Consider the following 144,179-nt stretch of genomic DNA (forward strand, 5'->3'; position numbering starts at 1 on the left):
GAATTTTTGGAAATAAAAAAATTCATACTGTGCCACATCATCTGGGTAAGGTGAATGTTCAAACGACACGATATTTTTACTCGATAAAAATTGCCTCATTGATAAAACACTGTGGGTCGTCGGACTGTCCTAACACAAGAGACAGCAATCTGTTCATAAATTAGGGTGCATGTTTGTAACGCTTTCACTCAGTTTTTTGAAATATTGTTTTAGTATTTTAGTGTCTCTTTGCGTCGTATTCTGCCGTGATTGTGCAATGACATCGAAGACGAGATAAGCGTTTCCTTTAACCCCAAATCACTGTTGGGGCTTTCTTCGCTCGTGTGGAGTGTGATTTCCATTGTACCTATTGCCGTTTTGGTTATGAATCGCACGTAGGAAGAAAAAAGTATTGTGTCTAGGAGACTTTTGAAAAATTACCAGAGATCAAATTTCAAAATCAGACAAGAAACATATTACCAGAATGAGATTTTCACTCTGCAGCGGAGTGTGCGCTGATATGAAACTCCTGGCAGATTAAAACTGTGTGCCGGACCGAGACTCGAACTCGGGACCTTTGCCTTTCGCGGGCAAGTGCTCTACCAACTGAGCTACCCAAGCACGACTCACGGCTTGTCCGCACAGCTTTACTTCTGCCAGTACCTAGTTCTGCAAGGTTCGCAGGAGAGCTTCTGTTAAGTTTGGAAGGTAGGAGACGAGGTACTGGCAGAAGTAAAGCTGTGAGGACGGGCCGTGAGTCGTGCTTGGGTAGCTCAGTTGATAGAGCACCTGCCCGCGAAAGGCAAAGGTCCCGATTTCAAGTCTCGGTCCGGCACACAATCTGCCAGGAAGTTTCAAGAAACATATTTGTTTATACAGCATAGATATTCCCTACTGACGGTACGGTAGAGAAGTTCAGACTTAAACAGAAGGGTGGGGATAATGTTTATTGTATGAAGGGACTGCAAAGGAGTATAAATGAGTCTAGTACAAAATATTCCCTGCACCACAAACCGTACAGTTGGTCAGTGGAGCACAGATGTTGCTGTCATGTTGAGTTGAAACTGCGCGTGTTGAGTTTCTGAGGTCAAGAAGGATTTCTACCCCAAGTTACACTCTAGCTGGGCACTGTACCAAACCAGTCATCATTAATTCGACGCCTGAATTACATCCAAGCTGCGTTATATCCCTGTTTCGAACTGGTCACATGGCACCGCTCACGAATGGTTAATTCAAAACGATAGTGACCTAACACTTTGTGCCAGATTAAAACTATGTGTCGCTCCAGGACTCTAACAGGGAACCTTGCTGAGGTCCCGGGTTAGATTTCCCAGGAAATTTCACACCAGTACATAGTTCACTGAAGAGTGCAGCATTCATTCTGGAATGAAGACCTACATTGAGTCAATCGTTCAGGTCACTACCCGAGTAAATTCAGTGCGAATTGTTCCTGTATGTGAAATGAAACTAATGAAATTGGACTACCTTAGAAAAAAGTGTATATGCAGTACAGAAAAAATTAAATTCTTAATAATATTTTAAACTGACGTTCAGCTTAGCATGAGATAGATATGTCGCTATTAATAAGACGACAAGTGCAGCATTTACTGACAAAGGGAGAGACTAGGAAACCAGAAGAACTGCATTATACGTTTCTTTTTCTGAGTTCTTCTTCCAGTCCAAAGTAAGGAACAAATCTCGTAACATAATCGACTTGGACCGACGGCAGTACAGCGCGGATTGATAATAATATACCACGTTTAATAATTAATAAATAATAATGATTAAAACTGTTACGTAAGAAAATGTTTTGGAGAATAAATCTCGGAATACAACTGAGAGTGCAACTTAATGCAAACTGTATCGCGTAATAAGCGAACTGTAATTAGATCTTTCTATTCGATAGTGAACTTGAAGGGAGAGCAACAGCTATCTGCTTATTGTAGCAGCGATTGTGTTGAGATCTCAACCAAATGCAAAATATTTTACTTAAGTGTGTTTTTGCTCACACGAACGTGAACTATATCACAGAAAGAGGTTACAGTGTATGTATAGGATATCAGGCTACACGTTGGCCTCCGAAGCGGTTGCCGAAAAGGACAGCAACAATCGGGACAGGAGACAAGCCAATCGACAGACGCCCCAGAGGGCTAGAGCCAATCGACAGACGCCCCAGAGGGCTAGAGCCAATCAAAAAAGCGATAAATCAATGTTGGCGGGAAATATTTAGGGGCACGCATATTAACGGAGCGCGGCGGTGCAAGGGCGTAGATTGAATATGAAGGCGCGTCGACGTTCAGCTGTTTCGCTCTTCCACCGTCACTACCACCACCCGTCACCCCCTCACCAGAAACCAACAGACCACCCCCATCACTCCAACGCTAGAAAGCAACCATCACCACAACCAGGTCCGTACGCACGCGACAAGTTAACTGTGGGAACGCTGCTTGTTTCTTATGTACACTCCAGAAGTAGTGAGTGAGAAGTATCGGAGCACTGAAATCTTTCGTAAATTTACAAAATAATGGCTGCAACAAGCTGCCGAGTTAATAGCGGTAATCAAAAGTAAAAACGAAAGGAGACTCCAAGCCGCACAAATGAAAATTTTGCTGGTCTGTTAAAGATATTACGAAATAAGGTAAAATCAGGAACGTGGACATACGGCGTCAGCTTAATCTGTTGACCATAGAAAAGTAGTAGGATTTCACAAACTAATGGTGGAACCATTAACAATTAATGATCACTCAAAGATTTCTTAAAAGAATACCTCCTCGCCCCCTCCCCCTCCTCCTCCTCCTCCTCCTTCTCCTTCTTCTTCTTCTTCTTCTTAGGCCAAGAGCTAGCTAACCATCACGCGTGAAGTACTAAGTTTTACGCTTTCTCCACTAGTCCATCTTCTGTTCACTTTTTCTATCTTCTTCTGTATAATTTCTTCCTATTCTTTTTCGAACGGTTAAATCTTGGAAAACTTCTGAACTTTTAATTTTGTGTCTGTATTTTGTTCTGTCTCTCATTTCTTGCTTATTTATGCCAATTTCTTTTACGCAATTCCTCTAAACTACCTGGGTTTGGAGTTAATTAAAAAAAATGGTTCAAATGGCTCTGAGCACTATGGGACTCAACATCTGAGGTCATCAATCCCCTAGACCTTAGAACTACTTAAACGTAACCAACCTAAGGACAACACACACATCCATGCCCGAGGCAGGATTCGAACCTGCGACCGTAGCGGTCGCGCGGTTCCAGACTGAAGCGCCTAGAACCGCTCGGCCACACCCGCCGGCTTTGGCGTTAATTTTTCCAAATGATATACGATTTCTTTTGTCACCTAGAAGCCACTCTCAGGATGAGATTGTAGTACAGTTTCTAACACACATTATTTTAAACCGTTCTTCGAATTATGTTGACTTTGTGGATGATATGATTCTTTCGTATGAAGAACGTAGTCAAATAAAATGCTATTCTATTCACATTTAACAGACCTACGAAGGGGAGATAAGAAAAGGATTCTTTAAGAAATTAAGTTAGTGAGATAAATATTCTTCCTGTGTAACGTTACAGAACTTGTCACAGCCAATGTGACGAAAATATTTCGTGTTACAACCCCTAAAAGTGAAATACTGTAACACAATGCTTGTTACTGATAAAACCTCTCTGTGCTACCTTCAGCACTGATTAGAACATCCATTCATTACCGTAAGTAACGCAAAATAAATGTACCTTCTATAAAACAGAAAGAAGGACAAAATCTATTAACCTCACACGTGGATTACATAGACTATATGAAGAACTGAAGAACTGCTTAATGGGACATAATTCACGCACGACTCCGTCAAATGAAATTAAAAGTGGTCTGAGAAAAAGACAGAAAATTGCTTAAAATTCTCGCAGCCCAAAAGTTTCCGTACAAGTCAGAGACACGTAGTCTGGAAATCCAGTTATGAATTTTCCAACTTCAGCCATTGGCCGGTTTGTCGGTCCACTTCCAGACTGTCAAGTGTTCCGACAAACTGGAACTTTTCTCCAAAAAGCGAAGAAATGTGACCTAACTAATTAAGAAGCCGCTTTCATAAACGAGGATTATTCGAGGCAATTACCCTTTGTGGACCCAAAAGAGAATTTCTGCGTTTTCAGCGTTCCGAAAAGCAAAGCTGGCGACAGGCTGAGGGACAGAAAGCGTTGGTGGGGGGGGGGGGGGGGTGGGAGGGGGGGGCGGCTGCAGAAGGTTTTTCACCGCCCTTTGTGAATCTTCGCCTAAGCTCACAGAAGCGCCGAGGTGTGAAAAATTAACAGTATTTTGTACTGCACCTTAATGAATGTCTGGACAGACAAAAGATCTAGATCTCTGGGGCGGCAGCCGAGAGAAATGAGACCATTTCAGGAGTTGGCAGAGAAGCAGAAAAAGTTTCTGCTGAAATTGTCACGGAGGAGATAGCCTCGGGTGGGACGTATAGCGCCACCTGCTGGCGTTGGGGCAATTCATTAGGGCGCATGCGCGCGGCTCACATCCATTATGTCCACAGGGAGCGCGCAGGACGCGTACGCAGGTGGTTCGAGCCCAGAAATACATGACAACACAGCGCGATACAATGTAAACTGTGTACTTCGAAAGCAAAGATAATGAGCTATCATCATTCCATAACTTCAATACTGGATCGGATACCTTCAGCGTGTTGGCTGTACCTTACCGCTGTACTAAATCTTTCTCCCTCTCGTCCTACATTTGTCATACGACTCTGCAACAAACTATCATGTGATATTAATCTTATCCAAAACCACACTGCAATCAACAGGAGATGAAAGCTTTATTTCTGGTATTATATCGAGGACACTGGTACAGCAGCCGGATATAAAGAGACCATGAATGTAAAACCTATAATAACAATACAAAACATAAAACAAATATAAGTAAAATAAATAATTAGAATATTCATGAATGTTTAGATATTTTAATTTTGTATGTTGAAAATACTCTGACAGCGCATTGTGTACAGTTTGCTCTCCAAATATGGTATTTCAGGATCCAGTTTTGTACACAGGCATGTATGTGGCTTGAAAGCTTCTTTAACCTATATTGTATCAAAAGTTTTCATTTTCCAAAATTTCAAATTATTACAAAAGGTGATGACGTTAATTACATGTCAACTTTTGTATGAAAAACAATTTTTATATATGAAGGGGTCGGAGAGATATAGTCACAAGCCACATCGAACTAGTTTTGAGATACAGGGAGTTTAAAGTTCCACGGAGGTCTGAAAATGTTTAATACAAAATAGAAACTTTATTTCTACTGTAAACACTTGCTTAATACTTGCGAGGCATGTTGTTAAATAGTCAACTCTCTGCATGCTATAAAATATTAATTTTAGAATGATTCTAATTAAGATGTAGTCAATGGTGGCTTATGACTATATCTCCCAAAAAATTGTTTAAAACATAAAGTATGAATTTGTAAGGATTTATTTTAACTACTCTTACACAGCAAGCAGAATATATAATTTTTACACATTAATATATACAGATCAGGTATCTGAGATGTATAAATTACTTTTTCATTGATACAGTTACATCAAGGAAGTTCCTCTACCTCATCATTGTACACGTTATTTCCAGTACATGACCGAAAGAAATCTTTATTTGCTTCAGGTATGTATGGCATAAGAGACAGTACATCATCAATTTTTTTCTGGTTAATTGGTAGTGGCTTTCTGTACTTTATTGGCAGCTGATATGGATTTGGTTCGACTAGCCTTCCTTTCTTTTTGACATGAATATCCACTGACATGAAAGCTCCTATGTCTGAATAAGAGTGCTTTACACTTAGCTTGAAGGGATCTTCAGACTCAAATTGAGTAGCTTCATTGAAATGGTGGGGATCTCCAGACGTGGATTCTGTACGCTTTGAGATCAATGTCTTCAGGCTTTCCAAACTTCTGAAGTCTTCTCTTTCCATTTTAGTTACAATGAAATGTTTTGGACTCGCACATTTTATTACTTCTGCCCATTCATCTGGAGTGTTCACTATTGGACGTCTGTTTCTTGCATACCGTTCAATGCGACCAAAATCACGATTGCAAGGTAGCATGGTGCGACCTACCACAGGGAAGTAATGCTGGACAGAATCAAATCTTTTGGTAGCAACAAGGGACCTTTCCAAAGCAATAATAGTCCAATTCTTTGTCTGACCCTTGCAGTTGTCTGTGATTATGTGGAGATGTTTTGTCTGAGGATTAGTTATCTCCAAGTACTTCAATAAGCAGCTCCCAACCTCATCTGAACCCCGTCCTCCATCTTCCTCGCTCCACAGAAACATATAACCCTTATTTGATCCACAGTCATGGATACCATATGTCCATATTTTCCTCTTGTAAAATGCTGGACCAACTGTTAGTTTAGGTGTGGGGAACGTTTGCTGCATATCCATTGCTATCACATGATGCTCTTTAGAATTTTCTTTAGCCAGAGCAGTTAAAGACGCAATCATATTTTGTCCTCTGTCAGCTTTTTTGAGATGCCGTTCATATTGTTGTTTCTTTTCTGTGACTTCTTCTGCACATAATTCTGGGTTATTTATTGCAATTAGAAATCCATCACATTTTGAACAGGTGTCTCTTTTTGGTAATTTGAAGCCTATGTTAAATTCAGATACGAAAATTTCTCTGAATTTACTTTCAGATACTGCAGGAACCTGCTTTTCCTTGCAGTATTCTGAGTATTTATCTCGAAATAAGGAAGCAGTTGTGAGATCACAATCCAAATACACTTTATTGCGGTTCTGTTGCCTACTGTAATGACATATTTCGGTATGGCGTTGAGAAATTCTCTAACACTTTGTACCGCTTCGTCTTGAAATTTATGTGGGTAGTTTCCATATTTTCCTGAAAGAAAAAAAAGATGAGCTTACATCCTCTTCCTAATAGAAATATTTGTATAGTACTCAGTTTGAGTACATCCCTAACTTATAGCACAGAGTAACACACATACCTCTTCCACCTTCTTTTGGCACTGCAAATCCCTGCTTCATTTGATGTTGCAAATTCCTCACTCTTCATGCATGTATCTGTAAGCCATGAACCCTTAGGGAAGCTCCCTTGCAGATCATGACTTCTATTCCGCATACCCTCACATTATAAGAAAATGTAACATCCCTGGATGATATTTTCTTGGAAGCCATTTTTGGATAGCTCAGAAAGAAATTATGACAAATATAACAAAATGAAATAAATAGGCAAAATATCAAACCATTTTTATTTAAATAAAGAAACCTCCGCTTTTTCGGTTTCATTTTCATACAGCTCATCAGGTAAGTATTCTGGGCGTTAAAGTTTCCTATGTCCCAAAATGAATGAAAAATGTTTTCTTCCTCTCCAAGCAGTTTTGTGAAGCATTTATTTAAACAAGTACAGGGACTTCCTTTAGTAGCAGCCTGAACAGTCTTGTGGGTTTTTAAAGACTTATACTGCTAACCAGCATTTCGTCGACGTTTTGCTTTATTTATCTTCCACTGATCAATATTTCGCTTTCTTTTCCGTGAAGGCTTTGGTTTTTCGGGTGATTCTTCATTTATTCTACTTATTTCAAGCTATAATATGAAGAGCAAAATAGTCTAAGAATTTGTGTGAGATATAGTCATAAGCCACACAAAACATAAAATTTCGCTAAAATCACATTAATGAGAAAATATTTTTTACACATCTTTTGCCTTTGAAACTACATTATTGCACCATTAAGCAGTAATATAAATGTGCCCATCAAGTTTCATCATTAACACACAGGATGGCTGTCAAATGCGTTGGCAATGTTGAGAGAAACAAAGTCACAAGCCACAGAAAATTAATCGCCAGAAATAAACCGTTTTATATACTTACCGAAACATCATCTGAGCTGGAACTGCTGGTCGATGGATGCCAAGATTCATCACTGACAGGATCCAAAGGGTAAAGCTCTTCACTTCCACTACTGTCTGTGTCAAATATGCGTTGAAGACCCTAAGACGCTTCAGACGTTCCTGACCCACCTGCCATCTTGCCGTGGCTTGTGACTATGTATCTTCTGAAACTACTACCAGATGGCACAGCATAGAACTGCACTCCATCATAGCCTTCCATCTGTTGCAGTAAAATAGAACTTTTTCAACACATTGTGAAGAAGACATTGTTAAGAATGCCGCAACATGAAAAACTCAATTTCGTGAAAGTTGTGGCTTATGACTATATCTCTCCGAGCCCTTCATATCATCGTTTCGAAGTTATTCCTCCTAAATCTAAAATGCCAAATTACCTTTCAGGATGTGTTACCCATTAAGTGAAATTGGGCACAAACAAAAACTTACGTACTGCATTATTTTGCGCCTCCGACAGAACCGCCAAGTAGCATGAAGATCGTTTATTAACACTTGGGAATGTTCCCTTGAGAGTCCATGCGATCATTCCATTTCGCATCTATACAAAAAATTACGGCTAAAAATTTACATAACTCGACAGAACCCAATTGCGGCACTTACATTTTAGTCATAGAATACAAATTTCCTATGTTTTGTGTAGGGCACAATTTTCGATTTCTGATTTTAAACACGTTGCCAAACTTCGCACTTTGAAATCTTATCAACATCTGCATGGATATTTATGCAGTTATTTTCAGATCGTGCTCCATCACAGATAACCCGTACAACATGAATGGGAAGTGTTCCCCTACGATTGCCTGTAGCTTGCCTCATGCAACAAACTACCATGTAATATTCATCTTATCCAAAACCACACTGCAATCAACAGGAGATTAATGGGAGATATACGGGTCGATAATTGTCAGTCCAAGATAACATGCTGCGTCCCCATGTCCTACACCTATTGACCATTTTAATATGAGTGTTTCTTCTGTTTAATACTTCTTTCTGTTCAGTTTCAATTATTTTGTAAGGTAACGAGTTGGAAACAAGAAAACTGCAATCTCTGGCTTTTCATTGAGCGGACAAAGCCGGCCTGGGTGCGATCTTCTACAGGACAGACGTGCCCTGGACGTTCCGCAGAACGCCTAAATACAGCAGAAGATGAGTAAATCTTTCGTGGAAGTGTGGCAGCACACGTAGGAAATACCTCGGCTCAGATGTACAGAGGGTCCGCTCCGGTTTATTTACCTGTTTCAATTACTCTAAGATGTATTTGTCAGCACAGTGTAATAAATATATTTAAATTAAACGAAAATGAATAGTGTGTCTCATAGTACGAATGACTCATCGTAACTTGTCAATAAGTGTACTCAACGTCGTACAACTGAGAAGATATATTCTCTGGAAGGTAGCTTTGCTGTTATGACAAGAAGACCAGCAGCACTTTCTTCTTCTCATCTAGATCGTAACATCTAGTGGTGTATCCTCTATTCTAGGCTCTAAAATAGTGGACTGAAGGAGTCCATATCGCAGGTCAGTGCTAGAATCTGGAGTTACCAGCTGACCTACAACATGGGTTCCTACAATACATGATTTAGCGCTCTGTGGGACAGTGTTGAGAAGTTCAAAATGGTTCAAATGGCTCTGAGCACTATGGGACTCAACTGCTGTGGTCATTAGTCCCCTAGAACTTAGAACTACTTAAACCTAACTAACCTAAGGGCATCACACACATCCATGCCCGAGGCAGGAGTCGAACCTGCGACCGTAGCGGTCGCACGGTTCCGGACTGTAGCGCCTAGAACCGCGAGACCACCGCGGCCAGCTGAGAAGAAGTGGACGTACCAACCTAATGAAGGACCTGGAACTGAGAAAGCCAGTTGTAACGGAACTGAAATGATGGTGGGCTGACAGTAATTTGGAGCCCGCGCGTCGGAAACGGGCGCGCTGGTGTGAGACTGCCAGGGAGTGCACCCTGATGCCATCTATTGGCGAAACTGGGAATAAGCGCTACCTGTCAGACAATGCACTAAGCTCTCGGAGTCAAATGTATTCTTTTTCTTGGTAATTATAAGTTATTACTGTATAATTTAATGTTGTAAAGCGCTAGTAGTAAATCATTATGACTGGTATGAACTCCAGGGTAATAAATATAAATATTCTTAAATACTAAATGATTTCGGTGAAAAGGTGGTAGGGGAACGCCCCCACTCTTGGTGATACGAGCGTAGCTAGGGGTAGCTGGAGACACAGGGACTGAACAATGGATTGGCCTGGGGAGTGTTGACGTGATCGGACGTGCGTAACTGTGCTCACGCAAAAGTGATTGTGCAACAGCGAAGAGGCGAATATCGTCGCCGTTTGTGGAGTAGAACGCGACGAATGGTTGTCGAAGCCGTCTCTATGCCACTGGGGCTGATTGTAAGAGTTCCTGCGCCCAGATTTTATGGCGGACGTGCAGTAGCTTATACGAGTGCTACAGCTCGTAGTTCCAGCCGCCATTAAGGGCATGAGGCGTGAAGAGCTGCGTTAGCCACATGCGTCTCACCACCAGCACCGACACGTCTACCTAAGGCAAGACTGCTTGCAATTGTTAAGCCGAACTTTGTATACATGTAAAAGGAGAATACCAGTTTTCTTTTATGAAAGTGCAGAGTACAGAATATAGTAATGAGTAAAATTACGACGCATGTTGTTCATTGTAAAGTGTAGTAACCTCAAACATACAATAGTGAAATCAGACTGAGGCCACCATCGCCTCTTTCATTTACAATTCTTTTGGTTGTAGAATACTTTAGCGTATAAGAATGTTGAAAAGAGCAATGGTCACACCAGAATGAGTCGCCTATTTATAGTTACATAAATTTTTCTGAGTAACCTTTCAAGTAAAGTCACTTAACAAATTCTATATCAATTGTCCAAAGAGTAATATCCAAAATCATTAAATAAGTGAAGGATAGAATTTTGTTAACCTAAGTTGCATAAATTGTCTTGGTAGTAATTACCAAGCCAACTCACAGAAATTGAGAGAGTATTTGCTTTGTAGAATCACCTAGAATGATCAGAAATAGTAATATTCAGAATTAAGTTTAAATTCAACTCAAGCCGTTTCACTTTGAAACGAGCCAAAAATTGATTTATTCTTTTGCTCCTTCAGAGCTGGCGACCGTAGTCATAAGTATTTTCAGGAGGATTCGACGGTAAGTCTGCTGCTCTCGTCGTGCTGATAGGATTATCCACTGCTGTTAGCAGTGGTGATTGGATACATAAGCTCACTACCAAGTTAAGTGGGCCAGGTAGGCAGTGTTACCGTGTGAACTGTAGGGCACTGTAGGCCGTGGATCGAACCCATTCAATCATCACAGCTCTTTGGGAAATAGTTCGGTTAGGAGTGTACTAATCATTAGGTAAATACTGGCGAGTAACGGTCAAAAATGTATACGCAAGTGAATTTAGCAAGGTCCATGTAGCACCTAGTTAATGTGGTGCGATGGCGAGGGTAGGAGTGGAGTAAAAGTGAGCTGAGCTTGTGGCAGCTGTGCTGTATTCAAAGATTAACAACGTGAATTCACTACTACCTCTTACCATTAGGACTGAGCTATTCACGGTTAAAATACGTAGCAGTAAGCGCAAAGGCGTGACAGCTACAAGTCCGTAATGGCTTTATACATACGGAATTAGGAAACGGGTCATTCCGTCAGTGGAGGGGGTTAAAACAACCGAGTCAGTTGAGAACATACCCCATTTACTGATGGAAAGATTCGGCGGTTCGGTCGCACAGTACATAACCAAACCTCACTTTTGTGACACTACACTAAGAGTGTACCGACGTCAGTTCTAATGAGCACTATGTCGTAAACCCGTTACTATTAAAACTAAAACTGAAAGTTCCTGGCAGATTTAAACTGTGTGCGGCACCGAGACTCGAACTCGGGACCGATGCATAAATAAGCGCGAGTGTGACACACAGTGCCGACTGCTCTACCCAAGCACGACTCGCTGATTCACTTCCACCAGTACCTCGTCTCCTACCTTCCAAACTTCACAAAGGTCTCGAGTACGAGTCTCGGTTCGGAGCACAGTTTTAATCTGCCAGGAAGTTTCATATCAGCGCACACTTCGCTGCAGAGTGAAAATTTCGTTCTGGTACAGTATGTTCATACCTGTTGCCTTCCACAAGCATTGGGCGCTCTGCGTCAAATCTAAAGGCAGCATTGAAGACAAATATGCAAATTTGATAAGTCTTGCTCAATTTGCACTTCAGAAACGACGAGTTGTCCCAATAGCGTTCGATATGGGGGATCACTGCGTCGCTGGGTGTGGAGCTGGCTCGGTTTATATGCTCTCACTTCATTATACAGCGAAGACAGTTAACGCGTTGGAAACCAGCCATTCGCCTATTCCGGCGTTTGGTCATAAAGATAACCCGCTGTGAAATTGCTTTCGCGTGAATGAAATGACCGTCAGTTGCTTCCCCCGTCACTGTTTTTACGCCCATGGTCAAAACCACGAGCCTGTTTTCCAGTTACAAAAAACCATTCCCCACTAAGCGTCGTATGGCACCCTGCTGAGAGGCTATAAAAACGGTCCCATCACGAGGGTGCCAAGGATGGTACTCTAGCTAACTCTTAGAGTAAGACGCGGTTTATCACATCACAACAGATGTACCAGAGAGTTATTTTGTTGTCCTGATAGACATTGTATAAATGTTCAGCATGGAAAATCAGCTCAAGAGTGATATTTTACTTCGCTTATGGTAAATAGACTTGAACTGATGAAGTGTTGGTCCTAGGGTGAATGAATTATATTTCGTGATCACAAGGATATCTGAACCACAACTTCATTTTAGCTTAGTTTAAGCTGTTTTCATATCTCCCTTTTCAAATGAAGAACTAGGTAACAAGGATACTTTTGCGAAAGAAAAGATGTTGGAAGTGGAATATTTGGATGATATACAATGTGTCGCGTACGACGTAAGTCCTGCGCGAGAACTAGTAACAAGCAGGCAGCTATGCGGCCTCCCACGGCTGGTGACGCTCCTCTCGTTCCTCGGATCCTGACAGGTGGCGTATCGGTTTTTGAAGAAATTCGATAAAAACGTTGCACAATTTAGCCCTTCGCGCAGGTGTGTACGCAACGTATGGTTACATACCTGTGCATACAAATGGTTCAAATGGCTCTGAGCACTATGAGACTTAACATCTGAGGTCATTAGTCCCCTAGAACTTAGAACTACTTAAACCTAACTAACCTAAGGACATCACACACGTTCATGCCCGAGACAGGATTCGAACCTGCGACCGTAGCGGTCGCGCGGTTCCAGACTGTAGCGCCTAGAACCGCTCGGCCATATACATTCAAACAGAAACCTTGTAAGGCCTCTCTATGATGAGAACAGTAACCTTCCTAATCTTTGCCACAGGGAGTTTTACACCTGAACAAATGGATGGAATAAATTACTTTGTCAACCAGATTAAGCTTGTTGCCTGTACGTGCGGTCTCTTGCGTCTTGCTTGCCTTGCTACTCACTTGTAGTGTTGGCAATGACGGTATGTGAAGACTGATTCTTGAGGAGCTGTTTTTCCGTGTCGGAATGTATGAAGTGAGGTAATGTGTATCATAACTTTTGCAACTGTTAAGATCGCTAACATTTGCCCAAGATGCTTAGGGCAAACTATTCATTTAGAAAGTTATTACGTTGAGATCAAGTCACGGTTAATAAAACATTTTGTGGATAGTTTTTTCTCGATTATCATGCATGTGTTAGGAAATCGTCACATCATACTTCACTTTCTTAAATGCACCTACTTTACAGATAATATCTTATCACAGCTGTTAACTGCGTAAATATAATTTTCCGTTTCGATGCTTGTGTTCAAGTCATGGTTAGTGTCAACATTGTTTCAAAGAGACATGTAGTCATTTTGAAATATCAGCTTTCAACCAACCATGTTTACTTCGTTAAAATATAGGAAGTAAATAGGATTTGATTTCCTTCACCCCGAATTTATATATTTCCCTTTAACGACTGAAAGCATAAGTAGGATGACCATTCTGACAGGAGTTGCACAGCCGCGTGATTAATTTCTTAAATCTTTATACACGCTTTGCACACAGCATGATTATTTAATAAGCCTTGCATAGCAGCGCATTGCAAAAAGCAGCGTGATTTATTTTAGTTCAACGTGCATCAAAGTGATTGATTAGAAGGACTATTGCAGGCAGACCAGATGTTTATTGCGTAGGTACCAGTAACACCACGATCACGATGAATCGTGCTTTGGCGTGTTTAGCGAACAGGAAACATTTATCTATTGGTATGCAGTTTCAACGTACTACCAGTATCAGTAACAGCACGTGATTGTTCTATAGGATAGTGAAGATTATAAAGTCTTAATTATTGTAGGACAAGTTGCTGAGTAATATTTGTCACGAACAGTTACTTTTCATGTTCAGTGCATTAATTATTAAAGTCAGAGAACAGGCTGAAAATTACAGTTTCCAGTCCAACGCAATGAAGTTTCACAGAATAGGCAAACAATAACTTGTGCAGTACGGTAGATAGTTCCAATGTCACATTGGAGCGTAGAATATATCAGATCATTTCAGAAAAGCTATAGTATAAAGATAGCATTGCAAACACGTTTTCAATGTTACAATCGTAATTAGAAACACGAACATGAACTTTACAGATTTAGAAGCTCAAAGGTAGAAGGTTTCACAAAGTTACAAAGCAGCGGTTGAGCACCGACTGTCCAATTGGAGCCGTCGTCGGAAGAAAGTGCTAACCCTCAAGAGCGTGTTTTGAGTAATTGCGTTTTATAGGTTTCGTTACATAAAAAGACAAAAACGCAAATGGCACAACATGGAAAACTACACCTTACCAGCATGCGAAGCATTCGAGCAGCAAGTACGTTCAGATTAATCGTTACTTTTTCTGCCGACCACTTCAATTTAAATACTGCAACTGGCTGTTGTAGACTGCATCATCCTGAAGTACTCATTTTCCCGGTGCAAGCGACGATTTTCTTTGGAAAAACACATTTTCATTTTTCATCTTGGCTCCATTATGATCACAGTCACCTATTTCAAACAATCAGCTGATTTCGGCGATTGCCACTTCCAAGTAATATTGCACAGTCGCTCTATGTTTTGGCGAGGGTGTGCACAGAGCAGGTCTGTCGTTTGAATATACAGGGTGAGTCACCTAACGTTACCGCTGGATATATTTCGTAAACCACATCAAATACTGACGAACCGATTCCACAGACCGAACGTGAGGAGAGGGGCTAGTGTAATTGTTTAATACAAACCATACAAAAATGCACGGAAGTATGTTTTTTAACACAAACCTACGTTTTTTAAATGGAACCCCGTTAGTTTTGCTAGCACATCTGAACATACAAACAAATACGTAATCAGTGCCGTTTGTTGCATTGTAAAATGTTAATTACATCCGGAGATATTGTAACCTAAAGTTGACGCTTGAAACCTCCGACGTTCAGTTGCGTGTTGTAACAAACACGGGCCACGGTCGGCGAGCAGCATCTGCAGGGACATGTTTACGATGACGATCGTGTTTACGAGTGTGGCTGTAGTGCACTGTTGTGATTTGGTCTAGCTGTCGCAGTGTCCGCATGTAGCGCTTGCTGCTATTGTTATTCTGCATTCGTCTCGGCACGCAGACCAACTGTAGTACACCGTGTTACCAGACGTCTGTTATAGTGTAGTGTTGTAGGAACTGTGACCATGGTGTATTCGAACTCTGAAAAGGCGGAGATGATACTCATCTATGGCGAGTGTCGACGAAATGCAGCTGAAGCCTGCAGGGTGTATGCAGAACGGTACCCGGACAGAGAGCATCCAACGTGCCGCACATTGCAAAACATCTACCACCAACTGTATGCAACAGGTATGGTCGTAGCACGCAAACGGGTCCGTAACAGGCCCGTCACAGGAGAAGCGGGTGCAGTTGGTGTGTTAGCTGCTGTTACCATGAACCCACACATGAGTACACGGGGCATTGCGAGAGCCGGTGGACTGAGTCAAAGTAGTGTCATGCGCATACTGCATCGTCACCGCTTTCACCCGTTTCATGTGTCGCTACATCAGCAATTACATGGTGATGACTTTAATCATCGAGTGCAATTCTGTCAATGGGCATTAACAGAGAATGCGTTGCAGTTATACCTGTTCACCGATGAAGCGGGTTTCACAAACCACGGGGCAGTGAATCTACGGAACATGCATTACTGGTCCGTGGACAATCCTCGCTGGCTCAGACAGGTAGAGCGACAGCGACCGTGGACTGTAAATGTATGGTGCGGAATCATTGGCGACTACCTCATTGGTCCTCACTTCATTGCAGGGGCCCAAACAGCTGCAACATACATCGCGTTCCTACAGAATGATCTGCCAACGTTGCTCGAAAATGTCCCACTGGAAACGCGTCGACGTATGTGGTATCAGCATGATGGTGCACCTGCACATTCCGCAATTAACACTAGGCTGACCCTTGACAAGATGTTCTACGGGCATTTCATAGGACGTGGATGACGCATAAATTGGCCAGCCCGTTCTCCTGATCTTACACCTCTGGACTTCTTTCTGTGGGGTACGTTAAAGGAGAATGTGTACCGTGATGTGCCTACAACCCCAGAGGAGATGAAACAACGTATTGTGGCAGCCTGCGGCGACATTACACCAGACGTACTGCGGCGTGTACGACATTCATTACGCCAGAGATTGCAATTGTGTGCAGCAAATGATGGCCACCACATTGAACATCTATTGGCCTGACATGTCGGGACACACTCTATTCCACTCCGTAATTGAAAACGGAAACCACGTGTGTACGTGTACCTCACCCCTCATGGTAATGTACATGTGCGTCAGTGAAAAAGACCAATAAAAAGGTGTTAGCATGTGGACGTAATGTGCTGTTCCAGTCTCTTCTGTGCCTAAGGTCCATCACCGTTCCTTTTGGATCCCTACGTAATTCGGTGCTCTCCGATACACACGATCGAACAGCGGAGGAGTGGTACTCAAGCGTCAACTTTAGGTTACAATATCTCCGGATGTAATTAACATTTTACAATGCAACAAACGGCACTGATTACGTATTTGTTTATATGTTCAGATGTGCTAACAAAACTAACGGGGTTCCATTAAAAAAACGTAGGTTTGTGTTTAAAAACATACTTCCGTGCATTTTTGTATGGTTTGTATTAACCAATTACACTAGCCCCTCTCCTCACGTTCGGTCTGTGGAATCGATTCGTCAGTATTTGATGTGGTTTACGAAATATATCCAGCGGTAATGTTAGGTGACTCACCCTGTATAAGTGCTGCCGTATACACGTACGTTGTATACACCCACAACGGGCGAGTGCGCAAAATAACGAGGATAAGAGTAAGCACATACAAAATGGCAATTCGCCGAAGTTAGGTGATCGTGTGAAATGTACGACTGATCATTATACAGCTACTTGCCTTCGTACCCGAAGTCGCTAACGCACGCCTAGGAGTTGGCGGCTGTCGAATCGGGAGCAAGCATGTTCGAACCTTGGAGGCGGATGAAATTCTGACTGCCAACATTTGACGGCCAAGGGGAGGAGAACGGCGGCGTTAAGTTCCTGCGCCAAAGTCCTGGATTACATTCCAAACCAAACGTTCAGTTCGACGGTCCCTTTGTGCTAGGAGGAGGCTGTTCGCCGGCACTGTGTGTCACACTCGCGCTTATTTCGCTATCGTTATTAAATACATAAACACTCATCTATGCTGTACAAATACACGTAATGGCACAACAGTAACGTACCCTCAAGGTAAAGGACCAGTGTGCGCACTGAACTCACCACAGGAGATATCCGAGGCAACAATGCCATACGACATTCACATAACATGAAGGTGGAAAATCTTTTACTAAATTTGTGGTTGTAGCACCTGAAATAAAAAGAGAGTTTATGGAATTCCTTTACCTTAATGCCACGATGCATATTCATTGCCGCGCGGGATTAGCCGAGCGGTCTGGCGCTGCAGTCATGGACTGTGCGTCTGGTGCCGGCGGAGGTTCGAGTCCTCCCTCGGGCATGGGTGTGAGTGTTTGTCCTCAGGATAATTTAGGTGCCAGGAAAATTAAAGAGACCTTTGGAGAAAGGAGAACCACTTGTATGAATATCAAGAGCTCAGATGGCAACCCAGTTCTAAGCAAAGAAGGGAAGGCAGAAAGGTTGAAGGAGTATATATAGGGTTTATACAAGGGCGATGTGCTTGAGGACAATATTATGGAAATGGAAGAGGATGTAGATGAAGACGAAATGGAAGATAAGATACTGCGTGAAGAGTTTGACAGAGCACTGAAAGACCTGAGTCGAAACAAGGCCCCCGGAGTAAACAACATTCCATTAGAACTATTGACAGCCTTGGGAGAGCCAGTCCTAACAAAACTCTACCATCTGGTGAGCAAGATGTGTGAGACAGGCGAAATACCCTCAGACTTCAAGAAGAATATAATAATTCCAATCCAAAGGAAATCAGGTCTTGACAGATGTGAAAATTACCGAACTATCAGTTTAATAAGTCACAGCTGCAAAATACTAACGCGAATTCTTTACAGACGAATGGAAAAACTGATAGAAGCCGACCTCGGGGAAGATCAGTTTGGATTCCGTAGAAATGTTGGAACACGTGAGGCAATACTGACCCTACGACTTATCTTAGAAGAAAGATTAAGGAAAGGCAAACCTACGTTTCTAGCATTTGTAGACTTAGAGAAAGCTTTTGACAATGTTGATTGGAATACTCTCTTTCAAATTCTGAAGGTGTCAGGGGTAAAATACAGGGAGCGAAAGGCTATTTACAATTTGTACAGAAAGCAGATGGCAGTTATAAGAGTCGAGGGACATGAAAGGGAAGCAGTGGTTGGGAAGGGAGTAAGACAGGGTTGTAGCCTCTCCCCGATGTTATTCAATCTGTATATTGAGCAAGCAGTAAAGGAAACAAAAGAAAAATTCGGAGTAGGTATTAAAATCCATGGAGAAGAAATAAAAACTGTGAGGTTCGCCGATGACATTGTAATTCTGTCAGAGACAGCAAAGGACTTGGAAGAGCAGTTGAAAGGAATGGACAGTGTCTTGAAAGGAACTGTCAGGAATTTTAATATCAGTGTACACTCCGCCGCAGAGAGAAAATTCATTCTGGGCTAATAATAATAATTATAGTGACAGTAGAAGGGGAGTACCAAAACGAGAGTTTATGACATTGTGAATCCTGAGGGAGAGACATTCAGATAGATTTCGGTAGCAAGGGACTTCGGGGAATGAGGAATATATGTTGGGAAGAGAGTGTACTTTGTAGAAACAGGGATGGTATGCTTACACAACAAAAACAAACATTATCACTGCCATTCTAGATATGACATGGGCAGTCTTTTGTAGCCTAAGATGCCATATAACTCTGATATAGCGAGGGAGATATTCCAAACTGGAGTTCCTGCTACTGAAGAGATTTATGGAAGGTGGTTGTATGATAGAAAAGATTTCCTTGTAAAGGGTACAAGTGTTTCTGCTACGCTACTCAGAGAAGAGAGTTAAGCTCGTGGTGCGATATGAGGGAGTGTAAAGGAAACAGGGAGTATGAAAATCTGTCTGCTTGTGTGCATATAGCCAATACAGTTATGCACAAGATAATGATGAACGATGAAAAAGACGAATGTTGCAAATAGGTTGTACGCTTGGCGTTCATCAGCAGCTACAGGCTCTTTAATGTTTCCTGGGATATGTGTTGGAGAATAGCATCGTTGTAATCAGCATATGCGTCTGTACAGGTGGTGCCCCGATAGCTATCATTAAACCAGTGTAGTTTCTGGGCGGATCTTCTCCTGGTGGTATAAGTACTTGAAGTCGAATTTCACCACGAATGGATGAAGACTTACAGATAGCAGAGATAAAACATAGGGAGCGTAAGGTTATTTACAACTTGTACAAAAACCAAACTGCAGTTATGGAAGTCGGAGGACGTGAAAGGGAAGCCTTAGTTGAGAAGGGAGTGAGACAGGGTTTTTAGCATGTTCAGTCTGTACACTGAACAAGCGGAAAAGGAAACCAAGGTGGAATTTATAAAATGAAATATAGTACAAGGAGAAGAAATTGAAATTCTATTTTTTGCGACGACACTGTAATTCTGTGAGAAACGGCAAAGGATATGAAAGATCAGATGAACGGAATGGAGAGTGGTCTTGACAAAGGATTGTAAAATGAAGATGAATAAAAGTAATGAAAGAATAATGGAATGTAGTCGAATCAAATTATGTGATGCTGTGGGAAGTAGTTTATGAAACGACACATTAAAGGTAGTAGGTGCGTTTTGCTATTTATGCTGCAAAATAAGTGACGATGGTCGAAATAGAGAGGATGTAAAGTACCCGCTGACAACATCAAAAAGCATTTCTGGAAAAAGAGATATTTATTAACATCACTTACAAATTTAAATTTTAGAAAGGTTCTTCTTAATATATCTATCTGGATTGTAGCCTGAAATGTCTACGATAAACACCTCAGACAAAAAGAAAAATGAAGTTTTTGAAATGTGGCGTTCCTGACGAATACTGAAGATTAGATGTGTTGATCGCGTAATTCATGAAGAAGTACTGAACCAAATATGGAGCAAAGAAACTTAACGGCGTAAGTTGACTACAAGGAGGGAGCGGTTCAGAGGACACATTCTGAGGCAACAAGGAATCGTCGATTTGATAATAGTGGGAAGTTTGGGGATAAAAACTGTAGACAAATCCAAGGCTTGACCTCAGCAAGCAAGTACAAATGCATGTAGCTTACAGTAGCTATGCACAGATGAAAAGATCTACGCAGATTGAATAGCATGGAGAACTGCACCCAGCCACTCTTCTGATTCAAGATTACATCATTAACAACAACAACAGTAACAAGACACAGAGATTCTAGCTGTTAAGTATTCGATAAAAGCATGCTGTTTAGAAAACTGCTCTCATTTATCTATACAGTTTGATGCTGAGATATATTTGTCAATAGTGAGAGGAGGCTCATACATGTACTATAATTATGCAATTGAGTGGTTTGTCATAGCGTAACACCGACTTCGAGTGAATTAAATTTGTACTTATCAAAACGGCCTAAAGAAGGGTCACAGCTGCCGCACGAAAGAGAGAAAGATTCGTATGGCATTGGCGGTTGAAATATCCGTGGGCTAGGTTCAGCTACCTAATCGGTAAAGGTTTCCTTCCTTCGAATATAATCGCTCTGTTCGTCACGATGTATAACATTTACGACCTAAGTTAAAAAAAAAAAAAAGGTTCAGATGGCTCTGAGCACTATGGGACTTAACATCTGAGGTCATCAGTCACCTAGAACTTAGAACTACTTAAACCTAACTAACCTAAGGACATCACACACATCCATACCCGAGGCAGGATTCAAAACTGCGACCGTAGCGGTCGCGCGGCTCCAGACTGTAGCGCCTAGAACCGCTCTGTCACGACCTAAGTGTAGGCGTCTGTAACGGAGTGAAACTTGGTGATGACACATAGCCTACTCCTGCCGAATAGCTTCAAAAGGGCCGAAATCTGAACGTCTTCTTCCGACGGATTATCACTGTCAGCAGTATCAATTATTTTTATCGATTTATTTTCTGGCACTGAATTTTGACTAGCTGTCTAGTTGTTTAACAGGTCGTGTTACATCCGTAGCTACAAATATTTAACTGATTGTAAAAGTATTCTGCCTAAAAAAAGGTACTATCCATATACGTTACTGATTAAATTGCGAATTTCCGTCAGCAGAGCGAAAAAAAAGACTACTTAGGAACTACACAACGGATACTTTCATAGCCAGACGGAGAGTGGAAATTGGAAAAACTGATCAGCGTGAGTTCTAAAAAAGAAAAAAGAAGTTGTTATTGCTTGAAATGTAATTAAGAAAAAATATCTTGAAGAATAATTTTAACAGGAATTTTTGTATTTTCGCAGCCAAATGAATAGTAGAAAATGCAGAAATGGGAGTCAAATTTAACAGGGTAACAGGGTGAGGTCTAATTTTGCAAAAAAAAAAAAAAAAAAAAAAAACAGAGTAATCGGGATAACTAAGAAAAGAAATAGGAATCCGATATTTTATGTTTCTTGAATAAAACCCGAAAAAAAGGTTTTGTGAAATAAATTATAAAAACATTTGACGCGTGTTTGAATGATGATGGAAAACATGAACGGAAAATATCCTCTAGCACTCTTTAAATTCGAAGGCTTTTAAGTTCATCTTATGAATCGCCACCTCATTTGCTGTACGTAATTTCAATTGTCATTGAAAGATGCGTCAAATATTTATCTATTTTATTACTTACTTTTAGAGAAAAATTTTTACAAAACATTACATTTTTTAATTTTTTTAATGCGTTAACAAACTGCAGCTATGTTTTTGTGGTAATATGTTTGTCTGTCAATACTCTTTATTAAGAAATATACTACGTTAATTTAATGAAACTGTCTATGTTCAGTTGGATGGTTCTGACAGTAGACAAATGATTTACCGTTTGGTTTCTATTACTATTATAGCACATTGATATGTTTACGCAACCATGCCTCCCCTACACGAGGGTCATGGAAAAGTATGAAGACTTTCCTATGCTTCTCACTCGGTTTTAGCTTCCAAGAGCGTGAAGTGGTCGGCGTCTGTAACCACTGAAGCCAAGCCATGTTTTGATGTTACACGGAACTCTACGCATTCCAATAATGATGTGCACACCTGGCACAAAACCAGGAATCTCCATCCACATCTTCTGCACAACGCACCGCTTCGCTGTCAATTCGCCCCAAGCTGCCTCCCTGCAGTCCGGAACCGCGCTGCTGCTCTACGGTCGCAGGTTCGAATCCTACCTCGGGCATGGGTGTGTGTAATGTCCTTAGGTTAGTTCTAATTCTACGTGACTGATGACCTCAGGTGTTAAGTCCCATAGTGCTTAGAGCCATTTTTAACTACCTCCCTGTATGGCAACGCGGTCTCCACAAAACACTGCGAAGATATTTGGAATTTAGTCCACTACTGGTAGTTGACTACCTCTCATCCCATTGTCGGTGATAAAACTGACGACGAATTTTCTTCCACCAACAAGATTCGAACAAGCTACCTCTGGGTCGAAAGTCACGACAAATGCGTTTCTTAGGAACCTTGGCTGCCAAAACAAACGCCGACAGAATCGGACGCGCGTTGGAAATGTGGTATCGGTCACTGATCTGCTTGGTAATTGACTCTGAAAGTCGCATTCCCTCCGTGAATCACACAAACAAATTTGGGAAGCGCAGACGACAGCAAGGCTTCATACACTCGTGGAGATACATCAGCATCCGTATGAGTCAATTCTAGATCGTGTAGTCGCTTTGCCAACCGCAGCCGGCGGTTACTGTGTGTAGCAGCAGGTGGCTATAATGATGTGGTCAGCGTTTGAAAGGTACCTTGGACAAACCACATCCCCCACTCAATGAGAGAACCAAACAAGTCCTCGCCCTACGGCGGAGAGAAACATGAAGCAACGCCCCCTCCGTCTGCCTGCTGTGCAGTTGCGTCGGCGATGGAGAGACAGGCGTAGACGCGCCGCGGTGCGGGACCCGTGTCCGTAATTAGCGCAATAGCATTGGCGGCGCGGCAGCCGGCCGTGAGCGGGGCGCGCGCGAGATCAAAGCGCCGCTATAGATTGCAGTGATGAGGATTAGTTCTAGCTGACCATTCTGGCGTTCATGCGCTATAACTATAATAATAGAGTCCCTGCGCGGAGCGCGCACCCCAGCCGCCACCGCCGCCGCTATAACTACCTACCGGGCGTGCTTAATTATGACCGAACAATTAGGGAATAATTTGTTTGCGCCAGCCATACGGGAAAAATTAATTCCCGTGTCAGGAGGGATAACTAGTACTAATTAGGGAAAATGCACTGCGTGCGGCGCATCCTTCGGACCAGTGATTGCGCCTGGAAACTGCACGCTGTGCGGGAATTTGCGTGCAGCGGTACGTCGGCTGGGCGATTAGCGCGTGACGCATTGGACGCACTAACCAATAGACTGGTCGCTGAACTGAACGCTAAACACTGTGTCCCGTCTGGTGCTGTACTGGACACAACAACAATAATAGCTACGGAGTTTCTAAAACGTTTGGGCAAAGTGGCAACCAAACAACTTTTGAAGATGGCAGTATCTATGAAACTGGAGATACACCATCAACCCAAAAGTTAGCGACAACTATCGTACAGTCAGCTTAACACCTCAAGCATCAAAACTTTTGACAATAATAATGTGGATAAGAACGGAGAAGAAAACTGAGAATCTATTACATGACGGTCAACTTGCCTTTCGAAAACGCAAATGCAGCAGAGAGGACTCATAACGCAGGCAAGACTTAAGAAAAAATCAGGACCGTTCACAGGATTTGTCGATCAAGAAAAGCGTTCGACAAAGTAAAATGGTACAAAATTAAGTTATCCGAAAAATAGGTGTGAGCAATAGCGAACGACGAGTAAAACTGAAGTGATATCAGGTGTTCCACAGGGAAGCGTCCTGGGACCTCTGCTGTTCCTGATCTATTTAAATGACCTGGGTGACAATCTGAGCAGTTCTCTTAGGTTGTTCGCAGATGATGCTGTAATTTACCGTCTAGTAAGGTCATCCGAAGACACGTATCAGTTTCAAAGAGATTTAGAAAAAATTGCTGTATGGCGTGGCAGGTGGCAGTTGACGCTAAATAACGAAAAGTGTGAGGTGATCCACATGAGTTCCAAAACAAATCCGTTGGAATTCGATTACTCGATAAATAGTACAATTCTCAAGGCTGTCAATTCAACTAAGTACCTGGGTGTAAAAATTACGAACAACTTCGGTTGGAAAGACCACATAGATACTATTGTGGGGAAGGCGAGCCAAAGGTTGAGTTTAATTGGCAGGACACTTAGAAGATGCAACAAGTCCACTAAAGAGACAACTTACACTACACTCGGTCGTCCTCTGTTAGAATATTGCTGCGCGGTGTGGGATCCTTACCAGGGGTGATTGGCGGAGGACATCGAAAGGGTGCAAAAAAGGGCAGCTCGTTTTGTATTATCACGTAATAGGGGAGAGAGTGTGGCAGATATGATACGCGAGTTGGGATGGAAGTCATTAAAGCAAAGACGTTTTTCGTCACGGCGAGATATATTTACGAAATTTCAGTCACCAACTTTCTCTTCCGAATGCGAAAATATTTTGTTGAGCCCAACCTACATAGGTAGGAATGATCATCAAATTAAAATAAGAGAAATCAGAGCTCGAAGAGAAAGGTTTAGGTGTTCGTTTTTCCCGCGCGCTGTTCGGGAGTGGAATGGTAGGGAGATAGTATGATTGTGGTTCGATGAACCCTCTGCCCATTTAAATGTGAATTGCAGAATAATCATGTAGATGTAGATGCAGATGTAATATGCAATTTGTTCAAAAGTAAAGACAGGACAATAATAATGTAAGACCAAGAACAAACTCGAATTAAAAGGGGTGTAAGACAGGAACCAATCTACTGCTCAATCTACGCTGAACAGCCAGAATTTTATGGCGACCTATCTAATAGCCGGTATGTCCTCATTTGGCACAGATTTGACACAGATTACAGCGCGGCGTGTTATGGCATGGAAACAATGAGGCCTTGCTACGACGCTTGCACCACATCCGCACACACACACACACACACACACACACACACACAAACACACAAGACACCCGGTTCCCGCAAATTTCGGGGAGGGAGGCGATGAGCTCTGACGTTACGTTAAATTACATCCCAAATGTGTTCGATCGGGTTCAGATAAGGCGAGCTGGAGGCCAGCACATCTATTGGAATTAGCACTGTTTCCCTCGAACCACTCCATCACACTCCTGGCTTTGTGACATGGCGCATTATCTTATTGAAAAACGCCACTGCCGTCGGGAAACATGATCGTCATGCCTTGCCTTGCAAGAGCTCCACTAAACCCACGGATGCCCACGTGAAGGTTTTCCAGAGCATAATGGAGCCGCCGCCAGCTAGTCTCCGTCCCGTAGTATAGGTGTCACGGAGCTGTTCTCCTGGAAGACGACGGATTCGCGCCCTCCATAGGCATGATGAAGAAGGTGGCGGTATTTATCGGATTATGTACCGCTTTGTCACTGCACCAACGCCCAGTGCCGATGGTTACGTGCCCATTTCAGGTGGAATTGGCTATGTCGCGGTATTAACATTCGCAAAGGAATGGGTCGTCGGCTGCAGAGGCTTGTCTTTAGGAGTGTTCGGTGCGGTTTGTGTTCAGAAACGTACTCCTCCCAGCATTAAAGCCTGATGTTAGCTCTGTCACAGTTCTCCACCTGTCCTGCTTTACCAGTCTGCTAGCCTACGACGTTCGACATCTCTAATTAGGGGTGGTCGCCCCAACCCCACGAAGTCTCGACGTGGTTTCACGTGGGTTTCGCAGATTGTTGAAGATGCTCACCACAGCAATCTTCGAACGCGCGGCAGATCTGCAGTTTCCGAAATTGTTAGTGCCGAAACTCCGGGCCATCCAAATATACCCTCGGTCAAAGTCAGATAGATCGTGCGCCATCCGCATTCTATCGCGCGCCGTCCCCATTCTACACACGGACTGCAAGCTCACTGACACTACATGCACTTTGCGTGTGTCTGACTAGCAGTCATTCCTCTAGAAGTGATGCTGCAATGGCCTGGACGAGTTTATAATAGTAGGTCGGTGGTCATAATGTTATGGCTGATCAATCTAAAGCGAAGAAGCAATGGCGAAAATGAAAGGAAGGTTCAAGAGAAGGATTGACACTCCGTGTGAAAGGTTATCAATGATAAGATTCGATGATGACATTGTTATCCTCCGTGAAAATGAAGAAGAATTATAGGATTTGTTGAAATGAATGAGGGGTCTGATGAACCCAGAGTATGGAATGAGAGTAAGTTGAAGAAAAGCGAAAGTAATGAGAAGTGAAAAACTTAGCATCAAAACTGGTGACCAATAAATAGGTGAAGTGAAGAAATTCTGCTACCTTCGAAGATAAAAGAATCAAGTAAGGCGCAAAACACTGACTACAACAGGTGAAGAGAGCATTCGTCGCCAAAAGAAGTTTACTAGGATCAAACATAGAACTTATTTTGTGGACGAAATTTCTGTGAATACACGTTTGGAGCCAAGCATTGTATAATAGTGAATCATGTACAGTAGGAAAACCAAAAAAGAAGAAAATATAAGTGTTTGAGATTTGGTGTTATAGAAGGAAACTGAAAATTACGTGTACTAACAATATTAAATTAGGAGGTTATACGCAGAATTTGAGAGGATAGCAACATATGGGGGAAACTGACAAGAAGTGACTGGCTGACAGAACAAGAGTGAAGGCGACAGGGAATAGCGTCTGTAGTACCAGAGGGAGCTATGGGGCGTCAAAACTGTAAGAGAACATAGAGTTTGGAATACATCCAACAAATAATTAAGGACCTTGGATGCAACTGCTGTTCTGAGATGGAGAATTGGCCACAGGAGAAGATATCATGGCGGGCCGTATCAAAATCAGAGGACTTCTTGTTATATCTACGAACCATAATTTGTGAGTAGTGATCATCAGATAGTGTTATGGACCACGGGCACAGATACGAGGCAGATCTTTAATGTTTTGTGCCTCTCGGCAGCGGATTAATGTTCTAGTAACATCGCTGTGGTGTTTGCCAATCAGACTATAAAAATTCCTACCCTGTTTACCGTCTACTATCAATGGGCATAAGTTCTAGGCTTAAACGACCATTAGAGGCGTGTTGATAGACCAAAGCACACAGGCCGCGTTGTCTCATTCGCTACTGACGAGACAGACGCACTACAGAAACGCACTGAGACTGCATGTTTACTATTACATCAGCTAGGCAAGTAGCTGCGAGTAGATATTTCATGTGGTCAAGAGACTATTGGAAAGCGCTTTTTGGAAGAAAACAAGTATGGAGGTCATGAGATAAAGCAGATTTTACTTAGTATACAATGTTCAAGGGGCTTTTTCCCCAAGGTACGATCGATCGCGAAATTAAAACCACAGTGAAAATCCAATGAAGCTTTCCGCAGACGTGTCTCTAGTATGCCCGTCTATCGTGTCAAGTTGGACTTTAATGCTCAGAGCACACAGTGAACGTGTAAAGATGCCTAAAACATCAGGATCTACCACGAAGTATGAAGTGCGTGCTATCATTTGTTTTATTCACTCAGAAGGGTCCCACTTGATTTCATGCATCCCACATAATGTAACCGTCACGGCTGACAGCGAAGTAGTGCGGCAATGTTTTAGGAACTTTGAAGCAGGATCTGCAGACGTCATGACGCAGATGGTCAGGAAAGGAAACGTGTGTCATCCGATGATCTAGTTCAGCTAGTGGATGAGGCGATTTGAGAAAATCATCTACGAAGGGCAACTCAGAACAAGCAAAGAGAAATTATGTCATCAGGCAGTTTCCTTCTTCATGACAACGCTCGGCCACACAGTAAAAAAAAAAAAAAAAAAAAGGGCTCTAAGCACTATGGAACGTAATATCGTAGGTCATCAGTCCCCTAGATTTAGAACTACTTAAACCTAACTAACCAGGACAGCACACACATCCATTCCCGAGGCAGGATTCGAACCTGCGACCGTAGCAGCCGCATGGTTCCGGACTGTAGCGCCTAGAACCTCTCGGCCACATCAGCCGGCCGCACACTGCAGCTGCAAGAAAGATGCTCCTGCATTGTTTTCGATGGGAAGTGTTTGGTCACCCACCATACTGCTCGGATTTGGCTCCCTTTGATCTTCATCTCTTTGCTTACATGAGCCGCTGGGTATGAGGACTGCATTTTGGCAGAGACAACGAACTGCAGACCAGAGTAAAGAGAATTGATGGAAAGGACAGGTGGTTGCCTTCTGAATGGGGCCTTCAGACAAGTATTACGCACTAATATTGACCGTCTGATAGCGGTATTGACAGTTTGTACAATACATTGAAGGAGACTAAAGGCGTTTAAACAACTGATATAGGGACGTCATGTAAATACATCAAGAAAGACAAATAAAAGGAAAAAAACAGTTGAAGTTCATTGAGGCGAGTAAGATGATACATATTTAACGCCTAACTCAGTTTTTTGTAGAAACATTCGACAAAATTTCTTAAGAGCAGGAAAATAACATTGCAACTGTTTATTTGTTCATTTCAAAGGCCAGAATTAAATATTGCAGAAGTACATAACAGAACTACGTACCGGCACTCTGGTTCGTAGATGCCTTGCAATATTGTGGGAAGTGAAATCCGACGAGTTTGTCAACAATATATTTCTGTCGAAATTCGCTAATTCGGTAAAAGATCCCTCTTTCATCCTTAAATTATTCTGATAGTCATTTGACTCTGCTGCAAAGTCTCTTAGGATGTCAGTGTGGCCCTATGTAGAACGCCTTGCAAACCACTTTTTCACCCATCGCCCATCGCCGCTTCATCTTACTTTTCTTTTTGCTGCACGTAGCGACTGCAATCGCTATACTGTACTTGCGACTTCTACATCCTCGAGCGTCGACTATGTAGAGAAGTAACCGGAAGCTAAATGTTGCAAATAAAACGATTTTGGTTTTCACAGTCGCTTTCGTTTTCCGACCGATAAAAAATAGCCCTCCTACATTAACAAATTAGTAATGACAGAAACAGTAAATCCAATAACTGGTGGAAAGAAATAACTCGATTAACACCGATTTATCGCTACGGTCGCAGGTTGGAATCATGCCTCGGGCATGGATGTGTGTGATGTCCTTAGGATAGTTAGGTTTAAGTAGTTCTAGAGGACTGATGACCTCAGCAGTTAAGTCCCATAGTGCTCAGAGCCATTTGAACCATTTGAACACCGATTTGTGAAAAGAACGAGATGCAATGTATGTAGGGATGTGAATACTAAGGAATAAGGAAAGGATGCAGAAGTGGTTGCAATGATCGTAATTGTGCGAATCGGGCACTGGAGCGGAAGGACAGGGAAGGAAGTCGGCCGTGCCCTTTCAAAGGGCATTTGCCTGGAGCGATTTGGGGAAATCACAGAAAACCTAAATCGGTCGGCCGAGGTGGCCGTGCGGTTATAGGCGCTGCAGTCTGGAACCGCGAGACCACTACGGTCGCAGGTTCGAATCCTGCCTCAGGCATGCATGTGTGTGATGTCCTTAGGTTAGTTAGGTTTAACTAGTTCTAAGTTCTAGGGGACTAATGACCTCAGAAGTTGAGTCCCATTGTGCTCAGAGCCATTTGAACCAAAACCTAAATCAGGATGGCCGGATTGAACCGTCGTCCTCCCGAATGGTTCAAATGGATCTGAGCACCATGGGACTTAACTTCTGAGGCCATCAGGCCCCTACAACTTAGAACTACTTAAACCTAACTAAGCTAAGGACATCACACACATCCGTGCCCGAGGCAGGATCCGAACCTGAGAACCGTAGCGGTCGTGCGGTTCCAGACTGTAGCGCCTAGAACCGCTCGGCCACTCCAGCCGGCCGTCCACCCGAACGCGAGTCCAGTGTGCTAACCATTGCGCCACCTCTCTCGGTGGATTTAATGCTTCAGGTGTTCTACATAGTCTCCCCACCTCCGTATGTGTAAAACGCACAGAACGTTCACACTACCACGTGAAAGTGTCAAAAAAATTCATCTTTGGGATGTTATTCTGTTAGCGTGTCACATTGGTATAAACGACGATTAAGTCATTAAAGAGTTGGCCTTCCTTGTTAATTTCTGGACTTTGTCGTTTGGAGTTAGGTTCATGTTAATAACAGGAATCCCCATCGCCCGTGATGATTTTCCACAGTAAAGTTTGTGAGAGTTTTGTATTTCAATCAGGGGTCCTTGCATCGTTGTTTCTGTTGGAGTCAAAGTGCACGGCACAAACTTTGCACACACTTTTCTCTTCTTCAAAACATTCGGCACTATATCTTGAACATCTGATTCAGAGACGTTGCTCGACTGCAGTTCGTTACGTAACACAATTGATCCGCTATGGCCGTATCTCCACTTATTAACACTGGCTGTTCACAGCTTGCTGGGCGAACGACCAGTTTTTTTTACGGTTGTTAGTTGGTTGCCACCGTAGTTACTGCACTGATGTTACTTGTATGCCAGGCATAAAATCAATCGCGGAACTTTTTATACGGACGGTGTACGTAGTGTTAAGCGTCTAAAGTCTGCACCACTCATAGAGTGTGGAGGTTCGGCAGAACGAGTGATGGCACGATCTTGTGCTTTACATCTCGGGAAATTTATTCTGAATTTGTCACATAACAGCAGCTAATTTTATTCAGATGGAGATCTGAATGTTTATTTTATCTTTATCCCACATATTTGAGTGAAGAAGGTTTCTTGCTAATCTTTTGTAGCGTATTTCGTTCATTTTATTCTAAATTTTATCTGCAAGTTAATTAAATCCACCCGCATCTTAGGGCTATGTTAGATGGAGAAGATATCGATATACAGGGTGTTCCAAAATAAAGATCTACGAGTGATAGATCAAGTCATGGACACCAATTTTTGTTAGGGAGAAAATATTCCCTGACGCCTTCTGACGACTCAAGGCGTCGTTTTATTGAATTTACCGACCCTGGGATGACGAAATTTCAGTACCAGGGTCTGCCAGCCAGGTGTGCTGCATCTGCGTACTACCACGTCTAGTAAACTGATGGAAGAAAACCTTAAGAGTGGGTGTCTCTAAACTTAGAAAGGTATTTTAGATGCTCGGTCTATCCCCTTTTACGCGGAGCGGATAACTGGCTAACAGGCAACGTACACTGCATGCAAACGCAGCAGATTGCCTACGCTCTACCGCCTCTTAGAGGCATAATCAACTTTAAAAGACACAAAGCATCGTCGGGAAGCGTCAGGAAACATATTGTTTGTAACAAAATTTGTGACCTCAAGTAGCATTCGTAGACGTTCGTCGCAAACTTAGGAACAACTTGTATATCAGCATGCAGTTTTATACAATTTCGATAAGTTCGAAAGTACTTTTGATATGTCATGGTACAAAGCAATGACTGTAGATCAAGAAATGAAGGTAAATACGCTGGTACAGTCTAGCATTGCAGAGCAGATGAGTTACAGTTTTGAAACAAGTAGTAGCACTTTGTATTAAAGTGATATCAACATTTGTATTCAAAGTAAATCCAGCTTGGCAGCACTGGAACTACTGAATCAGAGTTTTTGATTGTGCACATCGTGGAATCAATACAGAAGCTACTTTCAGGCGCCGCTGTGAGCAGTCCTCACAGTTTAATCCTCCTCTGCATTCACTAACAGGGACCGCAAAAGAGCTTTCTTCCTCCCCTGCGAAATCCCCGAGAATCCCGCCCCCGTTCCAATCGGAATCAGTGGAGCTCGTCTAATACCCGGCGCTCTTTGGAGAGAGCGATGGTTTTCCGCGGAGGCCCAGTAAAACCCCCACAACTCCGGCGCCAACTTCCGCCCGGAGCAGAGAGAGAGGGCGACGCGCGGCACCGGCAGACAGGGGAACCCCCGGCCGCCGGCGTTTGTCACCGCCACCAGCCGGCTGGCCACGCGAGCGGCCCTTGCTCGGCTTGCGGGACGCGCGCAGCGTGGCGCTGGCTGCGGCTTAGCGGTCAGCGGGGTCCATCTGTGGCCGGGCGAATTATTAGTTCGCTCGCAGGCAGGCGGCAGCTTCTCAGCGCCAGCGGGCGCCAGTCGTGAATCTCGATATAAGCCGAGCCGGAGCCCTGTCCACCGCCCGGCTGCGCACTATAAATGACCGTTTGATCCCGCCTGGGCGAGCTAGTCAGATACACAGCCTGTAGTTTCTCGAATGCATATAGTCTGCTGCGAAATCGGTTAGCTCCCAGTTCTGGCTTTCCATGTCACATCGTATTGAAACTAATATTCATTACCAATAGTAGTAGTTACACTGAATTTCAAAAATTCGCATACCTATCGTCATGTTTCCCTAAAATCCTCTCCAAAGTAATATGAAAAGGTCTGCGTATATGCACGAAAAATACAAGAAAAAGTACGAGAATTTAGATTTGTACTCGAAGTGACAATGCCGAAGCCAGCAACTTTTATTTTTATCACCAAAGAAGTTATGTTCGTCACGTAAGTATTCAATGATTAAAGTCCCAGTCCATTCGGAACAGTTATCTATATCATCACCGTCATCATCATCATCGGTATGAGGTGTGACGCAGACGAGCACGAATTCATTCTTGTATTCATTGCTTGCATGCAAGCCAGCAACGTCCAGATCTCATTGTAAGGAATTTTTTGTCATGCCTGAAACACAAAGGAAGCATTCTTCTCACAAAGAGTATATTTCCGCTGATGGTCTTTACTGAACTCGTATCTTTGACAACTTCGGATACGGCAATTACGCGTCAACGATATAAGCCCTCAAGAGATGCTATGACAAATGACCCAAAAGACGAAAACACGTATCTTCGGTGTAGCACAATGGGAAAAGAGAGTTTGATTACAGATTCGAGGAAACGAGATTCGTGTTCCGCTACACGCTAATTTTTGCCTTCTTAGCGTTTTTAACACATTCTAGTACTGTCTTATGAATGTAGCCGACCTAAGTGGCCGTGCGGTTCTAGGCGCTACAGTCTGGAACCGCGGTGACCGCTACGCTCGCAGGTTCGAATCCTGCCTTGGGCATGGATGTGTATGATGTCCTTAGGTTAGTTAGGTTTAAGTAGTTCTAAGTTCTAGGGGACTGATGACATTAGAAGTTTAGTCCCATAGTGCTCAGAGCCATTTGCACCATTTTTAAGTCCCGTAGTGCTCAGAGCCATATTAACCAAATAAATGTTTAGCTGTTTACTTTAGAATATGCACTTATTCAAGGGTAGTGGTTACGTAGGAACGTCAGAGGACAACTTATATTGCGAATGAAACCAGCAGGAGTAAAATTTGTATTCTTCCTTTTCACAAGTATCTGGCTATTTATTTGCGATTTTCATGTATTAGGTTATGCAGGAACCTAAAAGAACAGCTTAAATTGGTGCGAGTGAAACAAGTGGCAATAAAATTAACTTTCCTCCTTGTCATGATGTCTCGAAAGTTGTCGAAGAGCGTGTACAGCAAAGACCGTCAGAGGAAATATAGTCTATGTGAGAGGAATGCATCTTATTCCAATGTCTCGTTTCGTGAAGTTTGCTGGCTGGAAGCAGTTATGAAAGTATATGTCTTCCCATCGCGTCCCAGACGTGTTCTATGGGTGACAAATCGGGGAACTGGGTAGGAAAGGCAAGGATCCGCACATTCAAATGGCTCCGAGCACTATGGGATTTAACTGCTGTGGTCATCAGTCCCCTAGAACTTAGAACTACTTAAACCTAACTAACCTAAGGACATTCGACCTGGATTCGAACCTACGACCGTAGTGGTCGCGCGGTTCCAGACTGTAGCGCCTAGAACCGCTCGGCCACTCCGGCCGGCTATCCGCACATTACTCAAAGTTTTTTACTATGTGAACTGTGATGAGGGGTCTTGCATAATCCCGTTAGAATATGCGTTTTGATTCCCTGGTCATGAAGAGTATGGCAACAGGGTTATCATTCTTTCCAAATATCAGCGAATATTCAGTCACCCTTTAGCAATTACTAAACCAAGCCTGTCTGATAAAACAATTTGAAATATCCACCTAGGCTGCTAAATTCTTTGTACAAGGTGGCCTTTAGTTAATCGTGCATTGCGTTGTAAAGCGGATAGTTCCGGCCTGTGGCCATTTTGCAGCGCAGTTGTGTCGGTGATTCGCGCGTCGTATTTAGAAACTGTTCAGGAAGAAACACAGCTGAACCAACGCCAGGCAGACGTCATGAACCCACGGACACGAAACGTCCTGCATTGCGGAGGGTGGTGTAAATAATGGTGTGAAGTCGGAGAAGGGAATCAGCTGTGAGTTCCATAGTACTCCTAGCAGTCTAAGTAGCACACTGACGTTGTCTAGGGAGTTAAAAACAATGGCGTACCATGCTGGTGAAAGATGTGAAGAAGGAAGCGCCGTGGAATATGAGGTTTGCGGATGATGTGGTTCTTTATGAGCTGAGCATCGACAGACTTGAGGAAAAGCTGGAGGATTGGAGGAAGGCACTAGAAGAAAGAGGGATGAAAATTAGCAGGACAAAGTCAGAATATTTAGCGCTGAAGTATGTGCAGATGAGGTCTTGCAAGATCCAGGATGATGAGCTGAAATCGGTCTGCAAATTTAAATACCTGGGGTCGTACATACAGAGCGACGGAGGACTGGAAAGCGAGATACAACACCGAATAAATTGCGGTTGGGACAACTGGAGGAAAATGAGTGTTGTGCGAATAGAAGGTGAGCACTGGGTTGAAAGGGAAAGTGTCCAAGTCGGTGGTAAGGCCTGCTATGATCTACGGGGCAGAGACATGGCCAATCACAGTAGCCCAGGAAAGGAAGATGGAAGTGGCGGAAATGAGGATGCTGAGGTGGATGTGTGGGGTAACAGGGAAGGACAGGATTAGAAATGAATTTGTTAGAGGAGCTGTGAAAGTGGGACCCATGGGGAAAAAGATACAAGAGAGCAGACTGTGGTGGTACGGACACTTACAGAGAAAAGGGGAAGAGTATATCGGAAACAGAGTTGAAGATATAAAGATTGAAGGAGCGAGAAGGACAGGAAGTCCGAAGATTACGTGGAAGGATAAGATATCCGGGGGCCTAAGGGAGAAAGGGTGGAAGAAGGAAGAGGCAATGGATAGAGTACTATGGAGGAGAAGGATCCAGAAGAGCAATGATGACCTTACGTGACGTGGGACAAGGCGACGATAAAGAAAGAAAGAAAGAAAGAAGAAAGAAAGTGGAACAGCTGCTCATGATCCACACATTTCTGTTGTCAGTGCTAAGCGACGCATGACGTGGTGCAAAGAGCGGAAGACTGGAAATGAATGATTAAGGTTAGCTGCAACACTCGGATGGAGGTGTGTAGGTTTAACGAATGCACCTACCATCATGTGCTGTGCCAACAGTGAAATATGGAGGAGCTGTTACGGTACGATGGGGGGCGGGGGGGAGGGGAGGTGCATCGTGATTAGGGTGTAATCACTTTATTGCTAAAGAACACGCTAAATACGGAAAGATATGAACAAATTTTACGTTATTGTGTGCTGTGTCCAGTAGAAGAACAGTTCGAAGAAGATGATTTTTTTGTATATGCCTACCAACGCATCGTGTCATAAGCAGCATCTATGAGGCGGTGGTTAGTGTACAATAACAATTCTGGAATGGACTGGCCTGTTTAGAGTTCCGAAGTTCCAACCAGAATCCAGTGGAACACCTGTAGGAAGAAGTAGAGCGTCGGCATTGCTCTAGAGCTAGCGTCCTACATCACTACCTCCTTTGGTGTTGGCGCTTGAGGAAGAATTGACTGCCTTTCATCGAGAGACATTCAGACACCTCAAAGATATTGTTACTAGAAATTTCAAGACTTCATAAAGGGGAAGGATGCATACACACCACAGTAAAAGGTGTATGAATACTTTCGATCAAATAGTGTATTTTGTGACGGGGAGAAAGGGTATGGAAAGGCGAACCAGCGAGAAATTGTGCCACCTCCCCTAGCCAGAAATCTGCCTGCAGAATGCCTTTGGTACCTGAGCATCGCCCCATCACGAAACTTCTTACGTGTGCACCCCCACAGGAACTGTGAATCTTACGTTGGGAAAAAGTTAACGGTCGCGCAATTTTCGTGTAGCTTTACATGAGTATTATTCAGAAGGAGGAACAAGTGGGGGAGCTGGGGAGCGCATAGTGAATCAGGTGGCGCGGCGTTTTTGTAGGCCGGCCAGTGGCGCCGCGGTCTTTGGCGCCGCCTTTCAGCGCGGACAGGCCGCAGTGGGCTTTATTCGGGCGGCCGCTGCAGAGGACGTGGAGTGTGCCGCGGACACAGACAGACAGACACACAGTGTGTAATGTATTCTGCGGCCCGGCTGCCGGACAAAGCGCGCGACGCTCCGGCGCCGCCTGCGGCTGACAGCCGCCGGCCGTGCCCTGCGCTGCCCCGCTGCCCTGGCTGGCAGGCAGCCCGCCACACACGCCGGCACTCGTCAGCGCAGAGCCGCGCCGTGCCGTGCCACGCCGCGGGCGCCACCGGGGCAGCGGGCCGGCACCGCTCCCATTGTCCCCCACCCCCCCTCTCTCTCTCTCTCACCTCGACCGTGGACCTACCCCCTCTGCACTCTACACTGTGTGGCCTAAATCCTCCTCACAGCACGACTGTACCTTTCAAAACGACCTACGTCTAATTACTTCCCACGGCTGGATATGGAGGCGAAATGGGGCAACTACTGCTGCTGCAACTCTGCGGTAGGCTCTCAGCAAGTGAGAAGGACAAAACGACTAATCAGGTAAACACTAGGCAAGTGAATTCACACAGCCTATTGTAATTTTTTCATTTGCATTACTAACTTTGGAGTTATTCTGACGAAGGTCTCCAGAGAAGAAAGCGGTACAGCTGACCATAGTGCGTTGTTGTTACTCAAACGTGGAATTGTTCTCTGGAACGTTTCAATGGATATTATATGGGATATCGGAAGCTTATCCCAAACAATGGAAGTGCAATACTGTGTCGATTACCTGCATTACTTTGTTTTAAAACATTACGGACGCTGTGGGGACTGCGGCGGCCTTTCGCTTATCTCCGCTAGATGGCAAAGACATAATTCTCACACCCGCATTTCATCATATGTAAGCCAATTGAAACAAAGTATTTCTAGGTAATACACACGAAACTTACTCGTGAATGATTCTACCTATTACTGAAAACCAGATCAAAATCCGTGTAGTAGTTTCTGATGTTTTTGACTGATCATGAATGCACTGTAAGTTTATAATGGCCAAAAATTTTTCTTGTAATTACGGACTAAAATTTTTGGAATTTTTTTTTATTTTCTTGTACTATGTTTGCTTTTTGTAAATTTTCAGGGGAAGTACCCTACAGGTTTTGATGAGAGCTTGGGAGCAAGAAAAAAATTGCCGAATTTCATTGACTTAGGAGCTTAAATGTTTTACAGCGCCAAGGTACCGCAGACTTCAGTCCGTGACATAAATTTGAACATGATAGCTCTATCCGGTCCTGAGAAAAAGGAGTCTTAACAGTCGGACAGACAAACATACGGACGGACGGACAACGAAGTGATCCTATAACGATTCATTTCTTACTGACTGAGTTACGGATCCCTAAAAATAATACTGTCTAGCGTAAAATATGTAAATTTCAGAGACCATCCAGAATGAATTTTCTCTCTGGAATGGAGAGTGCGCTGATTTGAAACTTACTGGCAGATTATAACTCTGTTCCAGACTGGAACTGGAAGATGGCACTTTTGCCTTTCGCGGGCAAGTGTTCAACTGAAAAGCTATCGAAGCATGACTCTCGATCCCTCCTCACAGCTCTATTTCCACCAGCGCCATTCTCCGTTCCGAAAACAATCTCTCTGGCTGTGGATGAGCATTTTCACCACAGTACCCTTTTTCCAGGAGTACTAATCCCGCAAGTTATACTAGAGAACTTCTGTAAAATTTGGAAGGTAAGAGGGGGGGGGGCGGAGGAGGGAGGAGGAGAAGAGAGTAGACGTACTGGCAGAAATAGACCTGCGAGGGTATGTAGTGAGTGGTGCTGCTTGAATAGCTGTCATTAGTCCGAGTCCCTGTCCCCCATACTGTTTAAATTCATAGGAAACTGGAGAGTGAAAATTCATTACGAAAACATTCTCTAGTGGTTCAAATGGCTCTGCGCACTATGGGACTTAACATCTATGGTCATCAGTCCCCTAGAACTTAGAACTACTTAAACCTAACTAACCTAAGGACATCACACAACACCCAGTCATCACGAGGCAGAGAAAATCCCTGACCCCGCCGGCATTCTCTAGTCTGGGGCCACTATTTGTCCTATACGCGCTTTCTTCCAGGAGCGCTAGTTCTCAAGGTATGCACGGGAACTGACGTAAAGTTTGGTAAGTAGAAGAGGTACTGTCGGAAGTAAAGCTGCGAAAGAGGGCCATGAAATGTGCTTGGATAAACGTCTCCAGAGTACTTGTCTGCGACTAAGAAAAGATACCAGGTGTATCACCCAACATGCTTTCCCAATCTGTGCTTCACCGAGGAGTCAAGCAGTATATTGCTCCCTCCTGCGTATATCTCGCGAAGATACCATGAGGATAAAATCAGAGAGATTAGAGCCCACACATAGGCATACCGACAATCTTTCTTTCCACGAACAACAAGAGACTGGCATAGAAGGGAGAACCGATAGAGGTACTCAAAGTACCCTCCGCCACACATCGTCAGGTGGCTTGCGGAGTATGGATGTAGATGTAGATTGTGTATTTAGCTTGTGTAACTGGAAAACTCTGCATAGCTATGCGTCAGACTACATCTATCTACATCTACATTCATACTCCGCAAGCCACCCAACGGTGTGTGGCGGAGGTTCACTTTACGTGCCACTGTCATTACCTCCCTTTCCTGTTCCAGTCGCGTATGGTTCGCGGGAAGAACGACTGTCTGAAAGCCTCCGTGCGCGCTCTAATCTCTCTAATTTTACATTCGTGATCTCCTCGGGAGGTATAAGTAGGGGGAAGCAATATATTCGATACCTCATCCAGAAACGCACCCTCTCGAAACCTGGCGAGCAAGCTACACCGCGATGCAGAGCGCCTCTCTTCCAGAGTCTGCCACTTGAGTTTGCTAAACATCTCCGTAACGCTATCACGGTTACCAAATAACCCTGTGACGAAACGCGCCGCTCTTCTTTGGATCTTCTCTATCTCCTCCGTCAACCCGATCTGGTACGGATCCCACACTGATGAGCAATACTCAAGTATAGGTCGAACGAGTGTTTTGTAAGCCACCTCCTTTGTTGATGGACTACATTTTCTAAGCACTCTCCCAATGAATCTCAACCTGGCACCTGCCTTACCAACAATTAATTTTATATGATCATTCCACTTCAAATCGTTCCGCACGCATACTCCCAGATATTTTACAGAAGTAACCGCTACCAGTGTTTGTTCCGCTATCATATAATCATACAATAAAGGATCCTTCTTTCTATGTATTCGCAATACATTACATTTGTCTATGTTAAGGGACAGTTGCCACTCCCTGCACCAAGTGCCTATCCGCTGCAGATCTTCCTGCATTTCGCTACAATTTTCTAATGCTGCAACTTCTCTGTATACTACAGCATCATCCGCTAAAAGCCGCATGGAACTTCCGACACTATCTACTAGGTCATTTATATATATTGTGAAAAGCAATGGTCCCATAACACTCCCCTGTGGCACGCCAGAGGTTACTTTAACGTCTGTAGATGTCTCTCCATTGATAACAACATGCTGTGTTCTGTTTGGTAAAAACTCTTCAATCCAGCCACACAGCTGGTCTGATATTCCGTAGGCTCCTACTTTGTTTATCAGGCGACAGTGCGGAACTGTATCGAACGCCTTCCGGAAGTCAAGAAAAATAACATCTACCTGGGAGCCTGTATCTAATATTTTCTGGGTCTCATGAACAAATAACGCGAGTTGGGTCTCACACGATCGCTGTTTCCGGAATCCATGTTGATTCCTACATAGTAGATTCTGGGTTTCCAAAAACGACATGATACTCGAGCAAAAAACATGTTATAAAATTCTACAACAGATCGACGTCAGAGATATAGGTCTATAGTTTTGCGCATCTGCTCGACGACCCTTCTTGAAGACTGGGACTACCTGTGCTCTTTTCCAATCATTTGGAACCCTCCGTTCCTCTAGAGACTTGCGGTACACGGCTGTTAGAAGGGGGGCAAAACTGTGTGGCGAAGTGATTCGAACCTGGTTGGTTCAAATGGCTCTGAGCACTATGGGACTTAATATCTATGGTCATCAGTCCCCTAGAACTTAGAACTACTTAAACCTAACTAACCTAAGGGCATCACACAACACCCAGTCGTCACGAGGCAGAGAAGATTCGAACCTGGGCCTATTGGATAGACACAGGCAACTGCTTTGGAGATAGCTCTCCTAGCAAGACTCATGACCCGCTTTCACAGATCTACATCCGTTAGTATGTCCTCTCCGAACTTCAAAACTTCACTTCATTGCATACCTTGTGGGTCTAGCACCTGTATAAGAACAAGTTGCGGAGAAATGGCAGACACAGCCTAGAGGGTTGTTTCCAGAATGAAGTCTCACTCTGCAGTGGAGTGTGTGCTGCTTTGAAGCTCCCTGCAGATTAACACGTGTGGAGGACAGGGACAAGGAGCCTAGCTTTTTCGCTTATTCGCAGGCACGTCAACCGTCCACTGAGCTGTTCAAGCACGATGCACGACCCACCCTCGTAGCACCACATCCACCAATATCTCCCCCCCCTCCCCCCTCCGAATCTTCCAAATTTTACGGAAATTCTTGGTGGACTAGCACTCTTGGTGGAAAAAGTACAGCTGTGAAATAGCTTCACCTTATTCTAAGAATTTTTTCCATTCTGTCTCCGGTCTGGCACACATCTTTTCATTTCCCAGGACTCTATAAATCAACGCACGTACGACACTTATAGGAAGAGGCGAAACGTTCAAGCGAAAACTTGCTCACTGATAGTACACATCCGATATTCGTCGTACAGTGTAGATCAACATTAATATGTTTGAAATGATACTATCAGTCAGTTTCGTAATGTTTGTGGAATTTTCGAGCTTGTTATTGACTCGCGAGTAACGTCGAATTTTCCACTTTTACTGCCTCTGGAAGAAGAAGGAGTGGAAAAATGTATTTATTGCGTAATACATTTGACCCGCATGCCCTTCTGTATACCTTCTCTGAGTTAATGCATGAACGAATCAGTCTGCTGTGAAAATTCCACGAGGGAGCAGAGAGTAACATGCTACATTAGTCTAACAGCGTTCTGGTAATTGAGGTTAGCAGTCAAAGCAGAAGGAGCATAACATTTACCATTTCCATTGAGCACCGCTGAATTGTGATTGCCAGAGACTAGCAGGCGACCCGCCATAATTTGCTAACAGTCATACACTTTGGCTCGGAGACGCATGCGTATATGACGGTAACTCTTCTGAGATTACTGTTGCAACTTAGAATTAGATAACGGTTGGATTCATTTCAGCATGTAGCAAGTGTCAATTTCTTTGGCTCAAAAGTCAAATGAAGTACTTTGCTTTGCGATTATATTTCTTGGTTTTATCTATTTGAAATGTACGTGTAAAGCAGGGTTTAGAGTCGAAGCCTTTGTCCTTGATGAGATGTAACCACGTGTGTCTGTAGATAAATGAATTTAGTCTCTCAGTAGTTGCTCCAGTTCTTCGTGCGTCCTTGATCTTGTATTTAGCGAGTAACTATGCGTTTCAGATTGTAATAATCATTACGAGCACAACGAATACCAACATGCGCAAAGAATCACTTCTCATTTACAGGCTTTAATGTTTATTACTATTATTGTTAATCTTTAGCCCACTATGTATCCGATCAGTTACATGCCAGTATTCGTCCTGCTCTTATTCCAGTGGATTTTACAGTAGTTCAGAACCTCTAGAATGGTATATCCCCTATTTATCTGAGTTTACGTTAATTACACTGCTGGCCACCGTAAATGCAACACCCTGAAGGAAGCATCCGAATCAAGTGAAATTTACACCATGGGTTTGCAGCGATGAGATATGCAACTGATTAGAATTTCAGCGCAGACGCACATCACGCGCGCCTGTGGCGCCATCTCATAGCGCCATTTAAGGCTTGGCGATTTCGACGAGTGTACGTTCGGCACGTGTGTTTACCTTGTGGTTGTTTCACAAGACGATCAGTTATGCCTCGTAGACAACAGCGAACATCGTTTGATCAAGTATCTGAGTTCGACAGAGGAAGGATAGTGGCTTACCGAGATTGTGGATTATCATACAGAGAAATCACTAGTCGTGTTGGACGAAACCAAACAACTGTAATGCGGATATGTGACCGTTGGATGCAGGAGGGTACGACGGACCGACGTGGTCGATCGCATTCACCTCGGTGCACCACTGCACGTGCTGATAGGCAAATTTTGCGCATGGCAGTGACGGATCGCTCAGTGACATCCAGAACCATAGCACAGCACATTGCGTCTGTAACGCATCATCCAGTGTCTGCGCGCACCATTCGACGCCGTTTACAGCAGAGTAGTCTGTCCGCAAGACGTCCATTGCTTCGTCTACCATTGACGCAGAACCACAGACGTCTCCGTCGCCAATGGTGTGATGACAGACGGATGTGGACGGCAGAATGGAATGACGTTGACTTTACTGACGAGGCACGCTTCTGTCTGCAGCACCACGATGGTCGGATTCGAGTGTGGAGACACCGTGGAGAGAGGATGCTGGACAGCTGCATTATACACCGCCACACTGCTCTTGCACCGGGTATTATGGTATGGGGCGGTATTGGATATTACTCTCGCATGCCTCTAGTACGCATTTCCTGTACTTTAAATAGCCGGCGCTACATATCCGAGGTGCTGGAGCCAGTTGTCCTTCCTTACCTTCAGGGCTCGGCCACAGCCATATTTCAACAGGATAATGCGCGACCACAAGTGGCACGCATTGTCCAAAGGTTCTTCGTCAATAACCAGATTGAATTGCTTCCCTGGCCGGCTCGCTCTCCGGATCTTTCGCCGATAGAAAACATGTGGTCCATGATTGCTCAACGAGTGACCCAGATTACATCCCCAGCTGCCACACCAGATGATCTTTGGCAACGTGTAGAAGCTGCTTGGGCTGCTGTACCCCAGGAACACATCCAACGTCTCTTTGACTCAATGCCGAGACGTGTGGCAGCAGTGATCTCCAACAATGGCGGCTACTCTGGCTACTGATTCTGGCAGGAACCACATGTCACAGACGTCTGTAAACGTAATCATTTGATACTTGGTCAACATGTTATCTACAAAATAAATTTTGTTGTGCTACCTCTTGTCTTTCTTGGTGTTGCATTTACGGTGGCCAGCAGTGTATTTCCGCTGTCCATGTCCCATACTATCCTCCATGTCTGCAGCGAACATGAGGCAAATCATGCTTATAATAGCACTCCTCTGTCTACGATCTTGTTTTATTAACTACAGTAAGGGACTATTTAATTAAGGTTGTATTGTTATTTTTGTTAACGGTGTGCTTATTTGTTGAAGACGTCTTTGTTCGCTCTGTAAGGATCCATGTGGGAATCCAAACTTAATCTCAACTCATACGTTAAACGTGCGCCAACGGTGTGGAGAACACTTTAAAAAAAAACATACAGTTGACACTTCCTGGCAGCTATCATTCTGAAACTGAAGTTAATTTACCGGCATACATATTAAGTCATCCCACGTGTTACCATGCACCACTCAGCTTGCATACTAATATTTTACAGTTATCCTTTGTGCCAGAATCAGTATTAAAGCTAACTGGGTCGTCATGAATAACGAGATACGAATATAATTTTCTAAGTTTTTTTCTTTTTTCTTTTTTAACAACATCCAGCCTTCCCCTTCACCATATAACAAGTGTTAGAGACCAAGAAAATTTGATGAGATTAGGACGTCTAGGGTATCTACAGGCAGTGGTTGTGAATCAGTGAATATGATTGTCGTATATTTGTTGTTGTTGTTGTTGTGGTCTTCAGTCCTGAGACTGGTTTGATGCAGCTCTCCATGTTAATCTATCCTGTGCAAGCTTCTTCATCTCCCAGTACCTACTGCAACCTACATCCTTCTGAATCTGCTTAGTGTATTCATCTCTTGGTCTCCCCCTACGATTTTTACCCTCCACGCTGCCCTCCAATACTAAATTGGTGATCCCTTGATGCCTCAGAACATGTCCTACCAACCGATCCCTTTTTCTGGTCAAGTTGTGCCACAAACTCCTCTTCTCCCCAATCCTATTCAGTACCTCCTCATTAGTTATGTGATCTACCCATCTAATCTGCAGCATTCTTCTGTAGCACCACATTTCGAAAGCTTCTATTCTCTTCTTGTCTAAACTATTTACCGTCCATGTTTCACTTCCATACATGGTTACACTCCATACAAATACTTTCAGAAATGACATCCTGACACTTAAATCTATACTCGATGTTAACAAATTTCTCTTCTTCAGAAACGCTTTCCTTGCCATTGCCAGTCTACATTTTATATCCTCTCTACTTCGACCATCATCAGTTATTTTGCTCCCCAAATAGCAAAACTCCTTTACTACTTTAAGTGTCTCATTTCCCAATCTAATACCCTCAACATCACCCGACTTCATTCGACTACATTCCATTATCCTCTTTTTGCTTTTGTTGATGTTCATCTTATATCCTCCCTTCAAGACACCATCCATTCCGTTAAATTGCTCTTCCAAGTCCTCTGCTGTCTCTGACAGAATTACAATGTCATCGGCAAACCTCAAAGTTTTTATTTCTTCTCCATGGATTTTAATACCTACTCCGAATTTTTCTTTTGTTTCCTTTATTGCTTGCTCAATATACAGATTGAATAACATCGGGGAAAGGCTACAACCCTGTCTTACTCCCTTCACAACCACTGCTTCCCTTTCATGTCCCTCAACTCTTATAACTGCCATCTGGTTTCTGTACAAATTGTAAATAGCCTTTCGCTCCCTGTATTTTATCCCTGCCACCTTTAGAATTTGAAAGAGAGTATTCCAGTCAACATTATCAAAAGCTTTCTCTAAGTCTACAAATGCTAGAAACGTAGGTTTGCCTTTCCTTAATCTTTCTTCTAAGATAAGTCGTAAGGTCAGTATTGCCTCACGTGTTCCAGTATTTCTACGGAATCCAAACTGATCTTCCCCGAGGTCGGCTTCTACTAGTTTTTCCATTCGTCTGTAAAGAATTCGTGTTAGTATTTTGCAGCTGTGGCTTATTAAACTGATTGTTCGGTAATTCTCACATCTGTCAACACCTGCTGTCTTTGGGATTGGAATTATTATATTCTTTTTGAAGTCTGAGGGTATTTCACCTGTTTCATACATCTTGCTCACCAGATGGTAGAGTTTTGTCAGGACTGGCTCTCCCAAGGCCGTCAGTAGTTCCAATGGAATGTTGTCTACTCCGGGGGCCTTGTTTCGACTCAGGTCTTTCAGTGCTCTGTCAAACTCTTCACGCAGTATCATATCTCTCATTTCATCTTCATCTACATCCTCTTCCATTTCCATAATATTGTCCTCAAGTACATCGCCCTTGTACGGACCCTCTATATACTCCTTCCACCTTTCTGCTTTCCCTTCTTTGCTTAGAACTGGGTTTCCATCTGAGCTCTTGATGTTCATACAAGTGGTTCTCTTATCTCCAAAGGTCTCTTTAATTTTCCTGTAGGCAGTATCTATCTTACCCCTAGTGAGATAAGCCTCTACATCCTTACATTTGTCCTGTAGCCATCCCTGCTTAGCCATTTTGCACTTCCTGTCGATCTCATTTTTGAGACGTTTGTATTCCTTTTTGCCTGCTTCATTTACTGCATTTTTATATTTTCTCCTCTCATCAATTAAATTCAATATTTCTTCTGTTACCCAAGGATTTCTACTAGTCCTCGTCTTTTTACCTACTTGATCCTCTGCTGCCTTCACTACTTCATCCCTCAAAGCTACCCATTCTTCTTCTACTGTATTTCTTTCCCCCATTCCTGTCAATTGTTCCCTTATGCTCTCCCTGAAACTCTGTACAACCTCTGGTTCTTTCAGTTTAACCTGGTCCCATCTCCTTAAATTCCCACCTTTTTGCAGTTTCTTCAGTTTTAATCTACAGGTCATAACCAATAGATTGTGGTCAGAGTTCACATCTGCCCCCGGAAATGTCTTACAATTTAAAACCTGGTTCCTAAATCTCTGTCTTACTATTATATAATCTATCTGATACCTTTTAGTATCTCCAGGTTTCTTCCATGTATACAACCTTCTATCATGGTTCTTAAACCAAGTGTTAGCTATGATTAAGTTGTGCTCTGTGCAAAATTCTACCAGACGGCTTCCTCTTTCATTTCTTAGCCCCAATCCATATTCACCTACTACGTTTCCTTCTCTCCCTTTTCCTACACTCGAATTCCAGTCACCAATGACTATTAAATTTTCGTCTCCCTTCACTATCTGAATAATTTCTTTTATTTCATCATACATTTCTTCAATTTCTTCGTCATCTGCAGAGCTAGTTGGCATATAAACTTGTACTACTGTAGTAGTTGTGGGCTTCGTATCTATCTTGGCCACAATAATGCGTTCACTAAGCTGTTTGTAGTAGCTTACCCGCGTTCCTATTTTCCTATTCATTATTAAACCTACTCCTGCATTACCCCTATTTGACTTTGTGTTTATAACCCTGTAGTCACCTGACCAGAAGTCTTGTTCCTCCTGCCACCGAACTTCACTCATTCCCACTATATCTAACTTTAACCTATCCATTTCCCTTTTCAAATTTTCTAACCTACCTGCCCGATTAAGAGACCTGACATTCCACGCTCCGATCCGTAGAACGCCAGTTTTCTTTCTCCTGATAACGACATCCTCTTGAGTAGTCCCCGCCCGGAGATCCGAATGGGGGACTATTTTACCTCCGGAATATTTTACCCAAGAGGACGCCATCATCATTTAATCATACAGTAAAGCTGCATGCCCTCAGGAAAAATTACGGCCGTAGTTTCCCCTTGCTTTCAGCCGTTCGCAGTACCAGCACAGCAAGGCCGTTTTTGGTTATTGTTACAAGGCCAGATCAGTCAATCATCCAGACTGTTGCCCTTGCAACTACTGAAAAGGCTGCTGCCCCTCTTCAGGAACCACACGTTTGTCTGGCCTCTCAACAGATACCCCTCCGTTGTGGTTGTACCTACGGTACGGCTATCTGTATCGTTGAGGCACGGAAGCCTCCCCACCAACGGCAAGGTCCATGGTTCATGGGGGGGTCGTATATTTGGTTCACACTAAATATATTTGTTACCAAATTAGCACACGCGGACGTTACATCGCTCTCCCAATCTCGCAGCAAGGTAAGAAAGCGGTTTTTTGGATTTTTTAAGGTAAAAAGAGCAGAAGCAGGGAGTTACATATTAAGGCTAGCATGTTTGTCTCAAATGGTAGGGTACTACACGCGAAAGACATTTTTCCTGGTTAGAGTGCCGATGCATTAGACAGTTTTTGATTACAGAGAATGTCCGTCTAGAAAGAAGCCAATTATATTTCCTTAATTCATTTCGAATGACTTGGCTAATATCCCTAAGTTTTTTATGACCATCGCCATGTAACAATCCGTTTTATTTATCTGAAACTGAATATATATATATATATATATATATATATATATATATATATATATATATATATATATATATATATATATATATATATATATATATATATATATGCGTGGAGGTGATGTGAGCCTCCAGTGTTTCCAAATATGAGACTATGAGGGCTGTTAAATGAAGAATGATCATAATTTTTTTGGCAGTATATCGTTACGTGATGGTCTTTCTCGAAACAGGCTTCCTTAGATGCGATGCACTTATCCCGGAGTTTCTGTCAGTATGAAATGGTATACAGCAAACCATTTTTGGAAGGTCTTAAGTGCCTTTGTACCTTTCAATACTGCTTCAGATGATAGAAAATATCTCTCATGAAAACGAATCTTCAAGTTAAGGAACGGAAAAGTCACAAGGGCGAAATCCGGACTGTAAGGAGGGTGAGGGATTTCACTTCACGCTGTTTTTTGCAACGTACTTGCATTGTTATGGTGCAGCATCCAGCCTGTCTCACTGACATGTGGTATTTTGTGACTGACATGAGCTTGCAAAGTTTTCAGGATATCTCTGCCTTATTGTCCGGTTACTGACGTTTGCGTAGGTAAAAATGCTGATAAAGCATTCCACGAATGTCAAAAACTCAGATGAACACAAATTTCCTAGACGAAGCAACCGATTTTGCATTTTTGGGGTGTAGTGAGCAAAGAAATTTCCACGCTGAGCTTTGCTGTTTGACCTCAGGATCTAAATTATTTAGCCAGGTTTCATCATCAGTAATTTCGTTTGGAAGAAACTCCATAGCTCCCTCTATCATCAACTTCGACTGTATGTAGATCTGCACGCGAATGTCCTTTTGTTCGAGAGCCCACCACGCGCGAACATATCTCATACACAAATTTTCTATCATCAACTGTGTGTGGAACTCAATGAAAATTTCAGTATTTCAGAAAGCTTTCGTAAGGGTATTGGTCGATCCTCTCACATGATGACAGTGTAGTTGATGTTTTTTACGTAAAAGGAGTAATTGGAGCGCCGCATCAATCTTCATTAGAAGCTGACTGTCTCTCTTCTGTAAACAATTTGAAACGTAATAAGAGCTGTGCTGTATGGAAGAACGTACTCTTCATAGGCCTCCAGTAACGTTGTATAAGCCCCAGGTTAAGATCTGTTGAGTCGAAAGCAGTATTTCAGAGCTGCGTACTGTTTATGGCTCGTCATCTCCATTGTTGCGGTAGGCGATACCAACGTGTCTCAGCTTATTCGCCTCTCACAAGAGCGAACCAGGACTGGCGACAACGAAATTAATATGGCAAGTTGGTTGCACATTAAGTTAACAGAGTATCACAAGATTAAATTCTAACGCGAGAAATTATGACTGTAAAAAATTTGATTTTTATTGAACTGCCACCGTAATAATACTTTAAGCAAGGCGCCACCTCTTGCACTGACGTATTGCCAAAAGCAGCGTGGCGTGAATGGTAGCAAAGGCATCCTCTGATAATTCTCAACTTTTATTTCGGAACGGATGGCCAATCCTCCAAGAGAAAAATCGGCTCATGTCAGCGCTGTCCCAGACAAATTACGAGCTGTTAAGCGAGTCATCTTAAGGAATCCGTTCAGAGACAGTAGAAGTGCCGCCGCGCTAAACCGAATTTACGAGGGATGAAACTGCGGGGAGATCGTAATGAAAAGTACGTGTCCCCCGGCAGAGTCACGCGCCGGAGCCGGTGTCGGCTGTAGCCGAGAAGACGCGTCGCCAGCCGCCTGTGGTGGAGGGGGGCCGCAAACACTGCCGTCTCAGCCACTCGGCTATCCTTTTGTTGCTGGCCTTGCAGCGTCGCGTCGTGAAAGAGCAGAAAAATCGGGCCGGCGGAAACGCGCAGACAGAAAATGGAGCATTTGTGGCCACCGTGAATCACCGATTTTTGTGACCGAAGTCTGCGACGACGGTTGCTGGAAATAACGGAGAGCTAGTGGACGAAGGCAATCATTGTGTGTTTACATTCGGTTCGTGAGCAACAAGATTTTTCCTGCGAAGTGGTGGGCTCTTGTGCGCGAATAGTATTCAGCAAGAGGCGTTCCATTTCCATAAAGATGTGGTGAACGCCACAAAATTTTGAAAGTAGTTGAGGGACGTGAGATCAGAAACGAAGCGAGTTCATACTCTTGTGTGTGGTTTGAGGTTTTAGCGCCCGAAAACCTCAAACCACACACACGAGAATGATGTTGCGGGTAGCATACATTATAAATCAAGGAGCCTCTTTTATGTAAAGGCTGTAGCGGTCTGTTTTGTTCCCACTACAGTTCCCCGAATATGCCAAGTCTGAGAATGATGTGGCTGCAGGTACTTTACTCGTCAACTCATTCTCATCTAGCAAAGCGTAAAAGTAAGGCTGATCGTGACATAGTAAGTTGAGCGCACGATCTTGCGTTGTAAAGTAGCACTGATAGGGCGTTTGGTGAAATTTTAGAAGGCTTAAGACGAAAAGTAAGTGATGCACTATAAACAAAATTGTGCTCAGTGAGAGGAAGAGTGATGTTTCGAGAAACTTCGATGCTACAGTTCACGCATAAGATGAAAAACATACGAAATGGTTGCAGTGTTGTTTATTCCACACACACCATGAGAACACATAAGTGTTATATAAAATAAACAGTTCCTGTGGTTTTGGGGTAGCGATTTATAAACAAAAGCGTCTTCTGTCCCGGGTTCGAATCCTGCCGCTGCTTAAATTTTGTTTTATAATCAGCATTGGCGGCCGAAGACTTCCGGCATAAGAAGTCACCCTTATTCTGCCAACAGCCTTGTCAAAGAGGTCTGTGGAGTGGACAGGCGTTCAGGGTACTCTCTTGTCCTAGGGGTGGGAAACTGCTCCTAAAGGTGGAATAATCACCAGGGATCAACGGCATGAGGATGCAGAAGACAATGGAAACCACTGCATTAAAGACGCGTAACGTGTATCCACAGGAGAAGTGGCCTGTAATTGAAGAAGTGTCATGATGATCTCTCCATTGGCAAAAGATTCCAGAATAGTCCCCCATTCGAACCTCCGTGAGCGGACTGCCAAGGGGGACGTTACTATGAGAGGAAGATTGAATAGTCAGCGGAAGGATAACTTTCTACGAGTCGGGGCGTGGAATCTCAGAAGCTTGAAGGTGCTAGGGAAACTAGAAAATCTGAAAAGGGAAATGTAAAGGCTCAATCTAGATATAGGAGGGGTCAGTGGAGTGGAGTGGAAAGAAGACAAGGATTTCTGGTCAGATGAGTGTAGCGTAGTATCAGCAGCAGCCGAAAATGTTATAACGGGAGTAGGATTCGTTATCAATGGGAAGGTAGGGCAGAGAGTGTGTTACTGTGAACATTTCAGTGACAGAGTTGTTCGTATCAGAATCGACAGCAAACCAATACCGACAACGATAGTTCAGATATACACGCCGACGTCGCAAGCTGAAGATGAAGAGATAGAGAAGTGTATGAGGATATTGAAAGAGTAATACAGTATGAGAAGAGAGATTAAAATCTAATAATCACGCGGGATTGGAATGCAGTTGTAGGGGAAGGAGCAGAAGGAAAGGTTACAGGAGAATATGGGTTTTGGACATGGAATGAGACAGGAGAAAGAATATTTGCGTTCTGTAACAAGTTTCAGCTAATAATAGCGAATACTCGGTTCAAGATCACAAGAGGAGGAGATATACTTGCAAAAGGCCGGGAAATCCGGGAAGAGTTTATTTAGATTACATCATTCTCAGACAGAGATTTCGAAATCAGATACTGGAATGTAAGGCGTACCCAGGAGGAGATATAGGCTCAGATCAGAACATCGTAGTGATGAAGAACAGGCTGAAGTTTAAGGAATTAGTCAGGAAGATTCAATACGCAAAGATGTGGGATACGGAGGTACTAAGAAATGACGAGATACGCTTGAAGTTCTCTAAGGCTGTAGATACAGCAATAAGGAATAGCTCAGTAGGCAGTACAGTTGAAGAGGAATGGACATCTATAAAAAGGGCCATCACAGAAGTTGTGAAGGAAGACATAGGTACAAAGAACGTAAGTGCGAAGAAACCGTGGGGGAACACAAGAAATACTTCAATTGATCGATGAAAGGAGGAAGTACAAAAATGTTCCTAGAAACTCAGGAATACAGAAAAACAAGTCGCTGTGGAATGAAATAAACAGGAAATGCAGGGAAGCTAAGACGAAATGGCTGCAGGAAAATGTGAAGACATCGAAAAAGCAATAATTGTCGGAAGGATAGACTCAGTATACAAAAAAGTCAAAACAAACTTCGGTGACATTAAAAGCAAGAGTGATTACATTAAGAGTGCAACTGGAATTCCACTTTTAAATACATAAGAGAGAGCGGCTAGATGGAAAGAATACACTGAAAGCCTCTATGAAGGGGAAGATTTGTCTGATGTGATAGAAGAAGAAACAGGAGTCGATTTAGAAGAGATGGGGGATCCAGTATTAGAATCAGAATTTAAGAGAGCTTTGGATGACTTAAGATCAAATGAGGCAGAAGGGATAGATAACATCCCATCAGAATTTCTAAAATCGTTGGGGGAAGTGGCAACAAAACGACTATTCACTTTGGAGTGTAGAATGTATGAGTCTGGCTACATACCATCTGACTTTCGGGAAAGCATCATTCACACAATTCCGAAAACGGCAAGAGGTGACAAGTGCGAGAATTATCGCACAATCAGCTTAACAGCTCATGCATCGAAGCTGCTTACAAGAATAATATACAGAAGAATGGAAAAAATTGAAAAAGCGCTAGATGACGATCAGTTTGGCTCTAGGAAAGGTAAAGGCACAAGAGAGGGTATTTTAACATTGCTGTTAATAATGGAAGCAAGACTAAAAAAGGTCAAGGCACGTTCATAGGATCTGTCGACCTGGAAAAAGCGTACGACAATGTACACTGGTTCAAGATGTTCGAAATTCTGAAAAAAGTAGGGATAATTTATAGGGAGAGACGGATCATATACAAAATGTACAACAGCCGAAAGGGAATAATACGAGTGGACGACCAAGAACGAAGTACTCGTATTGAAAAGGAGGTAGGACAAGGATGTAGCGTTTGCCCCTACTGTTCAGTCTGTACATCGAGGAAGCAATTATGGAAGTAAAAGAAAGATTTAGCAGTGGTATTATAATTGAAGCTGAAAAGATATCAGAGGTTGAAAATACCGCTTCAGTTGTAAATTTCTTTTATTATCATTACAGGTTTCGGTCTCTCATAAGCCTATCCTCAGGTTTCGCAACTGTACTGTGGCCCCGAGCGCCGCGGTGCAAATGATTAGCTTTTCAGAGCATTCACTCAAGGCTGATATGAGAAAAATGTCCAACCGATTTCTCATACACAAACAGCAGTTGACCGGCGTTGCCTGGTGAAACGTTGTTGTGATGCCTGTGTAAGGTGGAGAAATGATTACCATCACGTTTCCGACTTTGATAAAGGTCGGATTGTAGCCTATCGCGATTGCGGTTTATCGTATCGCGACGTTGCTGCTCTCGTTGGTCGAGATCCAATGACTGTTAGCAGAATATGGAATCGGTGGGTTCAAGAGGGTAATACGGATCGCCGTGCTGGATTCCAACGGCCCCGTATCACTAGCAGTCGAGATGACCGGCATCTTATCCGCATGGCTGTAAGGGATCGTGCAGCCACGTCTCGATCCTTGAGTCATCTGCACGAACAGTTCGATGACGTTTGCAGCAGCATGGACTATCAGCTCGGAGACCATGGCTGCGGTTACCCTTGATGCTGCACCACAGGCAGGACCGTCTGCGATGGTGTACTCAACGACGAACCTGGGTGCACGAATGGAAATACATCATTTTTTCAGATGAATCCAGGTTCTGTTTACAGCATCATGATGGTCGCATCCGTGTTTGGCGACACTGCGGTGAACGCACATTGGAAGAGTGTATTCGTCATCGCCATACTGGCGTATCACCCGGCGTGATGGTATGAGGTGTCATTGGTCACACGTCTCGGTCACTTCTTGTTCGCATTGACGGCACTTTGAACAGTGTGTTGCGACCCGTGGCTCTACCCTTCATTCGATCCCTGCGAAACCCTACATTTCAGCGGGATAATGCACGACCGCATGTTGCAAGTCCTGTTCGGGCCTTTCTGGATACAGAAAATGTTCGACTGCTGTCCTGGCCAGCACATTCTCCAGATCTCTCACCAATTGAAAACGTCTGGTCAATGGTGGCCGAGCAACTGGCTCGTCACACTACGCCAGTCACTACTCTTGATAAACTGTGGTATCGTGTTGAAGCTGCAAGGGCAGCTGTACCTGTACACGCCATCCAAGCTCTGTTTGACTCAGTGCCCAGGCGTATCAAGGCCGTTATTACGGCTAGAGGTGGTTGTTCTGGGTACTGATTTCTCAGGATCTATGCACCCAAATTGCGTGAAAATGTAATCACATGTCAATTCTAATATATTTGTCCAATGAATACCCGTTTATCATCTGCATTTCTCCTTGGTGTAGCAATTTTAATGGGCAGTACTGTAGCTGTACGAAGCTTTGTAGTGGATTTTATCGCATCTGAAGGTAGTTACCCATTTGCTGAAAAATCGGTAATGTGAATATTTTGTATATATTTCATCGATCGTTGGCGTATAAAATTATTGTACAACCATTTATAAATTTCGCATACTCCCAGTTGCCAATATGTCAGTTTTTAGGAACCATCCGAGTTGAGTGTGTACTGCCTTTTGTGGTAATGTCACCAAGGTCGATGTGGCAGTGAGTCACTTTTTATGAAACACAAGTCGTCAACATAAATGCGCCTCAGACCCACTACTGATTACCGAATTTGTAGCGCGTCAAATATTGATTCGAAACCATTTGTTTCTTCCCGAAAATAGTCAGTCTTGGATCCAGTACGTTTTCGGAAATTTTGAATCGAAATGTATGGTGCGTGCATTACATCAGAATCGATATCTTACGTTACAAACCATCATTCAGTCTGAAATGTTTAGCAAGAACCACTAAACTCAAACCCCGATTTAATTAAGGAATTTAACTCCCATGCATAAAACGTCATATATTCCTAACTACGTGTCGGATGATAATATAATTTAGCAGGTACATTCAGTGGTATATGAGGGTTGTGCCTGGAAAATGTTTTGCGAATACAGTTAGTAGTAAAGAGTAACAAATAAGAAGGGCATGCCTGATGCTGCAGTTTTACTCCATGAACAGCAAAGATGTAATAAGTGATAAACTTTTTTTCCTTTCATCATTTTGTGGAGAGTGTCAGCGAGAAACAATTTAGCAAAGTTGTAAAATTATGTGTAAGGTTTGTTAGAAGGCGCTAAGTGCTCTCACTCTCAAATACAAGATGAATATAATTTGGGTAGTTTTCGCGCTTCGAGTTACACTTCCTCGAGACGTATACACAGAGTATAAATGTAATACTTGACTTATTGTGTTGAACGTTCTACATTATAGCTTAGCCATTAGATTATGACAGCTTTCTAAATTTTTAAATTCGGCCAATAACCGTACGAAATATTGAATATAAATTTAATGGTGCTTCTAGAATTCATTAGGTAGCCAACCTCCAACTGGATTGTTCCCTCATTAGCAGTTTAGTAATATAGATTACGAAGACATTTTTAAACACTCATACTCTTTTGAAACGATGAAGTTTGGATTATTTGTTAGTAAGAGGTAAAGGTGTCTCAACATGTTCTTCGGAACCCGGAATATAAGTCCATGGTTTTTTTTTTCCCATGCCGGACGAAAGACCTCGTCAAGAAAAATTCCCTAAAAGTTGCGTCGACCTCTTCTTCGCCAATATGCTCGTAGAAAATCGTCTGCAGGCAGCCGCAGTATTCTTTCAGACGTCTTTTATTTGTCGTATAGCAGCAGTATCCTAGAGTTTAGTCTCGACGTAGCTCCCACTTGGGAAATACTTTATGCATGGTGCATGAAGAGACTCTTACAACGACCGACATGAAAGAAAGAAGCGCTCCGCTGTTATTTCCCAACCAAACGGAAACAATATAAGACTTCCAGCAGTCAAATGGGACTTTGTGAGCTGTTTACGCTGGGAGAATTCCAAACCGCCTCTCAAAAATTTACCATCTTTTAACGCCTCACTAAGCCCGTACCGATTAACTGCGAAAAGCTCAATATATTTTACGGGCGAGCGAATTGAATTCGGTTTTACTCTCTTCATCCGACCGTAAATAAGTTATTTGTTTGCCTTGTGTTTACGCTGCAGTAAAGCAGAAACGTTTGGGTTATTACAAAGCATAACGTCTTTCGGATATGTGAACATAAAGCGTTAGCTCGTCATTCAAATTCCAGGGTAAATCGCTACCAACGGCGATTTAAAAACGTGTGAATGTTTGAAAGGAAGCTGTGCTCGTTTTAAGAGAGCTACTACAAGGAAAAATATAAGTGAAGGTTAGGGTAGTAACACTTTATTTCCACGGAGCACACTTCACTGTGTCGAAACTGTAGCTCCAAACTGTAAAATTATTTTCAGCCGAGTCTGTTGAATGAAATCAGATAACTGATTAGTTAGCCTATATCTTCTTGTCTAAGCGATATGTCTTTTTAAGGTTTGTGGGGTTGTTTAAGGAATTATTATACAGTTAAAATGCGTGGATAAAATCCTAGGTAAAGATCGCTGAAATTCCTTTACTGATTGCTAGTTTCAGCTAACTGACGAACCATCATTAGATCCAAATTACAGGAAGTTGCATAAAATAGGTGAACAGTAGTATAATGCATTTCATACTTAACCTTCCATTCTATGATACATACCAATAAAAAGTACTATTTAATTCAGTTTGTATCAGACCCAGGTATTACAAATCGTCATAATCTGTTGAGATGAATCTCTCTTGTTGTTAAGAAGACAGTTAAAAGTTTTATAGATCGTGACAAAAACAGACATACGAAGTACATTTGGTAAATGGTACAGAGCTATAGTCTTACCTAAAGTAGGTCGTCCTGCTTGCACAATGTATAACTTTAGCCATATCTGTCTCCAGTGCTCATACTGCCAGTCTTGCGTTTAAATGCAAGGCGACTGACAGTAATAACTATGATAAAGTTCATGTGTGGATTTAAATATGGTGTATCATTCGCAATGTTACAGGAACAATTACGGCTGTCAGAGAATCATCATCCAGAGGACGTATACATACCGTTGTATTCAAAAGAAGCTTAAGGTTTAGGTGTTAAATACACAGTACATACATATCGAGTAAGATCACCCAGTTTTAGTGCTTCATATGAAAGTTGCATAATGTTGTAAATTGAGGTGTAGGAGCCAAGTATAACCAGCGTTATATGTGGTCGTTATTAAGAAACCTAATAAACAATATAGGGAACACGAAAATGGCACACTTGATTCGTTAAATGTTAACTGAAATCATCTGGAATCATAAGTTGCCTTAAGTTTATACAGGGTCATTCACGAAGATACGCAAATATTTTAATATGTTATTCTACAAGTAAAACTAAAAAAAAGTCACACAAACATAGGCCTGCAAATGTTTTATTGGGGAGCTACGGCAAATAAAAGATTTTGCCTGAAATTTAGCAACTTCGCTAATTTGAAGCCATCGCAAACTTGTACGAGGTTAAAGTAAAGCACGACATGCATTTATTTTGTTGTTATTGATCTGGTGAATTTAATACAACGTGTCCCAGACGTGTATCTACAGTAGTTTTCCAGAACATCCAGAGAAGCAAAGACGCAATTTCGTAAAATTTTTAATTTCTTAACGTCTTGGCCCAATTTGTTTTTTACGTTCCATAAAACTGCACCAAGTTTTCAACATAAGTTGTAGAGAATTTAATTATGGAAAAATGAGGTAATAACGTTAACTGAAACTGTATAAATGTGTCAGATAACCCGCTTTTATTAAGACCATAGCATATGTGAATTCATGTTAAACCGGAAAAAAGTTCAGTTCAAAAAATGGCTCTGAGCAGTATGGGACTTAACATCTGAGGTCATCAGTCCCCTAGACTTAGAACTACTTAAACCTAACTAACCTAAGGACAGCACACACAGCCATGCCCGAGGTAGGATTCGAACCTGCGATCGCAGCAGCAGCGCGGTTCCGGACTGAAGCGCCTAGAACCGCTCGGCCACAATGGCCGGCAAAAGTTCAGTGTTAAGGAAGTTGTACCGTGTTGTTATTATGTTCTTTCACTTAACTATACAGAAAACTAACTCGTTTTATGGTTAGGAAAAGACTGAAACAACTCACTAACGGTTGCCAACAATGACATAAATGTTTCTACATATTTAATGGAAAGTAAACAAATTTACTTGTATAATAATCTTTGCTTCTCTGGATGTTCTGGAAAACTACTGCAGATACACGTCTGGGACTTGTTTTATTAGATTCAACAGACCGGTAACATCAAAATAAATGGAAATCGTGCTTTACTTTAACCTCGTACAGTTGTGCGATGACCTCATATTAGCGAAGTTGCTAAATTTCAGGCAAAATCTTTTATTAGCCGTAACTCCGTTACTTAACATTTGCGGACCTATGTTTATATTATCTTTTTTCTTTAATTTTACTTGTAGACTAACATATTAAAATATTTGCATTTCTTCGTGAATCACTCTGTGTATGATACGGAATAAGGTATCACTTGATCGTATGTGTAAAGGCACAAACTGACTGAAATATAATGGAAGGCCCAGGTCCGAGGATATAAACCACAGAGAACAGATACAGACCCAATGTAACTGGTGATCTAGGTGACGGACACACGACAATACATGGAGTGAAATAGTTCACAGTTAAGTGCTTCATATACGAGAAACATTTATTGAAATGAAACATAAATTGTGTTATACGCAAAGAAGAATAACGTACAGAACCATGCAAAACAGGAATAACAGAAATATCAAACCTTATCACAGTGACCGTGTGTATAAAATAATTAGTAGGTAGCCTTATGCCTCAGAGCAAAGTGCAAGCGGCATTAGACATGGCTACATCTGAAATCAGAGAGAAAAGAAATTCAAATGTAGCTGAAAGTCTAGGTGTTGCAAAATCACATACCAACTAAGGTAGCACAAATTTTACTGCTTCATATAAAATAAGTGAACAGTTGAAAGTCCCATAATGTTGTAACCTGAGGTACAAACAGATTTATAGTAGCCACTATTAAAACCAATAAATTAAAAGAAAATACGTAAGTTGCATACAGAAACCAGTAGATGTTACTAACAGTCATGAATAGTCTTATACTCTGCATTTGATACAAAATAAAATAGCCATGCTAAATGTTACATCTAATGGCTCAATTCAACCACGTAAGTCTTATCCATTCATTTACTGGTTTGTAATAAAGTCCACTTATAACGCTGACTGTTGTTAGCACCTAGACTTCGGGATTCAGTATTAGACACTTTATTATTCAATAATATGAATTAAAATTTTTTTATCATTGGCAGTGTATATATTTTTCAGTATCTTAAACTATTGTAGTGCTTTCAATTGTTAGCATACTAATTTCCTTCGTTTTTAGTATGTCGTTTTGTGGAATTTCTTAATGCAAGGATTATATTCGTTGTGTGGTTACTATAGATCGTAGAAATTGAACACAGTTCCTTGCATTTTATATAAAGCAAAGTAGTAGAAATTTCGTTACATTCTTGTTCTTTACGTTATTATATCGGCACGAGTTCGTAAAACTTCGTAGGTAAGTAGTGCCATCTGGCAGTTAACTTTTCCGTGTAGCTGTAACGCTGCACATATGGCCAGTTCTCTGACAGCTGTAATTATGCTACCTCCATGTTCGTGTAGCGTTGCGAGTGATACGACATATTTATATCCACACATGGACTATTGGTAATTACCACTGTTAGTTACCTTGCACTTAGCACAAGTGGGCAATATGAGCACTGCAGCCATATATGGCTAACGTTGTACATTACGCAAACATGACTGTCGACTTTAGATAAAATTATAGCTTTGTATCACTTACCAAATGCACTTTGTATGTCTTTGAATTTGTCATGCTCTGTAAAATTTTTCAGAGTGTACATGATAACAAGAGCGATTGAGTTCAACAGATTATGACGTTTTTTATTGGTATATATCACAGAATGGAAGTTTAAGTATAGGATGTATTGTGCTATTGTTCACCTATTTATGTAATTTGCTATATTTTAAATCTGAAGATGGCTTATCAGTGAGCTTGAAGTAGTAACCCATACAGGAATTTTAGCGATCTTGGTATAGGATTTTTATCCACACATTGTATCATAACAGAGAACTAACTGTCTTCCGACTTGACAACGTGTAATAACAACGATTATACAGTTAGTTAAATAACTGCAATTACTGATAAACACTCAGTCATGAGGCATGACGGGATCGATTTTGTTTAGTAAAATGGCTCTTCATTATTATTTCTAAAGACTATGTGACACAATATGTGTTGACTTATGCTATTTGTTAAGTGTGTATTCAGAGATCTGCAAATAACTTTCTATTCCGACAGATACTTTATTCGTCTATGTGTTTTTCCCATTTCAATGCAACTGTGTAGTGTCCTTATCTTACGTCGTTTGGCGTAGGTGAAGTACGAATGCCATACGAGGCATTGTATCCTGTGATAACTTATTAACGCCTATTACACCACAAGGTGGAAACGTGCCGAAGTTTCGAGTTTTGGCAAATGCGTGCACTTCTTTCACGAGGCATATGCAAGAAAGAAATTTGTCATTATTAATTTATATCGTAGAAGAACCACACTTTTTATTTCTCTAGACGTGTATGGTGAATGTCACAATGGGACTTTGAATACTTTCACTGCTTTCCCCGATATTTGCTTAGTAAGCTGTTGCGTCTATGTAAACATCGTGCGTTGGGGCGACATCGAATACCGTGTGTCTTACAGTGAAAAGTTATCCACCTTCGTAACTGTGTGGTTAGCGCATCTGCCATGCGGAGGAACTGGATTCAATTCCCGGTACTGCTAGGATCTGATAGGGGTTTTTTCCTTAGTGTGAAGACTGGAACGGGCTCCAGCCTCTTGATATCGACTGAGAAGCTACTTGTTGAATGTGAAGTAACTGCGGAGAGGTCTAAAAAGCAGATCCGGGCAGAGAGAACGGTATGGACGCTATGCCCCTCCATGCCGAACCCGAATGACGCCATATGGCATAGGAGGACACGACGGTCGGTCGGTACCATGAGGTCTCTGGGCCTTATTGTGAAGTTAGCTTTAGACTTATATTTCTAAGCTACCGTAGTAAGATGTTCTTGAGCGTACACCGGAGTTCCTTGTGATGAAATTATTCTGGGTGTGTTATCGGATCATGAAACAATAATATCTGCAAATGTTTCGGATAGGCAAACTTAGAATTACGCTGATGTAGCCTGCCTGAAATGTTGGTAGATTTTACTAGGTCATGACGCGGTCACGTACCCAGGAATTGAAATGTTCCTCGTTAAGGCGTACTTTTCAGAGGCTGTCTAAAAAATGAATCATAGAAACAACTCTAAGACAGCACAGCGCTTGCTACCATACGGAACACTTCTCTTTTAATAAACAGTCACTTGTGATCCCCTCGTTTATAAACTTCGGTTGCAGGCTCCAGCCTATCACGACTGATTGTGAAACTGGAAGCGTCAGAAAAGGTCCCAAGCAGTGCTACAGAACTCCTGCACGATTCGTACAACTGAAATGGTTAAAGTCATGAAATTAGGGGAAGGTGTCTCTTTGAGATCATCGCCAATAGAGAAAGAACAGGGTTTTCGCGTACCGTCGACGAAATGGTCGTTAGAGAGGGAACATAGCATTGGATTGGGGAAGACTGTGGAAGGAAATTGGCGGTATCCTATTTCGAAGGAATCATCCCGACATTTCCCTTAACAAAAACCGCAGAACAACTAAATACGGATGACTCTACGGGGATTTGAACAACTGTCCTTCCGAACGTGAAATTCGTGTTTGCGCCACCTCACTCAGTCATCATCATCGTCAACTGAAGTCTGACTGGGTAAGTCAGGCTGGGTAAGTTGCATGAGTAATGCATTGAATGTAAGACTTGCTTTAATCGTTTTTGCAATAGCTCATGCAAGTTGATGAGAGGAGCTGTTCAATTTGTCGAATACAGACGTAAGGCACCTGACATCTCGGTATCTGGGGACGTAGATGTTGTACAGCCGTCGCGCGATACAATCGGTAGCGATAACGTCTGCGAGTAGACTTTGGTTTCTCTTGCTAGTTCCCCGTATAATTTTATGGCCACTGTCTGACGAGGTCCGCCTGCGAGGCCGCTGTTTATGCTCACAGTATTTGCAGCTCTGCTGTTCGCGCTCGTGAATCCAAACCTTCAATTGGCCGTTCTCGAGTGCTACAAAAATCAGAGACAATAACTACTTGACCGTGGAGAATTGTATTGCCTGCTCAGGGAAACGGTGTATCTGCATGTGAATGACGAGTTTCTTCCCATTTTTACTACTGGCGACCGTAAAAAGCGAGTCGGGTTCGATTCTCGGTACATCCTCGGGTTTTTCTGACGCGGGCCGGTCTGAAGCCGGTCCCAGTCAGCCTCGTGAGACCACACGAAAAGATGTTTGAATAAAGAAGCAACGGCATCAACACATGGCAATACGGTTGGAGGGATTGGCGGCTTGCTAATCACATGTCCGACGATCATACATCGCTCCTCGTACTGCCTTGTAGGTAGATGTCAGCCAGTGGGAAAAGACCTTAAAGCCTAATCCGTGAGAGATGTCTGAGTTTACTTTTTACCATTCAAAAAGCATTCAGGTGACAAAAACCACGGGATAGCGATATGCACATATACAGATGACGGCAATATCTCGTACACAACGTGCAAAAGGGCAGTGGGTAGACGGAGCTGTCATTTGCACTCAGGTGATACGTGTGGAAATGTTTCCGACATGATTATGGCCACACGACGAGTATTAACAGACTTAGCACGCGGAATTGTAGTTGGAACTAAATGCAAGGGACATTTCGTTTCGGAAATAGTTAGGGAATTCAATAGCTGATGATAGGATTAGACTGTGGTGTAGACCCCTCAAAGCCATGGACTCAGGTTGTCAACAAGTCGCTGTGCAAGCTGGTGGTGGCTCCATAATGGTGCAGGCTGTTCTTACATGGAATGGCTTGTGTCCTTTGGTCTGATGAACCGGTGATCGACTGGAAATGGTTATGTTCGATACTCGGAGACCATTTTCAGCCATTCATGGCCTTCATGTTCACAAACGACGGTGGAATTTCTATGGATGACAATTGTTTGCTACTGGTTTGCAAAACATTCTGGACAATTCGAGCGAACAGTTTGGCCACGCAGATCGCCCGACATGTAACAACGAGAAATCAGTTCGTGCACAAAATATTGCACCGGAAACATTTACTCATTAATGGACGAATTTCTGCAGGGGACTTTCAACGAATTGCTGAGTAATGCCACGCCGAATTGCTGCACGACGCCGGGCAAAAAGAGGTTCCACACGAAATGGGGTATCTCACACGGAGATATCGCATGACCTCAGTGTATAGGGCGCCGCACACTATAGTATCACGTGTTGCGAGTATCGTCATCACGTATGTGGTGGTTTTCAGTGACAATAAAAAATTACAGGGGATAACGCTGAAGGCGAGTAAAGGTAATCTGTTGAGATATTTTGTTTTATTTGTTTAAAGAGCTGATTATAGGAAGTTATTTAGAAATTTGGTCCTATACGGTACTATTCTGACACGTCGCTCCCTTTCCACCATTTGCCACAATTTCAGGGACGTAGTGTCATCGCGACTGTCAACATTCAGCCCAGCATCACCAAAATACGCAGACACTATTTTCGATCATTTGCGAGTAGCTTTACATGCCTCACACCTACCTCCTATGAGTTATTGCGAGTGTAAATTTTCCACATGGCAAACCTTGTGATCACACATGTCACTTCCTACCGTCCCCTATTCGCATCATCAATCCGAGCAGTAAAAGGAGTTTTCTATGATCAGAATTTTTTATTTCCAAACAGTAAGTCATAGGGCTTGTCAACGTGGAAAAACGTTCGACAGTGTCAAATGGTGCAAAATCTTCGAAATTCTGAGGAAAATGGGGATAAGTTATAGAGAGAGACAGGTAATGCACAACGTGTACAAGAGCCAAGAGAGAATAATAAGAGAGGAAGACCAAGAATGAAGTGCTCGGGTTAGAAAGGATGTAAGATAGGGATGTAGTCTTTCGCCCCTACTGTTCAATCTATACATCGGACAAGCAATGACGGAAACAAGGTTCAGGAGTGGTACGAAAATTCAAGGTGATGGGCTGTCAGTGATACGATTCGCTAACGACGTTGATAATCTCAGTGAAAGTGAAGAAGAATTACATGATTTTCTGAATGGAACGAACATGCTAATGAATAGAGAATACGGACTGAAAGTAAATAAGAAGAAAATAAAAGTAAGGGGAAGCAGCAGAAATGAGAACAGCGAGAAACTTAACATCACAATTGATGGTCACAAATTAGATGAAATTAACGAGTTCTTCTACCAAGTTAGCAATATAAGCAGTGACGGACGGAGCAAGGAGAGCAACAAAAGCACTGGAAAACAGCGTATCCCTGGCCAAGGGAAGTCTGTAGTGACAAATATAGGCCCTAATTTGAGGAAGCAATTTCTCAGAATTTACGTCTGCAGCTCAGCATTGTATGGTAAACATGGACAGTGGGAAAACCGAAACAGAAGAGGATTGAAGCATTTGCGATGTGGTGCTACAGACGGATGTTGAAAATGAGGTGGATGTATAAGGTTCTTCGGAGACAAGGAGACGAAAGAGGACGTGGAAAACACTGACAAGAAGAAGGGACAGAATGATAGGATAAGACTTCAGGGAATAACATCCTTGATACAATAGGGAGCTATCAAAAACTGTAGAGGAAGACAGAGATTGCAATATAGCCAGAAAATAATTGAGGACGTGGGTTGCAAGTGCTACTCTGAGATGAAGAGGTTCCCACAGCAGAGAAATCCGTGGCGTGACGCATCAAAACAATCAGAAGAATGATGACTAAAGAAAGAAAAAAATGTCAGATGAATACCCAGTATGTTGTAATGACTCGTTCTAGGGCTCTACACGTCCACTTAGCGCCACAAATATTCCTAGGGATCAAATGTCAGCACTACTGTCACCAATAAGCAGAGTTACTCCGAAATTCTGTACTGAATAAGAATGTAGTTAATTTTCGAATATTTTGTCATGTAACCCCCCACCCCCCCCCCCCCTTTTATGTACGTCTTTCGTCCGCATCTGTAGTTGAGAGGCCAGTGCGGCTGATTGCCACGCGTAAGATCCGGGTTCGATTACTGGTAATGCCGTGGCGTTGTGCTCACAGTTCACCACTGTCCTACCGTCGACCTCACAAAGAAATTGCAGAAGTAAGGTAAATTGGTTCTTGGTGGTAAGTCATCTGCCTACAAATTTTGGTTGAAACTGCACCAGGACTTGCAGAGTCATGCCGGAAGAAAATCACACACACACACACACACACACACACACACACACACACACACATTTACATTTACATATATTTTTAAATATATATTTTAGGCGAAGCTTGGGAGAGTATACTGTATAGAGGTGATACCCATCTGCAACGGATAAAACTGAAGAGTATTAAATAGCACCTGTGGTCAATCAATATCTGCTGCATATGACCCTGAATGAGGAGGCCGATGAACTCGTATATAACAAAGCTGGGGATCAGGCTAGGGCCGTAAACCGTTTACTGCCGCAGACGTCCGCATGTGTCGCTAATTGAAGAACTGCGTCACGGCCGCTTTCTAGGTGGGCCCGTGGAGGACAGGACGGAAACGTTTTCGCAAATTTCTGCAAATGAATTAAAAAAAGTACGAAACAGAATTAAGGGGCAACGCGTGGGCGTAAAAGGAGGTAGGACGAATGGAAAATGGGGATGCGCGCCCACCGAAAGAGGAAGACGGAATAATGAAGCGCCTCTACGAGCAGCACTTTCATTTCCGTTGGCAGCGCGGCTGCCGCACAGAGAGGAAACAGCGAGGCCAGCAGAGATAAAGCACTGTGCATTTTTTTTATCTGCCTCCGACCATTCTCATCCTCCGGTGCTGCGGATTCTTTTGCAGCCGCATGCGTAGGTGGAGGCCTGCGAAGAGGGCGTAGGGAGAGCCGAATGCTGTTCCGTGGCGTTCGTTACATTCGGGAGGACACGGCAGGCTTTGGAAGAGAGCGAACCAGTTGGTGGTTGCGGATGGTGGTGGAGAGGGGGTGAGCTGAGAGGGTAGGGGGGGGGGGGGCTTGCAGGACGTTGCTTGTGGCGAGGGCCCGGCGGGAGCTGGCAAGCGGTCATTCCGGCCAAATAGGACGGGCTGGCCAGCTTACCGCACACTTTATCAGCCGCTCCTCTGAACTACGGGGCGGTAAAGGCAGAGGGAGGGGCTATCTCCAGTTCCGGACTTAGCAAGGCGCCAAGCGGTTAATTGACGTCACCTACTGTGCGAATGACCGACGGGTCTCGGCTTCACGCACATTCCAACACTGCCCGAAGCGAAAGGTGGTCTCGATCTCGCAAACGTGCGCCAGCAATACAAAAGCAGCACCATTACCACACAGAATTCGAAGCTGAACGTAAACCTAACACCTAGGTGTAGATTAGACAGTACGAAGCCCTCTGTAAATTCAGCATCGATGTCTTCAGTTTACTTCCACATCAGGGTGTATGACGTCGAGTACGGCTACGTACACAAGGTCAGTAATTCCTTGAAGCCATTAACCAACTCCAAGCTTTACGAATATTCGAATGAATCTAATAGACTAATAGAAAACGTGTCTGGCACAGTCATAGACTGAAACTTCCGTATCAAAACGTTCACGTCCACGCTGTTATACGCACCAGAAACATCCAAACACAAAGCTGTCAAGTAACCATTACAGCATAAGCATGTTCTGTGTCCGCAGTTAATAGTCGTAGGCTGTCTATAGTGTCTTTTCCTTTTCGAAATCCATATTGAGGGTTCATAAAAATTGAGTTCCTCGCAAACCACTTTTCCAATCGGCGTTTCAAGATCCTTTGTAACGATTTAAGCACGCAAGACGAAAGACTGATGGGACGTTATGAATTGGCCAAATCAGGGTTTTTAATGGGCTTGAGTCTGGGAAAAATTATGTCAGTGTGTAAGATGGCAAGAACTATGCCCCTTACATGAAGTCATTAAAGATCACCTAACTCACGTTGAGCGAACAGTAGGGCTGAACAAAAATGACTGACAAGGCACAATGCATCTTATGGACGTATTGGAATAATTAATGTCGGGTGATGGTTTGAAAGTAATTCACACAACATGAAAATCTTTGTGGAAACACGTCGATTTACTGGAGGCTAGTTTAACCCAGGTAAGAATACAGAGTGACCATGACAGGCCGGCGGGGGAGCGGCGAAGGGAAGCGACAATAGGCAGCTTAGAGCGGCTCAAGCTCTGAGAAAGCGGTAATGGGCCGCAGCCTCCGGCTGCCTTAAGATGAGTGACAGTGAGTCAGTGGTTGACCCGATGCTGGTGCATCGGGAAGCAGATGGAGAACTTGTATGCCTGTTGATAAATGTCTGTCGTCCCGTTTTTAGTGAAACATGCGAGAAAGCTGTGCAAAGCTACGGTGCAGCCGTCATCAGAGGTCCACTATAGCAACTTCACGCTGAATTCATGGTCTGCAGAGCCTGAAGTAAATCAGGTGAAGAGCGACAGAATGAAATACGCCGGCCTCCGATGGGAACATAGGACCAAGTAATTTGAAGTACTCTCCTGGGAGTCAGAATTCCGGAAAACTTGGTGTTTGTGCAGACGCTAACCTTGATGGGTGGCCTGGGAGGAGCCAAATAGCAGAAGTTGAGAGGAAGGGAAATTTTGTGGGAATTTGTTTAAAAAAATGGTTCAAATGGCTCTGAGCACTATGGGACTTAACCTCGATGGTCATCAGTCCCCTAGAACTTAGAACTACTTAAACCTAACTAACCTAAGGACACCACACACATGCATGCCCGAGGCAGGATGCGAACCTGCGACCGTAGCAGTCGCGTGGTTCCGGACTGAGCGCCTAGAACCGCGAGACCACCGCGGGCGGCAGGAATTTGTTCACTTCTCAAAATAGGCGTTGGTCGGCACTGGGAAGCGACGCATAATTAATGCGACTTGCGCTGCAATTGGCGTAAGTGATTTTGCTGGAGGGGAAACCTAGGCGAAAAGTGGACTGGGAGAAGTCTCCATAGAGGTCTTCCGTTCCCGGCTTGCCAAGAGTGCGGACGTGGTGTTCTTTACTCAGCTTGCCTGAGAAGGAGTGAGCATCTCTGCAGTTTAGGAATTAGGAAATGGAACGATTGAGCTTGGAGATAGAAAGTTTTGGTTCTGCTATGTACTGAGCAATATAGCTAAGAGTGAATAGACCAGCGCAGCCTTGCAGCACCACGAGGTCGGCCGACGTCCGTACAACGACGCCGATCCGCCACGCTGTATTTGGTGATATTGCGCCCGCTCCGGCCACTGATCAATTTGTTGGATCACGTCGGCAAAGATTCCATGAGGATTTCATGAGCCGTGTATTGTAGAATTCTTTTCGCACTTCGCATTACGCCTGGGTCAGTCGATAGGAATTACTTTTGATTTATCGCGCTTTACTCCACGAAAACGCAATTTATTACCACTGCCTGTTAGGAGAGTCATGTAATGTGATGATTGAAGGTCGTGAGTTAAAATAAATCTGTGCTAATCGACTGCATCTGTTTTCAATCAAGTAGTTGAAATCCGAAGTCACTTTCTTAATTAATTTTATGTTCAACATTTGCATCTGGTGTTCAATAGCTGAATATAACATCAATGTGCACCCCTTTTTAATTAAAAGGGATCAATTCTGACTCAATTAATGTCAACACTGCCACCGCAGTTCAATCAGGAGTCACAGGGCCTTATTACTTTCTTTGGGTTATCCGACATTGCGGCAGTTTTGCACGCTCTGTTGATCTGTTAGTCAGTTCCCTGGGGTGAACAGACACCAAAACCAGATAAGTGACAGGTGGGGTGTTACAGGTGCACCAGTTGTCCAGGAAGTTGCCACTTTGATGATCCTAGATGTCGATCAAGATGTCGAAGGCTTTGTCCGGCAAACTGGCCAGCATTCTGTAATGGATATCTTCATATCGAGCAGGAGCACCGCTGGTACCTTTTAAGACGTTCCGCAGTTCTGAGAGCTGAAATGTTGTCAGCGTCCGAAATTTGCAGTGGTTCAGGGAGGTCCTACGGGGGCCTGTTTTGGAATTTGCGTGCGGTGGACTAAACGATGACAACGGAGTTTCTCTAGTGAGCGTTTCACAAAACTATTTCCAAGGCTGTTTTTTCAGCTTCTTCAAAGACAGTTCATAATGGAAGATTGACCCTAGTGTGTCATATTTTATAAATGTTATAAATTAGCTTTCGTTTAGAAACTTGTCTTGAACAGTCATGATTGCAACATGGATCATTGGCCTTTTGGAAAGTCAGCCGCCTCATTTTTTAGGGAAATTAACCGATAGTACCGTTCGCCTGCGGGTCCTTGCAATAAACCTGCGTGGAAGTGTTCCTTGATATAAGTTTCATGCGCCTCCCAGTCTACCTTGCGATTGTTCCATCTTGATGGCGGCGTTTGTGATCCTGGATCACTTTCATTTAGCATAGGTATTCTAATGGTAAAATGGTCAGACCACAGTGGGTAGGAGCACACTCCTCGCTTAAATTCTTCGGAAATACTGGGAGAACACTTTATTTTTATCGCAGACGAGCGTCTTCCAGGTGCCGGGATGAGAGTTGCGCAACAGTTGTTCAGAATAAATAAAATAAATCCATCTATAATGTCCAGAATAGCTGATTGATACCTGTCGTTCACCTCGTATCCTCAGGTGGTACGGTGAGCACTGAAGTCTCCACGGGACAGAAAATGTGGGTCGTGCTTGTTCACCAATGTACTCCATTCATCAGTTTCGATTCTGATTGTTGGTGCGACTACGGAGATGTCTATAAAGTCTTTGAGTGCTCACCGCTACAGCCTGAAAGTCTCTTACGTGCATATGGTCGACGTACCTAGCAGAAGCAGGAAGGAGGACTTAATAGCCAAAGCGGTGAAGGCTACCGACTGCGTAAAGCGGGAATCCCGGGTACGAGTCCACTTCCGGGACAAATTTTCATTTTGTTCATTTCCGTATACAGCTGAAGCATGTCCATTTTCATTTCCTTTAGTTCATGTGTCTGTGTGACACAGCCGCCTCGGCTTCCAAGAAAGTGATGCCTGGTGGCAAGTTCCTTAATATACCTCTGGAGCGGGTACTCTGCGCATAGCCTGTTTGCCATCTCGTGATGTCGTGTTTACATCTATCTACATCTACATTTATACTCCGCAAGCCACCCAACGGTGTGTGGCGGAGGGCACTTTACGTGCCACTGTCATTACCTCCCTTTCCTGTTCCAGTCGTGTATGGTTCGCGGGAAGAACGACTGTCTGAAAGCCTCCGTGCGCGCTCTAATCTCTCTAATTTTACATTCGTGATCTCCTCGGGAGGTATAAGTAGGGAGAAGCAATATATTCGATACCTCATCCAGAAACGCACCCTCTCGAAACCTGGCGAGCAAGCTACACCGCGATGCAGAGCGCCTCTCTCACAGAGTCTGCCACTTGAGTGTATTAAACATCTCCGTAACGCTATCACGGATACCAAATAACCCTGTGACGAAACGCGCCGCTCTTCTTTGGATCTTCTCTATCTCCTCCGTCAACCAGATCTGGTACGGATCCCACACTGATGAGCAATACTCAAGTATAGGTCGAACGAGTGTTTTGTAAGCCACCTCCTTTGTTGATGGACTACATTTTCTAAGCACTCTCCCAATGAATCTCAACCTGGTACCCGCCTTACCAACAATTAATTTTATATGATCATTCCACTTCAAATCGTTCCGCACGTATACTCCCAGATATTTTACAGAAGTAACTGCTACCAGTGTTATGAGTACAGGTAAGAAGTTCAGCCACATGTGGCCTCCATTGTAACATGTTCCTAGCTCCTCCAATATCATGTGGTTGTCTGAGTCGTTCAGGTACGCACCCTCACGTCCATGTTTCCAAGCAAAGAGCCTGCCCCACGAGACAGTCTCGTCGCTCTTATGACGCAGGTCTTAGAGTTGACTGATAGAAACGAGCGATCGCTAAAGGGATCCACTCAGCATGGCGCGCAGGGCTATCTGTGACGTCGGTCGGACCGGGAAAATGAGATATCAGTTCGCGTGAGAGAATAGAGGTCTCGCCATTGCGCAAACGGCATTCGGGTCACCGCCAAGACAAACATAGGTGCAGCTTCGGGACAGCCGATATGCCGGCCGCGCTCACTATTGCAAGTTATTCCTTCTCGCTAGCGCTGTAAAAGTAATGAGTGAATTGGGTACTGTTGAGACACATACCGTTAGTTGACGATTACTTTTGTTCCTGAACATTACTGCTGGCGTAATGTGTACAACCGTGCTCCGTGAAAGCACCATGCAGTGGGTTATTTCTTCTGAACAGATTTTTCTGTTCTATATGTTGGTGAACAGCTACCACGGCTATACTTCTTTTGATGGCAACAGCTATAGTTGCAAAACTCAATTAGTTGTCATACCAAAATAACAAAAAATCACGCCACTGCTTCAAATGAGCCTACTTAAGCACAAACAGACACGGCAGTTAAATAGTGGAAAGACTCGGCAATCTGCCGTACAATGTAAACCGTAGGGTATGAAATGAAGAAAGTGGAGGATTACAAATACTGCCCACCTTGCCAGAGTCCAACATGAATTGTATGCGTGAAACAAAATCTGACGATGGAAAAAGCTCATTCGGTACTCTGTGTCACTAACTCATCGGAAACGCATTATCTAAAGCACTGCATTTCCCTCAGTTAAACGATACCAAGCTTAGAGAAAAGAAAAGTATGAAACAATACTATAACTTGTGAAGGTAGGCCCAAACAGCTCGCTGGTATTTATAAAATATCATAGTTCATCCCGTAAGGCTGATTTAAATCAGCTTACGTGGCGATATAAAACCAGTGCCATCATAACAAGGAAGACTGGCAGTGTTTGGAACATTTTATTGTTGACAATGTAATATATATTTTCCTACATAACTACAATGACTTATCATGGATTTTATCGAAACTGATGGTATCGATTTTATACCAACATGTATTAGTAGGCAAAAGAAATCTGCCAGGATCAAACATAGGTCTTAATTTGAGGAAGAAATTTCTGAGTACGTGCATTTGGAGTACAGCATTGAATGGTAGTGAAGCACGGACTGTGGGAAAACCGGAAAGAAAAGCATCATGGTTTTTGAGGTGTAGTGTTATGAAAATTAGGTGGATTGACAAGATAAGCAATGGGAAGGACTCTGCAGAATCGTCGAAGAGAGGAACATAGATGGAAAACACTAAGACGGTACAGGGTGATAGGAATAACTTTCGTGGTACTAGAGAGAGCTGTAGAGAACGAAAATCGTAGTGGAAGACAGAGATTGGAGTACAACGTGCTTCCAAAAAATTACGAGACTCATTTTATTCCTGACGTAGTGCAGTAACTGCTTTGGCAGCTTGAACTAATAATAATTTGAAAAAAAGTGCATTTGACCAGGAAGTGCTAAGAAGTGAAAGTGCGGCAGTAGTGTGTCAAAGCTGTTGTGTCACAAATCACAATGAAATAACATCTCTAAATCAAGTGACATACTCTGGAATGTTTTGAACAAGAGAAAAATGCATGCCAAGTTTCTTCCTCACATCTTGAGTCGTGAAGAAAAACAACGATGCCTGGACGCCTGCCGTGACTTACTTGCAATTCAAAACGCGGACACCCAAGCCAGTACGACGCGCAACTTGAAAACATCCCAAAGAAGGACTTTTCTGACAGTTCCACAAGCCTGCATGAACGTAAACGTGCGTGGTACTCTCGGTGAGGGAGACTATAGAACACCTGAACCATTAAAATGACCTTCGTAAATTTGCTTTGGTTTTTATTAATACAGTCTCGAAACTTTTGGACTGACGGGGTACACCGAACAGATAATTGAGGACGTAAGGTACAAGCACTACTTTAGATGAAAAGGTTGGCACAAGATAAGAATTCGTGGCGGGTCGGGAGACTGATGGCTCGACAGCTAAGCACACGTTATAAACGTTATAATCGTTATCACCGCTTAGAACGAAATTCGTAACGGGCAACATTGACACATACTGAATTCAATTTTCCATTCTTCTAAAGTGCTCAGTCTTTTTGATTATGTGGTACTGAAATTGAATAATTCTCGTGTTGCACCATCTGAAGACCATATACAAGGCTGAGGGTAAAAGAACTAGCACTTTCAAAAATTAATACAAACAAAACGGTACAACATACTCGTTTCAAGCTTTAATCTGTTAATAGAGTTTATTAGAAAGTTTTTTTTTTACATATGGTGACAATTGCTTTACAGGTTGTCACTGCTTGAGAGTGCTAGTGTCCAAAATGGCAACTTCACCACAACATAAAAGCTAGTGTGTCCATCATTTAGCAAAATAGGAGTCGGTAACGGTTGTTCAACGAGAATTTCGCACACAATTGGTCACTAGGAGCCTGATACAAACAGTGTGAGGAGAAGAGCTTCATTTCCATTCCAGGTCGGCTTTCTGTTTCGGAGCAAAATATCGATCGCTTTGAAGAGGCATTTCAGCAAAGCTCACAGAAATCGACAAGTAGAGAAAGTCGTGAGCCTCGGATCCCACGAACCACCTTTCCCAAAATCCTGCGTGGACGCTTGCACATCAAAACACACAGACCGTTGTTGGTTCAGGAACTCACTACAGGACACCATGCTGCCCGACCTAACTTTTCAAGTATGTTAACAAAAATGGACAATGACAACGATCTATCAAAAGATGTCAATTTTTGATGGCGAAGCAATCTTTCATATCATTGGTAAAAGTAATTGGCACAATGTTCATTTTTAGATAACAGAAATCTCTCGTTTTATCATCAAATATGAACGATAGTCACCCAAGTTCAATGAAATTCTGCACAATGTCGAGTGAGAAGATTTACGGCCGCTACTTTTTCATGAAGAAGATCATCACAGATGTTTACTACCTCAGCATGCTTTCTTTATGGCTTCTACTTCAATTGTAAAAATTCTGCAACAACTTCATCTTGCAACAATAAAGTACATCTCCTCACTTTCACTTGGCTTCACGGAGACACCTAAACACACCCCTGCCTGGACGACGGCTCAACCGTGCAGGTACAGATTGTGACGTGTGGCGCAGATGGCCACTATGCTCACCACCCCTTGTAATATTTTATGGGATTATGTGACACATAGCGTTTGTCTCATTCCTTCCACAATCCTTGCCACAGCTTCAGCAGAGAACCAGAGCTTCGGCAGACTTCAGTACCCCCGGCATCTTGCGCAGGATTTGGGAAGAGTACGAATATTGTCTCGACATTTCTCGCGTGACTCGAGGAGTCCTTATGAACTGAGAAGAAAACTTGCAGAAACACTTTATTAATAGGGAAAAGTTGGAAAATAATACGGAATTTGTAGATCTAGAGAAGGCCTTCAATAAGATAAACAGGCATGAATTATGGAATATAATGGCTAAACGGAGCTACCCTCAACATATAATAGGTCGTATGAAAAGTTTATATAGTGGCACCTCCTTCAGACTCAATTTACCCACTTGCAGGAGGGGAAATACAGTTATTAATCAGAGAGAAAGACACCCATGCTTTTTTAACATTTATATGGACGAAATCCTGCGCAGATTGAAGGATCGGGCACCACCTGGAGTTATATTAGAAGGACCACTTTAAAAGTGCTAACATATGCTGATGACTTAGTGATTATGCAAAATACTGAATATAATCTTCGAAAGATATCAATTCACTGAATAACATTTGTGAAGAATATAATTTTAAAATTTCTGCCTTAAAAACAGTAACTATGGCATTCCACAGCAAACGCCCAATAAGAGCAAAAAATATTTTGGATGACAAAATTTTAGAACAGGGTCAACATTTTAATGATATAGGCTGTGATTTCTTGTATGATTATGATAAGATTATGATAGAATTTGATTAATAAATTAGGAAGATACATGGGAATGTGCGGAACTCTCCAGATAAGACTGAAAACAGCACGGATCGAAACAGATAAATCAGTACGTGGTGATGGCAGTGCCGGTTATTTAATATGGCAGTGAGACGTGGAAATTAAGACGGAAAGTCCACAGCTTTAAACCAGCCACAGAAATAAAATCCCTGGGACACACACGACTTGATAAAATAGGAAACCACAATACACGGAATCAGTTACAAATGTTTGACATACGTAATAATTTGAACGAATATAGAATAAGTGGGAAGAGGATTTGGAAAGAATGGACAGCATAAGAATTCAGGAAGTGGCACTTTTATACAGAACTATTGGCCGAAGAGACCGAGGAAGACCGAGGCAAAGATGGACTGAGCCAGCTGCAGGCCGGAGAGCCTTATCCCTGAAATGATGATGATGATGACAACGCTCAAGCAGTAGTTTGGCTTCTCCGTAATCCTGATTCATCACAAACTTCATTTGTTCTCCAGCCGTTTTACAGACTGAAACCCTTTTTTCCTCATTCCTCGTATCACAGTGGATTATCTATTAACTTCGTGTCGTGTTATGTAATCTGCAGATTTCTATGGGCGAATGTTTGAAGAACACTTGATGCAAATCTATAACACACCCACACACCCACACCCACACACACACACACACACACACACACACACACACACACACACGCACACATTAGTTTCTCTAGATTCCTCGGCCACTATTCTAAGTTGAATTTATTGTTCAAATTGTTAATGGCTCAAATGATATTTTGCGCTACATACGAATTGCTTTTGGAATAGGAATTGGAATAGGAATGAAAGGCAATGATTCTGCGTTAGCCAGACGTATCGCGAGAAAAAGGACAGAAAAAAATGTCGACCAGGGAACAAGTTGAAACAATGTCATCTGAAACGTTAGGTCAGCTCGGAACGCAGACACTGGGCAGTGCGCTGGAACTATTCCAAGTAGGTCAGAGTGCACTCACTCGGCACTGCGTTTCACGCGTGTCCACTAATTGAATCCTGCCCACGCACTCACTGCAGAATTTGTCGATATTCGACCTTTGCTTCTCACATTGTACCTTAAATTAACCTAGCTCATTCGTTTCGCCTTTTGCCTTATTTTATTTGTTACAAACTACAGTTTAGTCGAACCACTGATTTAATTAAAATGGACGTCTTGAAAGTTACCTTCACCATCTTTCAGTAAAAGGAAATACTTATCGCTAAAGTATTATTAAACATAAAAGGAATTGTCCTGACTGATTGACTCATCATCACACAGCCCATATCGCTAAGGACAGACATCTGAAACTTAAGATGTAATGTAATGGAACACCTGCAGCCGTCCTTTCAATGTTATTTGTTATATAGCTACCAGTTTAGGTGGTTCAGTGCACCATCTTCTGGCCTTAACTGACGCTGAGGGGGTGACCTCCCATCGTATACACAACGCCATCAGTGGCCAACATCTACGAACTGGTTTCTGTAGACTGTAATCATCAACTAACGAAACTTGTAGCTGCATAATAAATAACATCGAAAGGACGGCTGCAGGTGCTCCATTTGATTACATAAGTGAACGGCCGCAGTCCCTCAAACGATCAGTCAGAAGGACGGACATTCAAAAATTTCATTTAAGATAAGATTTTTCGAAATTCCACTTCTAAGGTGGTGAAATTGTGGACGAAAGTTTATTTGGAAATATTTCACTGTGAAATCATTTTTGAAGGTAAATCTGTGAAATTTTGTATTTAGTTTCTCTGTCGCAAATAAAAAAATACGAGTTTCAGTGTTTTTAGAAATTCAGCCGATTAGATGATGAAATCGAGGACGAGAATTTTTAAGAAAATATTTCGTTACATCAAAACATTTTAAGCTAAACCTACAAAAATTAATATCTCACTTCTTAGTTATAAATAAAAAAAATATGTGTTAGGGGATGAAAGTTTCTATGGAAATAACACTGGAAGAACTCAAAGCGCAGAGATACCAGAAACAATCGACTCCAGCAAACAGAATCGCTTTTTGATCAGAAGTACATTCGGAAAAGATCATGCTTCTATTACCTTACTTATCGTGGAAAGCTTAAAAGGTGTTAAAATTGTTTGTGAACAGCATAAAAATTTGATTAAATAAAAATGAAAATCTATGCAGTCTACGTATGAGAAGCAGCTAGTATTTTGTTTAAAGGCTGTTTAAGGTAAGGTGTTTTTCTGAATAGATTGCAAGATAATAAGTGAAAGAAATATGTATTTAGATAGCTAACCATAAGCAAATGTTTTTGCGTAGTGCTAAAAATATTTTTCCCGAAGTTACAGCAATTCGTTATAATTTTTAAATAGAGAAATTAGTTTTACTATCGTGTAGCAGATGTATTTAAACCAGCTGTCAGCAGGTAAGTTAAAATCACATTTTTAAAAATTTGAGTATGAGAGCCAGAAATAATACAGTTTTAGAGGTGGACGAAACTTACAGTAAGTAATTAATTGGCTATATTCGGGTGGATTTTCTCGTGGTGGAATTTTCATTTGAGTGAGGTGTTCAAACAAGTGCCCATTTACCTGAATGGACAACTGAATACGCCTTCTAAACAACCTGCAGACGAGGCGTCAGGTTGCTGGTGTAATGGAACGTCGAGCTACCTGAGTGCGCAGTTTGAAATTATCTTGGTTAGGGATTCTGAGGAAATCACGATGTTTTAACTGTTGTTGTTGTGATATTCAGTTCTGAGACTGGTTTGATGCAGCTCTCCATGCTACTTTATCCTGTGCAAGCTTATTCATCTCCCAGTACCTATTGCAGCCTACATTCTTCTGAATCTGCTTAGTGTATTCATCTCTTGGTCTCCCTCTACGATTTTTATCCTTCACGCTGCCCTCCAATACTAAATTGGTGATCCCTTGATGCCTCAGAACATGTCCTACCAACCGATCCCTTCTTCTAATCAAGTTGTGTCCTCTTCTCCCAATTCTATTCAATACATCCTCATTAGTTATGTGATCTACCCATCTAATCTTCAGCATACTTCTGTAGCACCACATTTCGAAAGCTTCTATTCTCTTCTTGTCTAAACTATTTATCGTCCATGTTTCACTTCCATACATGGCTACACTCCATACAAATACTTTCAGAAACGACTTCCTGACACTTAAATCAATACTTGGTTCAAATCGCTCTGATCACTATGGGACTTAACAGCTATGGTCATCAGTCCCCTAGAACTTAGAACTACTTACACCTAACTAATCTAAGGACATCACACAACACCCAGTCATCACGAGGCAGAGAAAATCCCTGACCCCGCCGGGAATCGAACCCGGGAACCCGGGCGCGGGAAGCGAGAACGCTATCGCACGACCACGAGCTGCGGACTAAATCAATACTCGATGTTAACAAATTTCTCTTCTTCAGAAACGCTTTCCTTGCCATTTACAGTCAACATTTTATATTTTTTAACTACGCTCCCAGAAAGAAATCTACTGGTGTGAAATCGAGCGAGTGTGCGGGCCTTTCCTGAGGACTACGGCGTCATAACCATTTGCCAGGAAACAAGTTATCCATTTCTTGTTCTACATCGCGTAAAGAAAGGGCTGATTATTGTATCCACATTCGGCGTCTGCTGTCTACCATGACACATTTTAGAAGAGGACCTGAACTGTCGACCATAAAGCTCTCGGTTAAAGAGCCACGAATGAAGCTTGTATACATGGAAGAGACGTGGAAACATCGGAAGGTTTCAGATTGATTATATAATGGTAAGACAGAGACTTCGGAACCAGGTTTTAAATTGTAAGACATTTCCAGGGGCAGACGTGAACTCTGACAGCAATTTATTGATTATGAACTGCAAACTAAAACCGAAGAAACTTCAAAAAGGCAGGAAGTTAAAGAGATGGGACCTGAGTAAACTGAAAGAACCATAGGTTATTTGAGTTTCAAAGGGGGTATTAGGGAACGCCTGTCAATTAAAAAGGAATGGAATACAATAGAAAAAGAATGGATAGCTCTGAGAGATAAAATAGTGAAGGTAGCAGAGGATCAAGTAAGTAAAAAGACGCGATCTAGTAGAATTCCTGATGAAGGAAAAGATATAAAAAATGCAGTAAATGAAGCAGGCGAAAGGCAATATAAACGTGTAAAAAATGAGATTAACGGGCAGTGCAAAGTGGTTAAGCAGGAATGGCTAGAGGACGAATGTAAGAATTTAGATGCACATGTCACTAGAGGAAAGATAGATGCCGCCTACAGGGATATTAAAGAGACCTTTGGAGAAAAGAGAACCACCTGTATGAATAGCAAGAGCTCAGATGAAAACCAGTCCTAAGCATAGAAGGGGAAGCAGAAAAAAATGGCTCTGAGCACTATGGGATTTAACATCTGTGGTCATCAGTCCCCTAGAACTTAGAACTACTTAAACCTAACTAACCTAAGGACATCACACACATCCATACCCTAGGCAGGATTCGAACCTGCGACCGTAGCGGTCTCGCGGTTCCAGATTGTAGTGCCTAGAACCACACGGCCACACCGGCCGGCTTCTTCCATCTGGTACGAAGATGTATGAGACAAGCGAAATACCCTCAGACTTCAAGAAGAATATAATAATTCCAATTCCAAAGAAAGCAGGTGCTGACACGTGTGAAAATTACCTAACTGTCAATTTAAGAAGCCACGAATTCCTTACAGAAGAATGAAAAACCTGGTAGAAGCTGATCTCGGGGAAAATCAGTTTGGGTTCCGGAGAAACATGGGAACACGCGAAGGAATACTAACTCTGCGACTTTTTCAGAGATGATAGGTAACAAATGGCAAACCTACGTCTATAGCATTTGTAGACTTATAGAAAGCTTTCCATAGTGTTGTCTCGAATACTTTCTTTGAAATGCTAAAGGTGGAAGGGGTAAAATACAGAGAGTGGAAGACTATTTACAACTTGTACAGAAACCACATGGCAGTTGTAAGAGTCGAGGGTATTCCGTCTGTATATTGAGCACGCAGTAGAGGAAAAAAAAGAAAAAATTGGAGTAGGAATTAAAATCCAGGGAGAAGAAATAAAAAATTTTAGGTTTGCCGATGGCACTGTAATTCTGTCAAAGACAGCGAAAGACTTGGAAGAGGAGCTGAACGGAATGGACATTATCTTTAAACGATGGACAGTGTCTTGAAAGGACGATATAAGAGGGACATCACGAAAAGCAAACGAGGGTAATGGAATGTGGTCGAATTGAATCACCTCATGCAGAGGGAATTTGATTAGGAAATGAGACACTTAAAGCAGTAGATGATTTTTGCTGTTTGGGCAACAAAATAACTGATGATGGTCGAAGTAGAGAGGATATAAAATGTAGACTGGCTATGGTAAGGAAAGATTTTCTGAAGACATCGAGTAGAGATATGTCAGGAAGTCTTTTATAAAAGTATTTGTATGGAGTACAGCCACGTATGAGACGAAAACACGGACGATGATCAGTTTAGACGAGAAGAGAATAGAAGATTTTGAAATGTGGTGGCACAGATGAATGCTGAAGATTAGGTGGGTAGATCCCATAACTAATGAGGAGGTACTGAACAGAACTGGGGAAGAAAGAAATTTGTGACACAACCTGACTACACGAAGGGATCGGTTGGTACGAAGCGTGGGGGATAAAAATCGTAGAAATCAAGAGATGAATACGGTAGGTAGATTGAGAAGGATATAGGCTGTAGTAGTTACTTGGAGATGAAGAGGCTTGCAAAGGATTGAGCAGCACGGAGAGCTGCATCAATCCAGTCTTCGGAGTGGCGCTTACAGTGCTTTCGCTGTTTCACTGTTTCATTATACATGAGTAATTAGTAATTAATTTTTAATCACTGGTAATTGCACTTATTTTCTGTGCCTATGTTACCTGTGAAGCGAGAGACCGATGACCTCGCAGTTTGGTCTCATCCCCCAACACAACCCAACCCCTGTGAAGCGAATTACTAAAGTCGTATCTGGTTAGATACGAAAGGCTGCTAAGGTCCGAACTGTGAGTGGTATAATGTATGTATTAATATGAAAAAAGGATAAAATATATAAAACAACTTTGTGTAAGGTATGTACGTTGAGCAAAAGATTCATGTTTCCTGCCAAATGCGAATGATCATTGTTGCGTTCTCGGAACGACGATGTAATTCATGAGATTTTTCGTCATTATCAAAATCTTTTCGTCGCGGAGTCAGAAGGGGGAGCAGGGTGGCTAAACAGAAATTCCCACTGAATCTCAACGACGTCGACTACTACACTGACTTAATTTGGTATATTTGTGTCTGACTGTGGGAGTGTGTGATGTGGGTGCAACTGTAACCAAGTATCTAAATTATATTAGTGACTTCTTTTGGTATGAATCATGCTACTCGTCGCGTGGTTTTACATTAAAATCTTTTCATATGCAAAATTTGCTGTATCCATGAGCTACTTTCGGTGACACGAAGTTGTTTTCATGACTAAACTGTTTAATAAAAAGAAATAAACGGAAATATGCACGTCTTAATTACTCTTTCTGCACGGAAATGACTCCTTTCTGTATCTATTTGTCACAAGAGAGTCGTTTCCAGGATAAAAAGAGTAACAAACATCCAGTGCTTTCGGTGTTTCATGGTTTCATCATAAACGAGTAAGAAACTTACAGTGCATTCACTGTTTCGTTGTTTCATCATACAATCACCAGTTGTGCTAACTTGTATTTGTGATTTGTGAAGCGCCCCTCGCGTTATAACGGCAGGTTATTCTGCCATTCAGAGTCGCCCCTTCTACATCTAAATCTGCATCTATATTCAGTCAGCTATCTTCTGGTGTGAGAACCCCCCTCCCCCCCCCCCCCCCCTCTTTTCCGTTTCAGTGGGATGGCCAAGGCGAAGCAATTCGAAGTTCTTCAATGGCGCTTTGTTATTCCTCTGTCTGTCCTGTTTGTTATAACTCAAGTCACGCGTTCAACGACACATGCAGACTTATAACAGGCTCTTTAAAATCTACTCCAGTTGTGTGGCTTTACCATATGGCAGGTATAGCTCCACTTTACGTTTGAAGAGAAACAGCTGGGAACATGGAAAGGAAGAGATAACTCATACTTCACTCTAATATGAAATGCATGTCCAAAGACTAAAAGTCCACAAAGAGATTTCTCAGAACGTTAGACGCACTCAAAACCACAGATGAAACAGCCATGCTAGAATTGTGGGAAGCTAAGAATCCCCTTGCCCTCGCTGGAGAAAGTATCTGAAACTCTACCATCAGGTTGTGACTGCAAATGGCTGACTACAAAATCCCTGTTAGACTGAGGTGAGGAGTGGACAGATACAGCGTTAATGTGAGAAGAGGGGGCAACGAAAAAGAAGACCGATTCAAGTGTAACACAGCAGAAAATCAGTTAGCATATGCTTCACTGTCGAAAGTGTGCAAGATGACTCATACTAAGCCTCGGAGAATGTGCTAGTTATTATTATTATTATTATTATTATTATTATTATTATCCTTACTAAAATGTATATGTTCGTTTCTTCATAATCATTGATATTGGAAAGTTCTTGACAGATTGCTTTGAAACTGTGATACAACGTTGAATTCTAATATGGCCGTGTCTTTAGGTACCTAGTTCTTTAACAAATGATGTATAATATATGTATATGTAACTTTTTGAATTGTTTTGTAACAATGTCCCAAATTTCTATAAATTTATGTGCCATATTTATTTAAAAATTGGGTAAATGAAAGTATGCGCGCATTCCTTTGCAACGTTGTGTCAAAATTCGCAGCAATCGGTCAAAAGCTTTCAACAGATCTGCTATAAGAATATCTACTTTTGTGTATAAGTGCAAATGTAGATGCTCCTTTCTTCAAAATTTGAAATCTCAGAAATTTCTTCATGAATTGCTTTGTAAATTTAACACATGGCTGCATTCAATTAGTCAAGTATTTTTGTGTAGCTAAAGAAACGCCATCTAATACATATTTAATATACATGTAATAAAAATGGCAAACGCTAGAAAAATGTAAATGTTGGTTTGTTCAAAATCATTAAACTCCGAAAGTTCCTGATCGATTGCTTTGAAATTCTGACACAGCGTAGAATTCTAATACGAGCGTTTTTCTAAGTAAGATATACATACATTCTTTAATACATGTATATTTTTAATACATATAATATATAAACATCTACGCTGAAGAACCAAAGAAACGGGTACACCTGCATCATATCTGTAGGGCCCCCGCGAGCACGCAGAAGGGCCGCAGCACGACCTGGCATGGACTCAACTAATGTCTGAAGTAGTGATGAAGGGAACTGACACCATAAATTCCGTCAGAGGGGGTGGAGATCTCTTCTGAATAGCACATTGCAAGGCATCCCAGATATGATCAATAATGTTCATGTGTGGGGAGTTTCGTGGTCAGTGGAAGTGTTTGAACTCAGAAGAGTTTGAACTCAGAGGAGTGTTCCTGCAGAGTTTCTGTAGTAATTCTCGACGTGTGGGGTGTCGCATTGTCCTGCTGGAATTGCCCGTCGGAATGCACAATGCACATGAATGGATACAGGTGACCAGACAGCATGCTTACATCCGTGTCGCCAGTCAGAACCTTATCTAAACGTATCAGGGGTCCCACATCACTCCAAATCCACACGCCCCACATCATTACAGAGCCTTCACCAGCTTGAAAGTATATATTTGACAGTTATACACTGCCGGAAAAAATTGTACATCCTTTTAGACGTTTCCAATTCATCCAAGATTTATTGTTGCAAGAGTGGATGAGGAGTACATGATATGATTTCATTTACAGCTCAATAGTATAAGCAATTCTGAGGCTCCAGGTATCGATCCATGCTGAAACAGTCATATTATTTCGCGGTGTAGCCTCCATGGGCGGGGTCTAGTGGCTAGCGTTGCTGGCTCTGGATCACGAGGTCACGGGTTCGATTCCCGGCCGGAATGGGAATTTTCTCTGATCGGGGACTGGGTGTCTGTGTTGTCCTCATCATATCATCGTCATCATCATCATAATCATTATCATCACTTGTGACAGTGGCTAGATCGGACTGTGTAAAAAAATGGAACTGTGTAAAAATTGGAACTTCGTACGGGCGCTGATGACCGCACAGTTTAGCGCCCCACAAACCAAACATCATCATCCAGGGGCGGCAATTCATTCACTGACTCTGGCACCCAGTCGAGCGTACAGATGGCGAATACTGTCCTGGAATGTCGAGCGTACGGATGGCGATTATTCTCCTGGGATTCATTATAGAACGCCTGCTTGACCTGTTCACGCACTTCTGTAAGAGTTGTTGGTTGACAAATGGAACGAGTCACTTCTCGGCCCATCATATCCAACAAGTCCGGAGATCGTGTGCGCCAGGAAAATTGCTGTGAATCTTGCAGAGCGCGTTGAGTGTCACGAGGAAGGTGTGAGTGAGCATTATCCTGTTGGAGCAACACATCACATTCCTGCTGCAAGAGCGGCAAAAGAATGCGTCTAGCAACATTCTGCACGTACTGTGGTAGTGTCCTCTCCAGAAACAACAAAGGTAAATGAAAGTTCTAGGTTATCGCACCCCAGACCATAAGGCCTTGTGTGGGGCCAGCGTGTCTTGGACGAATTCACTCTACGACACAACACTCATCAGGTCTGCGTCAACCATTACTTGCGTGCAGGCGGAATATGCTTTCATCGCTGAAGAGCACGGCGCGCCATCTTCCAATTGATTCTCTGACGGTACCAGACCAGCAGTGCAATTCGATGCTGTGGCCTGAGTGGAGGACGGGCTATAGGTGTGCGTGCCAGCGAGTCCACTGCTAATAACCGGTTCACAACAATTTGTGTTACCACCTCTGAGTTCACAAGCTCTCTTATCTGTGCTATGGTATCTGTACGATCTGCCACTGCTGCCCATAGAATTCGATGGTCCTGACGGGCGTCTGTGCTTCATGGACGTCCAGAACTTCGTCTACGAGGGTGAGAATGTTCATGTGACCACTGGTACCAGCATCGTTGTATAACTGACTCAGAACCTCCAAGTTTTGTGCCACTTCTCTCGCCGTTCGGAAGGTGAGAATTAGAACCCTTTCAGTTGGCTGTAGGAAGCACGAGTGCGTCTCCGTGGCATGGTTGCACCACGCTGAGCCTACTAGGAGTGAACATTCCCTGTTAAAGGGAAGACACAGATGGCGCTCTGGTAGTTTTACTACTGTGTTATCTGTTGGCGGAAGACGCTGAAAGCATTATCACTATATTCAGTAACCCCTACATGGCAGATGGCGTCACTGAATTAAAATCGACGTCATCTTTCCGGGAAGACTAATTTTTCCGGCAGCGTGTAAATGACATTGTCAACAAATGGCAAAGGCAATGGAAAATTCCGACCCACCCAGATGCCCATTTTTTAAAAACGACTCTTTGCAGATGATAAGGCTGTACTGAGAAAGTAGCCGACAACGAGCTGTGTGGTCCTTATACATAACGGCAAAACAATATAATTTAATCATATGCCCAAAGAAAACTATAGTTGTGGATTTTTGTGGAAAATAATGTTTAGACTTGAAACCATAATCAATAATGATATATTGGAACAACTCCATACATTCCACTACCTGGGTTGTGGTATCACTTGTTGTTTTTGTTCAAATGGCTCGGAGCACAATGGGACTTAACATCTGAGATCATCAGTCCCCCAGAACTTAGAACTACGTAAACCTAACTTACCCTGAGGACATCACACACATCCATGCCCGAGGCAGGATTCGAACCTGCGATCATAGCGGGCGCGGTTCCAGACTGTACCGCCTACAACCGCTCGGCCACTTCGGCCGGCTGTTGTGGTCTTCAGTCCTGAGACTGGTTTGATGCAGCTCTCCATGCTACTCTAACCTGTGCAAGCTTCTTCATCTCCCAGTACCTACTGCAACCTACATCCTTCTGAATCTGCTTAGTGTATTCATCTCTTGGTCTCCCTCTACGACTTTTACCTTCCACGCTGCTCTCCAATACTAAAATGGTGATCCCTTGATGACTCAGAACTTGTCCTGCCAACCTATCCCTTCTTCTAGTCAAGTTGTGCCACAAAATCCTCTTCTCCCCAATTCTATTCAATACCTCCTCATTACTTATGTGATCTACCCATCTAATCTTCAGCATTCTTCTGTAGTACCATATTTCGAAAGCTTCTATTCTCTTCTTGTCCAAACTATTTATCGTCCATGTTTCACTTCCATACATGGCTACACTCCATACAACTACTTTCAGGAACGACTTCATGACACTTAAATCTATACTTGATCTTAACAAATTTCTCTTCTTCAGAAGCGCTTTCCTTGCCAGTGCCAGTCTGCATTTTATATCCTCTCTACTTCGACCATCATCAGTTATTTTGCTCCCCAAATAGCAAAGCTTCTTTACTATTGCAAGTGTCTCAATCTAATTCCCTCAGCATCACCCGACTTAATTCTACTGCACACCATGAAATTTTCTAACCTACCTGCCCGATTAAGGGATCTGACATTCCACGCTCCGATCCGTAGAACGCGTTTTATTTCTCCTGATATCAGTTATACTTTCAATAATGATCCTCAAAAGAAAATGCGAAGTTATTTACAGATGTTATGTACGAGTAATAGAAGGCTTCTGAACCAAACCAGAAAGGACATAGTACTTAAATCCTATGATAGTACGACTCTACCTTTACTGCTCTAGGAATACGGATAAGGTCTTTTACACACAAAAAAAAAAAACAATTGCACAGAACTGAAACAGCAGAAATAAGACTTCTAAGACTTGGATACGAATTAGATCGTCATAAGAGGAGCAATGAAATTAGAGAGGAGCTACATGTTCTAGGAAAAGTAGGAAAGATCTAACAGTGTAGAAAGGACTGGCGTCACCATGTACTAGGTATGGATCAAAGCCGGACACCAACGAAAACCTATGGCTACATGCCCGAGGCTAGGAGGAGGATAGGACGACCACGAGGAAGATTGTGTAATCAGCTTTAAATTGCTTGGTTTCGGAATAGGCAAAGCTGTCTAACCCAAAAATGTGTATGATGATGATGTAGCACAACAGGGCGGCATATTTTGTGACAGGGAGGTAGATGGAGGTGCTCTGTCGCGAAATCAGGAGAGTAGGTGGCGAACGGAATAATGACCACGTGCAGAGCGTCCCCCGCCCCCCCCCCCAACCTTTCCACCCCCGCTGACAGTGGAGCAGGTGAGGGGCGGCCGCTGTGTGGACCATCTATATGGTGATAAATGCGGTTCTATATTCTGGCCGAGGGTGCCGGGTCGGCTGCATAAATCAGGATCTCCCACCGCTAGCGGCAGGGGAGGCCGGAGGCGGGAGGCGCGCCCAAAATCGAGCCAAAAGTGTGATTGAGTGGGAGCCTGAGCGCACGGGGGGCGGGGGGCGGGGCCGAGGTGCCAGCACCGCTGCGCTCCTCTCGCTCCGTCCCTCCTCGCCGCTTTCTTCACTCGCTTCCACCACCCCCCTCTTTACGTGGCGACTACTCCTGGCTCAGATTTATAAGTACATGCGCGATGGGGAAGTCTGTGGTAGTTTGAGGAGGGGATTGGTGGGTGGCGGAGGGTGGCTATCACGGCGGCGCGTCAGCTGGCGGTGACGGCGTGTAATTTGGCGCACACCTTGTCGGCGGGGAGCGTCTTAACAGCAGCGGCGGGCGGTGGGTGGCCGCAATGAGAGCTCCTGGGGAGGAGCTCTGGCTGTCTCTGGAAGCTGGGCGGTACCTGGGCGGTCGCTGTGAAGCGGGAACCCTACCCGCCAGAGCTAGATTTCCAAGCAAAGGTCTTGCAGCATCGATTACATCAGTTTCAAGGCCAGGGGCCGCAGTTTGCTGCTCTATGGAGGTTCGCTGGACAAGTAACTATTAAATTTCGAACGGGTTTCGTTACTGACGGTAATATCTATTAGGCTGGTATGCCACATCATGTTCCTCTTCAGTGTCTTCTTACACAATCGACGCTCCGGCCTCTGCATTGTTCTTCTTCAGGACCTTCTGCTATCCCCATTTAGCTGAACACTCTTGACCGGAAGCGGTATCGTGGGTGCATTTCACGGCGGCATGTTTCGGTAGCCGAGGACAGCACAAGATCCTGAAGAAGATCCCAACAGAATCGTCGACTATCTAAGAAGTAAGGTTTTTAACATAGCTGTCAATCAGCGACTGTTGTATAATACAAAATTTTGAAAAACACAACCCTCAGTCGCGAATACAATTAATTTGTAACCTAGGTTTCGGTGTCACAAGGGACACCTTCTTCGGACAAAATTAAAACTAAATGTTACAGCATAACATACCAAAAATACGAAAGCTGCGGTCATACCTGACAGCGTCAGATAGTCAGAATTAAAATAAACATCATATGATGTTTTAGTTTTGTGTTGACTGTATCAGAGGACACATGGCAGCCCCTAGTGGCTTGCACCTCTGTTGCATTTTATTTTAATTCTGACCATCTGACGCTGTCAGTTATGACCGCAGCTTTCGTATTTTCTGTTACCTTATGCTGTAACAATTAGTTTTAATTTTTTCCGAAGAAGGTGTCCCTCGTGACATCGAAACCTAGGTTACAAATTAATTGTGTTCGCGACTGAGGGTTATGTTTTTCAAAATTTTGTATGTAAGAAGTAAATAAAGAGGAACATGACGCGGCCTTTTTCTAACAGCCTACAAGATTTTATCTTCAATTACAACAGCAACGAAACGCTGAGAGTTACATATATTCGTTGTTGTAGAGTCACCTGGTAGCTAGACGTCGCGGTGAAGGGTCTAAAGGTCTGCAACATCATTTGATTAGCATCCCATTAACCAGATGAAAATTAGCAGTTCGAAATCAAAATTTGCAATACGATATACAGATTAAAGTGACTTGAAATCAAGCACATTATAATAAAATTCGGAACAGCGTGATTTCAATAGAAATCTATTAGATTTAATTCTGGCACTAGTCGTTGGCAGTGCCACAATGAAAAGAGATACCCTAAAAATTCTTGACCAATGGTAACATTTAAAACAACTGATCCTTCCCGAAATCAACCCCAAACAGTACTCACCACATGTTTAAAAAATGCACACTATAGTCTAAATTGTGCAACCTGAAAATATGGCGTAGCCAGAACATGGGCAATAACAAAGGCTATGAATTATTACGAACGGTCTTGGTGAATGCAACAAGTACTGGTACTTAATCGGTAACCTTAACTAGCATGGAGCCTTTGACTGCTAGACAATAATGAATAGAAAATCTGTGTACAGATTACACTTAACCCAGTGACTAACATGTGCGCGGACACGCATCACCGTCCAGACGAAGTTGTGATACAACTCACTTCAACCACCTTTTTACCCAGTTTACAGACCGTTTGTAATTGATTTCCGCTAGAGATAACAAATTACAGAGCCAAAACAAGTTAGTTTGATACAGTGGCTCTCCCCTTCACACAAGCCGAACTGAACCGATACCGACCCTGTGGTCGCATCGCTGTAAGTTGATCACCGAGTGTTGCTGTGGGCTGGGCGTAGGAGCTTCGTGCTTCTGCTGCAACCAGTCACGGTAACCGATTTTGTAAACGTCTCTAATGGCAACGCCTCAGTGCTGCCGGGGCTCTATAGACGGCTATTGTTTCCGCCTGCGCTGAAACTGCCAAATGGGCTGCCAGCTGCCAGGGATCAGCTTCCACCAGTGCTGTACCGGCATCGAATTTGTTGATACGATCATTTCTCGCCGCGAGAGGCACGTGTCACACTAAACCCAAGAGTCGCCTTCGGACCACTGCGTCCCCCCATTCGGCAGGTGTTCAGAATGGCTCATGGACGTGATGGAATTGAACTGTCACGGTACCATTCACATTATGTAATCGTAACGGGTCGGACACTTTCTCCGTTCAGGGACTGGATGTTGTGCTGTCATCATCATCATGTCATCATCATCGACGCGCAAGTCGCCCAACGTGGCATCACCTGGAAAGACTTGCAATTCGGCTACCGAACTTCCGCAGGTGGGAACCATCTACCATCAGTGCCATATGGTCATTTAATATATTATATTATTATTATTATTATAGTGGTAATAGTAGTATGAAAAGTAAATCGTCCTTTCGAATATCAGAACGTTTATTTTAGTTACTACTGACGCGGTGTAGTTTCTTAGGATATATACTTTCCAGATATAGCTGAAATTGAGCTGCCTATGGTTAAGTTTTTACTTAAATTACATTATCTGTGTACCCATGACAATGTCTACATTGTAACTAGCAAGATAAGCGTGAGTACACGGCTGAAGAAACAGAAGCCTTCGTCGACTAGGAAAGTAGCAAAATCAGTTGTAGAGCATGGTCAGGAAACGACAAGTAGAAGTTGCTTGAATCCAAAATTTGCAGAGCATGGCCAGGAAACAACGAAAGGAAGTTATTCGAAACCAAAACTTTATCTACAACGACGAACTTTGATTCACGGCTATATAGTGAAGCCATCGAAATACATAAACATGGGGAAATTTTTAACAGAAAAGAAAAAGCCATGAAAGCTAATGATATGTGCACTCCGTGTGCATACCGGGGGGAGTCATTCCAGATGTGGAAAGGGTCCTTCCGGATGCCATGAAGGGTACAGGGTGCACCCATCTGCAGGTGGTCGCTCATGTCGGCACCAATGATGTGTGTCGCTATGGATCGGAGGAAATCCTCTCTGGCTTCCGACGGCTATCTGATTTGGTGAAGACTGCCAGTCTCGCTAGCGGGCATCGTCGACAGGACTGACTGCGGACCTTTGGTACAGAGCCGAGTGGAGGGTCTGAATCAGAGGCTGAGACGGTTCTGCGACCATGTGGGCTGCAGATTCCTCGACTTGCGCCATAGGGTGGTGGGGTTTCGGGTTCCGCTGGATAGGTCAGGAGTCCACTACACGCAGCAAGCGGCTACACGGGTAGCAGGGGTTGTGTGGCGTGGACTGGGCGGTTTTTTAGGTTAGATGGCCTCGGGCAAGTACAGAAAGGGCAACAGCCTCAAAGGGTGCGGAGCAAAGTCAGGACATGCGGGGACCAAGCAGCAATCGGTATTGTAATTGTAAACTGTCGAAGCTGCGTTGGTAAAGTACCGGAACTTCAAGCGCTGATAGAAAGCACCGAAGCTGAAATCGTTATAGGTACAGAGAGCTGGCTTAAGCCAGAGATAAATTCTGCCGAAATTTTTACAGAGGTACAGACGGTGTTTAGGAAGGATAGATTGCATGCAACCGGTGGTGGAGTGTTTGTCGCTGTTAGTAGTAGTTTATCCTGTAGTGAAGTAGAAGTGGATAGTTCCTGTGAATTATTATGGGTGGAGGTTACACTCAACAACCGAGCTGGGTTAATAATTGGCTCCTTTTACCGACCTCCCGACTCAGCAGCGTTAGTGGCAGAACAACTGAGAGAAAATGATGGCATTAAAACAGAGGATGACACGCGTAAAGCTGAAATACTAAACACCTTTTTCCAAAGCTGTTTCACAGAGGAAGACCGCACTGCAGTTCCTTCTCTAAATCCTCGCACAAACGAAAAAATGGCTGACATCGAAATAAGTGTCCAAGGAATAGAAAAGCAACTTGAATCACTCAACAGAGGAAAGTCCACTGGACCTGACGGGATACCAATTCGATTCTACACAGAGTACGCGAAGGAACTTGCCCCCCATCTAACAGCCGTGTACCGCAAGTCTCTAGAGGAACGGAGGGTTCCAAATGATTAGAAAAGAGCACAGGTAGTCCCAGTCTTCAAGAAGGGTCGTCGAGCAGATGCGCAAAACTATAGACCTATATCTCTGACGTCGATCTGTTGTAGAATTTTAGAACATGTTTTTTGCTCGAGTATCATGTCGTTTTTGGAAACCCAGAATCTACTATGTAGGAATCAACATGGATTCCGGAAACAGCGATCGTGTGAGACCCAACTCGCGTTATTTGTTCATGAGACCCAGAAAATATTAGATACAGGCTCCCAGGTGGATGCTATTTTTCTTGACTTCCGGAAGGCGTTCGATACAGTTCCGCACTGTCGCCTGATAAACAAAGTAAGAGCCTACGGAATATCAGACCAGCTGTGTGGCTGGATTGAAGATTTTTTAGCAAACAGAACACAGCATGTTGTTATCAATGGAGAGACGTCTACAGACGTTAAGGTAACCTCTGGCATGCCACAGGGGAGTGTTATGGGACCATTGCTTTTCACAATATATATAAATGACCTAGTAGATAGTGTCGGAAGTTCCATGCGGCTTTTCGCGGATGATGCTGTAGTATACAGAGAAGTTGCAGCATTAGAAAATTGTAGCGAAATGCAGGAAGATCTGCAGCGGATAGGCACTTGGTGCAGGGAGTGGCAACTGTCCCTTAACATAGACAAATGTAATGTATTGCGAATACATAGAAAGAAGGATCCTTTATTGTATGATTATATGATAGCGGAACAAACACTGGTAGCAGTTACTTCTGTAAAATATCTGGGAGTATGCGTGCGGAACGATTTGAAGTGGAATGATCATATAAAATTAATTGTTGGTAAGGCGGGTACCAGGTTGAGATTCATTGGGAGAGTGCTTAGAAAATGTAGTCCAGCAACAAAGGAGGTGGCTTACAAAACACTCGTTCGACCTATACTTGAGTATTGCTCATCAGTGTGGGATCCGTACCAGATCGGGTTGACGGAGGAGATAGAGAAGATCCAAAGAAGAGCGGCGCGTTTCGTCACAGGGTTATTTGGTAACCGTGATAGCGTTACGGAGATGTTTAATAAACTCAAGTGGCAGACTCTGCAAGAGAGGCGCTCTGCATCGCGGTGTAGCTTGCTCGCCAGGTTTCGAGAGGGTGCGTTTCTGGATGAGGTATCGAGTATATTGCTTCCCCCTACTTATACCTCCAGAGGAGATCACGAATGTAAAATTAGAGAGATTAGAGCGCGCACGGAGGCTTTCAGACAGTCGTTCTTCCCGCGAACCATACGCGACTGGAACAGGAAAGGGAGGTAATGACAGTGGCACGTAAAGTGCCCTCCGCCACACACCGTTGGGTGGCTTGCGGAGTATGAATGTAGATGTAGATGTAGATATATCATAGTAGCTCCACAGAATCTAGAGATATGCTTTATCAATGACGGACGACAATTAGACAGTTTTATTTGTAAGAAGGATTCTCTCTTCCAATCACGCTCCCTTTTCACGGTATTTATGTCGGTCTTTGACGTCAGAGCCGTCAGTCGCCAAAACTCAATGGAACCAGGAGCACCTCTGAATGTGTTCATTGTGACTGTGGACGAAACGTTAGGGCCGAAAAAGTTTCATGGAGTACGGCTAAACCACCCGTAAGATTCATCAACTTACCCGGAAATGTTTTACTTAAGAGCCACAGTGGCGCGTACATTTTCATTTGCCCATACATGAGAGTTGTGCGTGTTGTTCATTCCGTTACGGGTAAATGTTGGCTCATCAGTGATCAGAATACGTGGAATTAATCGCTTATTGGCAATGATCAATTGACAGAATTGTTGCCGGGTGGCAACATCTCCTTCATGCAGATGTTGTACACACTGCCGATGAAAGGGATGCAGACCGTGCTCGTGTACTGTGTGTGTCATTCGTGTTTGTGGAATACCAAATTTGGCAGCAATTCTTCTAGAGCTAGTTGCAGGGTTGCGTTCAACTACTAGAAGAATGTTCTCACCTTCATTAAGAGTTTGTCGTACGGGACGTTCAGAGACATTTACGCTGGGAAGCCTACCTCGCTCATGCAATCCTTGGTACACCTTGCTAAACACCCTGCTATCTGGCACCCTGCGATTTGGAAATCGTTGTTGGTATTCTCGCATAGCAGCTCTGGAATTCCCACTGGATAAACCATAGACAAAGGTCATGTCAGCATACTCTGCATGTGTTAAGATCTGTGACATTTTCACTACACAAAACTGTATTCGTTGTTCACGTAACAACACCGTAGTACCTTGCACCACGACAAGCAACTGAGGCTTGGGGTAAACAACTGTACCATCCGCAAGTGAACTGCGTACGGACACGGTTAGTAAGGACGACGTTACAAGTTTACCGTTCCTAGTTATTTTCATTGGTTTACCCGGAAACGGTTAAGAAAAGGGCATATTTTTATTAGGAGTTTTTTGTTCTAAATCACCACTAGTACCACCCCTCAAAGCATGTACCTTTCCCCCTGTCTCACCCTGTACATCTGCTGTGGTTACGTTTGCTTGAGAATGTACTATGTAACAATCGATTTTTGAGGTTTCTCAGCACGATTGGTTCAACATTTTCCTGTTTCGCACCCAGGTGCGGCTTCAAAGATTACGAAGTTCTTTAAAAGCTTCGACGATGAGCAGCATCGTTCCACGCTGGCGGAGCTGAGTACATCAGAAGCGGCATCTTACTGTAATTTACGTTGCATCCTTACAGCCTGTGTGATTTGTATTTATAACTGATGTCACAGATCTGATTTTTGTGAACTTGCTGCCTTCCACTGCCGCCAATTGATAAAGACCCAGAGCAAGGTCTCTCTACGTCATACAGGTTCAAAAATGGTTCAAATGGCTCTGAGCACTATGGGACTCAACTGCTGAGGTCATTAGTCCCCTAGAACTTAGAACTAGTTAAACCTAACTAACCTAAGGACATCACACACATCCATGCCAGAGGCAGGATTCGAACCTGCGACCGTAGCGGTCTCGCGGTTCCAGACTGCAGCGCCAGAACCTCGCGGCCACTTCGGCCGGCTGTCATACAGGAAATGCATATTGCTGTCACACTTCGTGTTGCCAGACATTCGATGGTGTAAGGAAAAAAAATTGCCGACAACGCTGAGAAATGAGTTGGAGGAATGTGAAGACTACCGACTAGGGTCAAGCCGGGTACGAGCTGCATGTGGGGCAGAAAAAATGCTAGTAACGGAACGTTTCAGACAGTAAAGAAACGATGCTTTTAGTGTCGTGGAATACTCGTTGCTGACTAATGAATAGGCACGATATGCAACAGCTCTATGTTTACGGCTTTCGCAGGCAGCGAACAATTGTTTTTATCTTAACCAGATAAAACTACGACGCTTCTGACTGTGATACAATATTAAACATGAGTACATATGCAACGCGGGTGTCGCACGAAGTACAAGCGGTAATGAAGTAACTGAACCCGAACGGTAACTCTGAACTCTTTATTGGCACTGCGTGGCACAATAAAGCACTGTGGCGGACAGGAACCCCAACCGGAATCTTGGTTTCTTAGTAGATGCTTTGAAGGACTGAGCTACGTCGCCACGCCACACGACCGAGCTGCAGTTCTGCCTGTCTCTCTCGTCAACAAATTTAACAGAGGCGTGAATAAAGATCCAATTCGCACCCTGCCTCTTTACAGTTATTAAAATAATGAGGTCGAATAAATTTCTTCGAGGATGGTAACATTTCGTCCCCCATCGGTGGAGGACAGCTTCGAGGGAGATTGCAAATTCTCAGTAAGCTTTCTAAGACCACTTACAGTTTTAGAGTTCCATATCTCAGTCGGTAAAAACGAAACCCTTATGCGATTATTTTGTTTTTCGTATCTTTGCCTGTCTGTTCTGCCCCTCCGCCGATTAAAAACGCTTTTTCTCAGGATCGGGTAGACGTATCAAGTTGAAAATAAAGTCTCACACTAAGGCCGAGGTGTAAAAAACATAAGCTTCTTAGTCAATGCATTCAAAAGATACGGCTGTTTGCCTCACATATTCTTATAATCTACAGATTACGCACGAAACAAAGTTTCAGAGTATAAATAAAGGGAAAATCCGGAAGTAGTTAATTTTTAATTTTATCACACGATACTTTTTTTTTTTGTCAGTTGCTATCCGACTGTCTTTCCATCTGTTTGTTGAGGCCCCTTTTTTCAGTGACGGATACAGCTAGAAAGTTGAAATTTATGGCACACACTTAGATCTATGTCCCCTTGGTGGCATAAAAAATGTAAGCTTCTAAGTCAATGAATACGACCGTTTATCTCACATATTTTGATATCTTGCCATTATCGATATCGACAACAGGCAAAATGGTCGAAATTATCGATCCCCGGGATGGATGAACAATCTATATACATTATAACGTGTAGGATTTCACTGTCGGCGTCCTAATTAATGAAAACTTCCGGGCTAAGTGGCCGTGGTCGAACAGTTGAAATTCTTCCTCCTGACGTTTCGTTGCCAACTGCTGGCGATATTTTCCGACGTGACTCAACGACTGGCTGCTGGGCTGTGGAGGTCCCGTTTATACAGAGCGCATAGATGGCGCCACCACTCGTCAAGTGCTGTAGAAAGTGAAAGCTGTGACTCACGTCAGTAAGAACGGCGAAAGACGCACGACACCCTTGTGCAACCCCTGGGGTGTATAAAGTTCCGTGTACTTGTGGCAAGGTTTATACTGGAACAGTGGAATCACAACCGAACACAAAAGGTACTGCTGTCCAGGGCAACTCGAAAAATCGGCTGTAGTGGAATATGTTTTTGAAGACGGTAATCATGAAACAAAATTTAGTGAGACAAACGTGCCAGCTAAGTTTTCGCATCATTACTCTTTCCTCAATTGTTGAGCATGCTGATACTGATGTAAATTGATTTGTTGGAATTCCGGAGTTAACAGCTGAGCAGAGAGAATGGGGGTGGGGGGAGGGGGGAGAAAATGAATAGTGATAGGGGAGAAAATTACATTGACAGAGAGAAGGGGGAAGGAGGAAATGGACAGATAGAGATGAAAGAAGGAGATTGACAGAGAGACGAGAGAGAGGAGGTCGACAGGTAGACAGGGGAAGGGGGGGATAGACAGAGAGAGTAGGGGAGGGGAGGAGGTAATAAGAGGGGAAATGGAATGAATGGAGGAGGAAATGGACAGATAGAGGATGGGGAAAGGGATGGACGTAGGGAGGAAGAGAGAGGAAAGATAGACATAGAGAAGGGCTGGAAGAAATGTTCAGAGAAGGCGAGAGGAGGAGTGGGTGGAGGCGGGGGGGGGGGAGGGGGGAGGCGAGAGGCTGTATAGTATATGTGACATACGTATGAGTGGGCAACACTGTGAGTTGTTGTTGTTGTGGTCTTCAGTCCTGAGACTGGTTTGATGCAGCTCTCCATGCTACTCTATCCTGTGCAAGCTTCTTCATCTCCCAGTACCTACTGCAACCTACATCCTTCTGAATCTGCTTAGTGTATTGATCTCTTGGTCTCCCTCTACGATTTTTACCCTCCATGCTGCCCTCCAATGCCAAATTTGTGATCCCTTGATGCCTCAAAACATGTCCTACCAACCGATCCCTTCTTCTAGTCAAGTTGTGCCACAAACTTCTCTTCTCCCCAATCCTATTCAATACCTCCTCATTAGTTACGTGATCTACCCACCTTATCTTCAGCATTTTTCTGTAGCACCACATTTCGAAAGCTTCTATTCTCTTCTTGTCCAAACTAGTTATCGTCCATGTCTCACTTCCATACATGGCTACACTCCATACAAATACTTTCAGAAACGACTTCCTGACACCTAAATCTATACTCGATGTTAACAAATTTCTCTTCTTCAGAAACGCTTTCCTTGCCATTGCCAGTCTACATTTTATGTCCTCTCTACTTCGACCATCATCGGTTATTTTACTCCCTAAATAGCAAAACTCCTTTACTACTTTAAGTATCTCATTTCCTAATCTAATTCCCTCAGCATCACCCGACTTAATTTGACTACAATCCATTATCCTCGTTTTGCTTTTGTTGATGTTCATCTTATATCCTCCTTTCAAGACACTGTCCATTCCGTTCAACTGCTCTTCCAAGTCCTTTGCTGTCTCTGACAGAATTACAATGTCATCGGCGAACCTCAAAGTTTTTACTTCTTCTCCATGAAATTTAATACCTACTCCGAATTTTTCTTTTGTTTCCTTTACTGCTTGCTCAATATACAGATTGAATAACATCGGGGAGAGGCTACAACCCTGTCTCACTCCTTTCCCAACCACTGCTTCCCTTTCATGCCCCTCGACTCTTATAACTGCCATCTGGTTTCTGTACAAATTGTAAATAGCCTTTCGCTCCCTGTATTTTACCCCTGCCACCTTCAGAATTTGAAAGAGAGTATTCCAGTCAACATTGTCAAAAGCTTTCTCTAAGTCTACAAATGCTAGAAACGTAGGTTTGCCTTTTCTTAATCTTTCTTCCAAGATAAGTCGTAAGGTCAGTATTGCCTCACGTGTTCCAACATTTCTACGGAATCCAAACTGATCCTCTCCGAGGTCGGCTTCTACCAGTTTTTCCATTCGTCTGTAAAGAATTCGCGTTAGTATTTTGCAGCTGTGACTTATTAAACTGATAGTTCGGTAATTTTCACATCTGTCAACACCTGCTTTCTTTGGGATTGGAATTATTATATTCTTCTTGAAGTCTGAGGGTATTTCGCCTGTCTCATACATCTTGCTCACCAGATGGTAGAGTTTTGTCATGACTGGCTCTCCCGAGGCCATCAGTAGTTCTAGTGGAATGTTGTCTACTCCCGGGGCCTTGTTTCGACTCAGGTCTTTCAGTGCTCTGTCAAACTCTTCACGCAGTATCTTATCTCCCATTTCGTCTTCATCTACATCCTCTTCCATTTCCGTAATATTGTCCTCAAGTACATCTCCCTTGTATAAACCCTCTATATACTCCTTCCACCTTTCTGCCTTCCCTTCTTTGCTTAGTACTGGGTTTCCATCTGAGCTCTTGATATTCATACATGTGGTTCTCTTCTCTCCAAAGGTCTCTTTAATTTTCCTGTAGGCAGTATCTATCCTACCCCTAGTGAGACAAGCCTCTACATCCTTACATTTGTCCTCTAGCCATCCCTGCTTAGCCATTTTGCACTTCCTGTCGATTTCATTTTTGAGACGTTTGTATTCCTTTTTGCCTGCTTCATTTACTGCATTTTTATATTTTCTTCTTTCATCAATTAAATTCAATATTTCTTCTGTTACCCAATGATTTCTATTAGGCCTCGTCTTTGTACCTACTTGATCGTCTGCTGCCTTCACCACTTCATCCCTCAGAGCTACCCATTCTTCTTCTACTGTATTTATTTCCCCCATTCCTGTCAATTGTTCCCTTATGCTCTCCCTGAAACTCTCTACAACCTCTGGTTCTTTCAGTTTATCCAGGTCCCATCTCCTTAAATTCCCACCTTTTTGCAGTTTCTTCAGTTTCAATCTGCAGTTCATAACCAATAGATTGTGGTCAGAATCCACATCTGCCCCAGGAAATGTCTTACAATTTAAAACCTTGTTCCTAAATCTCTGTCTTACCATTATATAATCTATCTGAAACCTGTCAGTATCTCCAGGCTTCTTCCATGTATACAGCCTCCTTTCATGATTCTTGAACCAAGTGTTAGCTATGATTAAGTTATGCTCTGTGCAAAATTCTACAAGGCGGCTTCCTCTTTCATTCCTTCCCCCCAATCCATATTCACCTACTATGTTTCCTTCTCTCCCTTTTCCTACTGACGAATTCCAGTCACCCATGACTATTAAATTTTCGTCTCCCTTCACTACCTGAATAATTTCTTTTATCTCGTCATACATTTCATCTATTTCTTCATCATCTGCAGAGCTAGTTGGCATATAAACTTGTACTACTGTAGTAGGCATGGGCTTTGTGTCTATCTTGGCCACAATAATGCGTTCACTATGCTGTTTGTAGTAGCTAACCCGCACTCCTATTTTTTTATTCATTATTAAACCTACTCCTGCATTACCCCTATTTGATTTTGTATTTATAACCCTGTAATCACCTGACCAAAAGTCTTGTTCCTCCTGCCACCGAACTTCACTAATTCCCACTATATCTAACTTTAACCTATCCATTTCCCTTTTCAAATTTTCTAACCTACCTGCCCGATTAAGTGATCTGACATTCCACGCTCCGATCCGTAGAACGCCAGTTTTCTTTCTCCTGATAACGACGTCCTCTTGAGTAGTCCCCGCCCGGAGATCCGAATGGGGGACTATTTTACCTCCGGAATATTTTACCCAAGAGGACGCCATCATCATTTAATCATACAGTAGAGCTGCATGTCCTCGGGAAAAATTACGGCTGTAGTTTCCCCTTGCTTTCAGCCGTTCGCAGTACCAGCACAGCAAGGCCGTTTTGGTTAATGTTACAAGGCCAGATCAGTCAATCATCCAGACTGTTGCCCCTGCAACTACTGAAAAGGCTGCTGCCCCTCTTCAGGAACCACATGTTTGTCTGGCCTCTCAACAGATACCCCTCCGTTGTGGTTGCACCTACGGTACGGCCATCTGTATCGCTGAGGCACGCAAGCCTCCCCACCAACGGCAAGGTCCATGGTTCATGGACTGTGAGTAAAAGTAGTAATAAAAAAAAATTCTAATTCCTGAGGATGCGAACCGCTTACTAGACAGATAAACACTACGTTAAAGAGAGATCTTACATATGTGAAACATCAAAATGAAATTGTGGTGTCACTGCCAGACACCACACTTGCTAGGTGGTAGCTTAAATCGGCCGCGGTCCATTAGTACATGTCGGACCCGCGTGTCGCCACTGTCAGGATCGCAGACCTAGCGCCACCACAAGGCAGGTCTCGAGAGACGTACGAGAACTCGCCCCAGTTGTACGAGAACGTTGCTAGCAACTATACGGACGAAGCCTTTGCTCTTATTTGCCGAGAGACAGAATAGTCTTCAGCTAAGTTCATGGCTACGACTTAGCAAGGCGCCATTAGCCTTACATAGTTTGATAGTTATCGTATGAAATGTCTCAGCAAGAATGCTGTATTCACAACAAGGATAAATAAAAGTTAAGTATTAGAGGAGCTGCTTACTTTTCTTATTAGAATTCACTACTTATCCTGTTCCAGAATTCACGCCCGTCTGCGTTAGATAGCGTGCATTTCGGCCTCCTCTATCTACAAGGTGTTGGCACATTCACCAACACATCAGAAATAGTATGGACAGAGGCAAGGAAATTGACTTTCACCCTCGTTGCATTGACAGCGCTATGTGTACACGCAAATATCTTGTTTGGGCATCAATAGTGCGACTGGCTCTGGGATGTGACCGGACCACGGTTGCCACCGCCTGTGGAGGCGCGGTCTGGTAGCCGCGGTTTCCGCGCTGCCTCAGCGCCTTCCGAGCCCTGCGGCTAATGGCACTCGCTCCCCTACCCCAGCCGGGGCTCTACCTAGCCAGGGCGAGCTTCCATCTGGCCGCCAATCAGCGTCACCGGCGCGGCGCGGCCCGGAGGCCAGATGGTGCTGCAAGCCCCGCGCTAAATAATAGTGTTCATTAAGGGCTGGGACAAATGACGGCCGCTGAGTGCGACCTGCAACGCAGCACGGCCCTGCGGTCCAAAGTCGGCGCCGAACAGAGGGCGCGCCTCCGCCGCAGGTACCGACCACTACTCGGCGAACCGCTGGCGTGGCGAGTTACAAACTGTGATACAAATAAGCGTGATAATACATTACTATTAATAGGTACTGATAAATAAAATAAAATAGGACTTAGAGGCAAATAATCAACCCTTTTTCATTGTGTTTGCTATCATCGGCAGGGAAAGCTGCTAAAAACGACATTTTACTCGTTACAAAAATTAATTTCACCATCACGAAACTAGTTCCAAATTTTTACGAAATGGGCATGACAATACGCGCAGAACGAATTCAGATACGCGCTGTTACGTTTGTCACAGCGCGTTGTGGTCCATAAGAAAAAAATGTTCAAAAGTGTGTGAAATCTTATGGGACTTAACTGCTAAGGTCATCAGTCCCTAAGCTTACACACTACGTAACCTAAATTATCCTAAGTAGAAACACACACATCCATGCCCGAGGGAGGACTCGAACCTCCGCCGGGACCAGCTGCACAAAAAAATGGCTCTGAGCACCATGGGGCTTAACTTCTGAGGTCATCAGTCCCCTAGAACTTAGAAACTACTTAAACCTAACTAACCTAAGGACATCACACACAGCCATACCCGAGGCAGGATTCGAACTTGCGACCGTAGCGGGCGCGCTGTTCCAGACTGTAGCGCCTAGAACCGCTCGGCCACACCGGCCGGCCCAGCCGCACAGTCCATGACTGCAGCGCCCTAGACCGCTCGGCTAATCCCGCGCGGCGGTCCATAAGAAAGTATAACGGAAGTGCTCGGCGAATATTAATTGGAAATCATCAGAACAAAGATGTAGTTCCCGCGAAACCAAATTGGGTAAATTTAGAGTTCCGGTATTCGCCAAAGACTGTGGCATCATTCTGCAGTCCCCATAGTGTAACTCATATAGGGCCAATAAGAAAAACATTAGAGAGATTAGGGGGGTGTACAGAGGTATAGAGACCGTCATGCTTCTCTCTCTTAAGACGAGAATGGATCGGGACGGAAGGTCGCTAATATTGTTACCGAGTATTGTCCAGCAAGAACTGTATAGTACCGTGCAGCCTACTGACCATTAAAACGCCACGAAGGTGGCATGAAACAAATTTCAAATTGGCATAAATTGGACTTGCTACATTCTTGTAGTTGCAAATGATCAGCACTTTAGTACAACCATCCAACTCACGTAATAGTAATGCCGTCTGCATCTACGTCCTATGTGTAAAGAAAGGTGCTTCCAAGCAGAGCCGTAACTGAGGTTTGCTCAGTTATGTTAGTAAACGCGTTACGTGTACATCAAAATGTATTGCATACCTATCGGACGTTGCCTCATTTTGATCGCTTTGTCTGCGTATGCGATCAGTATCCTACTTGGTTCCCCTAGAAACCGGAAGCGATGAACCTTCTAGAAACTAAATTAAGATATATATAGGACCGCATTACCTACGGAACATTTATGTTCTCCATAGTTATCCTCTTGTCTGTTACTTAACAATAAACAGTGTTCCTACCAAAATTGAAACTGTCAATGGTTAACTCAGGCTTTATTCACTAATAGCTGCTTTGTAACGTGAAACAGAGGGGTATAGCAGTAAAAAAAAATCATATAGCGGTAGGAAACACAATTTTCCATAAAATAAGAAAAAAAAACGAAAAATAAAAACATATGGTACATCGCTTCAGTAGTTTATCGAATTTATAGTTTTCTGATATTCGTTAACAACTTTCGAACTTATGAGTAATAACAGGAAACTCTTGCCTTTGTTCATGACGGGGAACGTTCTTGAGTGAGAAATAACAACAATAATTATACAAATATTTTATGTTTTTGCCTGTAAACTGTATCAAAGATAATTGCTTTTGTTACATGGTAGTGGAGAGGTAATGTGATCAATAAATGTTTATTACTTATGAAATTCAGTTTACATTTTGTAAGGATATAAAGTACAAAATGAACTAACACTGAACGCTGTGCTGCTGTAATTATGTGCAAAACACACGCCACCAGCTTGCACAGTGCCTAGTTCACAACTTGGCTCCGTGGCTTCGTGGGGTCTTCACCACACTCGAACCCTACCATCAGCTCTTACCAACTAAAATCGGGACTCATCTGACCAGGCCACGGGTTTCAAGTCGTCTAGGGCCCAACCGATATTGTCCGAGGCCGGGAGAGGCACAGCAGGCGATGTCGTGCTTTTAGCAAAGGCATTTGCGTCGGTCGTCTACTTCGCCGTACTGTCCTAAGGGATACGTTTGTCGAACGTCCAGATAGATTTCTGCGGTTATTTCACGCATTGTTACCTTGCATTAGCTCTGACTACTCTACGCAAACGGCGCTGCATTCAGTCGTTAAGTGAAGCCCATCGGCCACTGCGTTGTCCGTAGTGAGAGGTAATGCCTGAAATTTAATATTCTCGGCACACTCTTGACACTGTGGATATCGGAATACTGAATTCCCTAATCATTTCCGAGATGGAATGTCTCATGCGTCTAGCTCCATCTACCACTCCGCGTTCACTCGTGCAGCCATAATGACGGCGGAAAGCTTTTAACATGAATCACTGAGCTCATGTATATCTCCGCCATGCACTGCCCTTTTATACCTTCTCTACTGGATAGTACCACCATATGTATATGTGCACATCGCTATCCCGTGATTTTCGTCACTTTGGGGTAGCAGATAAAGGTTTCATAAGGAGCCCCTGTTCGGAAATGTGCCATTTGAAGATTTGATCACATTCAAATCTTCCGTTTCACGGTACGGTACGTAACGGTAGTATCGAGCACTGACTTAATCCGTCACATACCATTTCCGTACAGCTACAGCTGCTGGCACGTTGGTTCGCTATGGTATCCCTTGAACGTGCATCAGGTTTTGTGGACCGCACGTATGAAAGGATACGTCGCAGATACACCCTGTGCAACCAAGAACAGGGTCGCCAGGTGTAGCAGCTGCTGCAGAGCACACAGGTCAGAGATCCTTGTCTCCGCTATGTGCGCAAGGTGAAGCGGGAGATCTGAACAAGACGCGACCTTCAAACTTATTTTAAATCCATACGGTAGATTTCCGGACACAGGTTCCTTACCAAAACATTATCAAAGTCTATAATAAGAGTTGTGAAACACCCTGTATTGTTTAGTAGTACATGAATTTTGTCATCATGTAGACGTTCGCTGACGCGAACAAAAGGAGACGATCTGAAATACGCACCTGGACGCGAGAGGGGTGAACGTCTGAACTCAGGGAAAAATCGTACAATTCAGTGAAGCTGGTCGCATTAGGAATTAAACAAAAATGGTTCAAATGGCTCTAAGCACTATGGGACTTAACATCTGAGATCATGTCCCCGAGACTTAGAACTACTTAAACCTAACTAAGCTAAGGACATCACACACATCCATGCCCGAGGCAGGCTACGAACATGTAACCGTAGTGGTCTCGCGGTTCCAGACTGAAGCGCCTAGAACCGCTCGGCCACACCGGCCGTCTGTATATAAATAATCACTCGTTTTTATCTACACCAAATTTGCTTGAAATTGCTCCAGGCGTTCCTAAGTTATGCTTTGCGGTACCCATTTGCATATCCACCCTCAGTGATAGGTTATTAGGGGTATCTTAATGTCACAGTAATCGTTTGCAGTGATACGTGTACCAATTTTGGAAGAAATTACCGCTCGGCCACATCGGCCGGCAAGAAGTAAACGGCAGCCTTTTTTTTGTAATGACACTTTGTTAATAATGGCGAAGAACGCTGTTCTATGGCATCTCAATAGTTCTTAAAGAATGGTACTTAGTTGCTGGAAGTTGTCATCTAATTATTATAGAAAAATATTTCTCTTGCCACTAGGTTACGTAGAGTGTCTTACAGTTACCTAGCTAGTTGAAGTCTAGGTTGTGACTAGACTCAGCTTATAAATTTCCAGTGTGACTAGAAGAAAAAAATATTGATAATGTATTACAATAGAATCCGAGTTATAAGTAATATGCAGTGGTGGATAAGTGATCGCTAGCCGGTCAATAAGGTCCCTAAATGAATAGTTTGTTAACTGAAAATAATAATGTGGAACGGTAATTGTACCGATTGTTATTCGAAAACATAATATTCGTGAGCAGTACCACATCTAGTGTGAACTGTAGCTACATTACTGAGGTGGCATTTCAATCTGAGTGCAAATTAGATTCAGAAGAATGAGTGTCCTGAAATGCATAATATCCTAAATATTTAAGACGTCGATAGAATGCCCAACATAAATAGAAATTTTAACTACCGGTGCTATGGTACAAGTAACGGGAATAGTATAATTCTACATTTAAAAACGAGTTACCACAGACTGATGTAACCATTTTATTTTGAGGATATGCTGTTTCGTGAGGCGGTTACGCCTGAACTGGATGAGGTTTTTTTCTGTATGTCTTTTAATGTTCATAAAATAGCGCATGAAATCTAGAAGCATTTTTAGAATCAAGGAACGCCCAGAATGTACGTAAATCTCTGAACGCTGTCGAACTCAACTTCAGTGAATGTACAAAAAAGTAAAAATTAAAAAACTAATTATTTTACGGTTCAATGTCAAAAATTTGGATTCGCGTAATTTATTTTAGTCTACTCCGTTGAAAAATTGCCTACTACGAAAGAAAGCATGAAAAAAACTAAAATAGACAATACTTCCATATACAATGGGCGATAGAAGGCAACCGTTTGAAGGCCGTACAGTCCAGAATCGATATTCCAATCAGGCAAATTTGCTGTGAACTAGGAGGCAATCATCCTAACTTCTCGCCAGTCTGAAGTCACCCATTTGCCAAAACACCGCTTTAAACTGCATGAAGAAGTCCATAACTATTGATTGGCGACTCCATAGAGTGCTGTGTGCGCAACGACCATATGATAAATAAAATTATAAGGAGGGTCAGCATTGGCCGTTATTTTGATGATTTATTAACAGCAAAATCGATTTTCGATCACATAATGAGCATCTTCAGTGCTTTAGCGTATGAATTAAGGCTCGTAGGCACCGGTGTCTAGTTATTAGCAGTAACAGAAGCTATGAAACGATTTACTGTGATCATAACAGAAGCTGTGAAACGATTTCCTGTGATCGTTTCATAGCATCTGTTACTGCTAATAACTAGACACCAGTGCCCACGAGCCTTAATTCGTGAGCTAAGACACTGAAGATGATCATTATGTGATCGAAAATCGATTTTGCTGTTAATAAATCATGAAAATTACTGCCAATGCTGACCTACCTCCTAATTTTAAGTCGATAACTGCCTGCTGCACGTCCTCATCTCACAAGAATAGTCTATCCTGCAACCCCCGGCGACGGGAAAATCGCTCGGGAAGGGTCAGGACTATACTGCTAGACTGATGAGGTCCGGAGCGGAGGACGTTGGCCTCCCAGGTCGAGTTGCACCTTGTATCAAACGCAATTGGGGCACCATTCAACAACGGTGTTTTTGACAGACATGCTGCCCCATACACAGTCTGAGTTCTCAGATGGACAGCTACCGGTGATTGTAATTAGCTAGCAAAGAAAAAAATAACAGTGCTTTGGTCCCATTCTACCGCATTTGATAATAACGTCGCCACAGTTCACGGTTCCGCGTCTTCCACACGAACGATTGAAATACACGAATGTTACCCGTATTCCTTGCCTACATGACGGCACTTATGTACCCGCATCGGAGCCGCGCTACGGTCATATAGGCTGCAGCAACGCCCTCAAACGGAAACTTTTTGACGGTCCCTTACAGAACGGTGATGCGACCTGGGTATAAACGTAATTGAGATTGATAAAAAGTTTATATTTCATTAACCGGAACGCATCTGAGACGTAATTTATCCACACTGTGTCAGAAGAATAGCATTCAGATAATATTTTATATTATTATTTTTAATGAAAACAAAAAATTAATATGTTTATAAAATGGACGCCTTATGAAATACAAAATAATATATATTGCGAGATCAGATAATTAATGAGTTATCTTGGATCTGAGCCTGATCTCGTTGGATTACTGAAGTGTTTATTAAAATAAAAAATAAATAAAGGTCTGTTGACGTTACTTACTAAAGGAAGATATTCATTAATTAATAATACAAAGAAAATTTCGGCTGTCATTTTTTTGATCACATTTATAACACCATATCATTACAGAAAAATAAAAACATCTTATTTGTTATTGTCAATTAAAAGATTTGGTCATAATTGTGGTGTCACCGCCAGACACCACACTTGCTAGGTGGTAGCTTTTAAATCGGCCGCGGTCCATTAGTATACGTCGGACCCGCGTGTCGCCACTGTCAGTAATTGCAGACCAAGCGCCGCCACACGGCAGGTCTAGAGAGACTTACTAGCACTCGCCCCAGTTGTACAGCCGACGTTCATAGCAATGGTTCACTGACAATTACGCTCTCATTAGCCGAGACGATAGTTAGCATAGCCTTCAGCTTAGACAATTGCTACGACCTAGCAAGGCGCCATTTATCCTTTGCTGTGTATCTAATGAAGCATGTACAGTAACAAGACCAATGTTCACCAATTGTTGATTAAAGTTAATTATTCCAGCAGCTACGTACTTTTCTTTATAGCATTCATTAAGTATCCTGTTTCAGACCTCACGCCATCCTGCGTGAGCTTATAGCGTGTATTTCGGCTTCCTCAAACAACACGGTGTTGGCACTTCTGCCGACACATCAATAATGATAAGAACTTTTAAACAGATCGCAGAATATTGAATCCAAGTCAAGTCATATCAGGTGTAACTGTTATAATAGCGCACCTGTAATTTCTCATTTTACTATACTCGTTGGTAATAATTTGTCTGGTTTTGCAGATTTGAGTTGCAGTTATAAGATTACCTTTATTTTGTCATACCGATATCTTGCTAAGACTTATTTGCAAACTTTACCACTTAGCAGGGAAAAATGACGATACGCCATAGTTTCTCTCTTATCTCTTATGCTCTCTACATCCCTGTGAAAGCTCTGCAATGGAGGCTACAGAATTGTTGCATGTCCTGGAATACTGGTTCTACACTTTTACCAGACACAGCTTTAACAATAATAAAATCATAGCCCTTTCTAAGATATGCATTTGGTTTATCTGAGCATATACGTTACACTTTCGTGAGGGCGATTCTCAGATACAACAACCCTAGCTGCGACTGTACGAATGGATTCATGATCTATTGTAACATTGCGTGTTACGAACGCAAAAAGCAGTAGCCATAGTTTGGAGGACGCCACAGTAGCATTTCCAGGTGAGTCCTCCACAGCACTGCACTTTCTGCGAGCCGCAACATACGTGCCCTTCGATTCGCCTTCTCTACTACTGATTTTACTCGTTGGTTGCATCTCATACCGGTTCGTAACACGATCCTAAATATTTCAATTATATGTTGGAATTCAGAATTTCACCACTAATCATGTCATCGAATACTATTGTATTCATTCTTTGTAAAGGGCTTTTTCTTACATTTATTCATATTGTTCTACGTGGATCCACTGCGAAAGCCTCTCTGTTTTCTTTATGTTAAGATATGGACGATACACCCTCTCTTATACAATATGTATTGCGAACACTAATTGTTCCATTACGCTTCCCTGGTGCCATCACTTTTAATTACTTCCATAGTTCATTGTCCGTTATAGCCTACCAAGGCCTCTACTTTTGTGCTTCCTTCTCTGGTAGCTCATGAGGGCGTATCCCCCATGACTGATATTACATAATACATTTGGAATTTTTCATTACATATTTTCTGCAGAGTGCAGTTGACGTATTGTACAGACAGTGTAATCGACTTTACTATTTACATCGTCCGTGCTTCTGCCGTTGTCATACGTGTGGTAACTCCCTAAACTAAGGCCATAATGGAAATAATACAAGATAGATACAACGAGATACACCGACGGAAAACTCCAGGATGCCTGCAGTCCTGTCTAAAACCTGAAAATATCTTCGTATAAATTACAGCGCACGTTGTGGAGCCTCACACTTGGAAGGTTTACGCTTACCCAATATCCTAATTAAAAGTACACAGCACGAATCTCCGCAACCTGACAGCCCATCGATGACCATTTATAATTTCCCTACTCAACTTTCAGTTTCATTGTGGAGCGTTAATATCTAACGCAGTAAATTAAGTTGTACAACTGAGATTCGATTCTACGCAATCCACATTTATCGAAATCTTTTGGAACCATATAAGTTGTCAGAAACGAAATGAAATAGTCGATTATTATGTACTTTGGACAGGTAGTCGCGGCAAATCTTCTGCAAGGCAAATGCTAGATGCTCAAATGCGGGGGTGTTGCGTTTATTAGTATTACTTCGAGGTGAATAAGCTCACTCTGTCTGCTGTTGAAAGGAATAAAGAAATTTCAACAACTCACTGTATAGCGACAGCACAGCTTCAAAGATACAACACTCTTTACTCGTGGCTGACTTCAGAAGAAGTAGTGATGCAACACATTATACAATAAACTGTCGTCTAAATTTAATAGTTTTCTATTAAGTATCCCACAAGTCACTAAATACTGCGATCAAATTAAAATACGACGCGTTTCGAGGGAGCTGCAACCATCATCAGGCGTATTTTATGTCACGCGCCTAGTAGAATGGACCCCCTCGAAACGGCTCACATTTTCATGTTTTTTAGCCCTATGATTGTTTAACCAACGGTCATTTGTGGCTAACAATTTATTATGTAAATACCAAAAATGAATTAGAGATCACACGTAATAACATTCCTAAGTATACGCAAAACATTTCTCATTGTATTTACTGTTGTCGATAATTCCATTAATAGGAATGAAAGCTTCAGTAAAACACACTTCTCACTACAGACGAACACAGAGAAAGATTGCACTACTAGACAGAAAACGAGCGGTAGAAAAAAGTGTGATAATGGCTTTGTTAAGCCAAACTTCTTGTCTCTAATGAGAAGCAAGCCAATGGACGGCGGCGGTTCAGATTTCCACGCCGACATCCAATTTCAGGTTTTTCGTAATTTACCTAAGGCCATAAAGGTGAATGGCGGGATGCTTTCTTTAAGAAAGGGTCTATATCCTTCATCATCCTTCCCCAACCCGAGCTTTTGTTCCGTCTAGTGAACTCGTAGTCTCTAATATTCATTCCTTCCATCCTTCACACGTTCATTCCACGCTAATCTTGTTTCTTCATGCCTGAATGGTTACTGCAAACTACATCTATTTGAACTCGCCTACTGTTGTCAAGCTGCGGTCTCACTCTGTAATTAAATTTGCCTGCGATGTAAAGTTAACTATTCCTTGATTCCTCAGTGTTTTTGTTCTGTCTACCTATCCTACTCCTAATTAAGTTGTACTGTAAAGCCTTTTCTCTCGAATCCAGTTCACACCTTTTCATTCTTTTATCTGATACACCTGTCTACTCTGCTTCTAATCTAATTCCTTGTCTTTTCCTTTACTTTATAATTCTTTATTTACTTCTTAAAAATTTAATTACTTTTTGGTTCGCGTTCTATGATTCAAGTTTTTGTTTCACTAAATAAAGCTCTGTGAAGAGAAAAGAAATAAAATTTTATTGCAATTACAAAGTAATTAAGAATCCTGACACGATTCACGTGATCCAATAAAGGGTGGATATTTGTATACGAAGCCAACTCCTCGTGACCGCCGTGTATATTCAGCAAAGTCACGTGAGAGCTGTCATCCCTAGAGGAAGTTAAAATAAAACGATTACTTTTATTTGAGAAACTACTACAGTAGTAGCGAATTTCCGCGAAAGACAGTAATTTATTTTATAATATTGGCCAGTTTGTGGTTCGATTCCATTGTGAACCGGTATTTATGTGCCTGAGGACAGACCACCGAGCTGCTTGCAATATATGGTGGGCAAACAAGAACCATCTGATAAGTAGTTGTGCATCAAATTTGCGAAGAAACAGTTAAAAATCAATAGCCGAACACGAGAGCGCTGCCCACTGTGGATCAACTATAATGAACTGCATGCAGCTCTAACGACAGCAGTCTTTCTGTTGACATTAACTACAACAATGCTTCAACGAGCACTCAGTTGCTGTTATTTTGCCTTTTTGACGACTGACGGCGTTACGACACTAATTTTATTACAGTTAATTTTCAGTGGTAAATCTTTTCGTTTTTGCTATTGTTTCACTACATTTTATAAATTAGAGTTCCAGACGGCGTTTTTCTGTCTGTATGTTTTATGATGACAGTCTCAGAGTGCGGTATTGCAAGCCAAACACAAGGCGGTTTCTCTAAGGTGGCTACGTAACTATAAGTGGCAGCAGTATTAGAAGTTATCACATTTGTTGAAGCCCAAGTATGTAACATCTGAGTCATATGAGGAGCCGGCCGCGGTGGCCGTGCGGTTCTAGGCGCTTCAGTCTTGAACAGCGTGACTGCTACGGTCGCAGGTTCGAATCCTGCCTCGGGCATGGACGTGTGTGATGTGCTTAGGTTAGTTAGGTTTAAGTAGTTCTAAGTTCTAGGGAACTGATGACCTAAGATGTTAAGACCCATAGTGCTCAGAGCCATTCATATGAGGAGCTTGAAGAGAATAAGTTAACTAAGGATCACTTAGAAGCAAAGTCAAAAATGGGTAAGTTACAGGTTCGCCATTCAACTCGCAATTAGCCAGTTCGCTGGGCATATTCCGTTCGATAAACATTCACAAGCGTGAGTAGATATCTATAAAGACTTAAGAAGTTAATGACCACTGCTAGGCAGCTCGTGGATAATCTCTCGTATTAATCAAAGGTAACAGCTGAGCACTTCACTTGAGTTACAATTCAATGGCTATCTAGAGCCGTTTGGCATCCTTAAGACCCGCTGTTTTCCTACACGCGACCTGCGTAAGGAAATGGTGCAGCGACGTTGGCACTACGGTTCCGAGTGGCGCTTTACGTAAGCCTGACCGTAAACTTGACGTAGTTATTCTGTTGACGTCTGCCTACCGTCTAAGCTGTAGGATAAAGCAGTAATTTGTGCAAGTTGGCTGAAATACGGTGAGTGTTGTTGATTAAATCATGCCTCCCGAGAACTTGTCTGGCAAACACTGTTTTAATCGAAGTTATACTAGCGATCTGCATTAACTTCTCACATTTAGCACTAAGTACCTTTCCTGGCGTTGTTGTTGTTGTTGTGGTCTTCAGTCCTGAGACTGGTTTGATGCACCTCTCCATGTTACTCTATCCTGTGCAAGCTTCTTCGTCTCCCAGTACCTAATGCAACCTACATCCTTCTGAATCTGCTTGGTGTATTCATCTCTTGGTCTCCCTCTACGATTTTTACCCTCCAAGCTGCCCTCCAATACTAAATTGGTGATACCTTGATGCCTCAGAACATGTCCTACCAACCGATCGCCTCTTCTAGTCACGTTGTGCCACAAACTTCTCTTCTCCCCAATCCTATTCAACACCTCCTCATTAGTTATGTGATGTACCCATCTTATCTTCAGCATTCTTCTGTAGCACCACATTTCGAAAGCTTCTATTCTCTTCTTGTCCAAACTATTTATCGTCCATGTTTCACTTCCATACATGACTACACTCCATACAAATACTTTCAAAAACGACTTCCTAACACTTAAATCAATACTCGATGTTAACAAATTTCTCTTCTTCAGAAACGCTTTCCTTCCCATTGCCAGTCTACATTTTATATCCTCTCTACTTCGACCATCATCAGTTATTTTGCTCCCCAAATAGCAAAACTCCTTTACTACTTTAAGTGTGTCATTTCCTAATCTAATACCCTCAACATCACCCGACTTATTTCGACTACATTCCATTATCCTCGTTTTGCTTTTGTTGATGTTCATCTTATATCCTCCCTTCAAGACACTATCCATTCCGTTCAACTGCTCTTCCAAGTCCTTTGCTGTCCCTGACAGAATTACAATGTCATCGGCGAACCTCAAAGTTTTTATTTCTTCTCCATGTATTTTAATACCTACTCCGAATTTTTCTTTTGTTTCCTTTATTGCTTGCTCAATATACAGATTGAATAACATTGGGGAGAGACTACAACCCTGTCTCACTCCCTTCCCAACCTCTGCTTCCCTTTCATGCCCCTCAACTCTTATAACTGCCATTTGGTTTCTATACAAATTGTAAATAGCCTTTCGCTCCCTATATTTTACACCTGCCACCTTCAGAATTTGAAAGAGAGTATTCCAGTTAACATTGTCAAAAGCTTTCTCTAAGTCTACAAATGCTAGAAACGTAGGTTTGCCTTTCCTTAATCTAGTTTCTAAGATAAGCCGTAGGGTCAGTATTGCCTCACGTGTTCCAATATTTCAACGGAATCCAAACTGATCTTCCTGGCGTAGCGTTAACAAATTATGTACACAAACGTTCCTCGTGAATCTATTTGTGAATACCGTATCGAGATCCCTACAGTGGCTCCTGAGACTGGTCTTCACGCCACACAAGTCGTCTGGCAGTAGATAGTGTTGCGCGTGTGAAGAAGGGTCGTTAGTGTAAACTGTTTTTAAGCAAATTTCAGTCATTTCTACTCCTCGCAAGATTTATTTTTGTCCGCCATATGACGGGGATACACAGATCATTAGTGAACAGCGTAGTAGCTTCCCTTCATGCACGTGCTTGAGAATGACATCATAACTAAAATTGATCAATAGTGGAAAATAAACTACACCGAAGAGCCAAATAAACTGGTGCACCTGCCAATTATTGTGTAGGCCCCCGCGAGCACACAGAAGTGCCGCATCACGACTTGGCATAGACTGACTAATCACTGAAGTAGTGCTGTAGGGAACTGACACCATGCAGGGCTGTCCATACATCCGTAAATGTGCGAAAGGATGGAGATCTTTTCCGAAAAGCACGATGCAAAGCATCCAGACATACTCAATTATGTCTGAGGAGTTTGGTGGCCAGCGGATGTGTTTAAACTCAGAAGAGCGTTCCTGGAGCCACTCTGTAGCAATTCTGGGCATGTGGGGTGTAGCATTTTCCCGCTGGAATTGCCCAAGTCAGTCGAAATGCACAATGGACATGAATGGATACAGGTGATCAGACAGAGTGGTCTAGGGGTAGCGTCTTTGATTCAAAATCAAAAACGTCTTCAGTTCCGGGTTCAAATCCCGCCGCTGCTTAAATTCTGATTAATAGTCAGCAGTGGCGGCCAAAGACCTCCGGCGTCAGAAGTCACCCTCATTCTTCCAACGGCCTTGAGTATCAGCAGTGATCATCGGCATGAAGATGAAGAAGACAATGGAAACCACCATTAAAGACTCCTAACGTGTATCGACAGAACATGTGGCCTGTAATTGAAGAAGTGTCATGATGATCTCTCCATTGGGAAAAGATTCCGGAGTAGTCCCCCATTCGAATCTTCGGAAGGGGACTGCCAAGGGTGGAGGTTACCATGAGAAAAACATTGAATAATCAACGAAAGGATAACGTTCTACGAGTCGAGGCGTGGAATGTCAGAAGCTTGAATGTGATAGGGAAACTAGAAAATCTGAAAAGGGAAATTCAAAGGCTCGTTCTGGATATAGGGGAGTCAGTGAAGTGAAGAGGAAAGAAGACAAGGATTTCTGGTCACATTAGTATAGGGTAATATGAACAGCAGCAGAAAATGGTATAACGGGAGTAGGATTCGTTATGAATAGGAAGGTAGGGCAGAGAGGTGTTACTGTGAACAGTTTATTGATAGGGCTGTTATTATCAAAAACGACAACAAACCCAACACCGACAACGATAGTTCAGGTATATATGCCGACGTCGCAAGGGAAGAAGAAGGAATAGAGAAAGTGTATGAGGATTTTGAAAGGATAATATGGTATGTAAAGGGGAATGAAAAGCTAAAGTCATGGGGGAGTGGAATGCAGTTGTAGGGGAAGGAGTAGAAGAAAAGGTTTCAGGAGAATATGGGCTTGGGACAAGGAATGAGAGAGGGGAAAGACTAATTGAGTTGTGTAACAAGTTTCAGCCAGTGATAGCGAATACCCTGTTCAAGAATCACAAGAGGAGGAGGTATACTTGCAAAATGCGGGGGATACAGGAAGATTTCAGTTAGATTATATCATGGTCAGACAGTGATTCCAAAATCAGATACTGGAGTGTAAGGCGTTTCCAGGAGCAAATATAGACCCAGATCTCAATGTAGGAGTGATGAAGGGTAGGCTGAAATTTAAGACACTAGTCAGGAAGAATCAATACGCAAAGAAGTGGGATACGAAAGTACTAAGAAATGACGAGATACGCTTGAAGTTCTCTAAGGCTGTACATGCAGCAGTAAGTAATAGCTCAGTAGGAAGTACAGTTGAAGTGGAATGGACATCTCTAAAAAGGGCTGTCACAGAAGTTGGGAAGGGAAACATAGGTACAAAGAAGGTAATTGCGAAGAAACCTTGAGTAACAGAAGAAATACTTCAGTTGATTGATGAAAGAATGAAGTACAAAAATGTTCAGAGAAACGCAGGAATACAGAAATAGAAGTTGCTGAGAAATGAAATAAATATAAAATGCAGGGAAGCTAAGACGAGATGGCTGCAGGAAAATGTGAAGACATTGAAAAAGAAATGATTGTCGGACTCAGCATACAGGAAAGTCAAAACAACCTTCGGTGACGTTAAAGGCAAGGGTGGTAACATTAAGAATGCAACGGGAATTCCACTGTTAAATGCAGAGGAGAGAGCAGGTAGGTGGAAAGAATACATTGAAAGCCTGTATGAGGGCGAAGATTTGTCTGATGTGATAGAAGAAGAAACAGGAGTCGATTTAGAAGAGATAGGGGATCCAGTATTAGAATCAGAATTAAAAGAGCTTTGGAGGACTTAAGGTCAAATAAGGCAGAAGGGATAGATAAGATTTCATCAGAATTTCTTAAATTATTGGGGGAAGTGGCAACAAAACGACTATTCACGTTTGTGTGTAGAATGTGTAAGTCTGGGGACACATCATCTGACTTTCTGAAAAGCATCATCTACACAATTCCGAAGACGGCAACAGCTGACAAGTGCGAGAATTATCCCACAATCAGCTTAACAGCTCATGCATCCAAGTTTCTTACAAGAATAATATACAGAAGAATGGAAAAGAAAATTGAGGTTACGCTAGATGACGATCAGTTCGGCTTTAGGAAAAGTAAGGGCACGAGAGAGGCAATTCTGACATCTACATCTACACATAAACTCCGTTAGCCACCAAGCAGTGTGTGGTGGAGGGCATTATTCGCGCCAGAGTCATATTTTTCCCCCTCTCTTCCACTCGCGGATCGTGTAGGAAAAACCTCAGTATGAGCTCTGATTTCCCTTATCTTTGAATGGTGATCATTGCGCGATTTGAAAGTTGGTGGTAATAATATAAACTCTACATCCTCGGCGAAGATCGGATTTTGGAATTTAGTGAGCAGTCCCTTCGGTTTAGAGCGTTGTCTATCTGTAAGTGTGTCCCACTGCAAACTTTCTATGAGATTTGTAACGCTCTCGCGATGGCAAAATGTACCAGTCACGAATCTTGTCGATCTTATTTGGACCTTCTCAATCTCTTGAATCAGACCCCAACTGGTCGAGGTCCCATACAGACGAACAATGTTCCAAGACTGGACGAACTAAAATATTGTAGGCAATTTCCTTTGTTGAAGGGCTGCATCGCTTCGGGATCCTACCAATAAACAGCAATCTAGAGTTCGCCTTACCCGTTACTTATATAATCTGATCGTTCCATTTGAGATCATTTAGAATAGTCACAACCAAATACTTGACGGATGTTACCGCTTCCAAACACTGGGCATTTATTTTGTACTCGTACATGAATGGGGATTTTCGATTTGTTAGACGCAGTAGGTTACCCTTACTAATGGTTCAAATGGCTCTGAGCACTATGGGACTTAACATCTGTGGTCATCAGTCCCCTAGAACTTAAAACTACTTAAACCTAACTAACCTAAGGACACCACACACATCCATGCCCAAGGCAGGATTCGAACCTGCAACCGTAGCGGTCACGCGGTTCCAGACTGAAGCGCCTAGAACCGCACGGCCACACCGTCCGGCTACCCTTTCTAATAGTGAGATATAACTGCCAGTCATTACACTACACATTTATTTTCTGCAAATCCTCATTGATTTGATCACAACTATCGTGTGATACTACTTTCCTGTAGACTACAGCATCATCGGCAAACAGTCTAAATGCCTCTGTCAATACCATCAACCAGATCGTTTATGTAAATCGTAAAATGCAGCGGACCTATTACGCTGCCCTGGTGCACACCTGATGTTACGCTTGTTTCTGTTGAAGTCCCCCCATTCAGGACGACATACTCCTCTCTGTTTGTTAGAATACTTTCTATCCAACCGCATATGTCATCGGATAGACCGAAAATGCGCAATTTTTGGAACAAGCGACAGTGCGGAACTGACAAGGGAACCTCCCCATCGCACTCCCTTAGATTTAGTTATAAGTTGGTACAGTGGATAGGCCTTGAAAAACTGAACACATATCACTCGAGAAAACAGGAAGAAGTAGTGTGGAACTATGAAAAAAATAAGCAAAATATAAAGACTGAGTAGTCCATGCGCATGATAAGCAACATCAAGGAGAATTTGCCCTAAGGAGGGCCGTGGTCCCGTGGTTAGCGTGAGCAGCTGCCGAACGAAAGGTCCTCGGTTCAAGTCTTCCCTCGAGTGAGAATTTTAACTTCTTTATTTTCGCAAACTTATGATCTGCCCGTTCGTTCATTGACGTCTCTGTTCACTGTAATAAGTTTAGTGTCTGTGTTTTGCGACCGCACCGCAAAACCGTGTGATTAGTAAACGAAAGGACGTGCCTCTCCAATGGGAACTGAAAACATTTGATCGCAAGGTTATAGGTCAACCGATTCCTCCACTGGAAAACACGTCTGATATATTCTATACCACACTGGTGACAGCATGTGCGTCACATGACAGGAATATGTCGACCAACCTAACTTGTACACTTGGCGAATGGGTAAAAAGATTCTTCTACCTTGCCCGATTTAGGTTTTCTTGTGGATGTGATAATCACTCCCAAAAAAGTGATGAAAACATGAGAGTTTGTCACATAAACTGCAACAAATGAATGCAACAGTCTCACAGTCGCACAGTTTTCCCTGTTCTCTGTCAAAACATATGTTTTTAACGTTTTCAAATTTTTCCGTGTGTAGACCGTCAAATCCTGCATATATCCAAGCAAATCTGAAAATGTCCTGGAATTTTGGAGAGCGAAGTTGATTATGTGTGAGTGCCTGAACTTTGATAATTGACACACAATCACGTAAACAATACTGCTCTGTGTACCTGTTTAGCTTCGCAAAATAATTGTCTGAAAATAAAATATTAAACTTGTCACCCAAGGGAAGACTTGAACCCAGGACCTCTCGATCCGCAGCTGCTCACGCTAACCACGGGACCACGGCCCTCCTTAGGGCAGGTTCTCCTTGATGTTGCGTATCATGCACATGGACTACTCAGTTTGCATACTTTGCTTATTTTTTTCATAGTTCCACACAACTTCTTCCTGTTTTCTCGAGTGATCTGTGTTCAGTTTTTTCAAGGCCTATCCACTGTGTCAACTTATAACTAAATCTGAGGGGGGTGCGATGGGGAGGTTCCCTTGTGAGCCGAACACCTTCCGAAAGTCGAGCAATGTGGCATCAACCTGGAAGTTGGTCCCTGGAGCCTGTTGTATATCACGCACAAAGAGGGCCAGCTTTGTCTCTCATGACCACTGTTTCCTAAAATCGTGCTGCTTTCTGCAGGTGACCTTCTCAGAGTCTAGAAAGGCCATTATGTCTGAACACGAATCATGACCCATGGTTCTACAACAAATCGATGTCAATGAAATTGGCCGGTAATTATGTGCATCCGATTTTCTACCCTTTTTATATATTGCTATGACTTGGCCCTGCTTCCAGTCCCGTGGAGCTTTACGCTGTTCCAATGATCTCTGATAGATGATGAATAAGAATGGTGCTATATTTGTAGCATAGTCAACATTAAATCTTACGGGCATACCGTCTAGGCCAGATGCCTTCCTGGCGTCCAATGATCTTATCTGTTTTGCAATCCCAGATACACTAAACACTATGTTAGCCATCCTTGGGTTTGTTCGATGATTGAAAGGGGGAATGGTGCTGCAGTCTTCTACGTAAACGAGTTTTTGAAAGCTAGGTTTAGAATTTCTGCCTTCTGTTTATCATCATCCGTGACACTACCCGTACTGTCAGCAAGAGAAGGTATTTAACTCTTTGTTGCGTTCATAGATTTTACGTACGACCAAAATGTTTTGGGGCTATTTTTAGAATCTGCAGATAAAATATTGCTTTCAAATTCGTTAAAAGAATCTCTCATTGACCTTTTGACAGCTGCTTTCATTTCGCATAATTTCTGTTTTTCAGTGGGGCAGTGACTATGTTTAAAACGTAGTCACTGCTAATATGTTTTATGAACCAAGATAGATTCTTTTCCTCTCCTATATTTTTGCTAGGCACATATTTCTCTAGCACGTGGTGGACAATACCTTTATATTCCCACAAAAGATGCTCAATATCTTTGTGTCCCGAGGTGAATGCGTTGAGGTAACTATAAAGATGTTTACTACTGACACTTTTATTTGTTTTCCCAAACAAGAAAACTCTACGCTGTTTCTTTGATTTGTTTTTCAACTTCCACTGCCATAGAAGCCACAACGACGTTATGGTCGCTAATCCATCTTCTAGATTAACTTCCTCAAAAAGACCAGGTACTTTTGTCGCCAAGATGTCTAATAAGTTCCCATCTCGAGTTGGTTTTCTAACCAGTTCCTCAAGGTTGTATGTTGAGAGCGCTCCTAGAATATCTTCACACGAGTCTTTGCTTCTGCTGCCTGTGACAAACGTGTAATTTTCTGAGTCAGTGGACGCCAGATTAAAGTATCCACTTATAAGTAATGGATAATTTGGATATTTATTTCCTATGTACTTAAGACTTTCCCTGAAACGTTCAGCAACGTTTGTTGCGGATGCTGGTGGTCTATAACAACATCCTAATACAATGGTCACTCTTTGTCCGATCAACAGCTTTATCCAGACTATTTCACATTCTGTCCCAGTATTGATCTCAACTGCGTTTAAGCAGCTTTTAACTGCAATGAACACACCACCTCCCAAAGCATCAGTTCTATTCTTCCTAAACATTGTCCAATACGAGTTCAAAATTTCACTGCTATTTATATCTGGTTTCAACCAGCTTTCGGTACCTAACACAATGTTGGCATTACTACTGTTTATTTCGGAGATTACCTCAAGGATCTTGCTACAGACACTTCGACAATTTACTAACATGAGATTTATGATATTTAAAGCCTTTGGAATGATCTGTTTAGGTGAACAAATAATTTTCACAGTTGGCACACCCACATCAGTGTCATGAACTGGTAGTTTTTCAGAGCAACGGTCTGTTTCCCGTGGGGAGGAACTTAACCTAAAAAAAAACCCATGTGCACGCCACAAGCACTGTGCTAACCATGTAGCTGCCTCCTGTGTGTAGTGCACCCCTGATCTATCGGGGGGCGTCCTACAACCTTCCACCCCATAGCGTAGGCCGAGCAATCTACAACCATTTTCGTCACAGAGTCGACGTAGCCTCTGGTTTAGATTCTCCTCTCGACTTCAAACCAGAGAACCCCGGTCCACCCTGGATACAATGCTGCAAATCGTCACCTTGGCTTCCACTCCTCAAGAGATGGATTCCGCCTTCGCCAATTTAGCCGGACGTCGAAAGAGCCCAAGGATTTCCTCGGAACCCCGACGACTGGCATCGTTGGGGCTGACATGTGCAACAATCTGCTGCTGGCTGCACCCCGCACGCTCGGTAGCCGCCGGAAGAGCCTCTTCCTTATCCCGGATAAGCCCCCCCCCCCCGGCAAGGACACCGACATCTACTACAACAGAGGCTGTCCCAGGCACCCCATCTCCACCGTACTTCAAGGTGGCACTCTGGAGCCTGTTGACTGTGACTAACAAAGCTTCCAGCTGTGTTTGGACTGTGGCCAACTCTTCCTTAATCCGCACACAATAGACACAGTTCCTATCTGTCTAGCTAATATGTGATTTACTATAAGAAACGTTAGGAAACCTACTGCCACACAACAAATAACAGCTACACTCTAGTTGGCAGAAAGTACGTTGAACAAACAATAAAAATGTATGGTAGAAGCTAGATCTGGATCTTATTTTCCTGCTAGGGGCTATCTAGTGAATACTAAAGAAAAAAAACAGTGATCTACAGTAAACTGCTAGGGGATATCTAGTGAATATTATTAAAGAATTAAACCGTAGCCTACGGTAAGCTACAGCTACTGATTATCCCCCGTATTTATAATGTAAAAAAAAAAAAAACGTTTAGGTACACGCGAAAATGACCTAATATGTGGTGTCACCGCCAGACACCACACTTGCTAGGTGGTAGCCTTTAAATCGGCCGCGGTCCGTTAGTATACGTCGGACCCGCGTGTCGCCACTATCAGTGATTGCAGACCGAGCGCCGCCACACGGCAGGTCTAGAGAGACTTCCTAGCACTCGCCCCAGTTGTACAACCGACTTTGCTAACGATGGTTCACTGACAAAATACGTTCTCATTTGCCGAGACGACAGTTAGTATAGCCTTCAGCTACGTCATTTGCTACGACCTAGCAAGGCGACATTATCAGTTGCTATTGATATTGTAAAGAATGTACAGACAAGAGCTACGTTCAACATTAATGGATTAAAGTTAAGTATTCCACCATCTGCGTCCGTTTTTCTAAGTTCTAATTTCCTTGTCCTGTTCCAGACCTCATGCCAGCCTGCGTGAGCTTAAACGCGTGGCTTTCGGCTTCCTCCAAACTCCGTGGGTTGGCTCTCCAGCCAATCCACAACATAATAAAACTGTGACAACTGCTACCTTGAATGTATCGAGTCTAAATGACACTAATAAACGTTAATACTGAGTATTGTACACTGACAGATGCAGATACAAAACAAAACCTTTAGCTAACAATAAGCGTTCAGAAAGTAAGGCACACATACGAACTCTACTTTATAGGAACCGATGGGCTTACAGTACACGATCACTAAAGCCCACAACAAGCTAAGGAATTTAAGCAGATGGCGAGGTGAGTTTTATTTTTCTGCTAACTAAACCGTATGTAAGAAGGCCTCTGAAGCTGTATTGTAACATGGATTTACTCAAATATCGTAGTGTAACACTAATTTACCACGTATTTTAGGTTTGCTTAACTGTTAACGCTCGCATGTTGCGCTAATCAAACGTATACAAGTGAGATTAGAATTAACTGCCAGTATCAATTTTCCTCATATAACGTATAAAATCTGCTACCTTCAGTGTATCGAGCCTGAATGACACTAATAAACGTGAGTACTGAGTATTGTACACTAACTTAAACTGACTAACCCTCATATTTATAATGTAATGGTGCAAATGGCTCTGAGCACTATGGGACTCAACTGCTAAGGTCATAAGTCCCCTAGAACTTAGAACTACTTAAACCTAACTAACCTAAGGACAACACACACATCCATGCCCGAGGCAGGATTCGAACCTGCGACCGTAGCGGTCATTTATAATGTAAACAAACGTTTACGTACACACCAAATATGACCTAATAAAAAGTATAAACTGCTACCTTCAATGTATCGAGTCTAAATGACTCTTATAAACGCTAATACTGAGTATTGTACACTGTCTGAATTGATAATCCCGCGTATTTAACGTCAGTTAAGAATGTAAACAAACGTTTGCATACACGCGAAACTGTTCTAAACAGAAACTTCGCTTTTCCTATTCAGACGCAAATAAAAACTGAAAACTTCAATTTATCAAGTCTATCTGACACTAATGCACGTAAATACTATAGAATATACAGCAAAAACAATTAATTACTAGCTAAATTACTTATCTCGTAACGCAGCAAGCGAAAAGCGCTCGTAGCCGGCGTCAGGGCTGCCGACTCCTGACATTGCGGTTAATAATGGCAGAAAGACGAAAGAAAAATGAATACACGTTCATAGGATTTGTCGACGAGGAAAAAGCGTTCGACACTATAAAATGGTGCAAGATGTTCGAAATTCAGAGAAAAGTGGGGGTAAGCTGTAGGGAGAGACGGATCATATACGATATGTACAAGGGCCAAGAGTGAATAATAAAAGTGGATGACAAAGGGCAAAGTGCTCGTATTAAAACTGGTGTAAGACAGAGATGTAGTGTTTCGCCCCTACTGTTCAATCTGTACATCTAGGAAGCAATGATGGAAATAAAAGAAAGGTTCAAGGGTGGAATTAAAATTCATGGTGAAAGGATGTCAATAATACGATTCGCTGATGACATTTCTATCCTGAGTGAAAGTGAACGGAATGGACAGTCTAATAATTACACAGTATGGATTGAGAGTAAATCGAAGAAAGACGAAGGTAATGAGAAGTAGTAGAAATGAGAACAGCAAGAAATTTAACATCGGGATTGATGGTCACGATGTAGAAGAAGTTAAGGAATTCTACTTCCTAGGCAGTAAAATAACCAATGATAGACGCAGCAAGGAGGACATCAAATGCAGACTAGAAATGGCAAAAAGAGCATTCATGGCCAAGAGAAGGCTACTAATATCAAATATCGGCTTTAATTTGAGGAAGAAATTTCTGAGAGTGTACGTCTGGAGTACAGCACTGTATGGTACTGAAACGTGGACTGTGGAAGAACCGGAACAGAAGAGAATCGAAGCATTTGAGATGTGGTGCTACAGACGAATGTTGAAAATTAGGTGGACTGATAAGGTAAGGAATGAGGACGTTCTACGTAGAATCGGAGAGGAAACGAATATGTGGAAAACACTGATAAGGATAAGGGACAGACAGGATGATAAGACATCTGTTAAGACATGAAGGAATAACTTCTATGGTACTAGACGGAGCTGCAGAGGGCAAAAACCTTAGAGGAAGACAGAGATTGGAATACACCCTACAAACAACCGAGGACGTAGGCTCCAAGTGCTACTCTGAGATGAATAGGTTAGCACAGGAGAGGGAATCGTGTGGCTGGCTGCAAAAAACCAGACGACTGATGAAAAAAAATCTCGACGTATCAGGGGTCCCATATCACTCCAACTGCACACACCCTACACAATTACAGAGCCTCCACCATCTTGAACAGTTCCCTGATGACACACGGGGTCCATGGATTCGTGAGGTTGTGTACATACCCTACACGTTCGTCCGCTCGATTTAATTTGAAACGAGACTCTTCCGACCAGGCAACATGTTTCGAGTCGTCAGCCGGCCAGTGTTGGTGTTGACGGGCCCAGCCTGGACGTAAAGTTTTGTGTCCTGCAGTCATCAAGGGTACACTTGTGAAATGGTCGTACGGGAAAATTCCCACTTCATCGCTACCTCGGATATGCTGTGTCCCATCGTTCGTGCGCCGACTATAAGACCACGGTCAAACGCATTTAAGTCTTGATAACTTGCCATTGTAGCAGCAGTAACCGATGTAACAACTGCGCCAGACACTTGTTGTCTTATATAGGCGTTGCCTCCGCAGCGACATATTCTGCTTGTTTACATATCTCTGTGTTTGAAAACGCATGCGTATACCAGTTTCTTTGGCGCTTCAGTGTATAATTACTGTTAACGGCGGAAATGTTGTATTTTCAGCTAACGTAAACCGTTCCTGTGACATTTTCCCTTCAGAATTGTCTACAGTATCTCATCTCATGATAGTTTAGTTCCGCAGCCTGAGCAGATATCTAGAGCCACAGCTATTGTGAGGATAAGAGTGTATGCCATGAACAACAACAGACGGCACGAGATACCGCTTGGCGCGGAACACTTGGGAGATTTTCTGGGCGCGTTTTGGTTGCACAGTAGGACGAGCCCGCTCGCAGTGGCGCTGGTAGCAGGGTGGCCTGTGTCCGTGGACGGCGCTATTCAAATAAACCCGGTCCCAGTGGACGGCGGACCGGCTCTTGAGCCCAGCGCGAAGAATGTGCGTTCAGCCAGGTGAAGAGGACGGCGGCGCGGAAGGAGCGAGCAACCAAGCTCTCAGACCAACGAATGCCGTGTGGGGAAGGAACGAAAGGAAGGGAAGGGAAGGAGGGGCGGGGGGTTAGGAAGGAAGGAAGGAAGGAAGACTTGGAAAGGCGGTTACCGCTGGAGATCTCCGGGACCTGTTGAAGTGTGCCGAATTCGCAGCAGACGCGGACGGATCAGACGGGGCCACAGACAGGAAAATCACTTTGCGGGTTCATTCGCGAAAAAATAAAGACAGGAGGCAGTGAAACTCGTGTGGGTAGCACCGCTCCTCAATTTTCAAATCGGTTTTCAGCCTCGCGGGAGGCAACAGCTGGGATTGGTTGTTCTGCCCAAACGACACTACTGTCTCCTGGCTGTGCCTACGCCGTCCTGAGTACAGGGAAAGGGCGCCCTATTAAGAATGCAACATTCCAAGATAAGTAGCCTGGCATGAAATCACATATTACATAGAGTAGTGAACAGTTTCTAATCTCCACGTTGGGCAATTACTTTATGTAGTATCCTTTATGAGGAGTCTCTGATGAAATTAATGTGATGAAGGATTTATTCCATTATTATTAAATTTGAGATAATACGTTACTGATTAATTTCCGTTGATATGATTTTGCCATTTGATAGGAGATGTTGAGTAACATTCGTGCACTCAGAAACATCATAGACTGTAGTAGAAAGTCAAATCGTATAACACTGGTTTCTAGCAACTTTCTGACCTTTACGAAAAGAGAAGAAAACTTGTCGATTCAGCACTCAGTCTGAGTTTTGACTTAGGAAGATTTTCAATGGATCTCTGAAATTAAAAGTACAAAACCAGCACTGATATAACGAGGAATAAACTTGGGCACTTACAAGAGAAACAGGAGCTCTTCAAGTCCAGGGCGTTCCTCTCGTACGTGGACTACATTTCGTATAATTAGGCAAAATATCCCCCTTCCCTTATATATGGAGGTCCCAAGTGTAGTGGTCAATATTCAGGGATACCACAGGAGTAATTATTCGCAGCAAAAAAGGCCAGTAAGCAGTGGCTCTAAGACGCACACTGTAAGAGCTATGAGCACTTATTCTTCGATAATGTAACATATCTTTTCTTCTGCAAGCTCTTTGCTTTTCACAGTTTGGAAGGAGGGAGAATGGAACAAAAAAAGAAAAAAAAATCTAGTAAAGGGGTCTAAGGTCTGTAACTTAAGAACTATGAACACTTTATCGCTACTGTGAAACACTTCTACTCTACTAAAGAAGTTCTCATAGCCCTGTAAGACACTGGCACACATTATAGACCCCATGTTTACTGGACTTTTTTCCTTGATTTGGTCCATACTGCTTCCTCCCAAAATAGGGAAAGAACAAAAAGTTGCAGTAGATTAAATTTGCTTCACAGTATCGAAGATAAAGTACTCATATCTCTTAAGATACGCATTTTAGAACTCAAGTCTGCCAGACGTTTTTGCTTCGAACGATCGTTCCTGTCATATCCCTAATTGCTGTCCAATCCTTCTGGTACGCCATGTGTAAGTAATCTTGATGCCACCTACGAAGTCCTGTGGTCCTAGGTTTGCTGATAGCTGAAGCCTGCAGAATACCAACTGAGAGCTGCAGAATAACATTTCAATGTGGTCAGACCACTTATACAGTTCTTAAGAAGAGTGAGCACTGTATGTCTATGAGATACTCTATGCACGAAAATTTTGGCTAAGACGAAATCTTTCTCCGATTCCATTACTACTTAATCTGTAGAGTTACATTTGGCAGGAGATCATATTGAATCTGATGACTTTCAGAAGCGTGTGGACCGGTATATACGAAATTTACAACTGATGATGCTTTATAAATAATAAAGCCAAAACATATGTCGCAAAAAATATTGGTTTCCTTAAGTTGTGATTAGGTGGACTTAACGTAATAATTCTTTCTGAAAGCAAACAAGTTTTCTTTCTGCATTACACCGTACTATTATATTTGGCTACAAAATCCAATCTTTCAACATAATTTCTGTTTAATGCGACGGCCTTACGGCACCTTTCTGGGAGGGTCTGTATGCCCGCATAGTACCACGTCGCTGATCCACCTCGAAGGCAAAGTCTTGCTGCATTTAAAAATATCCCACGGTCCACATACTGCTCCCTGCTGTGAGGTAACGGACGAGTTGTGGCGCACTGAAAATATTCTAAGTCCAGAGTTGGCGTGGCCGTGCGAGGGCCTCTCGGCGGGACGCGGCTCGGCGGCCGCATGGTGACAGGCATTGGCCGGTGAATTGGGGGGGGGGGGGGGGTACCCCAGCATCTACATCTACATCAACATGATTACTCTGCAATTCACATTTAAGTGCTGGGCAGAGGGTTCATTGAACCACAATCATACTATCTCTCTATCATTCCACTCCCGAACAGCGCGCGGGAAAAACGTCTTTGCTTTAATGACTTCCATCCCAACTCGCGTATCATATCTGCCACACTCTCCCCCCTATTACGTGATAATACAAAACGAGCTGCCCTTTTTTGCACCCTTTCGATGTCCTCCGTCAACCCCACCTGGTAGAGATACCACACCGCGCAGCAGTATTCTAACACAGCACGAACGAGTGTAGTGTAAGCTGTCTCTTTAGTGGACTTGTTGCATCTTCTAAGCGTCCTGCCAATGAAACGCAACCTTTGGCTCGCCTTCCCCACAATATTATCTATGTGGTCTTTCCAACTGAAGTTGTTCGTAATTTTAACACCCAGATACTTAGTTGAATTGACATCCTTGAGAATTGTACAATTTATCGAGTAACCGAATTCCAACGGATTTCTTTTGGAACTCATGTGGATCACCTCACACTTTTCGTTATTTAGCGTCAACTGCCACCTGCCACACCATACAGCAATCTTTTCTAAATCGCTTTGCAACTGATACTGGTCTTCGAATGACCTTACTAGACGGTAAATTACAGCATCATCTTCGAACAACCTAAGAGAACTGCTCAGATTGTCACCCAGGTCATTTATATAGATCAGGAACAGCAGAGGTCCCAGGACGCTTCCCTGGGGAACACCTGATATCACTTCACTTTTACTCGATGATTTGCCGTCTATTACTACGAACTGCGACCTTCCTGACAGGAAATCACGAATCCAGTCGCACAACTGAGACGATACCCCATAGAAACGCAGCTTGATTAGAAGTCGCTTGTGAGGAACGGTGTCAAAAGCTTTCCGGAAATCCATTACTTCGTGCGAATAACGAACTAGCTGCGTTGCACAAGAACGATGTTATCTGAAACCATGCTGATTACGTATCAATAGATCGTTCCCTTCGAGGTGATTCATAATGTTTGAGTACAGTATATGCTCCAAAATCCTACTGCAAACTGACGTCAATGATATAGGTCTGTAGTTCGATGGATTACTCCTACTAACCTTCTTAAACACTGATACGACCTGCGCAATTTCCAATCTGTAGGTACAGATCTATCGGTGATCGAGGGGTTATATATGATTGCTAAGTAGGGAGCTATTGTATCAGCATGTCGTCCAGGCCGATCGCGTGGCTGGGAAATACCTTGTTGACGCGGTGTCGAGGACTGTGATTTGTATCGATGAAGGAGATTTGTATGCCGGGAGTGGCAAAGATGGCGGACTTTGTGAAACCATAACAGCAGACACTTCACAGCTTGTGTAGAAATTAATAATAGCCAGAGGAATCTTGATACCTTAAAAAGAAACATGTACATTACCATTATTTGCACGACGAGTCTGATAGTGTAATCATATTTTCAATATGCTTATTAGTTTAAAGTTTAGTATCTGACTGTAAATTGTACAAGTAACACCCAGCCACGAATTTCCAAAATCTAAACGGTTCATCCGATTTTATCTATCGAGGTGTCTTTAGAAAGCTGTTTGTGTAAACCTAAATTGGTATGAATTACAGACATGTAACTTGAATAGTACATGAGTTATTGGAGGTCAAAGTGGTCGATTACTATTAATCGCGTCAGGCCGTAAGTACTCCACAGTTACATGAAGAAACGGTAGCGGAATGCTTATTAGTATATTTATTCGTCATGTCTTTGTTTATATCCGATATATACTATTCATGAAGAAATTGGTTAAATATTTACTGCGTTTTAGAAAGCACAGAGACATTAGGCTACTGGCCTACCTTTTGTTTGTATTCCTTCGATGTATGTTTATTTTATTTGTTTATGTATTTAATAATGTGTGTTAGAGTGTGTTTATGGTGCAGCCGTAGGAATATTTAATTTCAAGATATTTATACGTAAATCCAGTATTTCGTATGTGTTTCAATGTTTTTGAGTGTCCGTTGGCTTGAAGAAATGGCGGGAGCGCTCTAGCCAATCACAACGCTCGTTAATGGGAAGTCTGGATGGAAGTGGGGGAGGAGTACTGCACAGGACGGCGCGGCGTACAGTGCTGGGGAGGACAAGGGGTGCTGGATGGGGAGCAGGAGGGTAGGGTCCCAGGAAAGACTTGGAGAGTGGAGCAGTTTGCGCGTGGTCGCAAGTGATAGAAATATTTCGTAGTTTCGACTTGTGCACTTGTGAAATTTCCGTGGATTCTACAGTGAAGACGTAGTACTCGTTTAGAAGTGGATATCTCGCGAGCTTTGTTATTGTTCGTAACTAATTACGTGATGTAGGAATCTATTGTTTCCCTGTTATTAAACTTATATTTTATTTAATTGCTGGACCATCGACACCAATAAGTGTTTTGGAGTAATAAACGGCGTTCTTAAAGGTACTTCTGCTATCGTACTCGTCATTTAAAGTCGTTAAAAATAGTACCTACAGGTTTTGTTTAGTTGAAATCTTTCATTTATAAATTTCTATGTCATATTCAAAATTCGCAATTGCCGAGTTCAAAAATGGCTCTGAGCACTATGGGACTTAACATCTAAGGTCATCAGTCCCCTAGAACTTAGAACTACTTAAACCTAACTAACCTAAGGACATCACACACATCCATGCCCGAGACAGGATTCGAACCTGCGACCGTAGCGGTCACGCGGTTCCAGACTGTAGCGCCTAGAACCGCTCGGCCACCACGGTTGGCAATTGCCGAGTGATAGGAACCTTCGACCATTCGATTCGTGTGTATATTCGTATTTTATGCTGTAGACTCAGCAGTATTTGGCTTGTAATGCGCCAACTACGTATCCCAGCGCCTAGACAACGAAACCAGTCAAACCTTTCAATATTTCAACTCTGAGTCAGAGGGTACGTAGTTGAGAGCCACACATCATTTTATTTGAAAGCCCGCACTGCGGAGTGCATACTTCATTGGGCCAAACAAATGGAAGTCGGAAGGTGCGAGATCCGATCTGTAGGGTGAATGATATGAACAGTCCAATGAAGTTTTGTTAGCTTCTCTCGGGTGGGCAGACCTGTGTAAGGCCATGTGTTGTCACGGAGTAGAAGAAGTTTGTTTACATTTTTCTGGCGACCAACACGTTGCAGTCGTTTTTTCAGTTTCCAGAGAGTAGCACAATATACTTCAGTGTTGATCGTGACACAATAAGAGAGGCCATCCAACAGAATAAGTCCTTCAGACTCCCAGAAGACTGTCGCCATGAATTTACATCGCCTGTGACGATGTCCTACAAAAACTGTCAAGATCAGCAATTCCGCACTTGCTCGTTAAGGTCTTTTGTTAAGGGGCGAGGAGTAACCCAACCTGTGGACGAGTATGTCATCACTACCAACAGAGGCGCTTAGTTGAGCAGCAAGTTGTATGACTCTGAGCCATCGATCACCTCGAATGAAAGCGCTATTACGTTCGAACATTGCAGGAGTTGCGGCTGCGAGCGGCCGGCCGGCACGCATACTTTGCTTACTTCCATTCTATTATGCCATATGGGATCATATTCTGGGGCAACTCATCAAACCGTGCAAAAGTTTTTTGGGTGCAAAAGTGTGTGATAAGAATCATTTGTGGTATAAATTCAAGAACATCATTTAGAAACCTGTTCAAGGAACTTTGCATTCTGACCACAGCTTCTCAGTATATTTATTCCTTAATGAAATTTGTTACGAGTAATACATCTCTATTTTCAACCAATAGCTCAATGCATAGTATCAATAATAGGAATAAAAACACTCTACATAAAGACCTAAAATGACTTACCTTGGTCCAAAAAGGGGTCAAATGTTCAGGAACACACATTTTCAATAAACTGCCAGCAACCATGAAAAACTTGGTTTCAGGCAGTTGATGGACAACTCCATCTACTCTATAGATGAATATCTTAACTCAGACTGTTAAGTCAGCTTAAGTAAAAATGTCTGTAAGATTTAAGTTTTGACAGCACTTGGTCACAACAGTGAAGTTTAAGTATTTTGTGTATGATAAATTTAGTAGTAGTGCATTACAATGTTTCATTCTGACAGCGTGTTAATTCTGTAAATATTAGCTGTTCCAATTTACCTCATAGCATTTACCTATTTAGACAATCTTCTGACAAATGATAGGGTAGTAAGTATTATATTCAAATGTTTTATGTTTTTATGTTATACTTTCTGACATGTTCCACACCCAAGAGAATCATCTCACTTTTTGGGTCTATGGAACGAAAGCTGAATCTAATCTAATCTTGGACAGGTTTGCACGACTTTGTTGGAACGGCGACACATGGCTCGCCCAACGACTCACGGTGCTTTTATTCAGTGTCAGGTCTCCATAACCATTCTGCAAGCGCCTATGAATATCTGCGATGCTCTGGTTTTCCGCCAGAAGAAACTCAACGACAGCTCTCTGCTTGTCACTGGGGCACAGTCTTGGTTCAATCCATTTCCTCGTCGATTTCACATCGGCACGTGCAATACCAGCATTACCACCGACGCCATTGTGATGTACACAGTGCGCCAGGTAGCGCCGTGTAATAAGGACGGGACACGGGCTTATAGCGGCCCGGCGGCGACGGCGGACAATGCTTCAGCCGCGGGCATTCAGCACCGGCGTTTTGTGTTTCGAGGTTTTAGCTGGTTCCCTTTAATTAAGGGACAATGCAACTGCCCGTGGGCGAGAATTAATATTCTCCTGGGAGAAGACATGAAAGAGCGCGGCTTACACGTGCGGCTACTTACAACACGTGTGGTGTGCGGAATCTCCCGGCAGCACGCTGCCCCTCCTTGATTGCGAAGCTCTTAAAGTGGGATACTCCTCTTTTGTGTGTCTCCTAACGGTTACTGTTCAATCCGAGAAACAGAACAGGGAGAAGGAAATCTCTTAGAAGACCCTATATAACATATGCCACTTGCGAAACCTTTGGAACTAATCTGTTTCACAAGTGCCACACTCAAGTCCTGAATGTTCTTAACCATTTTCACAATTAATTTCTCTGGGACACCAAATTAAATTTAAGCGATCATTTCACCGTATTGTAGGACTAAAGTTGATAGTTTTTTGATATGCAGAATAAAGGCTATTCTCTTACTACGCTTCCCCCACTCAGCTGTGTTTATTGTTTTCCATTTATTTTATGTAGAATTCGCAGCAACTACGACTTCATCTACAGGTACTTTGGCACTATGACCGGGGCGATATACCACCACAAGAATATTCCATTAACATACTCCAGCACTTTCTGTGTGGTAACTGTAAGACTGACAATTTGCGAAGTCACATCGATAACATTCCTAATGTGCTTCCAGATGGAACCGTAGTTGCTTCGAAATCTATAGGAAATAAATAAATAATAAATACACGCGAGTGGAGGAAAAATACACTCTGACAAGAAAGTGTGACGCTTCATCTCCGTGACTAGTACCAGTGAATTTACCTTTCCACTCAGCGAGTCCAGCGCAGCGCGCGCGCGCGCGCCGCTGGAGTATGCACACAGCGACCGCTATTTAAGTGCTGCGAGGGCTCTTCGCAGACTGGACGAGCAGCAATGCATTCTCGGCGGCAAAAATAACTTTTCATGTGGGCCGGTAAACTTGACCATATCGCTCGAACAAGGATGACGATGCGGCCGCAACTGCTAGATGTCGGGTTCCGACGGCGAGCGGGCCCTCGTATTGAGTGCACAGGGCAGTTATTATTGAGAAGCTACTACATCGTGCATCGAGAGAGAGTTGTTCTTGCATGGCTTGGAAGAAGTTTCACTATAACATTCTGTGTTACAGCCATTCTGTTGAGTACGAAGGTGAATCCATTACTTTCCATGATTCGTGTTTTATGAGCAAGTGAAATTAGAACATTTAGTGCTTAGTCTAGGGAAGCTTTATCTGTTGCTTAAAGCATCTTTTGGTGTTTTAGAATATCATCACTTGCTACGGTACGTTGTTTCCTGAGTTCATTTCTTGTTCAACATTCTACAGGCCCTGTTATGGCTATAGGTTATTCATTTATTGATGTAACACTGTTTGGTTTATTACGAGAAATTCTTTAAATGTTATGGCACGGTTGGCCAACTTTCAAGAGTATTCCTTAATACCATTTTAGTAATTTTGGCTTGTTGGTTTCTTAATTATTAATTAACTACAAGACTAATGTGGAGATCGCTCCTACTGGCAGAGAACTTGTGTTAAAGTCTCTTTTAAGAAAATAAAGAAATGTTAAGTTTTCAAAATGGTTCAAATGGCTCTGAGCACTATGGGAAGTAACATCTGAGGTCATCAGTCCCCTTGAACTTAGAACTACTGAAACATAACTAACCTAAGGACATCACACACATCCATGCCCGAGGCAGGATTCGAACCTGCGACCGTAGCGGTCGCGAAGTTCCAGACTGAAGCGCGTAGAACCGCTCGGCCACCCCGGCCGGCTGTTAAGTTTTGATCAAACTGTCACGCACACCGCTCGATACCAGTACCACCACTCCTTAAACCGTTACAATAAGTGAAGTACCCAGAAACGGAGGAGGAAACGAAATGAAACTTCACAACTACAAAGATCTTGGCTGCATGAGCCCATTTATCAGTATGACGTTGCAACGTCCATAGATGAGAAACATGCACTGATTCGGTTACGAAGGGTTTCATACAGCAGTTGTATCATCTAATAAGGCAAGCTGGTCCTTGGTATCCTGGATGCTGACACTGGGACGGAATTGATGTCTGAGCTGGTGCCACACATTTTCTATCAGGGACAGATGCTAGTCGTGCAACTACCTCAAAATAACGCAGACTGTTCATAGAGTCACGTGCCATGGGTGGACGAGCATTGTCCTGTTGAAAAATGGCACTATGAAAGAATGGCCTGAGAGGTAACACGTGAGGACGTAGGATGCCTGTAACATACCCATATGCCGTTCGAGGTCCCTCAGCCATTACTAGCTGTGATCTGAAGTCGTCCCAGATGGCCACCCATATCATGACGCTAGGAGAAGTATCACTGTGCCTCAGAAAATATTGGAAGAATGGGACCTCTCCTGAGATCGGCGCCATGCTCGCCGGCAATGACCATCCGGGGTAGAATCCCAAAGAGTAAAATCTTGGCCAAGAGGTCACCATATAGTGACTGACTAATCAATTTGAAACCAAGAACTTACCATCCTGTAGGAATTCGTACACTGTTTAGCTACGAAACTTAAAATCAGTTGCGGGAGGTGAGGCGTGGTGAGGCCACGCTGACATAGCGCGGTTCCTCCGCTTGTGAATGGACTCCTCAGTCCAAGTCATTTGCCCCCTCTACCACTGGTGGCGAGTAAGTTCGCGCTCTCCTTCACTATACCATGAAGGGTCTTCTCCATGGCACTCGGCAAAGAAACGTGTAATACTTTTCACTCCTGCTCCTTCGCGGTATGAGGCTGCCAAAACTATATTCTCGCCAATCTGAGCTCGCAAACTTTATTTCTCCAATCGGAAAACTCTTAATTTTATTCTTAAAGATTCAACGTAATTTTTTCGGAAGACTGGAAACAATGGTCCGTCCCGACTCTTAGATAAAAGCCGGCCGCGGTGGTCTAGCGGTTCTAGGCGCGCAGTCCGGAACCGCGCGACTGCTACGGTGGCAGGTTCGAATCCTGCCTCGGGCATGGATGTGTGTGATGTCCTTAGGTTAGTTAGGTTTAAGTAGTTCTAAGTTCTAGGGGACTGATGACCACATATGTTAAGTCCCATAGTGCTCAGAACCATTTGAACCATTTTTTTCTTAGATAAAAAAACTCGCCAGTGCCATCCTATTGCAAGCTGTAGCCTCCGACTTATCAAAGACTGTCCTGCCGAATCTTTCTGTAACTTTGCCTTCTCAATATTTACGCTCGCAACGCCATTTGCCCGTCGGTACTAGATAAAAGACTCGCCTGTGGAGGCGCCCCGTGGCATCTTCACAAAAGTGCGATGTTATCGAACGAAACACGCCATTCGCGTGGATGGTCTGCTCCTTCTCGCGTGGATGGTCTGCTCCTTCACAGAAGACTCCTAGCTCATATACGCCAACGTGAGGAGGGATGGTTAACAGTACTCAGAACGCTAGTGCATTCGTCCTCGAGCGCAGCTAACAGTGTCAAAGACGCACACCACCTTCTGCCGCAATGAGGATGACAGCGGGCAGCTGCTCACAGTCGCTCTGGCGGCCCATGTTTAATCCCTGGAATGCACCTCCGGTCACTCGCCTTGCTCACGAGGCAAGTGGACACTGCACGGCTCATGATTTCACTCCCTGCTAACTACCAGAAGAAGGAATTTAACATTTTGAAATCAAGAGGAATTAATGGAAATGCTCTACCATCATCAGATTCCCTCACTGATAAACCGATCTTCGCAGATACATTGGAATTTATCGATTAATTACAGCTATCGTATGCTATCATATTGAGGAATTAAGTGTGCTGAGAGAAAAAGGATGAAACATGAGGCTCGCTACGGCCTGTCATGTTTCATTGGGTGTAAATCTAGTGACCGATAGTCACATGGAAGCCGGCCTGGGTGACCGAGCGGTTCTAGGTGCTACAGTCTGGAACCGCGCGACCGCTACGATCGCAGATTCGAATCCTGCCTCGCGCATAGATGTGTGTGATGTCCTTAGTTAGAATTCTAAGTTCTAGGGGACGGATGACCTTAGAAGTTCCATAGTGCTCAGAGCCATTTGAACCATTTAGTCACATGGAATTGGTGCCGGAGCAGGACTCGAATTAGGATTTCACGCCTGACGTGACCGGTCAACTTCACCACTTCGGCTATCAATGCACGCTCCCTGGAACAATCAAAGCTCCGTATGTCACGCTGTCTACATCCTTTTATCATAGTCCACTGAATTCATCACGAAATGGTCGCAACATTACTTGGATTCCTGCAACAGGTAGAATGGAAAGAATCGAGACCAATGTTGTTATCTTTGTGTGGCCGCCTAGGCTTGCAATATCTACATGCATGTCTGAGAGAGCAGACACTATTCACGATGCGTGGATGTAGGAAATACTTCGAAATTAATTTCCTGACCGCTAATTCTTTGACATCAGCTGTATTACTTATGTGCTACCCAATAGAAGAAAATTTGAAAGACGAGAGAGATAAAGTATCCTGAACACCCAAAATGCAGTCTTCTACAACCAGGATCTCCTCCAAGACAAAATATATCGTACTCAAAATGTTAAGATGGATTAACGTCATCACCAAAGTTCATGATTCGAGCTGTATTATTTGATGTGATGGGTAAAACTTTTTATCCCCCCGGATAGCCGCGCGCGGTAACAGGCTTGTTCTGCGATTCAGGGACACGTGGCGGTCTCATAGCGAATCCATCCGGCGGATTAACGACGAGCGCCGGTGTGTCGGTCAACCTGAATGTTGTTGTTAGGCGGTTGCCTACTTCCGACTACTATGTGAGTACCGGGGCTATACAAACGTCCCACCTCAATTACACGACTTGCAAACATTTCGAAAAATGTTAGCACTTTTACATGGGATAACACTAGGCGCAGATTCTGCCACTGCCGGCCGTAGTGGACGAGCGGTCCTGGGCGCTTCAGACTGGAACCGCGCGACCGCTACGGTCGCCGGTTCGAATCCTGCCGCGGGCATGAATGTGTGTGATATCCTTAGTTAGGTTTAAGTAGTTATAAGTTGTAGGGAACTGATGACCTCAGATGTTAAGTCGCATAGCGCTCATAGCCATTTGAACCATTATACCACTGCCACTGTCATTGTCATCGTCATCATCATCATCATCATAATCACCATCATCCTTTCATGGATTAGGTTCTTCGTTGTGTTTCGGCCTCAATCCATCTTTGCCTCTGCCTTCCTGGGTCTCTTCGGCCAATAGGTGTGTATGACAGCGGCACTTTCGGAAACCTTGTACTGTCCATTCTTTCTAAATGCTCTTCTCTCTTGCTTCTGTATTCGTCCACATTGTCGCGTATTGTAAATATTTGCAGTTGGTTCCGTATATCGTGGTTTCTTGTTCTATCAAGGTGAGTGTGTCCCCGTAGTGCCCTAAGAAATATCAATTCTGTGGCTGTTATGTGGCTGTGGTCTTTCTATCTTGACGTCCACGTTGTTTGGCTGCCTTGTAGGATAACCAACACTGTCATCAGCTGGTATAGCTTCAGCTGTGTTTCGGTGCGTGCTGCTTTCAGTATTCTTCGAATAGCGGCGCACATTACGTGGTATCTTCGTAATTTATTAGTTACCTCTCTATTGAAATCATACGATATATCACAGTTTAAACAAAAAAATGTTGAACCTGTTATAAAATTTTGTCATACAAAGTAACCTTTGCTCCTATTAGGTGTTTTCTCTGGACTGCATAGTTACTGATTTTCAGATAAAAATTTTAAAATTATATTCTTTACAAATGTTCGATGATCATCTTCAGTATTTTGGATAAAGCGGTCCTTCTTAATTCCAGGTGGTGCCTGATCCTTCCATCTGTGTAGGATATTGCCCATATAAATATCGAAAAGCGTGGGCGGTAATACACTGCTCCCCCCGTTGTAATTGGGTAAATTCAGCCTGATCCAGACACCGTTATATAAACTGTTTATACATCTTAGTATGTGTTAAGGGTACCTCCTTCTAGCGATTATATTCCGTAATTTGTGCCTGTCTACTTCATCGAAAGCCTTCTCTAAACCTACAAATGCCGTATAGATGGGCAAATTGTATCTCTTGTTTTCCATACTAGCTGCTTCATAGTGAATGCAGTGTCAATACTAGCTCTCCCATTTCGAAAGCCATTCTGTTCTTCTCTTAAGAGTGAATCTACTACTGACTTTGATCGGTTGTTTAATATACCATTGTATAGTTTATAAGTTGAATGTGATATTCTTATAACTGTATACCACTAAATCCAAAAAGTAATGTGCTTACCCCGTGAAGATAAATGATAAAGACAGGAAAAGGAAGGATAAGACTACACCTCGCACTTTAAACGTTCCCACGAATTGCCCGTTCGCTTTAATATCGGGCACCATTCATGGCGTGAATTACCTGTAAATTTACTGCCCTATAAAATACAGCGCAAAGAGCTCTACAGCGCCGTTCTTCGATGTTGATGCCCGAGACAGAATGACGAGGTCGCGAGAGGCATGCCAGAAACGTACCTAAAGAAGCGGTTGTGCGATGCAGCGTCAGCACGGTGGAACGAGAAGCGGGACAGACCGGGTGCAGCGTCGCTTTGTCAGCCGCGCGGCGCGGCGCAGCGCGCGTGCAGACGCTAACGAGACCGCGCTGCGGCGCTCGGAGCTGCCAATCAGGGCTAATTGCGTTTCGCGAGCGAGCGCGGCCGCCTCAGCCCTTCTCCCTGACCTTCCACGTGTATTAACTTACATCGATCCGCGGCAGCGGCCGCGGCCGTGGCTCAGGACGCGCTCTTTAAAGGGGCGCAGCCGCGGTGCGCTTCGGCGCCCACCGGCCACACCCACCTCCCACCTGCACGGCCCGCAGCCGTGGTCGTCCCGTTGCGGCGAGCCGGCCCCTCCGCCACTGGACGGGTCGACGGCGCTCGTTCGGATCCGCAGTGCGCGGCGAGCGAGGGTGCGCTACCAAAGTACATTTTTGTGTCTGCCTCCGCTTAACCTACAACGTATTACATGACTACAGGACGGCCAATCACAAATTAGTGGGCACATGTTTGATCCGTTTGCTACTACTGGTAGGTTGTCCCTTACAGCTGGAGACAACTAGTTTGAGTGAATGACACACGATAATTTAATTCTGACAGCCACAGTTGAAAAGATAAAGGGATGTAGAATTATCCTGCAAATTCACCATCGTCCTACGTAGTAAATGTCTGTGGTTGTGATCTTCCGAATAAAGAGTGCTGTGATGCACCTCTCCACGCTCCTCTATCCTATTGTAATTTCCTCTTCTGCCAAGCCGGCCGGGATGGACGAGCGGTTCTAGGCGCTACAGTCGGGAACCGCGCGATCGCTACGTTCGCAGGTTCGATTCTTGCCTCGGGCATGGATGTGTGTGATGTCCTTAGGTTAGTTAGGTTTAAGTAGTTCTAAGTTCTAGGGGACTGATGACCTCAGAAGTTAAGTGCCATAGTGCTCAGAGCCATTTTCTTCTGCCAAGTGCGTAACTGTTTACTGTAGACAATACTTGGTCTCCACCTACAAGTTTACGCCCTTCACTTTTTTACATTATCATTTCACTTCTTTGACGTCTCAAGATGTGTCCTACCAACCGATCCCTTTCTTTAGCCAGATTGTGCCACAAATTTCTTTTGTACGCAAAAATATTCATAATCCCCTCAGAAGACAAGCTGCTTATAAGATTCCGTCCCAGGTTCTTCGGCAGACTTTTTTTGATGATTTTTCTGACGTGATTTTTTTGACAGGCTTCATCCAGCACTGTTGGTGATGGACTGGATGGCGAAGCTTCGAGAATGCCAGCCACTCCTGCTGGCGAAATGTCTGAAAAGTCATCAAACAAACGTTCGCCGAAGAATCCGAGACAGAAGCCAACAGCCAGTTCGTCAATGAGTGGCCATGAGACTCTTAACAACTTAATGTCTCCTTGGTAGTGATCTAGTCTACTCACATCACGACTTTTGCAGCACTGCGTTTCAAAAGCTATCCGCTTCTCGTCTGAACTGTTTGCCGTCCTTGTTTCACCAAGTACAAGGCTGCATTGGGGACCGATACCCTCAGAACAGATGTGGCAACGTTTAAATTTATATTCGATAGTAACAAACTTTTCTTTTAGGATTCGTCAGTCGGTAAAAACGGAACACTATCAGGATCGCTTTGTTATCCGTCTGTTTAGAATCATTTTTCTCAGCAACGATTAGACATATTAAGATAAAATTTCTGTTACATACTAAGATCTATCGTCCCTTGGAGATGTAAAAACTTTAAGCTTTTAAGTCAATGTAATCCGAAGAGACCACTTATGTCACATATTTTGACTCTCGCAAACTCATCAAAAACTGTAGGCTACTTCCCGTTGACCTAGAATCATGAAATACGGCAAGAAGTAAGGATTAACAGTAAAGGTAAAAGGAAAAACCCTAAAACTGTTGATTTGTAATTATGTCACACGAAAAAATGACTTTTGGTAAGTTTTTAGGCGTCTGTGTGTTTGTTCGTCTGTTAAGACCTCTTTCTCTCGGGAACTGGCAGGCGTATCAAGTTCACAATTATGTTACACCTAAGATCTACGGGTCACTGTCGCTGTAAAACATTTGCGTTTCTAAGTCAGTTCAATTAAAAGACGAGGCTATTTATGTCATATTTTTATACCCGCAAACTGACTCTTGAAAATCTATAGGGTGCTTCCCGTTGACGTAGAATTGTGATATTTGACAAGAAGTAAGATTTCACATTGCACGTAATGCAATTAATCCGAAATTGTTAAACTATAATTACATAACGTAAAAAATAACTTTCTCCCATTAGACCTTACACTTCATTCATCATCTGTCAAGAGCCTAACAGAAAAATATTACTGCATGTAGAAACAAAAAATGAGTGTAGCCATGTTTCAGTAAGTAAACAAAAATATTTTATTAAATTTTTCCTCTGTACGTATATAAACTGAAGTCCCTTGTTCGCCGTTTTTGTATGTCTGGGCTAGCATCAGAAACTAGGTACTGTACAGACTTTGATACGGACTTGGAATTGCCGCGCTTGGTATCTTGCTAGTATCGATATCGGTAACACGCAAAAACCGTCGAGATTCTCGACTCCCGGGGTGGATAAACTATCTATATACATAATTAAGTTTGTACGGAACTGCCAGTCTGCTTTTTATATTCTCTCTAATTCGGCCATCATGAGTTCTTTACTGTCCAGCAAAGAAACGCTTATCGACTACATTCAATGTCTCTTTTTCTAATTTAATTCCATTAGCATCACTTGTCTTGACTCGACGACGTCTCCTTGTCTTACTGTTATTGTTGATATTAATTTCGCAACTACTTTTCGAGACACTGTCCATTATCCCTCACACTTTCCTCCATTACCAGGTTGACTCTTCCTTGATGACTCAAGTTGGGTTCTACCAGCAGACCCCTCCTTTTAATGGAGTTACGCCATAAATTTCTTTTCCCACCTATCGACTTAGTCTCTCCTTATTAGTTATTAGATGGACAGGTCAAAAAACAGGTCAAAAAATACTGAATCGAGCTGTGGAGTAACGTAAATAGCCAACGTAACTAAAAACTTCACTGAAAGTCTACCCATCTAATATCCAACATTCTTTTGCAGAATGACATCTCAAAAGTTTCTATTCAAAGAACTGTGACTGACGCACAAACGACTGGCAACTGAGATGCAATGAGCCCAGAAAATAGTGCTCTGATAATGGCTAGGCACTAGCCGAAATCTGGATCTGCCATTGATTGCTAAGCTCTGTCATTTATAAATCCGATCACAGTAGCTGAGTGCACCCACGTTCCTAATGAAATGTAGCGCGATGAGCTTCTATTCTCTTCTTGTCTGAACCGTTTATTGTCTACGTGCCCTTTCCGCACAAGGCTACACTCCATCCAAATAGCTACAGAAAAGAATTACTAACATTTAAATTTGTTCTATTGTAAAAATATTCTTTTTTATAGAAATGCTTTTCTTGCTATCTGTAATTTATATACTCTCGACTTCCAACATCCTTGGTTACTTTGCTTCCCAATCAGTTAATTCGTTTACTATTTTTCGTCCCTCATTCCCAAATCTAGTTCCCTCGGATTACCTAATTTAATCCAAATATGTATTATACTGAAATTAGAAGTTTATTTTTACGAGTCACTATTTTTTGTAATATCCACTACGCATTTAAGTGTTTTGAACCTCTATCATCAGACGGGTGGATGTGAAGTAATAAATCCAGTTGACGATGGTGGTTTAAACGTCTGAAACGAATAGTGATAATAAAATAAATTGTGACTGGTAACAATGAACTTCTAGTTTCAGCTGATGTCAATAACAACCATGGTAAGGTCTAACCTCAAATGTTCGACTACATTCCATTACCCTAGTTTTGCTTTCGTTAATGTTAATCTGATAGTCTCTTTCTCAAGATACTACCCATTCCGTTCTACTGCTGTTCCAAATCCTTTGCCATCACAGAAAATTACAATGTCATCGACAAACCTGAGATTTTTATTCATTCTCCTTGAACTTTAATTCCCTCTCTAAATTTCTCCTTGGTTTCCGTTAATGCTTACTCAATACGTAGACTGAATAACATCGGGGATAGGTTACAATCCTGTATGGCACAATATATCTTATGGAGTCATCTGCATAACGGAAATACGTTGCCAGGAACAATATGCGAGCGCTCGGTGTTTGTGTAGTGTCAACAGCAGTGGCGAAAATTCCAAAACCATCTGGCACCAACAATGTCTAGTACAGCTGATAGCTGTCGGCAACTTCATAGGGGCTGTCTGTTAAACAGATATGATGTTTCATGTTACTGTAGGTTTCACGGCCTTAGAAACGCTAACTGTACTTTTGTCTTGAAACTATATACCGCCAGACTGCGAAACACGTTATAATTATTTCTGTGTGCTTCCTTAATGCTGTCGCCATCTTGCTCATGACATAGGCGATGCGGTGAATCTCCATCTCTTCGTGCCTACCTCACACCTGCATAACCTCTTCTGTTCACTCTCTCATGTGTTTCTGACATTCCCCGTCCTCCTTGCTATCTAGTTGTACCTCCATTAACGTTGGCATGCGATCTTTCTATATTCGCTGGACATGATCGAATCACTTCAGTCGTTGCACTGTTTTCATCGTCTTCACCGCCTCCCAGAAAATGTTGGCTGATAAAATTCAAGATGAAGACGATGCTGACAGCTTTTTTCAACCTGAGGATTACGGGCAAGACGATGAAAACCATGCTCCTGACTGTCGTATTGGTCGTTCTGATAGTACCAGGTCTCATCTGCTGGAATGACGCAGGTAACCAACGACGCGTGACTACGATGCTTCGAGAG

Source organism: Schistocerca nitens, chromosome 1, assembly GCF_023898315.1.
Source record: "Schistocerca nitens isolate TAMUIC-IGC-003100 chromosome 1, iqSchNite1.1, whole genome shotgun sequence".
In the NCBI taxonomy this organism is placed as follows: Eukaryota; Metazoa; Arthropoda; class Insecta; order Orthoptera; family Acrididae; genus Schistocerca; species Schistocerca nitens.